Consider the following 144,179-nt stretch of genomic DNA (forward strand, 5'->3'; position numbering starts at 1 on the left):
CAACCGCAAAACTTTTGACCTACAATTTTTCTAGAGTACAAAATGCGCATGGGTTAAAAATAGAGCAGATGTTGAGGGAGGGGCCAACCACCAACTTGTCCAGATTGAGACCCATGCCATGAAATGGAGCCCATCCCTGACACTGTTAATTATATTTTTCTATACTTGTAGACAGGAGCCTAGCATAATTGAAGAGACCCACAGCCAAACATTAGTCAGAGCTTGGGGAAATCTATGGAAGACAGGGAAGAAAGATTGTCATAGCCAAATGTATCAAGGACATAAGACAACCTTCAGAATCAACTAACCTGGACTCACAGAGACTGAACTGCTAACCAAGGAGCATGCATGGGACTGAGCTAGCACCTCTGTACATATGTAACAGTTATGTAGCTTGGTCTTTATGTAGGACACCTAACAGCTGGAGCAGGGGCTGTTTCTGACTCTATTGCCTGTCTTTAGCATCCCCTGCTGGGATGCCTAGTCTAACGTCAAGAGAAAAGATGATACTTGTCTTACTGCAACTTGATATTCCAAAGCTGATTAATATCCATCGGAAGTCATCCCTTTTCTGAGTAGAGGAATTGTATGGGGTACAGGGGGGAACTGGGATGAAAGGAGGGAGGGGAAACTATAGTTGGGATATAAAGTAAATAAAGAAATATAAATACATAAATTTAAAAATAAAATTAAATTCAAAATGAGGAAAAGCCAAAGGCTGTCACCAAATTGATGAAAAGAACAAAACACACCTAACATGAATTATGAATTAACATGTTATAGAAAAGTTCTCTCTCTCTCTCTCTTCTCTCTCTCTCTCTCTCTCTCTCTCTCTCTGTGTGTGTGTGTGTGTGTGTGTGTGTGTGTGTCTAGATAGATATAGAAAGACAGACAGACAGACAGACAGACAGATAGATATGGTGTGTGTGTGTGTGACAAAAATGGCTATTGGCAAGCCTCAAATAAAGAAAAACAGTAAGTATGAATTACAAACTTTGTATATATATGAAAGAGTATCTGTAAAAAAAAAAAAGCAGCATACAAGGCTAGGGTAGAAACTGTCAGCATTGTTTAATTTAATTTAGTATTTATTTGTTTGATTTTTGGAGACAGAGTCTAACTGTATACTTTTTGCTGTTCTGGTATACTCATTACTTAGACCAGGCTGTCCCTGAACTCACACAGATTTCTGTGTTTCTACCTCCTGAGTGCTACCCATCTTCATTGTATGATTCCTTCATCATATGTGTACATTATATTGGTTTACTTCTTCAAAACTAGTTGATTTACACAAATATTTGTCATGTTAAATTTATATATATATATATCCTCTCATATGTATATATGTGTGCAACAGTATCTGCATTTCTAAGTGAATGCTTGCAAACACACATGTGTATGTATGTGTGTGCATGTCTGTGCTTCTGTATGTGCATATGTAAGTGCTTGCTTACATGTTTGCATATGTTTATGTAAATTTATATGCTACAAAAGCCAGATATCAACCAGAGGAGCTGTCTGACTTGTGTTTTTGTTATCATTATTTTATTTTAGAGACTTTCACTGAGAGCAGAGGGTCACTAATTATTCTAGGCTATCTAGGCAATGAGCCCTAGGAATTGGCCTGTATTTGCCTCTCCAGCACTGAGATCACTAGGAAACACACCCACACTTGGCTTTTCATGTGGGCATCAAATTTGGCCTCTGTGCTTTCATGACAAGCATTTTACAGACTAAGCTGTTTCCTCAGCACCAGCTGTCCCCTGTAACTTCATTGTCAGTTTTACTTACTTGTCTGATTGACTGGCAGAGGGACTATCTTCTCTTCGTATCTCACAGGGTGAGTCATGGACACAGCTAGGTCCCGGAGACCCAGGGACCTCACAGTTTTCAGAGAGATGTTGTAGATTTTAGTCACAGTCACCATGGCATTGGCGTTCTGAGCAAAGTACTCGTGTGGTGGGTGCTCTGTGACCTGTGAAGGGTAAATGGAGATCCTGGGAGCAGGCTTTCCCACAGGTGAACACTGGAGGTTATGAAGATCTTCAGAGCCAGGGGCAGACTGCAGTTCAGTTACTAGTTCAGATACAGCTGAGGCAAAGAGAAGGAAAGAAAATTACTACAAAAGCAAGTTGTCCCAAACCCTCTGCTGTGAGAGGATGCCATTTCCCCAATTTCTATATGACACACAAATGCTGAAAACATATCCCCATGTGATACCTCCTGACAGATGTCACAAAACTTCCAATACTCTTTTCCTCTGCCTAGTGACTGCTATTTTAACCTCCACACATCTATAAATTTTATTATGGACATCCTCAGCACTTCATAATTACAGAGGCATAATGAGGAACTCTAACGTTCCCACTAGTACTGTGACATGTTGCTTGTTTGAAGACTGGAGGACCCTAATTCCTTTAGCTTCTAAATTCATCTGTTCTTGGCTGCTGTCTTTCTTTTCTCATATCTTCATCTTAGCTTAGTAACAACACCCTGATACTCTCCCTGCTTTTCCCCCAATTTAATGGAAGCCAGTGCAGCATAATGGGATGTGAGGTGAGAGAAGAGGCTGCCTGAGCAGATCTTGTCCATTGGCCTCCAATATTTTTGTCCTGTCTAAGTTACTTGGACCCATCATCACCAGTATTTTATTATTTTCTTTCTCTGGACAATGGCCTTAAAAACTATAACTCTACAATGTCTACCCCTCCATTATGGGACCCTTGAGGAAGGGGTATATTCTTAAAATGTTAAGGCAGGTTTGTCCTCCATCTCCATGGCTGCCTTGTGGAAAAATATGAAATAGACTCTTGTAGCAGAATTCATCTTCAAATGTTACTCCTTAGATAGTCATGAAGAAGGTGCTGGGTTCCAGGATCTTGCACTGCTGCCTATTTACATAGTGGGAGAATCTTTTCTCCATATTTATGACTGTAAGTGCCAATATTTTGAGCAAAAGAGCCTTGTAATTTCTGCCAACATTTGCCAGACTTGTCCTCACCCCCCCTTTGAATTAATTATTTTCTTTATTACATTCCAAATGTTGTCCCCCAACTAAGACAGCCATTTCTTTTTTTCTCTTTTTTATTGGATATTTTATTTACATTTCAGATGCCATCCTCTTTCCCCATTTCCCCTCCCTAGAAAACCCTTATCCCATCCCCCTTTCTCCTTTTTGCTTTTATACTATTTTTTTAATGTTAATCAAAAGCTTTATAAATTTGGTAACGCTCAATAACAAGATGCCCATACAATCAGAAGTGTAACCCAATACCTAACCTAGATATACCAACTACCTTTGACTGGCGGAGACAGGAGATCATCTGCCTCCATGTCCCCCCCCCCCCCGCACCCCCTCTAGAACAGCCATTTCTTAAGTGTTATGATTTATCTTCTGTGAAGACTCTGAAAATAAGATCCATTGTTAAGAGACATATAAATATATAGTCACATACTTCTGTGGAATATTCTAATTGTTTCTCCTCTTACCATTTTAGTTGCTTCTTATGCTTAGTAAAAAAGCCAGATAACCCAATTAAAAATGGCATATAGAGCTAAACAGAGAATTTTCAATAGAGGAATCTCAAATGGTCAAAAAGCATAAAGAAATGTTCAACATCCTTAGTTATCAGGGAAATGCAAATCAAAATGACTCTGAGATTCCATCTTACATCGCTATCAGACTGGCAAAGAGCAAAACCTCAAGTGACAGCACATGCTGTCAAGGTTATGTAGCAAGGGCAACACTCCCCCATTGCTGATGGCTGTGCAAACTTGTATAGCCACTTTGGAAAACAATTCTGTGGTTTCTCAGAAAATTAGAAATAGTTCTACCTTATGACCCAGCTATACCACTCCTGCCACACCCAAAAGATGTCCTACCATACCACAAGGACACTTGCTCAACTGTGTTCACAGATGATTTATTTGATATAGCTAGAAATTTGACACCTAGAGATTTAATGAATTCCTCTAAAAATTTGATTAAATTGATCAATAAATTAAAAGAAGAAATTAATAGATCCCAAGTGGTCATCTATTTTTTAAGACAACTACAGAATAAATAAACCCATAGTATGGGGAGCTAAGATATAGAGGGTAACAGAGAAAAAGTCTGAATACTGCTGTGGAACACTATCCATATCTCCTAGTGTCTGCTTTATTTAAATACGTAGGTTAAAAACCCAACCGTGGGGCTGGAGAGATGGCTCAGAGGTTAAGAGCACCGACTGCTCTTCCAGAGGTCCTGAGTTCAATTCCCAGAAACCACATGGTGGCTTAAAACCATCTCTAATAGGATCTGATGCCCTCTTCTGGTGTGTCTGAAGAAAGCAACAGTGTACTCACATATATAAATAAATCTTAAAAAAAAAAATCCCTATATTTCTTGATCCATTTTAAGACATAAGGTTCTCCTCATTTCATCTTCACTATCAAATTACTAGCAACTTTGTCTCAAATACTTTAAAAAATAAATACAGTGAATCTAACCTGTACAAAAGTATCAGGAACCTCTCAAAGGCACGAGGCAAGTTTGTTGTTAGAGAAACTCTGTGTTCATCAGCCAGTTCTGTGCTCGTGATTTACCTGGGCTGATTTGTAAGACTGTGCTTTTCTGGCAATCTTTTCTTTTCCTGCACCTCACCATTTTCTATTCAAAAAATAAGTGTATCGGTACCTGCCTCACAGCCTTGAATAAAATGAGAACACTAGGTCATCGTGACAGTTATATGTTACCACAGACATTTTAGTTTTCACAAGTAGTTTGTTCCTTGCATTCAGGAAAGTATCGAACAATGCACATAAAAACAAACCTAGCAAAAAAAAAAGGTAGATAGATAGATAGATAGATAGATAGATAGATAGATAGCCAAGCTGTCCATCACTGATTATACAACATTTTCTGTACTGTTTAACCCCTAATCATCATTTGCCCCAGATTCTCTTTCTTTTTATAATATGAGCTATTTCATGACAGAAGTCTTCCTAAGCAAGCATTTTAATTACTAATTTATTATTTATTTGTGTCAGGACTTTACCCAGGCTAAGCATAAGCTTTGTCATGAAACCTCAACATCTCTTTTCAGTTTACCATAGTTTTTGTTTTCTCTCCTCAATTATTTTTTAAGATATGTATTCTAGAGTTTTAATTATGCCTGTGGTGGGGATCTGTGCCCTTGATTGAAGGTATCCACAAAGGATACAAGTGATCTTGGGACCCTTTCAGCTGAATTTAAGTAGCTTGTGAGCCTTTTGATGTAGGTGCTTGGGACGGAATGTGGGTCCTCATATAGAGTGCTATACGCTCTTAACTTTTATCTATTGAGCTACCTCTCAAAAACCCTCATATGAATTCTTCAAAACAACTAGTTATTGCCCTAACCTGAAGAAAGCTGATAGAATAAATGCTGTTATTTAAGTCAGTCAGAATAAGCAGAAAATACTATGACAATGTTTGTTGAATTCTTCCAATAATTCTTGTAATAATGGACAAATCCATAAAACAAATAATTTATAGACTTGCCCATATATTTTTTAAAAAGTCTAAAATAAATGTACAAGAAAAGGTCTTTCAACATTAAAATGTCTCCATACTTGACTGTGAAAACAGGGTATAATTCAAAGACAAAGGATGCTGTGAAAAGATCCTTCTCATTTACCTCATCTTTTACCTTTATCATAATATAAAGCATATAAAAAGGAAACTGTTTAGTATGAGTAAGTTTTGCACATCTCAGAAGCTGTACCTGCCTTTGTTCTCATCCTTTACCTATTCTCTATAATCATTGTTTCAATTATGCTCACATTACATGATTTGCTAGCTGTGTGATTATATAGGTGTATGGTTGACACACAGAATCTAGCATACATTCTTCTTTACCTACTGGTTTAAAAGTAAATGTCCTGTAACATAGCATTTATTAGCCACTCACTTCCAGATAAACATCCATAAAAGAAAATAGAGTTACCTGATTCTTGTGCACAGAGAGGAAGCAGTAAGAGATGGATGATGCAAAGGAGTGAAAATTCCATTGAATCTGTGGATGTAGTTTACTAGCTGAACTTTCAAATGAGACTGAAATTCATGCCCCATCCCAAAGCTTTTCATTGAAGGTTATTCATTAACAAGGATATTTACTTATTGTAATTGCTTTAGTGAACAAAGGAAGTGATCCCAGCCTATTGTGAGCTAGTCCTCCTCTATAAGAAAGCAGGAAAGCAAGCCATGTGAAACAAACCAGTCAGCAGAATCCCTTTGCATCAGCTTTTGCCTCCAGGTTTCTTCACTGTGTACCTTGCTGACCTCATTGCTTTTGATGATGAACTCTTACATGGAACTGTGAATAAAATAAACCATTTTCTCCACCAAGTTGCTCCTGCTCATGGTGTTTCATCCTAACAATAGTAACCCTAATTAAGATACCTCCTTTCTCATGTTTTAAAAATGCTTTTCTATCAAGGTATGGTGCTGTACATCTTTAACCTCAGCACCCAGGAGGCAAAAATAGTCAGATTTCCATGAGTTAGAATCCATCCTAGTAAGCACTATATAGTTTCAGATACACAGAATGACACAGTGGATTAGTTTAAGAGGAAAAGAGGAAGGTAGGAAAGAGGAAGAATTGGAATGTGAAACGGGAAAATAAAATTATGCAGATACAGTGTTCACTGTATGAAATTCTTAGAGAAAATTGTTCAAAAATTATTCTAAATTGCATTCCATTGAAACATTTTTCATTTTCCTGGCTATCCTATCTTCTAGTTTTTTCATAAACGTATGTTCCAGGGAAGACATTGGGGTTCTTCCATGATACAATTACTGGGTTCTTTGGATAGGTGACAGAAAACTTAACAAGACACTGTAAAGCAATAGGGAAAGTGTAAATTTATTAGCTGGACAATAGAGCAGACAGTATACCTACGGATGAGAAATGGGACAAGCTCACACGTGATCCAAGAACTATGAGTTCTTTCTTGGAGCTGTAATTATGAGTTTAAGTGGAGTGAGGAACTACCAAACATGTGAGCTATTAATTTAACTGCATGTAAGCTTCATCATAAGATGAGAGAGGTTAGATTACTGTAAACAGTTTAAGAGATTTAAGGAAAGATCTAAAACATCTACAGTCATAGAGAAGACAAATGTTTGTTTACTTGCCCTGGAAAAACATGATCCACAGTCTTAGGAGCATGTTGTCCCTGTTGAGGCAGAATCTAAGGAAGATCCCTTACCCACTCATTCCTATAACCCACTCTATTCTAAATATTACAGCTTCTCACATCTCTTCTCATTTAGGAAGTGTGTGTTCAGACATATCCTCATAGGAATGATATTTAAAAATTGGCCTTGTCAGCATGGTCTGTTAATTGCACTCTGGTTAAAAGTAACATGAAAGTCAAAATGTTCCATCACCATTTCAGACAGTTGGATGAACCAACAATGAATCTCTCAGTGTTCCATTCTCAGAGAAGCATAACCTGCACTAGCTGGTGTCAATGGAGGGAGAAGGGTTCTGTGAAGAATTCTTTTGGGTAGTTGAACAGGTTCAAAAATGGACAATGGCTGGGGAGCACTCAGGACTGAGAATGGATACAAAGCATCTCTTGTTAGTCCCTATCAACTGGGATTCTGCATTTTACATTTCATCCAGTTGGAAGTGTCATAGAAAGGAGAGGCATTCCTAATGTTTACAGGCCATGAGTGAGGACTTGAGATACTTAAAGGAGAAATACGTGATTTTCTTTTCTTTTAGAAGAGTATTCATGTCAATGTTTAATACATTGGGTTCCCAAGAGTAGTGTCACATTAATCAGGACACAAAGGATTCAGACTAACTGTGCACTTCTGCATACTTTATTGAATTTTCCAGCATCTTTTATAGGCAAGCAGAACAAAGATTTCTCACAGCTTCTAATTCTCAACAGCTTCTGTTTCTCAAGTAATAGTTTATCTGGGGTCAAGGTGACCCAAACCTCCTTGCAGACTGAGAAATCTGTCAGCAGTCCAACTCTTCCAATGTGTTGCTCAGTTTAATTAAAAACAAAGTTAGTTTCTCATTTAAAAATGATAATAAAGGCCACTCCTTGGGTGTCCAGCTAACTTGGCAGAACATCAGGATCCTTTGCTAAGAAAGTATGCTTTCTCAGTGTCCCAATGTGCTAAGATTCATAGACATCCTTAAGTCACCTCACACCTAGCAGGTTGGGAACAGTCATCTCATGCCATTTCTCTACATATTAGAAGGACATCAGAAGGGAAAAAAAAACTTCTCTTTGATCATCTTTGGATTTTACAGAAACACATAGAATTAGAGGCAGGCCAACTGTAACTAAACACAGGGAATAGAAAAAAAATGTTGAGAATTTAACTGCAACCCAAAGTGTCAAACTGAATAATGTATGTCTGGATCTTCTCAAAAGTGTGTTTCTGAGCACTTCTTGGGACCTCCCTGAAATCATCCTGATGATATCTTTAATCTGTACTATTGGAGGTAAGCTGAGACCCATCCCTCCTCAGTCTAGATACATCTTGTAAGTGCTATCATATAGAATTAAGGAAAGTAGCAGTAATAGAAAATTAGTATTTTGTGCATGAATTCACACATTTACTGTAATATTTTTAACTGAAGGAATCAATTCTGACCTTGGGAAGAGATGTGTCATATTAGTCATCAGTGTCTTCTCTGTCAGGTTAACATATTCACAGCATAATTACAAATAGGTCAGACTTAGCTCCAGAAGGACCTACAGAAGAAACTTGCTGTCAGTTTGCAAAGCCAGCAGTATACATTTATAGTTTTATCTCAAGGATCTATTAACTCTTCAGCCTTGTGTCATGACATAGCTAGAATGGCTGTGAATCCTATATCTCTTCCACAAAATGTCACATTGTTGCACTATATTGATGATATTATGATAATTGGTCCAAGTGATCAGGAGGTAAAAACCACCGTGAATTCACTGGTAATACTCATACACATAAAAGGATGGAAATAAATCTAACTAAAGTTCAAGGGTCTTTTATCCAAGTGAATTCTAAGGAGTCCAATGGTATGGGGCATGCAGACATATTCCTTCTAAAGTAACATATAAATTATTGTACCTGGCCTCTCCTATCTTCAAAAATTTAACAGGCATATTTGGATTCTGGAGATAGCACATTCCTCACTTGGGTGTGTTACTCGGGCTAATTTACCATGTGACTCAGAAAGATTCTAGCTTTGTATGTGTCTGAAACCGAATAAGGCTCTTCAACAGGTCCAGGCTATTTGCACTTGGATCATATGATCCAGCAGACCTGATGGAACTTGGGGTGTCAATGGCAGATAGGAAAGCTGTCTGGAGCCTTTAGAGGGCACCTATTTTTGAATCACAGACAGAACTTTAGGATTTTGGGAACAAGTGCCTACCATCATCTGCAGATATCTATTCTCCCTTGAAAAGATTGGTTTTAGCCTGTTATTTGGCCTTAGTGGAATCTGAGTGTTTGACAATGGGACACCAAATTGTCATGCAACATAATCTATTGACCCATCATGATTTGGGTGTTATGTAACCTATCAAGTCATAGAGAAAGACATGTACAGCAGCACTCTATTATGAAATAGACATGATATATGTGTGATCGGGCCTGAGCAGGTCCTGAAGGTAGAAGCAAGTTACATGAAGAACTTGAGGAATGACTATGGTTTCTATTCCCATTAAAAAACTGTCTGTGGCCAAGTATGTAGCCTCAGGGGATTTTCCTATAAAAGTTGACTAAGAAAGAGAAGACTAGGGCCTAGTTTACTGATGATTCTGTGCCTTATTAAGGCACCACCCAGAAGAGAACAAATCCTTTCTGGGAAGACCTTGAAAGACACTGGCCAAGGGAAATCTTCACAGTGCAGAACTTTGGGAAGTGCAGATACTCATACACTTTGTTTGGAAGAAAAAAAATGGTGAGATGTGTGATTATTGACTGATATATGGGCTGTGGCCAACGCATTGCTGAATGGTCAGAGATTGTGAAGAGAATGATTGAACAATTGGTAAGGAAGACTTCCTGGGAAAGTATGATGATATATCTTTGCAAATGAACAGAGATATAAAAGAATGTTCTTCAAGGGACATTGCTGTCTATTCTAAATTAATGATGCATTTGTAGTTGTACAAGGCACATTGATATCATGTTAGGGATAATTATGTCCTGGTTAAATATATAATGCATTTGGGGTTGTATGTGAGATAGTTATAACATGTTAAACATTATTATTGCTTTCATTTGGAAGTTAGTCACGATGTAAGGAGATATGTATATATGTCAAGTTGAGATGTTTTGAGTTGGACTTGAGATGGCTATTCTTGGTTGTCAACTTGAATACATCTGGAATTAACTAAAACCCAAAACTGGAGGAGGGTACATCTATGTAAATCTTTCTCATAAATCCTCTGTGTGTGTGTGTGTGTGTGTGTGTGTGTGTGTGTGTGTTAGAGAGAAAGAGAGAGAGAGAGAGACAGAGAGAGACAGAGAGAGAGAGAGAGAGAGAGAGAGAGAGAGAGAGAGAGAGAGAGATTCATTCTAGAGTTTTATTACTTTAGACAATCCTGACTAATACAGAAGGTAGCCTGCACTTGAAGGATGATTAAATTATGGGTTTCCCAAGTAGGTAGGAACCTAGCCACATGTAAGTTTGCTAGTGAGTTCATGGAACACTTTTGATTAAGTACTGTGTGGTTTGGATAAAGAATAATGGATAGTGATTATAGTAATTCAATCTCCACTGTGAGCATTAAATGATTACACAATTCCCATTGTCTATTGCTGTGGTTCCCAGGGTTTCTACATGTCCAAAATTACTTAATCAATTCAACTGCATAATAACTTACTCTCTTGGAAACTCCAATTTAAATTAGCTTCTAGATTATTGTATTTATAACTATTCAAATTTACCCCCTCAACTTTGGCATCAGAAACATCATTTTATAAAATGTATTATTAGGTATATTTTGGGGGTTGGTCTTGTGCTGCTATGTTTTCATATGCTAAATTCTGTGCCCTAAGATCTGGTTGTCCCAAAAGGAGTGAATTCCTATGTACACTAGCCTTTGTTATGTAAACTTTGATCCATTTCAAATTTAAAGTTAACTGGTTAATAAAAGGCTAGAGCCTGTGACTGGGCAGTAGAGAGAGAAGTGCCAGCCTTGAGAATGGAGTGAAGGGTGTCAGCAGAGACCAGAGGAAGGAGAAAGTATGGAGAGGAGGACAAGATTACCATGAAAGGAGATGGACCAAGAGCATGTAGCCAGGAGAAACAGCAAGTAATAAGGTATATACAACTGGGATGTAATTGGGATAGCTTAGAGCATGCCCAATCTAGGATTATAGCTTGTAAATGAAGTAACAGAACTTTGTGTCTTTAATATGGGCTAGCTACAATGTATAATTCATTTTACAGCTGCATTAGTCAGTATTCTGTAGAGTAACAGAACTTACAGATATAATCTTTCTACAAATACACACACATACACTCACATAGAAATATAAATGCATACATAAGTATATATATTATTGAAATATGTATATATTGGACTATATTATATATTGGAATGACTTACAAGCTGCAGTATATCTAATCTAACAATGGCTGGCTGTGAACAGAAGGTCCAAGAATCCAGTAGTTGTTCAGTACAAAGGCTGGATATCTCAGCTGATCTTTAGTGTATTTCAGTAAGTGCTGACATCTCATAGAAGTAGGCTGTAATGCCCATAAAGGACTGGATGTGCTAGCAAAGCAGGGGCAAGGAGGCAAGGAGCAAAACCTTTCTTCTTTTCTGTACTCTAAGGCTTCCAGCAGAAGGTATAGCCCAGATTACTGGTTTATCTTCCTGCTTCAAGGTCTGAATCAAAGGCATTTGTCTTCCTACCTCAAAAGTCTGAACTAGAAGTAGAGCCACCCAGTGAAAATGAAGCAAAAAATTCTTCATGCGTATGCCCTTTATTTTTGGGTTAGAGCTTCAGATGTAGTCAAGTTGACAACTAAGAATAGCCATCACACCTGAACAGGGAAGATATAGCCTCTAAATTCCTCCTTCACACAATCCACACTGTCTCAGATTCCCTTCTGCTTGATAGAATGTAGCAGCTCAAGTTGAAAGAAATGTTGCAAGTACATGCACACTCACAAAAAAGTATAAAATCCCTAAGGTCATATAATAAAAATTCTGTAATCCAAAAACTGTACATTAGAAGTTCTATAAGAACTATAAGAGATTGGCATAATAAAAAAAAATCAATATTGTTAGCAGGTAAAACACTAAATATACATTTTGAGAGGACTAGAAAATTTCTGGTATGCTAAACAAATATACAAGAAAAGCAATATTATAGACCAGAGTAAAATTGAAACTAAATTAAGAAAAGAACATTCAAGAAGAAAATTCTAAAACCTTAAAGAGAGGTACAAGTAGACATGTGTGCATGTGTGTGTGGATGTGTGTGTGTGTGTGTGTGTGTGTGTGTGTGTGTGTGTTATTTTATTTGAATGAGTTCTTTGGCTACATGTATATGTATAACATGTAAATTCTTAATGCATGTAGAGTCCAAAAGAAGGCATTAGATCTCCTGGGAGTTATACAGGGTTACTGAGCCTGCCTGTGGGTGCTGGGAATCAAATGTGAGTCTTCTAGAAAAATACAAAGTGATCTTAACTGATGGACCATCATTCCAGCATGAAAAAGAAATAATATTTTCAAACTATTGAAGTAATCTGAATTCAGTGTTATCTGAAAGTTTTCACTATTTTAAAGACTTTTTAAGTTAAAAGGGTCTTTTATAAGGTTTATAAATGACAAGTGCACAATTTGAATGATTGTAGAATAAAATATAAAATCAAAATCAAGATTATTTTCTCTGATTTTGTAATAATTTTCTCATATTTTTATTGTGTAAAAGCATTTTTTTTGTTTTTTTTTTTTTGAGACAGGATTTCTCTGTATAGCCCTGGCTGTCCTAGAACTCACTCTGTAGACCAGGCTGGCCTCAAACTCAGAAATCTGCCTGCCTCTGCCTCCCAAATGCTGGGATTAAATGCGTGCACAACCACTGTCCGGTAGCAAATTTTAAAAATACATTTTGATTCTATTCTTCTGCTCTCCCAAGTCCTTTCAAATTCTCCCCCTCCCCCTACCCAGCCAATTTTAAGTTCTTTTTCAAAAAACAAACAAAAAGCCAATGCAAAACAAAACCAAGAAAACAAAACAAAACAAAACAAATCAAAAATCCAACAAACTCTAACCCAACCAAATATACAGGAAAACCAACCAACCATTAAAACCAAATTAAACTTGGGAGTCCATTATTGTTTGGTCAGCTACTGCTGACCATGAGACCTGTAGAGAGTGGTGGATATGCCCAGTGTTGGGAAAAAAAAACACTTTTTCCCTTTCCCAGCAGGTATAAATGGTAGCTTAGCTGCTACCCTTTTCCCTAGTGGCTAGGTTTTCATTCATTCATTAATTCACCTTTTTTTCAAAATAAAATAAAACAAATACTAACACATCAAAGATGGACAAGACAAACTAACAGAAGAAAACGAGATCAAGATAAGGCACATGAATCATAAACCCATTTGATTGTACACTAAGGAATCCCATGGAAATACTAAACTGGAAACCATACTATGTCTGCAAAGGATCTGGGTCAGATATGTGCAGGCCCTCAGCATGCTGCTTCAGTCTCTGTGAATTCATTTGAGCTTTGCTCATGCTAATTCAGAAGGCCTTGGCAGGTGGTGGTGTCACACCCCTATCATCTCAGCATTCAAGAGGCAGAGACAGGCTTATTTCTGTGAGTTTGAGGCCAGCCTGATCTCCAAAGAGAGTTCCAGGATAGCTATGATTACTCAGAGAAACCCTGTATTAAAAATAATAAAGTCCTTGCTTTTGTTGTGTTCCTTGTCTGCTCTGCCTCTTACATCTTTCTGACTCCTCTTCTGCAACGTTTTCTGTGCCGTGAGGAAGGAATTTAATGGAGACATTGAACTCAGGACTGAGTGTTCCCAGGTCTGTGTAGTGTCTGTGAGTCTCTATATTTGTTCCCATCTTGCAGGAGGATGCTCTTCTGATGATGGCTGTACAACACACTGATCTATAAGGATAGAAAAATATCATTCAGAGTCATTTTACCACTACATCTCCTCCATTTTTAAGAGCTGAATTGTTTGGCTTTATCCTAGGTCCTTTGTCTATGTAGACACAGCTTGGTCACCCAACCAGTGTCCAGTATGGGCTTTATCTCATGTAGTAAGCCTTAAGTCAAATCAGTTATTGGCTGATTATTCAGACAAGCATTGTGCCACCATTGAGGTAGCATATCAAGGAAGCAATACGCTATTGTAAAAAGTTTGAGATTAATGTGGTATATACACTTATCTTTCAGTAGCATACTGAATACCTTACTACACCAAAGACTTTAGAACATAGGGGTGAAGACTATTCCCTTGAATTCATGGGCTTACGAAAAGACTTTCTGAACAGAACATCATAAACACAGGCAGTAAGATCAATAATTACTAAATGAGAAAATTTGAACCTTCTGCACTGTGAAGGATAATTTTATCTGAACAAAGTGGCAGCCTATAAAATGGGAAAAAAACTTTCTGACTATATATGAGACAGAGAACTAATATTCAAAATTTATAAGACTCTAGATATCTAAAAACAAATAACCCAATCAAAAGATTTTTCTATACAGAGAATTCTCAATGGAGAAAACTTAAATGGCGGAAAAACAAAGAAATGTTCAACATCCTGTCATCATGTAAATGCAAATAAAAACTGCTCTAAGATTACATCTTCCATCTGTAGAATGGTAAGATGAATAACACAGTTACAGCTCATGCTGATGAGGATGGAGACAAAGAAGAACACTCATCCATTGCAAGTGGGAGGGCAAACCCACACTGCCATTATGGAAACCAGTGTGGCCATAAAAGATAGGATTCATTTTATCCCCATATCCAGCTATCCCACTCTTCAACATATACCCCAAGGCTGTTTCATCTTACCACAGAGACACTTGCTCAAATATGATCATTACTATTTTATTCATAAAAGCCAAAAATTGGAAACAGTATAAATGTTCCTCAACAAAAGAATATAAAAAGAAAATGTGGTACATATAAGCAATGGAGTATTACTCAGCTATTTAAAAGAATGACATCATGAAATTTTCAGGTAATTGGATGGAATTAAAAAAAAATCACCATCAGTGTGGTAACCCAGACCCAGAAAGACAAATATGGCATATATTAACTTATAGGTGTAAATTAGCTGTTAAGATAATGTTAATCATGCTACAATCCATAGAACCAGAGAGGGTATAAATAGAGTAAGAGACTAGGCAGCAGATAGATTTTGTTAAACGGGGAGTAAAATAGAAAGCTTTGGATGGAATGGTAAAATAGGAGATTGGGAGGGGAGATAGGTTAATGGGATGGAATACATGGAGAGACAACTAAAATTAAGGGGCACTTGAGGGGTAGTATGAAATGTTAATACACTAGAAGCTTCCTAAGGCATATACACATATAAAGGTGATTTAAATGAAATCATTAAATAACAGAAGAGACAGAGCCCCAACTGCTCATCTCTTGTCACCAAGTCAAGCTTCCAGTACCAGGTTTGGATTATATCTCAATGAGTTGTTGGCCAAAGGGGTTCAGTGGAAATCCATAACAACCCCGGCTGGTGACAAGACTATAGGTGTTTCTCCATAATCTCGCATCAAGGTTTTTGAAAACAAAAGTCATTGAATATGGAGAATTTGAACTTGTGCCTGCATCCTTCACCTCACTGTAGGAGAGAAAACCTGCTATTGCATATACTCATAGCTTATTCATTCCCACTGCTGTTTGTGGGCCCCGAGCATAATAAAAGATAGGACTGCTTACTTATAGTTCTGATAGTGACATGTTATTATTGATTGATGCTTGATCTAATGGGTCAATTGATTGATACAGGATCTAATTCTGTAGACCAGGGTGGTCTGGGATGCACTATATAACCAGGCTTGACCTCAAGCCTGCTTCAATTAATTTTCCAGAGCCTACCAAGTACTGGGAATATAGACATGAGCTGCCATGCCTGGCTTGGAGGTTATTTTTTTATTGGTAGCACCAGTATTTTTTCTTATAAATGTTGTTTCATAAACACATGTTAATAAATGTGTGTGTGTGTATGTGTGTGTGTGTATGTGTGTGTGTGTAACCTATTCTATTCTGTTACCTTTGATTTTTGCCATAGAATCCATCGTCCTATCATTTTATGGTGTACTTTTTCCTCTGTATTTGTTATTCCATGGGCAATTAAATAATATTTTACTGGTCATTGTTTTTCTTCTCACCTACTAAAGTAATAGTTCTAGATTCAGGATCTAATGTATACAATAAGAGAGAAAGAAGAGGTATGAATGAGCATACAATCCCTAGAAAAAATTATTATATCATGACTAAGTGAAAACATTTTCTAATAAATAAAAAAGTGAGTCATAAATAGAGTATAAGACACTGAAAATGGTTAAGCAAGTGCCACATCAATTATTGTGTAAAAGCTGCCTCTAGAAAACATTAAATAATTCAGACAAACCTACATAGAAAGGAATGGATGGATATTAGAAAGTATGATTATGAGACTTAGAAAGAATTAGTCTAAGCTATATATTTGGAAACACTTTTAAAGTGGCATTAGGAAGGAGCCTATGTGGTGACTGGTACTTGGGTCCCCTACAACTGTGTTTGTAGCAGAAAGAGCCAAGACAACACTGTGACCTGGTCCCAACACGCAGGAAGTAAGTAAGTAAGTGGAGGAATGATGGGAGAGAAAGAAGCTATCAAGTAGATAGTAGAGAGATGGAAGACTAGAGAAGCCCAGTGGTTTGTGACCTATGAACTCAAGTGAAACTGGAGACACAAAGGCAATTGCTGTTCCTGTTCCTTGGGAAATGGCAAATTACACTGCCCATCAATAGAACTCGTAACAAATTCAAGTGTCCATGGGCCTATATATTCTTCCTTTGAGAAACTGACCACTATGTGAGTCACTGTGACTCCCAGAGCTTTCAAACTGGCATTAAAAATGAGTGTATGTGGTGGCCTGCAGACAGATACCCTCAAACCTCTCCAACTCATCTTCCCAGCCCAGGAAGAAGAGCAATTCCTGCAAAATGGAGGCCTACAGTGTACAGGAGATGTCCTGCTGTGTTTTCTTCTCCTGATTCTCCAATCTGCTAATCTCTCTAGTTGGATGTGGTGGCAGTTTAACCACTGAGTACAGATGACTTTATGTTGAATTACAGTTTTACTGTTCTGGTTTAACTTTGGCTAGAGTTATATTTTCGTTGGAATCATTAAGTTGGACAATTATTTGAAGATACCCAGAAGCCCTACGATGTTGCCCACCCACAATGGGAAGCACAATGATGAGCAAGTATGGGCTGAGTAATGGAATGGTTTGAGCACAATGAAGAGAGGCAGCTCTGAAGACTTGAGGATGGAGAGGAACACCTTGATGTAAGTAGCCTTCAATGCCACCTGAAGCTATAGTGAAGTCCCAGCCATACTGCCACTTACAGACATGTGTGATTTTATGGCCATGCAGCAGCAAGGGTCTTTGTTGATACTTGTCACTCATATTACCATCAAAGGCCATTGAACATTCCTGATGTGTGCTGTCACCTGGGACCATGTTATGTCCAAGGCTACTAAGGGTTCTCTTCACCCTTCACTAGCTGTAGCATTCAAAAGAGCTGGCTCTCCAACTTGCCTGTTGCAGCACCCAGGAAAACAGGCCCTGCACCTTGCTTTGGCAGCACAGTAGAGCTTGCTTTAATGGCAGAGATGCAGGTGAGTTAGCCCTAAGGGGGTGATTACAGGGCAGCTTAGCCAGCCCTCATCACCTTCCCCCAAATTGTGTCTAGTCACCTGTAGCAGGTGTGAGAGCTGGCCCAGGGTCATGAGACAGAGCTGTCTCTGCAACTCACTGAGTGTAATACTTGCAAGAGCAGGCCCAGCACCTTGCCTGGTCAGCACAGTAGAGCAGGCCCTGATAGTATAGGTACACCTGCCCTGAGGGTAGGAGAGTGGGAGAGTATACCCTGTCACTTGCCAGCTGCAGCATTGTATGAGCTAGCCACAGGAGTGCCATTGTTGCCCTGGTGGTAAGGGGTGGGAGGAATAGCTGATGTTCTAACCAATCTAGCTACCATGGAAACCCACATCCACAACTTTGAGCTGGCCGGCTGCAACATCTATCCATCTATGAACTGCTGGAGCTACAAAGAGACTGATTTTGCAGATCTAAAGCTTCAGGGTCTCCATGACCAAAGGCAACAACAGGATATTCAAGGCTAGTCCTGATAAGGATCCAATATTGACAGTGTAGCATAAGCCAGAGCCCTCAAAAGGGTATAGTGTGTGAAGGTACTATAAAGTGCTGAGAAGATGGGATATTCTTTTATTTTAGAGTAAAATGTTCTGTAGATATTTCTTAAATCCATTTGATTCATACCCTCTTTTAGTTTCACTGTGTCTGTTTAGTTTATGTTTTCATGATCTGTCCATTGCTGAGTGTGGGCTATTGAAATCTCCTACTATTATTGTGTGAGGTTCAATGTGTACTTTGAGCTTTGGTAACATTTTTTGTTTACAAAAATGGGTGCCTTTGCATTTGGAGTATAGATGTTCGGAATTGAGAGTTCATCTTGGTGGATTTTTCATTGATAAATATGTAGTGTCTTTCCCATATTTTTGTTAACTTTTGGTTGAAATTCTATTTTATTGGACTTAGAATGGCTACTCCAGCTTGTTTCTTGGGACCATTTGCTTGGAAAAAAAATTTCCAGCCTTTTACATTGAGATAGTGTCTGTCTTCATCACTGAGGTGGGTTTTCTGTATGCAGCAAAATGCTGGGTCCTGTTTACATATCCAATCTGTTATCCTATGACTTTTTATTGGTGAATTGAGTTTATTGATGCTGAGAGATATTAGGGACCAAGGATTGTTGCTTCCTGTTATTTTTGTTGTTAAAGGTGGAATTATGTTTGTGTGTTTTTCTTCTTTTGAACTTGTGAAAAGATTAATTTCTTGCTTTTTCCTGGTTGTAGTTTTCTTCCTTGTGTTGGACTTTTTTTTTCTATTATTGTGTGTAGGAATGGATTAGTGGAAAAATATTGGGTAAATTTGGTTATGTCTTGGAATACCTTCATTTCTCCATTTATGGTAATTGAAAATTTTGCTTCGTATAGTAGCCTGGGCTGGCATTTGTGTTCTCTTAGGGTATGTATAAAATTTGCCCAAGATCTTCTGGCTTTTAGAGTCTCTGTAGAGAAGTCCAGTGTAATTCTGATAGGTCTGCTTTTATAGGTTATTTGATCTTTTTCCCTTACAGCTTTCCATATGCTTTCTTTGTTCTGTGCATTTGGTGTTTTAATTATTATGTAACAAGGAGGAATTTCTCTTCTGGTCCTATCTGTTTGGTCTTCTATAGGCTTCTTGTATGTTTATGGGCAGCTCTTTCTTTAGATTAAGGAAGGTTTTATTCTATAATTTTGTTGAAGATGTTTTCTGCCCCTTTGTGTTGGGAATCTTCACTCTCTTCTATATCTATCATTCTTAGGTTCCATCTTTTCACTGAATCCTGTATTTCTTGAACATTTTGAGTGGGAGCTTTTTGTATGTTCCTTGACTGTTGTGTCAATGTCTTTTATGGTCTCTTCTATATCTGAGATTCTCTCTTCTTTTTTCTATTCTGTTGGTGATTCTTGCATCTGTGACTCCTGCTTTTTTTTTTTTTTTTTTTTTTTTTTTTTAGGTTTTCCATCTCCAGGGTTGTCTCCCTTTGTGTTTTCTTTAATGTTTCTATTTTTAGATCCTGGAGGTTTTGTTCAATTCCTTCACCTGTTTGACTGTGTTACACCAGGTATTTGGGCTAGGTTTTGGGTCTCATCTGTGTTCCTGGATGTGGGGATTGAGCTGTAACTGGGATGTAGGTTAAGTTGGTGGGGATCCAGAGCAGAGGCTTTGCTCCTGACACAGGTAAAAACCTGGAGGAGCAATTTCTTAAAATGTTATTTTTCCCAGCCATCAATCACCTTTCTGTGATAAAAAATTTAAAAATCAGAATAAGACACTTTTTATACATAATAATATCCTTAATAGCCAGCATTTATCAAATATTTTTAAATGAGAAATGAAAATTTTAAACTGACTTTCCCTGATATACTTTTAGTATAAAAGTGAGATATAAACTTGGAAAGGACATAAATATTTATCCAAGGTAGGGTTACTATTGCTGTGATCAAACATCATGACCAAAAATGCAAGTTAGAGACAGAAGAGTTTATTAGGTGTCCACTTCCACAACATGATTCATTACTGAAAAAAAGTCAAGGCAGGAGATAAAATAGGGCAGAAACTTGTGCAGAAGCCATGGAGGGGTGCTGCTTACTCGCTTGCTCCTCATTGCTTGCTCAGCCTGCTTCCTTATAGAATACTGCCCAGGATGGTCATAGCCACAATGGGCTACATCCTCCCACATCGGTAACTAATTTAGAAAATTTCCAACAGCTAGATTGTATGGAGGCATTTGCTCAATGTAGGTCCCCTCCTTTCACATGATTCTAGCTTTTTTCATGTTGAAATAAACTATCTTGGAAATTATTATATGTGAGAGATGACTATGTCCATAGAGAACTATCAGAATAAATTGCAAGACTTTGAATCTGTAGCATTTAGCAAGGATTCCAAACACAAATTAACTTATAATACAAAGAAATTATCTTAACCACTAACAGCCACCAAGATTTCACTTCATGATCGTGAACAAGCACAAAGAACCAAGACATTAAACCAGCAGAAAATACAAAAATTGTATACAGAAAAAAATGTGGGCTTTACTAAATAGGGACACTTGAATAAACATGTAACAAGATAAAGTGAGAGAAATTACACTGAAAGAGATAGCAACCTTCCCACAGTTCTCTACAGCTAAAAATCACAAATCAATAAAGTAAGCATTGAAGATGCACAAGCTGAAAAAATACCTTGTATCCATAAAATGAGAGAACTCAAATCATCAAAATAACTGTACTACTGAAAATGATGCAAAGAGTTGGTACAATTTCCATGACATTTTATGTAGAACTAGCAGAAGAACCCAAGATGTGTCTGGAACAGTGAAACCTCATTCCTTGTCAGAGGCACTGTACCTCTTGACTTCAAAATATACCATGAAGCAATAGTTCATTACAACAGCACAGCATTTACAAGACACAGCCTCACAGACGAGCAGAACAATAGAGATTGTGATAAACTCATACATCTACAGCGAACTGATTTTCAATAAAGGTGCTAAGGACACACTCAGAGATACACTCAGAATGGACAGTGTTTTTTTGGAAATATTGTCAGAGAAATAGGATAACCTACAAGAAAAACATGTATCAGTAATAACAAAGAGGCCATTTTCAGAAAAGAAGAAAATATTCAAAAATTCAATATCTGACAGTTTGATATTTGAAAAAATATAAGGAACTTAAGAACTCAGGAAAAATAAATTGTGTGATTTTATGGTAATAAACCTAAATAGACATCTATGAATGGAGGCATGCAAAGTGGCTAATATAAGGGAAAAAAAGCTTAACATCAGTAATCGCCAGGGAAATACAAGTAAAAGTTACCAGAAGATAGCAGCTTACCTCATAAGAATAGTCACTATCAAAGAAACCAAAGACAAGGGCTGTGTGTGTGTGAAGAAGGAAACCTTTGCATCTTGTAGGTGAAATGTAAATCAGTATGGTCATTATGGAAGACAGTAGGAAGGCTTCTATACAAGGAAAAAAGAGAAGTGCTATATAATCAAGCTATCCCATAAGTGTGTGTGTGTGTGTGTGTGTGTGTGTGTGTGTGTGTGTGAGTGATATGATATGATATGATATGATATACACACAAAAATAGGGAAAAGAAATCAACATATTGAATATGTTGAGGAGACATCTGGATTCCCATGTTCTCTGTGGCACTATTCACAACAGATGAGAAATGAAATAATGCCTATTTATAACTGATGAATAGATCAAGAAATTATAATGCACACACCCGTGTGAGTATTATTTAGCCATAAAAAGAAAATTCTGGCATTTTCAACCACATGGGTGGAACTAGGTACTCATCAATGTTAAGTAAAATAATCTACGAACATAAAGACACGTCCGATATAATTTTGTCTAGACAAAGAACCTAAAAAATCATGTTATAGTGTTGAGAGTAGAATGGTAGTTATTAGAGGCTGGGTTAGTAGAGGGTAGGAGGGATACATAGAGGTTTATCAACAAGACTAAGTTATAGATAGAGTGAGACTTGTGCTAAGGCACAGAAGGGAAATTATAAATAATCATAATGAGCTGCAGTTTTTAAAACCTAGAGGACAAGATTTCAAAATTTTAGACATAAAGAAATGATAAGTGTCTGAATAAACAGATATGTTTAACCTGTTATCAAAATACCTGGTGCTCCAGAAACATCTATAATTTTTATGTATTAGTTTAAATATTTCTAATTTTAATTTCACAACTTAAAGGCATTATTAATATTGATAAAACCTCACCTGAATTTACTGCTTCCTGGAATAAGATTATATATTAAAATAAATATTTGTCTCAGCTTATTTCTAAGATATTTGCTTCTAGCCAATGCATGATTTAATTTGAAATGATAAATCATAAAGACTATCCAGTGACATAAAAATATTACATACTTCCAATTATATTTGTCTGGTGGTGTTGTTTTATTAAGTTCTCAGTCTCAGTTGATGGTGGTGTGGGCGTCAGAGTTGATATCGTGTTAGACATCTGTGTCGATGATGCTTCAGGCAAATTCTCTGACCTAGAGATACCATGACAGTTACAGAAATAAAATGAATACTGACCAAACGCTTGTCATGGCAGCACATTGTAAAAGCAGGCTATCAAAGTTGAAGACATTCATTTTGAACACTTGACCAATGTATTAGAACTTGCTTAATGTTTTAATTTAACATGAGAGCAATAGTTTATGATGTATTTCCCTGGAGGCTGTATCTTCTATATCAAAATTTATCCTCTGCTCCACAAACCCTGGAAACATACATGTAGATATTGAATTAACATAGTCCCTAGGATATAAAATAGGCATTTAAAAATTACAATGTTCAAATGGAACTTTTAATCCTCTCTGCAAAGGTTGTTCTTCCTCTACTTTTCTGCATATTTGTACAAGATTTCTTTAATGCTAACACCCTTACCATTCACAAGATAAGTCTTTCCTCTCTCTCCACAGCTGTCACTCAGGAAATCTTCCTGTTCTAAACATAACCCTAATCCTGCTCTCTTCTCTTTTCTACTCCTCCTTATAGAAGGAATCATCTGTCATCCAGACTAGGGTAAAATTCTGTTCAAAATGCTTCTTCTTACTTTTCTTCTAAGGCATCTCTTCCTCATCTCAATGAGAGAGACTTCTGAATTATTTATACATGAGATTCTCACGCTTCTTTGACTCACACCCTTCCATGGCTTGACATGGTGCAGCACAAAAATTTCACAGTATCTTTTTAAATGTAAATATGCAGCAGAAGAACAAATCACATGCTAATGATTATGTCTATAGTTTCTGCTGTCACTGCCTAGTATTTTACTATTTATATTTCCCTCCTATTATATATTGTTGTCCACCAGGTGAGCTGGAAAATGGCTGAATATTTTATTCTATTAATTCTATAAAGTAAGCTTGCCATTTTACCTGAGACTTCTAATTTTAGCCCCTTTGTTTGTTTTGTGGTTTGGGCACTCAGGTACTCTTGCCACCCGTTGTCCTGACCCTATGCTATCTCCTGTGAAAAATCTATTCTCAATGATGTGTCTTAAACTTGAACTGAAGAAAAGTCTCAGCAGTTTATATTATTTGGTACTTGTTCAGAGGACCCAGGTTCAGTTTCTAGCACCAATATGGAGTTTTTATAACTTCCTGTAACTTGAGTTTTAACACCCTTTTCTGGTCTACACACACACACCAGACACACATGTAGTGTACATGCACACAGAGAGAGAGAGGGAGGGAAAGAGAGAGAGGCAAAACACAAAAACTTAAAATAAAAATAAACAAATATATTCTTTTAAAAAAATCTTACACTCAATTCACTATTTAAAAAATACCTTTCAACAATGTACTTTTATAACCATCTGATGTCAGAAAGTGTGCAGCACATGGAAAAGAGTTTTCCTTGAGTATTCTCTTCATCATGGATTTTTCCAGACCCCTTAGAATTAAAAAAAAATTCCCCAACTAGCCTTAATTAGATTTTGTACTTAAAGTCTGTCACATCCAGTTATCCTATATCTTACCTTTTCTTTTGGAAATAAATATAGACAATAGCACCGATGATGAATGAAACAAATAAAAGGATGAATGCAGTTGCAGTTATCGTCCAGCTTAAACAGGGACTCGTGGTACCTGAAAAACACACAAACCAGAACGCATCATTTCTCTGGTTACACTGCCGTACTATCTTGGGGCCTTAAATTTCTAAAGCTTTCTTGTCTTATTACAGCTTAATTAGCATTTGGATTTACTCTATAAGAAGCTTTGTCATTACCATGGAATGAAATATAAGATCCTAAATGGCAGTTGCTACTTCCCTTTATAATTAGGAATGTGCATGCTTTTCAGTGAGGCACTATGGCTTTACCTTTTACTGCACCAATGTGGTTTATCTAGTTTTTACTATTCATTTTCAATGAGATACTACAGAGCCATTTTAGATAGGTAGAGGGGATTGAATGTAAAGAATTTTACACAGAAATATGAACTCTTTTCTGAAGGTAATTCCAACAAAGAAGAAACTACATATGAGATTTCACCAGAATGAGAAATTCATATCCCTAATATTTAACATGAAAGTAAGCAAGGCATAATGTTTTTCTGAATTGATAAACTGCTTATTATTGATATTTGCATTTTAATAAATAATTAAAATCAACCATAATAAAATAGAGACTAGATTTATAGAAGATACTTAATTCATATAATCCAGTATTATGAGTTGGGAGAATTGGCCAGCAAAAGGATCTGGCCAATTTTAGTTTCGATAAACAAACATAATACAAATACCTATCTCTAATATTTCCTGAGAATCTTTAAAAGCAACATTAATATAAAATGGTTAAATGAAAAGCAGCAAAAATATTGACATGACCTTCAGTGTGAGGAAACAGACTTAGAAAACATATAACATAAACATAAGAATGGGCTGCTAGGGTGAAGGATGAAGACAATTAGTGAAGAAAATGATGGAAGACTTTCACACTATTAGTCCCAGATAAAACTGAAAAGAAAAAACTTCCATAAAATAGGCAATGAAGCAAGGCCTTTGAAAGGACAAGCAATTTTCGCCCAACAACCTCCATGCTTGGGTGAAACAGGGACTCAGAGCACCTCACCCCCTTCTGCTGAACGGTCATCCATGGAAAGTGGGAAACCTTGCCTGAAGTTGTGTATCTAATCCCCTGGTGACTCCTAGTCTCCAGTGAATATTGCCACTGATGGCTCTGGTTCAAATAAGTGGGTCACGAGACCAAAAGTCATGAACCTAGAAGAGTAAGCCATGGGAAGAAGAGGTGTGGGATGGAATGATGGGAGTGGGAGAGACATGAGAAAGGAGAGGAGAGGAATCAGAATTCATTGATATGTGTGTGAGATTTCGAAATATGTATCTTAACTAATAAAAATGAACAATTTCTAAAAACAAATTTTAAATTAAAAGTTGCTTTTCAAAAGAAGGGAAAGTACCATCAAAGAAGTTGAAGAAAATGTTTATACACTAACCCAAATAATATGAAGAAAAGAAAGAAAATCATGGATAGTAAGATGAAGTAAAAAAAAAAAAAAAAAAAAAAAAAACCTAACCTAGATGGTTTAATGTACTTTTAATGAGTTGCTTATAAAATGAAACCGTTGAAAGAACTGGAGGAAATTCTCCATGAAATGAGAGTACATTCAGAATTTACTGATGCTTAGTGATTCTCCTTGATTCCTGGGCTAATGTGACCAAATTAAGGGAAAGTTGCACATTTATCACTAGTTTATACAATCCAGCTGTCAGTAATCCTATCCTAATATTGGCATAGAGTAGAACAGGTCTCATTAACCAAATTTATATCATTGCAGTCTCTCACCACATTGTTGTTATAGTAATTTCATGAGAACTGTCAATATACAGGAGTAGGAACATGACTGATAGCCAGAGGTTTACTGCAGTCTGTGTCACCAAGTGGGGGCCTGGAAACTGTCAGCTTGTACTGCATAACTGGGAAGAGAAATGTGCAGAACTTTCTCATCCTTCTTTTGATTTTCAATAACCTGCTTGTCTTATCAATGTGTAGTTTGTAGAAAGAAACTCTTTTCCTTGATTTTATTATAGAATTCAGAAAGTACTGTTATATTTACCGCAAGCATAGTGCAATTGGTGTTAGTTTGTTGTCTATTTAACCATCTAAGCCTTATTCTGTCTTGGGGAATAATTTGGATCTCTTTATTGTAGATTCTGATAATGACACTGCTTATATGTCATATGTTCATACTGAAAACTGAGTTTGGTTCCGGTGGTATTCCCAGAGCTTGGCATCTGAAGTTCAGTAAACACGAAGAGCCCAGACTCTTCATACCTGTGTCTTTCAAATTCTACGATGTTTCCGAGGAAAGAGCAGAGGAGGTGAACCCATATAACACATTTCACCTACTGGCAATCTTTCCTTTGTAAAGGCTAAGGTCTTAAGAAGGGGAATATTTTACTGGAGTGGGTGCCTGTTTTCCTTTCTGAAACCTGAAATACATCCCCTAAATTGAAAAAGACCCAGAAATCAACATCAAGGTATACAAGGCTCCAAAGCTCAAAGGAAACGTTGGTGATCTGCAGACAGCACAGAGTTAATGAAGCCCTGCAGCTGAGTGCTTTGGTGGCCACTGGCAATCCAAGGATGCTTATTTCATACAGATATTTATACTTCCAAGTAATTTGTTCATGTATCAATGTAGTAAAGCACATGGGAAGATAGTTACCAGCTCTCTAGGCTACGCAATGGCATTTCTTCTTGATGATAGAGAATGGTGAATGCTCATTGTCTTACTCCAGAATTCCTTGGTACACGGGAGTGTATTTTGTTGTAAATCAAAATACATCTTGAAAGATAACTAGAAGGAAAGCGCAAATTCTCTTCCAGTTTAGAACGTGTAGAGTTGAGAATCTGAGAAAGGACTGCATTAATACTCTTGAGTGTTGAAAACTCAGAAAAACCCTTTAATTTGTAAAAGTTTCACCATTGGTGATTTTTTATTAGGATATTTCTGATATGTTCAAATGTTATTTTATTTTTATACTAGATTTAATATTAGTAGATTACCCACAATATAGGGTAGTAATTATTGATTATCACCAATATCATGATTCACTCAAGCCTGTTAACAGATATAGTCATCACCAAAGCTCCTAATGGGTGACTTCCATTGCTATTATCTCGATTAATCATGGAGACAATGCTCCCTATTGTGTTAGTAGTGTTAGTGAGTTTGAACAAGAAATAAACTGGCAGAACAAGACTTGAGAGGCTTGAAACACAGTAAAACTAGCTTGGCAACAATGGTAACATTGATAGAAACAAATTATCCTATTAACTATGAGTAAAAAGGGGTTAATATATAGACTATTAGGATAGAATGATGAGATGTTATGAGTCAGATATAAGAATGAGTAACTTACGATAACTGTACCTCTATATTGTGTTCATAAATTTACCCTAACATGAGGGATTATGAAAATAAAGCCAGATCTTAGACTACGAACAAAATTGCTAGTACTCTTTTGAAGGAAGTGATGTAAAACAATTAATAGAAACCCAGAATCTCCACCACTTGATCTAAGGGTCTGAGGATTGAAAATGATAGTCTTCAACTGCTGGAAATTGAGGTTCAAAGCTCATCAACTGATGAACAGAGTTAAAAAATCATGTAGACCAGAGACCATGGTAATAAAGTTGTAAAACAATAAAAAGGCTGGGATCAAACAAAAGTTGTAAAATAATCAAAGCGGTTGTTTTGCAAGTGAATAATAAGGAATGCCTTAAGTTCAAGAGTCACCTAGTTAGCTTGAATCTGAGCTTCCCTGTGTAAATATTAAAAAGATCTGAATAAATTACTTAAAAACTTTGAACATATCAAGATTCCATTGGCCAAAGATCATCCAAGCGTCAAGCCTGACACTTAGAGACACATTTCACCACAAAGGTACCAGATAAGAAGTTCAAAGTTAAAACTGAGCAGTTGAAAACCAAGCAGAAATACCAGCAGTCGCACTGAACAATAAAACCTGGAGGTAAATATTGTCCAGGCAAAGAGCCATGGTATCTACTTTAAGATTAAGTCTCTGTAGTTAACAATCCAGGAAACATGAATGAAATAAAAAGACCCCCTGCTTTTCAAGGACTTAAGCATATATTTCCTTTTATTATTTTCAGGACTAGAGAGCAAACCCAGAGCTCTCCCCATGGCAAACAAGCATTGTCTCGCTGGGCCATAGCTCCAGACCTTTCTGTTTTATTCTTAACAAGATTGAGAAAACTATATGCACCATAAACACTCAGACACAGCAAAAGTAAATGTCGTTTGGAGGATGATATTATAAAACCATTCACTATAAAAGTTTTATATACAATTTCACTCATATAAAATATATATCATATTAATATCATGTATATGAGTCACATTCTTATCATATGAAATATAAGTATGATATATGTATACATGTATGTATATGTCTATGTATATATGACATATATGTATATACATATATACACATGATATATACATTTATGTATGTATGTTTGTATGAGACAGTTTATTGGCTTTCTTAAAGTGGAACATGAGGATTTGATAGTTATCATTAAAACATATGGAGTATTACATAAAATACCCCTTCCTACTTATTATATGGCTATAATTGGTTTTGAACACAGAATAATAAATATTGGCAGTGCTGTAAACAAAACCCAAATAGACATACATGGCTGTTAAGAATTTAAAATAGTTTGACCTGTGGCAGCTGTTGAAAAAACTAGACATTTTATCTATTATATAACCCACAAATGCACTTCTGGGTTCATTATTATCAGGGAGCTGAAAAATATAAATATATGTTTATATAAAACTTTGTGCACAAATGCTCAAGAGGAATTTTTCACAGCAGTCAGAAATATAAATAAGTCAAACATTATTCAACTGATGAATTGGTAAATGAAAAGTAGTGCATCTATACTGGAGAATACTTTTGACTCATGGAAATTGAATTATTGATACATGGCACCACATGGCTAAACACTGAAAATCCAGTTTGTGAAAGCAAGCACTCCCAAATAGCCACATCCAGTAGTATTGTATTTAAGGGAAGTGACCACAGTCACTAAATCCATCAGCTCAGAAAATAAGTTAGTGACTGCCAGGCAGTGGAAAAGCCACTTGCTTCATTCATTGGGGATTTTTGCCACTGTAAAAGGTGTTTGGTTTCTTCAGGAAGTGGTGGATATGTTCTGTAATTAGATACCCAAGATTATTGCAAAGAAATTAGAAAACACCAACAACCTACAAAGTATATGCTTTAATATGCTGACTTCTATCTTGATAAAAACAAATTTCTAAGAGGGGAGGGAAGACCTAGGCACATTGAGATGTTCTATGATGTTTTTGCTAATGGCTGTGAACTTTGTAAATATGTTAAAAGTAATTGACTTCCATACTATCAATAAATTAATTGTACAGTGTGTAAGTTTCATGAAAACAAAGTTGTTAAAAACAAACAAACCTAAAAACCTCAATTATGCCTGCAATTTCATGGACATACAAAAAAAAAAAAAAACAGAATAAATCACGAAGTTAAAAGAATGAAAAACTACAAAGCCCCTTATTTGAAGATAATAGTCATTTCCTTCAAGAGTGAAAAAAATAGTAACCTGCAGATTGAAGACATTTAGAAAAGTTGAATTAGAAGTACCAGCCTGTCATTATAGCGAATGGGAAGGCTGAAGAAAGATTGAACATTGTAATCTACACCGGACTGTACAGTGAGCAGAGTAAGTTCAAGGCCAAACTCAGCAACCAAATGAGATTCTAAAATAAATGAGGGTTGGAGAAAAAGAAGGAAGAGGGGGAGGAAGGGAAGAAGGGAGAGAGAGAAGGAAATGAAGAAAACAAAGAAGAGAAAGGAGAGAAGGAAAAAAAAACCTCTGGAGATATGTCCAGTCCTGGTTTTGAGCACCTGTCTAGCAGGCTCAGTCCCAACCAGCCTCTCCTGAGAAAAAGATTTGGAAATCCCTAAAGCCCTAAATGGGATAAAAAAGACAACAGGGAACAGGGTAGCTAAAGAGGAAGACACAGTAGAACAAAGCATATTTACACACACACACACACACACACACACACACACACACACACACACGCACGCACGCACACGGAAATGCCATGGTGAAATCTAATAATCTATTTCTTTGTATGGTAACTTCACAAAGAGGAAAGATGAGGCAACAATATCAAAAGGTGCAACCTACAAGACATGCTTAGGTCATGGTGGCAGTCCCTTGTGAGTAGCTTAAGGTCATCATAACTGGGAGGAGTCATTGTGACAGCGTTGCTGGCACCGGGGATTTTCAGTGCCCTTCCATTCACATGGTGCATCCTACCATGCAAAGCCTTCCAATTACTGACCAGCTCTGTGCTACATGGAGGTCCCCAGCATTGGATTTCCTATCCTTGTATTAGAACATTAAGTCACCTCTTATAGTGTTTGTTATTTATAAATGAAAAAAAAAAAAAAAAAAAAAAAACATGAGAAGAAAAATCATGCAAGCCACCAGGGTGAAAAGTGTGTTCCTAAAAGCAGTACAAAAGCTAAGAGCTTGTTGTAGACGAGAACTTTCTGATCAGAACTCCAAAAACACACCAACTACCCTCAAGAACAGACAGACGGAACTGCATGAAATAGGTTATTTCACTGTAACAGAATCTATGAGGGCAAATGGCCCACAGCCACATTTCCTTTATGACATGAGCTAACACCCAGAATTTACAAAAGAACTGAAAAACAAACAAACAAACAAACAAACAAACAAACATCCAAGCTGCCAGTCAAAAAATGGGCTAACAAAAACGAAAAAACACCAATGGCCAATTGTGTGTGTGTGTGTGTGTGTGTGTGTGTGTGTGTGTGTACATGCATACACACACATATATACATACTTAGTATTCTTTGACATTTGATTTATGATCATTTCATATGAATGAGTGTTTTACGTGAACATTGTTTTGTAAACCTTTTGTGTGTGTGGTGCCAACAGAAGCTAAAAGATGATATCAGTTCTTCCGGAACTGGAATTACTGGGAATTCTTATCTGCCAAGTAGGTGTTCGAAATCTAGTCCCATCCTCTAGAAGAGCAGACAGTACTCTTAGTCACTGAACCATCTTTCAATCCCTCCAGTATTGTTTTAAAGTATTCAATGTCCTCAGTCTTCAGGGAAATGCAAATTAAAACTACTTAAAGACACACTTTGACCCAGACGACTATTAAGAAAAAAATCTGGCTTTATGTGGAGGTCCTTGATCCACTTGGACTTGAGCTTTGTGCAAGGGGATAGGTATGGATCAATTTGCATTCTTCTTCATGCAGACTGCCAGTTGAACCAGGGAAGGAAGATCAGGGGGCAGATGCTTCAGTCCTGCATTGAAGGGAGAACAGGACGATTGTGGGAGATGGAAGGAGAGAGAGACAAGGGAGGGAGAAAGGAGGAGGAGGAAATAAGGGTGGCAGTATCAGAATCTGGAGGAGAGGTGAAAGAGGTACAGAGGGTCAGGAAATTGAATAAAAATAAGTAGCAGGGGGATGAGGAACTGGGGATAGCCATTGAAGGGTCCCAGACACCAGAGAAAGGTGAGGCTCCCATGACCCAATGGGATTGATTTTAGCTGTAATGTGCAGGGAAGGGGGAGATAAAACCTGTGGAGACCACCTCTAGTAGATAAGCACAGCCCCTGGTCGAGGGATGGAGCCACTTACCCATCTCAAAGTTTTTTTTAACCCAGAAATGTTCCTGTCCAAAGAAAGATCAGGGACAAAATATGGAACAGAGACTGAAGGAAGGTTCAACCAGGGAACAGCCTCACCTGGGGATACATCATGTCTTCAGACACCAAACCCAACCCTGTGGCCATGGTCAAGAGGCACCTGCAGACAGAAACAAAGTGTGGCAGTTCCTGGAGAGGTCTGACCAGCAACTGACCAATGCTGAGGTGGATGCTTGAAGCCAACCATCAGGCCGAACTCAAGAAACCTGGTGGGAGAGCTGAAAGGAGGACTGGAGGAGCAGAGGGGGACTGCAAACCCATTGGAAGAACAACATAGGCTGGTCTGACCACCCAGTTCTCCCAGAGACTAGACCACCAACCAAGGAGTGTACCTAAAGGGGTCTTTGGCAACAAATACATATGTAGCAGAGGATGGCCTGCCCCAACAGCAACGAGAGGGCCTTTGGTCCCAGGGAAGTTTGATGCCCCAGAGTAGGGGGCAGTGGGGTGGGAGAGTGTGGATGGGTGGGAGAGCACTCTCAAACAGCAAAAGGGAGGGGGGAGGGCAGATGTGAGATGTGAAGTGGTGGAGGAATAACTAGGAAGTGAGATATCATTTGAGATGTAAACAAATGGAATGATTAATAATTTTTTTAAAAAAAGAAAAACTCTTACTAGCCAGGTATAATGGTGCATGCCTTTAATTCAAGCACTTCAGAGGCACAGGCAAGCAGATTTCTGTGAGTTCAAGGCCAGCTTGATATAAATAGGGATTTTTCAGGACAGTTAGAACTACATAGTGAGACCCAGTCTCAATAAACCCCACCCCCCAATGAAAATAAGGAATCTAACAATTAGTGTTCAAGAAGGTGTGGGGAAAATGCTTACTCACTGCTAGCGGAGCTACAAATACTTTGGAAATTGCTTTTGCGGCTCCACAAAAAAATTAAAAAGAGAATTACCAAATAATCCAGCTGTACACTCCAGTGTATCCCAAGGACTTCAGATTCTACCGTAGAGGCACTTGTATGTCCATGCTTATTGCTGCTTTATTCACAGCTAAGATGTCCATCAACAGATGAATGACTAACAATATATGTATATATACAATAACAATATATGTATATATACATAACGTGATATTATTCAGTTGTAAATAAAATATAAAATCATGAAATTTGTAGAATTTCATGAAAATGTAGATTGTTTATGAAAAGCATGAACATTAAGCAAAGTAAAAACAAACTCAGAATGACCAAACCCTTATGTTCTGCCTCAAATGTGGATTCTACACACTCTCTCTCTCTCTCTCTCTCTCTCTCTCTCTCTCTCTCTCTCTCTCTCTCTCTCTCTCTCTCTCTGTGCGTGCGTGCGTGCGTGCGTGTGTGTGTGTGTGTGTGTGTGTATCTCTCTCTCTGTGTGTGTGTGTGTGTGTGTGTATGTGTCTAATTGTGGTTAAAGTCTTTTTTAAAAAGTCTGGAAAAGAGAATGAGAGTAATCTTATTAGGTGATGAGCTGGGATCAGGGTGTGGGTACACAGACCTGTGAGTCCTAGAAGAGGAAATAAATCAAAAGCGAGGTGGCTCTAAGACAGGAGGCACCGGGTAGCAAAGGCATGGGAAAATGGGAGGAAAGAAAACCACAGGAATTCACTTTGTTTTAAAATGTCATAATACAATATACTGATTTAGACAAGAAAATTATTCCTTGTAGACCTCAGCCTAGTATAATCGTCATCAGAGATGTTTCATCCAGCAACTGATAGAAGCTGATGCAGAGACCCACAAGGAAACACTGGGCAAAACTCTGGGAATCTCTTGGAATAAAGAAGGGAGGCTGGTAGGAGCCAGAGGAGTCAAGAACAACAAAAGAACATGGCCCACAGAATCAACCACCCAGGGCTTATAGGAGCTCACAATCTGGGGGCCTGCATGAGTCTGTACTAGGTCCTCTGCATATATGTTATGGTTGTGTAGCTTAGGGTTCTTGTGGGACTCAGTGCTACCTTTGACTCTTTTGCCTGTTTTTGGAACCCTTTTCCTCCTACTGGGGTGATGTGAGCTGAGCCAGCCTTGATATGAGTGTATGTGCCTAGCCTTATTGTACTCTTGTATGCTATGTTTGGTTGATATCCCTGGGAAGCCTGCTCTTTTCTAAAAAGAAAAAAAAAAAAAAAAAAAAAAAAAAAAAAAAAAAAGGAGGAGTGGAATTGAAGGGGAGAGAATGGGAGGAAAGAAGGGAGGGGAAACTGTGGTTGAGATGTAATATATGAGAGACAAAATTAATTAATTAATTAATTAAAAATAAAATTTTAAAGTGAGGAAAAGCCAACGGCTGTCACCAAACTGATGAAAAGAACTAAACTACCTAAGATTAATTAAAATGTTATGAAAAAGTTTTTTTCTTAAAAAGTATGTGACAGAAAAAATACAAATGGCTATCATTGACTCAAATAAAGAAAAGCCAAAACAAAAACTATGAATAAAAAAAAAAAACAAAAAGCAAACAAACGAACAACAAACACAGTAAGGCAAAGAGTATGTTTAATGAATCTTGTTGCGACATGCAGGGTTAAGGTGGAGAGTGTCCACATTCTTTGATTTATTTATTTTTAATAGCATCTCTCTTTACAGCACTAGTTGTTTTGGTACTCACTATGTAGACCCACTGCCTCTGAGCCCATCCAAGTGCAGGGATTACAGTGTGTGCTGCAGTGCCTGTCTTCACTGATTCCTTAATAGTATGTGCACTTTATTCTGATTCACTTCTTCAAAAATAGCTGGCTTATATGAATACTTTTCATAATGGGCTTTTCTAAAGATAAATATTTCCTCTTTCTTTCATGTGTGTATATGTATGTATGGGTTTGCACATGTGTAAGTACGTGCTTGCTTGAGTATGGGTATGTGTGTGTATATGTATATACTATGGAAGCCAGAGAGAAACCAGAAAAGTTGTCCAATTTATGGTTTTGTCAACATTATTTTATTTATCTTAGAGAATTTAACTGAGAGCAGAGGGTTACTGATAATTTTAGGCTGTCTGGCCAGTGAGTCCCCAGGATTCACCTCTGCTTGCCTGCTCAGCATTGGAAATAAAGGAAAGACCCACAACTGGCTTTTTATGTGGACATCAAACTTGGTCTCTGTGTTTTCATGACAAGCATTTTACAGACTAAGCTGTTTCCCCAGCACCAGCTGTCCCCTTTACTTCACTGTCGCTTTTACTTACTTGTTTGATTGACTGGCAGAGGGACTATCTTCTCTTCATATCTCACAGGGTGAGTCATGGACACAACCAGGTCCCGGAGACCCAGGGACCTCACAGTTTTCAGAGAGATGTTGTAGATTTTAGTCACAGTCACCGTGGCATTGGCGTTCTGTGCAAAGTACTCCTGTGGTGGGTTCACTGTGACCTGTGAAGGGTAAATGGAGATCCTGGGAGCAGGCTTTCCCACAGCTGAACACTGGAGGTTATGAAGATCTTCAGAGCCAGGGGCAGACTGCAGTTCAGTTACTAGTTCAGATACAGCTGAGGCAAAGCGAGGGAAAGAAAATTACTACAAAAGCAAGTCGTCCCAAACCCTCTGCTGTGAGAGGATGCCGTTTCCTCTAATTTCTATATGACACACAAATGCTGAAAACATATCCCCATCTGATACCTCCTGACAGATGTCACAAAACTTCTAATATCTGTTCCTCTGCCCACTGACTGCTGTCTCAACTTCCAACCATCTATAAATTATATTATATACATCCTCAGCACTTTACATAATAGCCTAATATGGAACTCCTGTTCTTACTAGTACTGTGACTTTGCTTATTTGAAGACTGGGGAATAATAATTCCCTTAGCTTTCACCTTCCACTGTTCTTTTCTGGGTTCTTTATCTTTTCTCACATCTTCTTGTCCATTTAGTGACAACACTCTGATACCCTTCTGGGGTTTCTCCACTAAATGCAGTGCAGCATAGTTTACAGAAATGACATGAGGTGGGAGACGCTGTTGTCTGAGTACACAATTGGCCTCCATTATTTTTCTTTTGTCTAAATAAGATGTCTAAATCATCAGCTTTTCGCTATATAACTTTCTCTGGACAACATCCTTAAAAGCTATAGCTCCATGATATTTAATAATAGGCCCCTTGAGGAAGAGGTTATATACTTAAAATGGTAAGGCAGGTTTGTCCTCCATGGCTGCCTTGTGGAAAAATGTTAAACAGACACTTGTAACAGGCTTCATCTTCAAATGTCACTCCTTGGATAGTCATGAAGGAGGCGCTGGGTTCCAGGATCTTGCACTGCAGCCTGTTTACATATGGTGGTAGAATCTTTTCTCCGTATTTATGGCTGTAAGTGCCAATATTATGAGGCAAAGAGCCTTGGATTTTCTGCCAGGTAATTTGCAAAACATTTGCCAGACTTGTCAAGTTGCAGAAGAGGGTCACGTTTCTTCCCAGGATGGCTGTTTCATAATTCTTATGCTTTATTCTCTGCAAAGACTCTGAAAAATGAGGTTCAGCCTTAGGGAAATATAGATGCGTACTCCCCCAGAGGTCCTAACAGCACTTCTCTTTCCCCTTATGGTCACCATTTTATTTCCTCTTCTACACAATAGGAAATGACACACTCTAGGCTGACGATGTATGATTACAAGCAAGTTTGTGTCAAATAGTTTTCCAAACCTGCAGTGAATCTAAGCTGTACAAGATCACAAGGAGCCTCTTAAACACATGAGGCATGTTTGTTAGAGAAACCCTGTGTTCATCAGGATGTTCAGGGCTCTTGTTTTACATGGGCTGATCTGTAGAACTGAGGTCTTCTAGCAAGATTTTCCTTTCCTGGACCTCAGCATTTTAATCTCCATAACAGCCTTGACTAATGCAGTGTTGAATCAAATGAGAACACAAGGTCATCTGACAGGTAAGACCACTTCAAACATTTTAGTTTTCATAAGTAATTTGTTCCTTGCCTTCAGGGAAAGGTTAAATACACAAGTAAGCCCAAATTAGTGGGAAAAAAAGGAAAAGGAGGAGGAGGAGAATGAACAGGAGGAGGAGGAAGGAAGGAGAGAGAAAGAAAGAAAGAAAGAAAGAAAGAAAGGAAGAAAGAAAGAATCAATCTGTCCATCACTGATTCCATAACACTTTCTGCACAGCATAGCCCCTTATCAGCATTTGTTCCCAGGCTCCCTTTCTCTTTATAGTCGGAGCTATACAATGAGAGAGATCTTTCTCATTATGCATTTTATTTAGTAACTTATTCTTTACTGGTGCTAGGGGCTGAACCCAGGGCTGCCTTTGTGCTAATAAAAAGCTTTATCATTAAACCTAAGCCCCTCTTTTCTTTTCTTCTATTAAAATTGGTTATTTTATTTATTTACATTTCAAATGTTACCTCTCTTCTTGGTTTCCCCTCCACAAGCCCCCTTCCTCACTCCCCTCCTCCCTGCTTCCATGAGGGTGCTTCCCCACCCACTCCTGCCTCACATCCCTAGTATTCCCCTATGATGGGACATCGATCCTCTACAGGACCAAGGGCTTCCCACTGATGCCCGACAAGGCCATCCCCTGCTAGATACGCAGCTGGAGGCATGGGTCCCTCCATGTGTACTCTTTGGTTGGTAGTTTAGTCCCTGGGAGCTCTGGGAGTCTGGTTGGTTGATATTGTTGTTCTTCCTATGGGGTTGCAAATCCCTTCAGTATCTTCAATCTTTCCCCTAACTGCTCCATTAGGGTCCCCATGCTTGATCCAATAGTTGGCTGTGAGTATCTGCATCTATATTGGTCAGGCTCTAGCAGAGACTCTCAGGGGACAACTATACCAGACTCCTGTCAGCAAGAGCTTCTTGACATCAGCAATAGTATCTGTCAGCCCCTCTCTTGAGTTGACTATGTTTTTTTGCTTCCTCTCCTCAAATTTTTTTTTAGAGATTATAGTCTAGGTATTTAATTATGCTTGTAATGGGGATATGTGCCCTTGAGTATCAACAGAAGATAAGGGGGCTTTGGATCCCCTGGAGCTTGACTGGCAGGCACTTATGAGCCTAGTGATATGGGTGCTTCCAATAGAACTAGGGTCCTCCAAGAGAGTATTATTTGCTCTTCACTCTTAACCACTGGGCAACATCTGGAGACCACTAACCCCAATTCTTAAAGGTTTATCATAGATGTATATAATCACCTAAATATGAAGAAAACTGATAGTTTAAACGCTCTTTGTCTAGTCACTCAATGTGAACAGAAAATAATAGAATGATATTACATAAATTCTTAAATTAGGTCAGCTTGCAGAGATAGACAAATACATAAAGCAGATTATATAACAAAAACATCTTAATGAACATGAAGAATCTTGAGACAAGTCATTCTCAAATTTAAAACAGGTATGCTGCTCAACTGTGAACACAGCCGTAATTCCAAGAAACAGACAGATGTTGGAAAGAGATCCTTTGTGTCTAGCAGGTCTCCTACCTTAACAGTTACATAGAACAGACATATTTACAGAAAATTATCTAGTTTCAGCAAGGTGTGCACACCTCAGGAGCTATGTGCCCACTGTCATTCACATCCTTCCCCCACTTTCTACTGTCATTGTTTTAAATATGTTCACACTACACGAATTGCTAGCTGCGAGGTTATATACATGTATGGTTAGCACACAGAACCAAGCACACATCCCTCGTAACTACTTGTGAACTCGTAAATGGCCTGCAAGGTAGTATTTATTTCCCATTGATTTCCAGATAAATATCTGTAAAAGGAATTAGAATTACCTGATTCTTGTGCACAGAGAGGGAGCATTAAGAGATGGAGAATGCAGTGGAGGAAAAAGTCCATTGAATTTGTTGGTGGGAAGTCTTCACTAACAGTCACAATACCTTGTCTCCTAGATGAACTTCCAAGAAAGACTGTAAATTCCCTCTCTTTGGATCCCCGCCAAAGCAAGGTTATTCATTAACTCTCATTCATTCATTCCTAGGCACAGTACACACCTATTTTAGTTGTTCTTATTTTTATAAATATTTATTTATTCCTGGTTTACAGAATGAGTTCCAGGATAGCCAGGGCTACACAGAGAAACCCTGTCTCGAAAAACCAAAAAAAAAAAAAAAAAAAAAAAAGATTTATTTATTTATTTTATGTATGTGACCATACATAAAATGACACACCAGAGAATGGCATAGGATCCAATGACAATGAAGGTTGTGAGGCACCATGCAGTTGCTGGGAATTGAACGCATGACCTTTGGAAGAACAGCTAGTGCTCTTAACCACTGAGCCATCTCTCCAGCTTCTGCTTTTTAACTTTTATCCTTTTTTATTGGATATTTTATTTGCATTTCAGATGTGATCTCCTTTCCCCCACCTTACCAAAGAACCCCCTATTCCATCCCTCCTCCTATTGCTTCTATGAGGATATACCCCCACCCACCCACCCACTCCCACCTCTCACAAATTCCACCACACTGGGGCATTCAGCCTTCAGTGGACCAAGAACTTTCTGTTCCACCTATGCCGTACACTGTCATCCTCCCCTACATATACAGCTGAAGCCATGGGTCCCTCCCTATGTGCTCACAGGCTGGTGGTTTAGACCCTGGGAGCTGTGGTTGGTTGCTACTGTTGCTCGCCTCATGGGGCCACAAACCCTTTCAGATCCTTCAGTCTTCTCTCTCTCTCCTCCATTGGAAACCCCATGATCAGTTTAATAGTTAGCTGTGAGCATCTGCCTCTGTATTTGTCAGGCTCTGGCAGACCTCTAAGGAGGCAGCTCTATCAGGCTCCTGTCAGCATGCACTTCCTGACATCCACATCAGCATCTACCTTTGATGACTGCACATGGGATGGATACCCAGGTAAAACAGTCTTCAGACAACCCCTCCTTCAGATTCTGTCCCACGCTTTGTCTCCATGTTTGCTCCCATGAGAATTTCGTTACATATTCTAAAAAGGACCAAAGCACCCACACTTGGTCTTCCTTCTTCATGAGCTTCCTGTGGTCTGTGAGTTACATCTTGGGTATTTCAAACTTCTGGGCTAATATACAATTAGCAGTGAGTGAATACCATGTGTGTTCTTTTGTGATTGGGTTACCTCACTCAGGATGATACTTTCTAGTTGAATCTATTTGCCTGAGAATTTCTCAAATTCACTGTTTATAATAGCTGAATAATATTCCCTTGTGTAAATGTACCACATTTTCTATATCCGTTCCTCTGTTGAAGGGCATCTGGGTTCTTTCCAGATTCTGGCTATTATAAATAAGGCTGCTATGAACATAGTGGAGCATATGTCCTTGTTATATGTTGGAGCATCTTCTGGGTATATGCCCAGGAGAGGTATGGTTGGGTCCTATGTCCAATTTTCATAGGAACCACCAGATTGATTTCCAGAGTGGTTGCACCAGCTTGCAATCCCACCAACAATGGAGAAGTGTTCCTCTTTCTCCACATCCTCGCCAGCATCTGCTATCCCCTGAGATTTTGATCTTAGACACTCTGACTGGTGTGAGGTGAAATCTCGGGGTTGTTTTGATTTGCATTTCCCTGATCACTAAGGATGTTGAACATTTCTTTTGGTGTTTCTCGGCCATTTGAGTTTCCTCAGTTGAGAATTCTTTGTTTAGCTCTGTACCCCATTTTTAATAGGGTTATTTGGTTGTCTGGAGTATAATTTCTTGAGTTCTTTGTATATATTGGATATTAGCTCTCTATCAGATGTAGGATTGGTAAAGATCTTTTTCCAATCTGTTGGTTTCTGTTTTGACCTATTGACAGTGTTCTTTGCCATACAGAAGCTTTGAAAGTTTATGAGGTCTCATTTGCCAATTCTTTATCTTAGAGCATAAGCCATTAATGTTCTGTTCAGGAACTCCCCCCCCCCCCCCGTGCCTAGGTATTCCAGAGTCTTCCCCCACCTTCTCTTCTATTAGTTTCAGTGTATCTGGTTTTATGTGAAGGTCCTTTATCCACTTGGGCTTGAGCATTGTACAAGGAGATAAGAATGAATCAATTTGGATTCTTGTACATGCTGACCTCCAGTAAAGCCAGCACCATATTTTGAAAATGCTGTCCCTTTTCCATCGGACAGTTTTAGCTTCTTTGTCAAAGATCAAGTGACCATAGGTGTGTGGGTTCATTTCTGGGTCTTCAATTCTATTCCATTGATCTTCTTGATTGTCTCTGAACCAATACCATGCAGTTCTTATAACTACTGCTCTGTAGTACAGCTTGAGGTCAGGAATGGTGATTTCCCCAGAACTTCTTTTATTATTGAGAATAGTTCTCACTATCCTGGGTTTTTTGTTATTCCAAATGGATTTGCAAATTGCTCTTTTTATCTCTATGAAGAATTGATTTGGAATTTTGATGGAGATTGCATTGAATATGTAGGTTGCTTTTGGCAAGATGGCCATTTTTACTATATTAATCCTGCCAATCCATGAGCATGGGAGATCTTTTCATGTTCTGAGATCTTCGATTTCTTTCTTCAGAGACTTGAAGTTCTTGTCATACAGATCATTCGCTTGCTTGGTTAGATTCGCACCAAGGTATTGTATATTATTTGTGACTATTGTAAAGGGTGTCATTTCCCTAAATTCTTTCTCAGCCTGTTTATCCTTTGAGTAGAAGAAGGCTACTGGTTTCTGTTGATTTTATATTCCAGCTACTTTGCTGAAGTTGTTTATCAGGTTTAAGAGTTCTCCATTGGAAGTTTTGAGGTCATTTAAGTATACTATCATATCATCTGCAAATCATAAAATTTTGACTTCTTCCTTTCCTATTTGTATCCTTTTGACTTCCTTTTGTTGTGTAATTGCTCTGGCTAGGACTTCCAGTACTATATTGAATAGGTAAGGAGAGAGTGGGCAGCTTTGTCTAGTTCCTGATTTTAATGGGATTGCTTCAAGTTTCTCTCCATTTAGTTTGATGCTGGCTACTCGCTTGCTGTATATTGCTTTTACTATGTTTAGGTATGGGCCTTGAATTCCTGATCTTTCCAAGACTTTTACAATGAAGGATGTTGAATTTTGTCAAATGCTTTCTCAGCATCTAGTGAGATGATCATGTGGTTTTTTTTTTTTTCTTTGAGTTTGTTTATATAGTGGATTACATTGGTGGATTTCCTCATATTGAACCATCCATGTGTTCTTGGATTCGGTTTGCAAGAACTTTATTGAGTATTTTTGCATTGATATTCATAAGGGAGATTGATCTGAAGTTTTATTTCTTTGTTGTGTCTTTGTGTGGTTTATATATGAGTGTAATTGTGGCTTCATAGAACAAATTGGGTAGTGTTCCTTCTGTTTCTATTCTGTAGAATAGTTTGAATAGAATTGGTATTAGGTTTTTCTTTAAGGTCTGATAGAATTCTGCACTAAAACCATCTGGTCTTGGGCTTTTTTTTTGGTGGGGAGACTTTCAATCACTGCTGCTATTTTTTTTAGTTTTTTTTTTAAGGACTCTTTAGATGGTTTATCTGCTTCTGATTTAACTTTGGTACCTGGTATCTGTCTAGAAAATTGTCCATTTTATCCAGGTTTTCCAGTTTTGTTGAGTATAGGCTTTTGTAGTAGGATCTGATGATTTTTTTTTTAATTTCCTCAGTTTCTGTTGCTATGTCTCCCATTTCAGTTCTGATTTTATTAATTTGGATACTGCTCTGTGGCCCTCTGGTTAGTCTGGCTAAGGGTTTATCTATCTTGTTGATTTTCTCAAACAACCAGCTCCTGGTTTTGTTGATACTTTGTATAGTTCTTTTTGTTTCTACTTGGTTGATTTCAGCCCTGAGTTTGATTATTTCCCTGCTGTCTACTCCTCTTGGGTGCATTTGCTTCTTTTTGTTCTAGAGCTTTCAGGTATACTGTCAAGTTGTTAGTGTATGCTGTGTATGCTCTCTCCAGTTTCTTTTTGTAGGCACTTAAGAGTTATGAGTTTTCCTATTAGTACTGCTTTCATGGAGTTCCACAAGTTTTGCTATAATGTGTCCTCATTTTCCTTAAATCTAGAAAGTCTTTAATTTCTTTCTGTATTTCTTCCTTGACCAAGTCATCATTGAGTAGAGCCTAGTTCAGTTTCCACGTGTATGTGGGCTTTCCATTGTTTTTGTTATTATTGAAGACCAACCTTAGTCCCTGGTGATCAGATAGGATGCATGAGATTATTTCAATTTTCTTATATCTCTTGAGGCCTGTTTTGTGACCAATTATATGATCTATTTTGGAGAAGGTACCATGAGGTGCTGAGGAAAACATATATTCTTTTGTTTTAGGATGAAATGTTCTATAGATATCTGTTAAATCCGTTTGGTTCATAGCTTCTGTTAATTTCATTGTGTCTCTGTTAAGTTTCTGTTTCCATGATCTGTTCATTGCTGAGAGTGGGGTGTTGAAATTCCCCACTATTATTGTGTGAGGTGCAATGTGTGCTTTGAGATTTAGTAAAGTTTCTTTTATGTATGTGGATGCCCTTGCATTTGGAGCATAGATGTTCAGAATTAAGATTTTATCTTGGTAGATTTTTCCTTTGATGAGTGTGAAGTCATTTAGATAAGTCATTTACTTATCTAAATTACTATGCTACTGTAGCTGACCTGCCTTCTGTGATCCTTTAAGGCCAGAAACTGCGGTTTCTGGCACTTAGCACCTCATCCTAAAAACAGTAAAGGATTAAGTAAACAACCTTTGTACTATCTCAGCAGGAACTGCTGGGCTCTAACTTATGCCTGTTAGTATGAGGTTGCAGGAAGAAAAGACACTTAGAGAAGTTATTATAGAGTTTATTACTAAGTGTAAAAAGTTTCTTATGAAAGCTATCGAAGGGGAAAAGTGGAAAGGTCCTAAGTGGAGAAAAGGAAAAAAAATCTAATAAGGAAAAATTCTAAGGGAAAAAATTCTAGGCAGGGGAAAAGGAAAGGAAGGAAGGAACGACTCCTCTTTGTCTTCAGTACTCATACATCTTTCAGAATACATGATCACATGTTACAAAGTTCATCACAGTTCACACCAAAAATCACATCATAAATTGAAATAGAAGTTTACAACAGAGAATGTTTGCATGCATATCCATAAGGAGTAATTATCTGTCTAAACATCCATCACCTGTCTAGCTCCACAGGTTCACTGAAAGTTTAAAACTGTAACTAAGTTATTAGTGAAGTTTTGTATAGATAAACTCAGGCAATATTTTATCTTCTGTCCTAGCACCTATAATAAATCGTTAGTTCCCTTTTAATCACCTTTGGTTAATTGTGTTACAACTTCTTGGGATGTGCTCTGAGTAGGAGAAAGTCTGATTACTATCTAAGAGCAATTAACTGATGACACTTGGAAGACTGGCAGAGTTCTCATTGCAGTTTTGACTATCAGAAAAGGACCTAATAGCAGTCCCACTATAGAAGAGCTTAGTAATTTTGATATAATTTTAGGAATTCTTAAAAGATCGTCATTAAGACTTAAGAAGTCATCTATTTGTCTATATAGCATCACTACAAGACAGTACATCTTCATGGATCTGCAGAGATCTGCTCCAAAGGGGTGTGCTATTGCTTAGTGATTGTTACATATGTTTAATAATAATAGGAAAAGCATATTAATAGCAGGAATCTTTCCTAAAATAAGTCCCTTACAGCCTTGCTGCATAAGGGCTCACTTGTCTCAGATTATATAATAATCCAAGGCAAGCCATTTCAGGATGGTCACCTGATAGTTATTAGCTTGTCCCATTATGGCTCCTGACAACTTGGGGCACCCAGAAGTGCCATGCTGGGCCAACAAGTCACCTCATTTGTTCTTACAACACACACTTTCTTGGGGGCACACACCCTCGTGACTCTCATAGGCCTCCCCACTGAAGTCACAAACACAAAATTCACATTTGAGGTTGTCCTTAGGGCAGTCTTGCTGCAAGTACATGGGCAGGTCACACCAGCTCATCTAGCCAGGCAGCGATTTGGGCAGGCGACAATGTTGGAGCTGCAAGTGTTTAAGTGGCCCTGTAGATGACATTATGGTCCACTACAGCGGCAACCCTCCTCACTGTGGATGCAGCATATAGCCAAGCCTCCAGCTCCGGGTCTGGGTAGATCTTCGCATAGTCCACAGGAAGCTGTTCCTCAGGACATTTGAAGACTCATTCATTGAGGAACTCCTGCAGGCAGGTGTGGCAGAAGCGGTGGCCGCAAGTAGACACATGCTCAGGCTCGAGCGTGGGTTTCCCACACAGTGGAATAGCCACTGTGGCTTGGGCTTCTCCAGGAACTTGTAGTCTAAGCCAGGCATGGCAGGCTGGCAGTGGGCATGGGCAAGAGGGGCCAGGCATGCGGCGGTCCCACAGCCTGTCCCTTGCTCAGGCTGTGTTTTCCCTAATTCTATTTTTAATAGAAGAAAGGCATTCAATCCTTATAATTTACATGTAAATGCTTAGTTGAAATAATCTTAAACTTTTATTTCTTTAAAACTTTATAAGTAGTTTATCTGTTTTAAAATCCTTTCATGGTTTCTTTGACCAATTGCGAAAATGGATTTACACTGTTAACTTGTGGAGATAATTCCCTTCAATGACCCCTGTTGTTTCAAGCTGTCAGACTGTATAAGGCTAGGAATGCTTCTCACACATCCACAAGGACAATGTAAAGGGGCCTCATCTGCAGTTCTCAATCTCTCGTTTCTCTGTTCCTTCCTTCTCCTAGGCTCCCAAAAATATCGCTGTGTGAGTCAGAACATAGTGTTTTCCTACATGTCAAATGACCCAGAGTTTGAGAGCATTACAAAATTTCTCCCAAAATATTTTCATAGAATACTGTGATGAATGTTTTGAATCTCTACTAGCCTAAATTAGAATATACAGAATAGAATAGGTTCTGTTCCCCAAGAGAACATTGACAGATACAAGAAAGAATGTATAAATACTGTGTTTCTACTCGGATGGAAGGGTATCCTGGGATTCAGAAGCCTAAGAACCACATAGCTATGAGAGGAGAAGGTGTCCTGAGACACAGGGTCCCAGGAACCACTGGGCTCTGGGAGGAAGCCTCCTCCACAAAGGCATTGCAGCTGCCAGGGGAGCTGAAGAACCCAGAAGCCTCAAGCCCTGCCTCATTTTTTAGCTCCTTCCCTTCTTCTCTTCATTGCTTCTTGCTTCTTCTGATGAGAGAGTCATACCTAGCAGCAAATCTCATGGAAGAGATTTATTGGAAGGTCCAGTGTATTGAGAGATGAATCCAGGGATGGCTGCTCTCTGATCCCAGAAGCAGACACCAGGGAATTGCACAGGGGTTATATACGATTTGTTCAGGGGCCAAGCTTTTCAGGGTAGAGATGATCAGAATGAGAATTGGTGGCATTTTAAGTCCTGAGCTTGGGGAGCTCAGAGAGTGGTGGCTTTTTTTTTTTTTTCACCACCCCACCACCCCTTTCCCTGCATCAGGATTAAGGTGGGAAGTCTTTCTGGAAGTAGGAGGTTTTGGCAGCAGGAGGTTTGGGGCTGCTCAGGGAGGCTTGAAGGGAGGTGCTGCCACTTTCCAGCTGGAAAAGATAGCTCCTGCAGTGGTGTTTTACCAAGGCTGTAGGCTGAGACAGGAAAGGTGTTACCATTGTGGACAGACAGCTCTTGAGGGGCAGTTCCTGCTGAGGCAGGAAAGGTGTTGCCACTGTGGATAGTTCCTGTGACAACTGCAGAAGACTGAGGAGATGTGATACTGCTATTTTTGACAGCTTCTGCTGAGGCATCTTACTACCACTATAGGCTAGGGTGGAAAGAAGGGGCTGGCAGCTTCTTTGAGGGATTTTGCAACACACCACTTAGGGACTATTTGTCTTGATTGCATTCTTCTGTTCCCAGAACCAAAAGCTTCAAAAAATTTTGCATTCAAAATATCTATAACCTCATCCTATCCAGAATACTTTGTCTTACTTGAATTCAGAGAAAACACTATCCATGTGTTCATAGCCAGAAACCCACTATACCACAGCTTAAATGTACATAATACATTTACTGTATTTGCATTTAATGTAAATAATAATTTACTGGAAGATAACTTTTCTTGATCCCTCATTATTTTTCTAAATAAGAACAGCCTTAAAAATTTCAATGCCTTTAATACACAGAAAATGGATGCTGTTTCTACAATCCAATTAAGTCAGGAGTTATGAACCTCCAGCCAGTAGGCACATGGCAGGGGCGGGGCTTGGAACAAGTAACTGTCAGTGAGGTGGCAGTTGGTTTTGGACAGTTGTGGAGTGAGAGGAAGTTTCCTGGCCTCCACTTCTCATATGCTCCAGGACACTCCTGTGACCCGATGGTGAGCCCTCCTGTTGATTCTCTTTCTGGAAGTTGACCTTTCCAACTTGGTACTTGGTCTCTGAACCTCCTCTGCTGAGGGATTAAAGGAAACCACAGCAGTTAGCTTTAGAGTTGGCTCCTCCATCTAGGCTCTTGTGCCTTTCTCATTACAACCAAAGACTCTCCCTAAGATCAATTGCCTCAGGGTGAATTTCTGCCTCAACCCTCCACCATGAAACTTTTTATATCAGTTCCTGAGAAACTACTCACCGCCAAATGGATAATGACTTACCATTGGTGAGGTACCAAGTAGTCATGCCCTAAAAGAAAGTGGGGTGGAAGATTGTGAACCTGGGCTGTTCATTATGAGTTACCAGCATTACTGAGTAGAACTCCCTCCCTGTTCATGGTCAGTGAGTACAAAGGCCATGTAATGGCTCAGAGTTCACTAAGCAGACATTGGGACCCCAAGTTGTATCCAACCCCAATTGTGAGGCTTGCATTTCATAGCTCGGTCATATGAGTAGTGACCCCATCACACACTGTTTGAGATAGTCTCATCTCTGTTTTCCTACAAGATGGCAATGGCAAAAAAAAAAAAAAAAAGTTTTCAGGGACAAAGTGAATGAATGAAACTTCCATGCTACGAGAAACAGAATCTCTCTGAGCTTTGGTTGGCTGGCCGCTAAGGGTAATCAACATGCCATTTTTGATAGGGTAGACATTAATATCTCTACTCAAAAACAAAATCAAAACATTTCATTGGTGAAATAATGTCTGAAACTTTACAGGCAAATCATTATTTTTCTCAAAATGAGACTTGGACTCATAAATTTATTGAACATATAAACATATAAAGCTGATTTATTTTGAAGAAGTTTTGTTGGCATTTTAAATCCGGATGTTCTTCCTGTAGCTTTTGTACACATATCTTTAAAATATTAAAGAACAGCAATATTAGCATTTACAAGCCAATTTAAGATGAAACGTTTTATTGGGAAAGGCTATTTGGTATGCTTTAAGCCAAAGTTGCAAAGTTTGCAGCAGAAGTATTTACCACACCATAAACACATTAAAAAATTGTGTGGAACTTAATTTGGGATATCCTTAAATTTTAACAATAATCAAAACTTGAGATACTTATATAATTTTCTGGAACTGGTTTATTAGAATTAACTGTTTTAAAATGATTTGAGAAATGAGAAAAGTGCATATGGGACTATGTGTTCCCATCTGCAGTTCAGAACTAGAGACCCCTCTGATGTATTAAATTCTGAACGCAAGCAGGGAGGGTCAAAATGGAACTGGTATAGTTCCCAAGCCCCAGGTTGCACTCTAAACCAATTACATTCACCTCTAAGGGTAACCAGGCATCAGGGCTTTTCTTTCTTTTCAGCTTTCCAAGTGACTCATGCTGGTGCTGAGATGGAGAGTCTTGCTCAAGAGGCATAGCTCAGTGGGTTTGCTCTGTTTCCAGATCAGTATCAAGCTCTGTCTTGTTTTGTTTTGTCTTTTTTTTTTTTTTTTTTTTTATCTTTGAGATCGGCTCTGTCTTCAAATTTGCTATGTGGCTGGTGATGCTCTTGAACTTTTTATTTTTCTGCCTCCATCTCCTGAGTGCTGGGATTACAGGCTTGTGTCACCTTGGTTTGTTTAGGCTATGCTGAGGATTGAACTCAAGGCTTTGTGCATACGAAGCAAGACCTTGCAATTCTGTTCCAGAATACATTGAAAAATATACTCTTTGATGAACACATACACACACACACACACACACACACACAAACTCTAGAATCTGGCCTCATCCTTACACTTAGGGCTCAATGTTCTGGTAGCCAGACTGATGTGCTCTTAGCTAGGGCAAGTTGTTCTACTGGACACAAATAGTCCCACAGAGTGTCAAGTTTACACATGAAATGGCCAGGTGTGATGTCACATAACTTTCCTTCCAGATCCTGGGAGGCAGAGGCAGGCAGATATCTATGATTTTGAGACTAGCTAGATCTATATAGTGAGACCTTGTCTCAAAAATTACTTAGTTAATTAATAAAACAACTAATTGAGAGAGAAACAAGATACTTGTGTGAGTCCTGACTCCATACATCCCTACTTTCACTAACACCAAGCTCTTTGTAAATGACATCACAATGTAATTTACTCAGATTTGCTCTCACTATAGGTCAATTTTTTTAAGATACCAAACAACACTATTGTCCCTGATTCACCTGACTATTCATCCCATAGACCTCTTCCAAAATCTCTTAAATTGCAAATCTTATATGGAATTCCCTGTAACATTTTATCAAAGTACACTATGGTCCTACATGGTAAATCATTACCCTAACTGCTGCAAATATTAAACCTGCTAACTACACATGCATTTATGATTGTGAGCATCTTTGTCTCAAGCCGAATCAAAATCAGTGTTTAGCTTTAAGACTGAAACTGAGTAACAGTTTCCTTTGAACAGGTAGAGTTACAGTGATTGCTAAACAGCTACATATTAAAATCACCCAGGACACCTAGGTATCTCTAGGCATGCTGGTCAATATCAGTATAGCTCCACAGGGGATAATAAATTCAGAGAGCTGAGTGACATAGGCTAGGAACTTCAACACATTTGAAAACAAAAAAAAAATGGAGTTGGAGAAAACAGGCTTTCGAACTACAAAGAGAATCTGGACATATCTCTGTGTCCAGACAGCCTGAGCATGGAGTTTGTGCTCATGTGGTCCAGTCAGTAAAAATATTGTATACAAGTCTTATTGATGCTAATGATACAGTAACATGAAGAAAGCAGGATGCAGCATCCTTATAAGAGAGTGAACTCATCAGTTTAAAGAAAGCATAGAAAATCCCCTGGGTGAGACTCATGTGGGTGATTTTACTGTTCTGTTTACATATTTATTTCCAAGTTGAACATAAATATATGTATTTAATTTAGTTTTTCAAAACATTGTTTGTTGTAACCAGAAAAGTATATATACACATAAATACACACACATTTTATATATATATATATATATATATATATATATATATATATATATATATATATATATATATTTGAGGTCAACCTGAGCTTGAGTAGTTCTTGCCCTACCTCACAAGATAAGATTTCTTGAAGGCAATTGAAGACCTCTGATGTAAAACTGTCTTAACTTGGGAAGAGATAAGTTCTCTGGATATGGCTATTGTTCATTGTTTTAAACTCTTATCAGACTCATGGCCTAATGGTACTCCACATGGCATAAAAGAAAGCCCTGGCGGCTATTAGCATGATCTGTTAATTGTAGTCTGGTTAAAATTAACATGAAAGTCAAAAGGTTCTTTCACTTCCTTAAACAGTTGGATAACCTGTGGTAACTTGTGGTCTCAATGAAGGGAGAAGGGTTCTGTGAAGGATCCTTTAATAAGATAGTTAGTTGACAAGATTTAAAAGGAGCAATGGCTGGGGAGCACTCAGGACTGAGAATGGATACAGAGCATCTCTGGCTAGTCCCTATCACCTGGGATTCTGCATTTTACATTTCATTCCAGTTGGAAGTGTCACAGAAAAAAGAGACATTCCTAATGTTTACAGGCCATGAATGAGGACTTAAGATACTTAAGAAATATGTGATTTTTCTTCTCTTTTAGAAGAGCATTAGGAGGCACCAAGAAGAAAGGCCTATTCTCTTTGATTCCCTGTGAATTTTCAGAGACGCATAGAGCTTGAGGCAGACTGACTGTAATTAGACACAGGAATGGAAGACAATTTTGAGAATTTTACTGTGACCCACGATATCAAACTGAGTAATGCATGGCTGAAGCTTCTCAAAAGTGTGTTTCTGAGCACTCCCGACGACCTCCCTGAAATCATCCTGATACTATCTTTGATCTGTACGATTGGAGGTAAGTTAACACCCATCCCTCCTCTGTCTAGTCTATAAATACATCTTATAAGTAATATATAGAATTAAAGAAAGTAACAGTGGTAGAAAATTAGAATTTAATACCTAGTTTCATACATTTAATATAAATGAAAGAGTTAAACAGTACCTATCCCTGGGAAAAGATGTGTCATCACTGTCCTTCATCACTCTCAGGTTTAAAAACAGAGCACAATTACTACTAGGTCAGACTCAGCTTTCAGTAACTAGAGCAATTGAAGGAGGTAGAAGAATCATAGTTCTGAATAGCAACTTCCAGAAATACTACCTAAATGATGAACCTACACTTACTTTTTATAAATGGGGAAGGAGAAGGAGGAGGGGAGGGAGGGGAAGGGGAAAGGGAAGAAAGAGAAGGAGAAGGAGGAGAAGGAGAAGGAAGAAGGAAGGAGAAGAAGGAAGGAGAAGGAGAAAAATAAGAAGAAGGAGAAGGAGAAAGAAGAAGAAGAAGAAGAAGAAGAAGAAGAAGAAGAAGAAGAAGAAGAAGAAGAAGAAGAAGAAGACCTAAGAACCAATAGTTTCTAGCAATACTTAACTAAAGTCTCTAAAGAAATGCAATCCATTATAAAAAGTTATAAAGCAGGAATTTGATCAGCTAATGTTGACATTGGTTTTGTTTCTTTAAACATGAATGAAGGTCTTGACCACATGTAGACCATCATTAGTAGTAGATACTATTATACTTCTTTGATATTTAGAAATTGCAAAACATAATAGTAAAAGTCAGTAAATATGACATTACCTTGCCTATCTGTAATGAGTATAGATTTTACTTTGTCTATCAGTAACGAGTATACTTTTTGCAGCATTTTTGAACATGCATCTGAAAGATTTTCCAATTCCTCTTCCTGTGATACTATTTTTAATTGGATGCTGTTTTGAAATTCTGAGTTTTGCATCTACCCAGGTATGTATAATAAATGAATATCAACATTATATCTAAGACTTACATAAACACAAAGATGGCTAAAGAATTTTTGGAAAAAAAAAACCTGATCTCCTTCCACTCAAACAAGCAAAGAATGATAATAATAATAATAATAATAATAATAATAATAATAATAATAATAATAATAATAAATAACCATGCTGAAAAAACAGAGCCCACAGTCTGAAAGCACAAAGGTTGTTGGAAGTGAATATAGGTACAACTACTGAGGATAGATCAGAATTCAGAATCCTAAATGAGAACTTGGCCAGGAAGATAGCATGGAATTTCTATCATAGGAATCTGGCAGTAAGACAATTCTAATAATAAGATAAATCTTGTAGTGATCCAATACTATTGCCTCAGTTAGAAAGTGTTTTATACATTTTGTATAAGACATGCTTGTCCCTAAAAGGGGCATAGGATATGAGCCTATTCCATGAAAATGACATGGAAATGACAAATGAAATTTAGACAAGAAAGTGACATTAGGAAGAGTTGGGATCATGTAGACAGGGGAGAATACTTACTATAAGGAATGTAGACTGCATTCCTGATGCATTAAAACAGTACTTGCATCCAGAAATTTGGGGTAAAGCTTTCTTTGTAAGAGGACTCGGTGTGAATGGTTTACATTTTGCAGGCTCTGTGATCTCCGTTTCTGCTACTAAAGGCCTTCTCCATACAGTAATGAAAGGCACAGCCGTCTCACACTTTATATGTGAAATGAATAGCCAGTCAGGTTTAGCCCAAGGGTTGTATTTAGCCAATGACCACTTTAGGCAGTCAGTGAGAGCTGTTTTGAAAATGATGGACTTTTCAGATATAGAATGTTAAAAGAGTCTATCTATGCAAGGACAAAAACTGAACTGTTCACTTACCTAATCTCGAGTTTGAAATAAATGCAACTTTAAGTCCTTCCAAAATCTCCACCAAGGGAAGATATCTTGTATCAAGAACTGTGGCCTAACATAGCACTCTGCAAGCTAATAAGCCACCCTGCCACAGTTTCAGTTTCTGAGAAAGAGTACAGAACTGGGCCAGAGATAAAAGACTTTCAGAATAGCAATTATGGGAGTGTGAACTTTATCCTATACCTGTTCTCAAAACCCTGATAGCATAGGCTAAAAAGCCGTGGAGGCCAGCTGAAATATGCACCGTAGAAGCAAGATGAACCAGATGAATATTCCTAATAGAACCTCCTGATGTCTACTAATATCAGGAAAGATGCGCCCTCCCAGCTATTTCACTACTCACACGAACTTCTTTATCTCTGTTCCAACTAATCTTCTCATTTTTCACAGATATTGATTAAATATGGCTTTTTCATAGCTCCTTGGAATTCATAGGATCATTTATTCATTTGTAGATTCTTATGTGTAAGAACCCACTTACTTAAAATACTTTCTTTCTCTTTTGTTCCTGTAAAACCACTATATGGTCTTTAATACCTACATCAATGTGCTTCCTCCATCCTCTCTCTGAGAAGGGCTCAGGGATGTGTATCAACTTTTCTCTGTTATGTTTTTTCATCTGCCAATCAGATGGGAAGTTGTGTATAACCCAACAGCGTAAGTCTTCAACTCCATACTATGTTGTATCTTTCTGAAACTTACTTTCTCTGTTGCTAGAGAAGAGTCTCTGGCATGTGTTCTATGTTAACAAAGGGTGAATATGTATGAATAATCAATTTTATATTACTAGATCCAGATATATGCAGATGCCATACAATGGATGGATCCAGACATGTTTTTTGGCATATTTACACCAGTAATTATCTTTAATGTTGCATTTGACATGGATATATACATGCTTCAAAAGTTATTTTGGCAGGTAATAGTTCTAATTTCATATTACTCTCCATTCACTAACCATGTTAATTATTTTTGGTTTATCATTTTTTATCCCAAAATAGAAAATAAAGAGGATAGGAGAAGCATATCAGAGTGGTGAATCTAGAAAGAAAAAAAAAAAACAGATTGTCTTAGTTAGGGTTTTACTGCTGTGAACAGACACCATGACCAAGGCAACTCTTATAAGGACAACATTTAATTGGGGCTGGCTTATAGCTTCAGAGGTTCAGTACATTATTATCAAGGTGGGAGCATGGCAACAACCAGACAGGCATGGGGCAGTCAGAGCTGAGAGTTCTACATCTTCATCTGAAGGCTGCTAGCAGAATATTGACCTCCAGGCAGCTAGGATTAGGGTTTTATAGCCCACATCCACAGTGACACACCTACTCCAACAGGGCCACACCTTCTAATAGTGCTACTCCCTGGGCCAAACATATACAAACCATCACACATATATTGGTGGTGTTCTAGTGTATTGGAAGCTCAGGGAAAAGCTGGAGAAAAGAAATAATTCTGACTATTTTACTGGCAAAATTTGATACCAATTATCATTTTAGCTCTGGGAATCTGTAAGAATGTGACATGACGATGAAGTGTATTGACTCAAGGAAGAAGGAATTTGATGAACAATGTCCCATTTTAAACCTCTACTATCTAAAGCTACATCTGCTGGGAACAAAGAAAGCTTAGAAGGAAACTCACAGAAGCAAGCGTAACCCAAATCTGAGTACCAAGAGGCAAGGGATTAGTGAAAGCCATTGAGATAAAACTCACCTGGTCACAAGCTGTACATATACATCTTCCAAAGTTCTCAAAAGTAGCTCTGCAAATAGAAGGCTCTGGCCTAAACACCATCAGAAGCAATGCATTTTAATTTAAAACCAGGTACACTGAGGTCAGACAATTGACCAGATCGGGTAGCAGTAGCTGCAGAGAGCTATGGTATATGTTGGCCCAGAAGACCTATGCTCGGCCACTTACTGTATCTCTATTTAGGTGGCAAGTGGGGGGTGTTGCTCTAGCAAAGTGAGCTAACCAACTTGTAGCCAGCACTCTGGTCTTCTGCTTTTCAACACAGAATGCAAAAGAGATCTGATCTCTCTACCACCAAATATTTTTGCAGATACTACTAATTACAATTCCTGGATTTATGATTAATTACACCTTAATACTTTGGTATCTGCAATCTGTAAATAAACTATCTTTGAAGACCATCCCCTGGTTACTCTTTTCAGCTGTTCTTATAAGTTCAGATCCTATGCTTACTTCAGCCTCCATACGAGACCTTGGTAAGTACCTCCTTTCTCTTCTCATTTCCTCTTTTATAGTGAGAACATATTTTGTAGTTAAGTTATCTTCATATTAAGATCCTTTGTCAAAGATGGATTTCACCACATGCAGTAGTATGGGAAGGGGCTGGGAGATATCAAGGACTGGCACATGTTCTGCAAGTGATGCTTAGGAGAGAAGGAAAGACCAGTGAAGAGCTTATCTTGCATCTAAAAAGAGCAGTTTCCCATCATGGTCATACAAGTATCCCCCTCACACCAACAGAACAGTTTGGACCATCACATTATCATGTACACACTGTAATTCATTTTCTTTTGCTCAATATTTATTATCCTTTGAAAACAGTCAATAGGATAATGTCATTTAAAATTCCCTTTGTAGTCACTGTCAGCATCAATCAAAAGCCAGAAGAATAGCAAACAATAAAATCACACATCATAGAATTGTTGTGGTATATACTATTTAGAACAGACTACGCATTTATAACAAACTTGCAGCTTGGTCTTCATGTGAGACCCCTAACAAGTGGAGCAGGGGTCTTCTCAGACTCTGTTCCCTGCCATTCGACCCCCTTCCCCTGCTGGACTTCCTGGTAAGGCTTCAGTAGGAGAGGCTATATGTAGTCCTGCTGGGGCTAGATGTTCCAGGGTGGTGTGGTACCCAAAGGAGGGCCTTTGCCTTCACTGAGGAGGAGAGAGAGCAACGGGGGGAAGGATTTGTAAGGGTGGGGCTGCAAGGAGAGAAGAATGTGGGGCTGTGAAAGAGAAGTAGAGTGAATAAAAAAATTATTGGAGAAAAAAATTAAATAGACCATTAGAGAGAAAAGCAGTAAAATATTAAGTTAAATTATTCAAAAATGCAAAATAATACAGATTAAGATATCATAAATACTGGGCATCTTGCTGTTAGTTTTGGAATTTTGCTATTCTTCTAAAATTGAGTCTTTCAAAAATATTTGTAAAAGGTGTCTTTCTCTTAGCAGCATTTTGCTTGGTCTTGAAAAGCAAGATTTTGTGCTTGTGAGTACATGGGTATGTGCAGCTGAAGTACTAGTGGGCATGCACCTGTGAGGACTGAGAAGAACCCCAGAAATCCTCCTCCTGATTTTCTTTCACAGTGTTTGAGTCAGGATCTTTCACTATGGAAGCTCACAAGTTTAGCTTGGTTGGTCAGTCAGGGAGCCAGGCTGTCTCCCTCTACCTTCCTAGTGCTGCAGTTACAGGTGCAGACAGCCAGATTTTTCACATGGGTTCAGGAGATACAGCTCAGGACATCATGCTTGTATACAAGCAGTATACTAAGTGCACTATGTCTCTATCCTCTATGTATTTTAAACTCTGTAAACATGATTTTTTGTTTATGTACTTGTATAAGTCATACATAGTTGTTCATTATTCACAAGAACCCAATCTGCCTAGGGAGTTGAGTGCATGCCCATAGAGTACACACATTTACACTGTCTTCTTGAGGTTTGTTTTTGTTTTTTTTTTTTTTTTCCTTGACTTCAAATTTGTTATTCATTTTCAAAAAGTCATGCTTGCTTACCTAGTTGTATTTTATGAACTGGAGTAATTATACAATAGTAAGTTTTGCTGACGAATGAACACCCCAAATGTGGTGGCTTAAAGCAAAATCTGTTCATTACCTAACCTAATGGACTGTAGTTAATTTAGTATTTTATTATTATGGTAGAGTCTTAGAGTTGGTAAATAAATAAGTTTACTTGGTTTTTTTCCCACCATGACAATAGTTTAGGTGACACTGATCCACAGCTAAGAATAGGTCTAGAATTAGGTTTTCTGTGTCATCAAAATGTGTGTCTTTTGGGTAGAAGACTGTTAGATTGGAGAAATCCACAAAAGGTAGGGACCTGGAGGAAGAGTGTCAAGAAGATGAGACCCTATGGTTAACTCCTGCTAATATAATTCTATTCTTTAATATTAATACAGTTTTATCTTCTTTGATATGTGCAGGTCTTTCTAGAAGCCTCACAAATTTAATTAATGGAGAGAGTCTGCTGACCTCAGTGATATCCTTAGTTATATATAATGGTGTTGTGCAGATCAGCTTCCAGTCAAAGAATGTGAACAGTACCCTAGGTAAGGATATTTTTCTAACATCTTAAAAGGTGAATAGTTTCCTTAAAGTGCGAATGAATGTTGTACCTTATTATAAATTATGCGTATAGAAAGTAGCAAGTATTGGCAGGGTGACATGACCTGTATGTAGCATGCTTTCTCACTGTTGCTGTTATTCTGCAGATTGACTGAGCAGAGACTATGTTTTATTTACTTCTATATTCCTCTGCCAAATAATTCTATATTATGAACAATGCATGTGAGGAAATATTGCTTTTTAGCTTATGGTTGCAGAAGGTTGCAGACCATGATAAAGGGAAACACCATGAAAGGGCTGAAATGATATGCATCAGCCACAAATGTCATCAATTATTATGGAAATACAAACAAGGCATACAATAAGATACCACCTCTATTAAAACTTATTCAAATGACATACATAGTAACAAAGAAATACTCAATATGGGCTGTAGGAGTGGCTCCTTGGATAAGAACACTGCCAGTTCTTCCAGAGAATCTAGGTTTCTAGCACCAACATGTTGGCTCAAAACCATTTGTAACTCTAGTTCCAGGAGATACAACACTCTCTTCTGACAAACTCAGACACTGGGTACACACATGGTGCACAGACATATATGTAGGCAAAACATACTTCCACATAAAATAATAGAATCATATTTTAAAGCTCATTTCTTCTATCTTTATGATTATGATATAGTTACATCATTTCCTCCTTCACTATCCTCCCTACAAACCCTCTGTTCAAGAAACACTACACAGACTGAGTGGGTTATTTTTATGTACTTAGGAAAAATTAATTAAAAATAAAAAACTTAAAGAATGTCAGTGAGTATGTGAAGAATAGGCACTCCTATAGACCATTGGTATAAATTAATTCAGCTATAGAACCCGTAAGGAAGGGTCTTTAAGAGACTACAAACAGGACTAACATACAGTCCAGTAAACTCCATATCTTGAAGGGATACTTGTACTCTGATGTTCATTTTAACAGAGCTAATTTTAATCATGACAGAATGAAAAATTGACTAGAACATCATTTAACAGGAAGGCCAAGTGAGTTCTATGAACGGTTTTCATTTCTCTACTTTCTTGTAGTCCATAAGGTCATGTCTACAGCTTGTTCGTATTTTGTTGGAAGCTTCTTCACTGGAATCCTAATTACAAAAGTGATTCAGTTATGGATGGCTACCATCTTTGGTGATGACGTCAACCACATCACTTTCATCTTCTCAGTTCTATACCTCATCTTCTATGTTTGTAAGTAGGAGGTCTCATGCTTTACTTTAAACTACACAGAAGGGATAGATGTAAAAACACCCTCAAAGAATAGATAACTATGAAAAAGTTTGTGAATTTTTTTCAAGTAGAACATTTTTGTTCAAATGTCATATCAAAAATTTTGAAAATGTGAACACCTGTACACAGAGAACAATGTACCCAAGTATAGAAGGCCATTGCTATTATAAAACAAGGAGTGTGACAAAGCTGCAACTGTGATCATACTTTATTGGGTCATCTCTAAAGAGTTCCATAACCGGTTGTACAAAAGCTTTGAGTATAAAAATGAGTCACGTGCTTAGCTTACATGATATAGAAAGAAGCTTACTCACCAGAACAAACTGCATACCATTTGCCAAGACAGTGGTTCTCAGCCTTCCCAATGCTGCACCCCTCTAAGACAGTTTCCCATGCTGCAGTGACCCCCCAACCATAAAATTATTTTTCTTGGTACTTTATAGCTGTAACTTTGCTACTATTATAAATCGTGATGTAAATATCTGATATAAAAAGATATCTGATCTTTGAGCACTCCCCCAAAGAAGTTGTGACCCACAGGATGATAAACCCTGCTCTAAGCCCTCCATGTCTGATGGAAATTCTGATGTTTTGCATTGGCAAAATTTGATAAACTATTAAGGCATAAACTTAGGGAGCCTGGACGTACACAGAAAAATACGAAGGTTGCTGAGATCTATAGGATTTGAATCAATTACAATGGAGAAAGACTTCTATTTAGAAATTCCTGAAGAAGTAGGTACTTTATGGGGAGAACATACCCTATTAGACAAATCTTAAAGCATTTAGTAAGTCTATAGCAGTTAAAATGTAGTTCTTGAAACACAAAATTCCTAAGTAAATCAAATAGAGTGGTCCAGAACTGAGCCAAATATGTATTTATGAGGAACTTAAGTGAGAATGGTATATCCAGAATATTTCTTAACTTTAAGAACACATTTTAAGGTGTATTAATTAATTAGATCAAGAGGGATCTTGTACTGCTGTGCAATCCCATTTCAGAGTGACACATGTGTGACTGTGTGTATTGACAGATATGTGGGAGTTTGCTGAGCAAAGGATTACTCCTAAAAAGAATTCTGACTCAATTAGTTAAAATCCCCAAACTCTACAAAACTTCTTTGCAAACTCAAACACCCCAGGACTCACTGAAATGCCCAGCATTTCCTTCTTCATGACTTCCTTAGTGATTGCCTAAGTGCACAGTCACTTCTGGGAAACTCACAACAGAGTCATCCTGTATGGTTCACGATTCTGACAGATCCGATGGCTCCCCTGTTTCCTCGTGTCCTCATCTTTCCTGTCTCATTTCTGCTGTTTGTCTTCGATGTAAATATTTATTGAGCATGTGTATATGCTAGTGGCTGTTTCTTGGCTCTCATCTCGTAGTCCAAAGCTTACTAAATTATTTCTTTCCAGGCAAATTTAATGTTTCTCCTAAAGTAAATTCCAGTTTAAAAATAGTCTTTCATCCTTCATTTTAGTTTTACATTTAGTTTTACTTCTGATGCTTTGTTTTGGGTCTTGGTTTTGAGGCAGTGGCTCAATATGTAGACTAGCTGACCTGTAATATGCTGTACATGCCAGGCTGGCTTTGAACTCATGGAGCTCCTCTGCCTCTCTGCTTCTCTGCCTCTCTCTGCCTTTCTGCCTCTCTCTCTGCCTCTCTGCCTCTCTGCCTCTCTGCCTCTCTGCCTCTCTGCCTCTCTGCCTCTCTGCCTCTCTGCCTCTCTGCCTCTCTGCCTCTCTGCCTCTCTGCCTCTCTGCCTCTCTGCCTCTCTCTGCCTCTCTCTGCCTCTCTCTGCCTCTCTCTGCCTCTCTGCCTCTCTCTGCCTCTCTCTGCCTCTCTCTGCCTCTCTCTCTGCCTCTCCTCTGCCTCTCCTCTGCTTCTCCTCTGCCCCTTTGCCTCTCTGTCTCTGCCTCCCAGGGCTGGAATTGCATATTTGCACAATTACACCTAGTTCCCCTAAAAAATTCTTTATAGTTATATCTGCAGTCTTAGGAATGGGATTATGAATCTTCTCCTTGTGCTGTACCATACAGTTAAAGTTTTTACAGAAATATTACCTACTTCTTAAAAAAGAAAACACTGACAGTTTTCTAAACTGTTCAGTGCTTCTTTACTAAATGCATCAAAAAATAAAGTAGGAGGAGATCCATATGGGGGCTTTGTTGTCCCCAACTCTTAATTCTACCACAAAATATACCTCTTGTACTATCTTCCAAACAGAAGGTATATGAAGAGGGTTGGTCCTTACAGAATTCAACAGGTCACCCTTTTGACTTCTGATTCACTTATCCAGCGTTCCTGTGAAAGAGTAACTATGTCGAGGATTCTTAGCCTCACTGTGATAGATGAAGAGATTTTTTTTTAAATACTGATGGAATGAAGCCAAAGTAGTGTAAGGACATACATCACATATTTCACTATGCAATAGGGTGTGTATCTGAGGAGAAGAAACTACGAGCAGCAGTAATAACTTGTAATGTTTTCTAGATGAAACTAAGTTGGGTAACTTCTCTGTAAAGCCACAATATCTGATATTTTCACACCCAGTAGAGATCACGTTACCACTGAAATTGATCTTTTTGTTGTTGTTGTTCATTCTAAAATTAGGTGAACTAGTTGGAATGTCTGGAATATTTACTCTGGCCACCATAGGACTTTTTCTAAATTCTACAAGTTTCAAACCAGGAGTTGAAGCATTTCTCCTCGAGTGAGTGGCTCCCGTTTTGACTTTATTTTATACACTGAAAGCTATGAAATTACAACAGTAACTGTATTTGCATGGTATGAGTAAAACACTGGTATATAAAATATCGCACTAATTTTTCTGTAACATTCATTGATGCATAATTTTAGACAAAGCAGGTCACCAGATTTTGAGTTTACAGTGGGTTCATTTTTCCCCTAACTCATGTCCATTTTAGTGAAGATTTTGGTTGCTATATCTTTATGACTCCAGCCAAATTACCATTATTCCCAGTGCTGTTGATAAACATTAACTCCTCTGGCTTTTGTTTTCTAAACTTCTCCCCTCCTATGTACTGCCTACCATCTTACCTGAGCCACTTATTCCACAGACATATAAATAACTACTGTATAATCTCAATTCAAGGAATCTAATTAAAATATAACATTCATCATGCCCTGTTCTTAAAGGTAGCAGAAACCTAAGATGATAGTGGTAAGTCCTACTGCTTACTACAACAACCTAGAAAAGATTCACTCTACTGTTCTGACAGAGAAGGCATCTTTAGTTTCCATCTTTTTTCTTTTTTTTTTTTTTTCCTTTGTTTTGTTTTGGCTTTGGTTTTTTGAGACAAGGTTTCTCTGTGTAGCCCTGGCTGTCCTGGAACTCACTCTGTAGACCAGACTGGCCTCGAACTCAGAAATCTGCCTGCCTCTGCCTCCCACGTGCTGGGATTAAAGGTGAGTGCACCACTGCCCAGCTTCCATCTTTTTTTTTTTCTTATTCTTTCTGGTCCCCTATTTCTCACAACTCTGTAACTCCTCAGCCAAATCATTGATGCTGTCACCCGTAACTGTCACACTCATCTCGTTATAGACTGGATTCCTCCTTATCTAGGCCACTCTAACTAACTACTGTAAGGCTTTTTATCTCCTTTACCTAGGATCTTAGGTATTTTCATTGCAAACTTGTGATTTTTGTCCCCTGGCACTTCTGTACTAATTTCTACCATTAACCACCTTCTATCACCACCACATTCTATCAGTTAACATTTTATTATTAGTGATTGTAGGACTTTTATTAAATTTTTATTAATAAACTGTATAAAATTTATTAAATTGTATTAATAAATTATATAAAATTATTAAATTGTATTAATAAATTATATAACATTTATTAAATTTTATTAATAAATTATATATAAAATATATATATTAATGAATGATTCTTATTATCAGTGTTTTCAAGTTACATGAACCATGGTGTTTGGGTGTTCAATTACTCTGTTATGTCATATTATATATAACTGCAACCTAAATATTTCTTCCAGACTAAATGAAAAAAAGAAAGTTACTAATTTACACAAATTAATTTAAATTGCTTTTGAATTCCATGTTTACCTGCATTAGTGTTGTTTTCTTTACCTTTATTATATATTGAGTGTTGATATATTCCTCCTTTGCCTTTATTTCATTGATTACTACATAATGTTTCATGTAGGTAATACATAAATTTGTAAGTTAACTACAACTCTATTTTATTCTTCTCAAAAATGCAGATTCTGGAACTGCCTGTCCTTTATTGGTTTTCTTATGGTGTTCACTTTCACTGGACTTCTAATCCCTGCACACACATATTTATATATATCATTTTCTGATATATATTATTCTTTAAACATCTACTTCACACTCATTGTTTTAAGGTAAGAATGCCCTGTAAAATGTGTATATAGGAGATTTCCTGAAGAATATTTTATAAAATAAAGAAATGATTTTATACCTAATCTTGAACAGTTAGCTGACCTAAACTTCTCAAGTGGTCACTGGCAAAGTAATGCCCAGGAGTTGTATCAGACTTTAAATGAATTTGAGAAAATGTAAACAGTTTGTAAAATTTCTGAATATAAAATGTTCATAATCTACTAAGATTACTAAGAGGCAACTACTATTAATATTTGGCATATTTCACTCAGTAATTTCTATCTTTGTACAAGGGCAGAAACTTTACCTAAGAGGAGAAATTGTATCTTGCAATTTTTCTCAATATTATGTTATCATTTCTTTGAATTCAAAACTTGAAATGAAAACAGCTCTTTAAGAAATTAGAGTTAAACCCTCCTTGTAAATCTCCCCAACAATTTTTGCAGTCCGCTTATTCCAGGCTTAAAAGACAGACAAATCTGCATCAAAAGGAAATGTACACTAAGAAAGGAGGCCATAGGTGTAGCATCATCTGTCACTCAAATAGTTAAAATTATACTTCCATCTGGAGTAATCAGGTTGTTGATATCAACCAACTACTTGCAAATATTTATCCCAGATCATCATACAAAATTAGTGTAACAGGAATGACATGGGGCATGAAAGAGAACTGAACAATACAGACAAAATGAGCAAGATGAAAATCTGCAAAGCAAAAGAAAGGGAAGAAATCACCCCGATTTTCCACTTACCACTTCTTATTGTGGCCTTGAGCTTAACAATGGTCTAACTTTCATCTTTCACTTATAGAAGCATCATCTACAGATGATGTGAAATTACCTTAGCACTGAGCAGTGCAAAGACATAACAAGAGTCAATCATTCTTTCTGTGTGTGCCTCTAAGACCTATAGCTTTCTTTGGAGCCACAACAATAGTGTGGAAAAGATGGCTCACTGGGAATACAGTAGAATAAAACAGAAAGCTATGTCTAGAACAAAAATAACTTACAAACTTGTTTTGCTTTCCAGACTTTTGGTCTTTCTGCTAATGAGCCCCATTTTGTCTCGACTTGGTCATGGGTTCAGCTGGCGCTGGGCATTCATCATGGTCTGGAGTGAAATGAAAGGAACACCAAACATAAACATGGCCCTCCTGCTTGCGTACTCTGATGTTTCTCTTGGTTCCGAGAGGGAAAGATCTCAAGTAAGGAAAGCTATGTTTTCTTATTTGGGCATTTGATGGGAGTGCTGTTCAGCATTGATTTTGTAAAGCAAGCTCCCCCTTGTCTTGTTATGTCTTGTTAGTCAAGAGACAATGACTGGAGTCTGTGCGACTGGAGAGAAAAATCAAATAATTTTCATTCCCCTACCAGCTAGAGACACTCAGCCTCCTTCACAGGTCTAATGGATTTCAGATGATGATGAATTAAAAACAATAAGTCATTTTAAAAAGCAGCTGTTGCAAGACATACACTTGATTGTTTTTACTTATTTATTCTAGAATTCATTCATTCAAGGAGATAGTGAGATGATAATTGGCTCTCTTTCCTTGTATCGCTCCATATGCTTACCTTTAATAATTCTAGAAAGCAAAAACATTTGCCAGGTAAGGAGGTCTAAGTAGTGTCCTAACAAAATATGCTAGAATGTTTCTTCCTTTATTGCATGTTAAGGCAAGATTATTACAAAGGACTTTGCAGACCCCAAGAGGGAAGACACAGTCCTGAAACTGTTTATTTAAAAAAAACAAAAACAAAAAAAAAAAAAAACATGGCTGAAAATGCAGGTGTGCAAGAATATAGTGAGTCACCATACTGCTTCTTTCATGCTTGATACCCAATTTCCTTACTTGCTACAAACATTTGTTAGCATATAACAACCTAGTTCAATTTATACTACAGAATACCTTGTAATAAATTACCCTGAATACTTACTTAATATTTTTTTTAATTCTAGATATTATTTCATGGAGTGTCAGTATGTATAATTACCCTGATGGTCAATAGATTTATTTTGCCAATGGCAGTTACTAAATTAGGTAAGCCCTACTGTTTACTATGATGAGAGAAAAAGACGTATTCCAAATACTCCAAAAAGCACTGATAAGAAAATGTCTACCTCTTTGTCAGAGACATATGTGGAAGCTAGCTGTAGCTCCCTATGATGTTAGGATAGCAAGAGATAATGTTGGGACAGGATCTGGATTTCAAACAAGGGTTAGTGCATGTTTTAAGACTCTTTTAATTGTCAAGCTAAAATTGGTTTTGTCTCTCCTACAGCATTTATTGTAAGTTGCATTGACTGTATAATTTCTAATTATGTTAGTGTATTGAAACCTGGCATGTCTGTTACAGGAGTCTATTAACCAGCTTTTGTCTCACTGCCCTGAATATTAGAAAACCTTGGTTCTCTGAAAAAAAAAGCTTGAAAGTGCTGGAAGGAGTGAGTTAGGCTTTAAGCAGAAGCAAGAGGGCAGCAGGCTTGATTATTGCTGGTATAACAGCTTTAATTCCATTAATTGCTAGCACCACTGCTTCTGCAATAGCATTGACACAAGAAGTTAAGACAACTATTTTTGTTAACCATCTAGCAAAAAAAAATTGTTACTAATGTAATTAATACAAAAGGATTAATATAGGTATCTGGAACAATGAATGATGCTCTATAACCCATTCAAATTATCTGAAGGAGGTTCAGGGCTCAAGAGTTAGGAGCCATCCCAAGTGTCATAACAAATATCACTGGAGTAGTGTTACTTTTGAAATTCACAATGATTGTCATTATAGTTAGAAAAAAGTTTAAAGACACCTGTAGGATATTTGGCATAATCTTAACACCTCTCTGGGTCTGTTAACTTTGCATAGTGAGATTATGAATTTAAAGAATGCTGCTCTGTTGACCTTTGATGCTGCAGATAATGCTGATAAAATTATCTATGGCCTGAGCTCAGTATTTCCATTTTGGACAAACCTCAGGAATGGCATATATAACTCGATCAGGCATATATAAAAAGATATAACCCATTCTTGTCCTGGGAACTTTATTCCTGCCCATCATTTTAAAGCTTATCTGTAACAACATCAACATGTTGGCAGCCACAGTACATGGCTTAAACCTGAAAATGGACCCCCAGACAGAGTTATTAAATTAACAGCCTGGCAAGCCAAGGATGGTTAAGATCCTGCCCAGAGCCTTACCAACCTAAGACACAGGTGCATTGCCTTTGATAATGCATATTCCATTACAGATAAGCAAGGTATTCTTGTCAGAATAACCTAAGACAGGCTTAGCTTTGTTACTGAAATAAAAAAGAGGGAGAGGTAGAGAGCCTTTGGGACTGCTTGGCAAGAATCTGACATGGGCCAAGGACAAGGAAAGGGGCTGCTTGGCAGGAATATGACATTGGCCAAGGACAAAAAAGTAGGCTTCAAGTGGGAATCTGACATTAGACTAGAACAAAGAAGTAATTTCAGGTAGGCATCTAAATTGTAGGCTACAACAAAGAAGTACTCTCAGGCAGGAATCTAAATTTTAGGCTAGAACAAGGAAGTAGGGTTCAAACATAAAAATGACCTTGGGCTAGGATAGGGAAATAGGCTCAGATACTTTGGTCATCCCGATAAGCCTTTAGAAACAGTAATCACAAGAATGTTCACGTAACTAGGTTTAATGCCTTGCTTTTTCTTTGACTATTTGTGTTTATTGTATTGCTTGTTCCTCGACTATTTGCATCTATTGTATTGCCAGAACCTCAACCTAGAACTGACCTTAATACATGCATGTAATCAAAATGGTATAAAAACATAAAGGAAGAGGGGATGTAGGTAGGAGGTTCTAGGGAGGGGAAATGGAGAAAGGGTATGTATGGCATCTGTATTGGAAATAAATAAAATATCCAATAAAAAAAGAAAGAAAATGTCCACCTAAATACAAGTCGCCGTGTTTTCTAATTAAAGAGGAAATTGAATTGATATATAAAATGCATAAATTATTCAGGCTAATAGACTTATTTTAAAAGATTTTTGTTATCCTAGTATAGTTAAAGGGTAGTGTAAGTTCATCCAATTATTCAGAAAACTTTTTATTAAGAATGCTCTAAATAGTAGACACTATTGTAAGAAGTATTACATTTTGAAGATGGGTAAGATTTCTTAGCTGGCAGAGTTCATACTGGAGTAAAGAAAAACAAGCTGTGAATAAGTCAAATGAATTTGTGAGATTCACAGATACACTAAAATATGTAAGCTATGTGCAAAATAAAATAAAGACAATGACAGGTGCTGCTTTCCTGAGGAAACTAGAGACTGTGTGTTCAAGGACAGAAAACAGTAGAGGGATGTGACCCTCAGGAAATATGGCAGATAATTCATCTGACATGCTTATTTGCCCATACGATTATGGACATTGTGTTCCAAGAACTTCAGTGTAAATGTCTGAGAAATGAGAGAGCCAAGAGCATAAGTTCTAATAATATGAAGTGGTGCTCCCTTATGTGGAAGATGAAGCTTAAACATTTTGTAAGCTTAAGGTCACAGTAGCATAAGCCCAAAGAGGAAAAACAACAAGTCTCAAACAGTACTGTTTCCTCACCTAGAAAACTGGGAGAAAAGACTCACTCTGAAAATAAATAAATATAGATAAATAAATAAAATCGATGGATAGATAGACTAGTGAATACAAAATGCTGAGTCATCTTTCCCTAGCATGTAGTAAGCATTCCAAATATTCACTATTGCTCTTATGTTTGGATCTTAAAAGGAGTCTGCAAGTACAAAAGCCTTGAACTGCTAGCATTTTTGCCAGTAAAAAGTGTATGTAGAATTTTTAATGGTTAAACCTAAACATACTTAGTAAACATACTTAGGGCTGGGAGATGGATCAGTGTGGATGAAGTATGTGCTGTGTAAGCATAAAGGTGTGAATCTGGATAGCTAGAAGCCATGCCAAGAAAAAGAAAAGAAAAGAAAAAAAAAGAGCCAGATGTGGTAGCATGCACCTATATCCCCAGCACAGAGAGACACATACAAGCAGATTCCAGGATCCTGCTCGCTGATCAGCCACTGTAGCCGACAAAACCAGCTCCAGGTCTGGACATAGACCCTGCCTCAAAAACTCAGAAGAGAAAATGATTGACAAAGGCATATCAATGTCAACATGTGGTCTCCACATACAACCACACAAGAGAAGTGTACCTGCAGGCATGCACGCATGCGCACACGTACACGTGCACAAACCAAAACTGATTAGTGTTGGTAAATAAAGAACAAAAGGATATTTCATAACTCATATGAAAATGACGTCTTTCTGCTGTTTGTGCAATGTGTTCTTTGCCCCCAAGGTCTTCGTGATGTCACATCAACAAAATATAAATCGGTTTATTATACATTCCAACACTTTCAGGAGCTAACCAAATCGACAGCCATGGCACTCAAATTTGACAAAGATCTTGCTAATGCTGACTGGAACATGGTTGACAATGCAATTATACTTCAAAATCCATACGCAGTAAGCATATGATAGTTTTCTATTCCACTAGAGTAAATATGAATGCCATTCCGTGTAGATTAAATCATGTGTTAATTCAAATTGAAAACATTTATAATTTTTAGATCATAGAGAGATGTATTGGCAACTCCTTATTTTCTGTCATAATAATGAGAACATATTAATATTGTGGTTATTGCATGACAAAGTAGAAATCTCAACTGATCTGAATTCATAAGACATACATGTAAATTAAAAAGAGAGAGCAACATATTGGCATGGCCTTTTAACGATATTGTAAAAACAGAAGAGCGTGAGCTTCAGACCACATCCTCTGACACAAGATCAGGAGTGAGAATGGTCTTACAATCATTTATTTATTCACAATTTATTCAGGTTATTTGTGTGCTAAGCACTGGCTACAACCTAGCACATGGTTAGTTGCATTTTATATAAAATAGAGGCCCAGGTCAGCACCAAAACTTTATCTGTGTTTGAAATAGCACTTCTATCTCAGCAACACTTAAGAATCTTTCAGATCAGACTTAGCCATTTTAAAGCACTCAAGACATCAGCCTGGGCTACAAGAGAAGCAGACTCAAAAAAAAAAAAAAAATACAATAGTACTCACCACAGCACTGAGTCACAGCTGCCATAAGGGACAGAGTCAATTATCCCTGGGTCTTCCCAAGGCCATTCTTCTCTTCCCATGTCCTGTGATATGTAGCTTTCCATTGTTGTCTTTGTCTGGGTCACATGTAAAGGGCCTGTTTTGAGGAGTACAGAGATTTGCTCTCTAGGAAGTAAGATTCCAGGTTCATTTCATGTTCATTATCTGTGCTCAAAGATATAGCTGGGGACTCAGAACAGAGTCCTGTCCAGGAATCCAGCTATTATGTCTGCTTAGACAAATACTGAGTTCATTCCAAAGGTCTCTTCAGTTTTACTGCATCTCTGATGAGGGCATTTTGCTGACCTGTCTGCATCAGGATCAGGAATGTCTGGAACACCAGTGATTAAGCTCCCTGATCCCCCCACTCCTCCAGGGAGTCTGATGCCCATTGTGGCACCAGGTATTTTCACCCCACTCCCTGTCTGGTCATAAGGAAGTTCCCAGGCCACACTTGATTAGTTTCAGAAGCAAATGATCAAGTGTCAGCATTGTCCCCTTTGTGGTGAAGCCCTGCGTGATTACTGTGTTATAGATAAGACCCAGAGGCTTCACACTCAGAAGACCTAGCTTATATTCTAGCTGTTAACTAATCACATTTTTTAAAGCAGTGGACAGAAGTGGGAACCTTGCACTAAACATAGCTAAGTCATAGAAGGTGGCTGTAATCCCCCTGCCTCAGTCTCCCTTGTGAGTAGAATTATAGGTCTGTATCTGTATCCCTAGGTTGGCCTGTCATTGTGAGAAAATGATTTTCTTTAAGCTTCAGTTTTTCTCATTGGCAAATTTTCCACATTTGTGTCTCTTTAATACATGTTTACCTTTTTTTCTGCCTTTGAATGATTCATTTAAATGAGTAGTTATCAAACTCTAAGGGCAGCAGACACAGTGATTGCTACCCACCTCTCCCAGTTCTGACACAGTGCGTGATGCCAATGTGCACATTTCCAGCAAGTGATTCTGAGGCTGTTGGGGGACCACACAGAACCATTAGCTCAAAACGTGACTGTATATGTTTTAGCTTTTACAAGCATTCCATAATTCCATAGAGAGAGAAAGGAATAAATCTTTCCCCACCACATGTCAATCGTTTCATCTCCTGTAGAACTGAGTGAATAATAAGGACACTTGAGCAAATGAGGAGCAATTGAGTATCTTTATATATCTACGAGATTCTGTAATTTTTCCAAAATGAATTAATGTGACATAATAGGCTGTTTTGCTAAACAATATATTAATAATCATGTGTTACATTTTTGCTTCTTTCATTGGCTTTATTAGTTGAGCCAAGAAGAAATAACGGAGCATCAGAAGGTGAAATGTCCTGATTGCAACAAGGAAATAGATGAGACCCTCAACATCGAAGCCATGGAGCTGACCAACAGGCGTCTCCTGTCAGCACAGATAGTTAGTTCTCTGCTACACTCCTCTAAAAATGCTAAGGATCCAAAACTGTCCTGAACAGCTTTTCCCTTCCTTGATATATCTTGATTACCTCCACCTACACAACTCAACAGAGGCATGCTAGCACGAAGGCTAGTTTGGGGAGAATTCAGAAAGAGAGAGGTGGGGTGAAAGAGTCTAAAGGAGTAAGGAAATGAAAGAAAAAGGGAAAAAGGAAGAAAGGAGGAATGTAGGGAGGAAGGAAGGAAGGAAGGAAGGAAGGAGGAAGGGGAAGAGATGAAAGGAAATCTCAAAAGATATGTTATATATAAATATATATTATTTCCAATATTTTCTGTGTTATAGATAGATTATATATATGTGTTATATATAATAACTATATAATAATATGTTATATATAATAACATATATTATTATATATGTTATATATATAATATGTTATATATAATAATTATATATATGTGTTATATATAATAACTATATAATAATATATGTTATATATATATATTAATAATATATGTCATATAATAACATATATAACAACATATATGTTATATAATAACATATATAATAACATATATTATTATATATGTTATATATAATAACATATATTATTATATATGTTATATATAATATGTTATATATAATAATTATATATATATGTGTTATATATAATCTATCTATAACACAGAATATGTATATTCTGTGTTATATATAATCTATAACACAGAATATATAGAAAAGACTATATAATAATATATACTATATATACTATATGTTTTTATAAATACTATATATTTATATATGTACTATATATTATATATTACACACAATATACAATATACAGTACAAGATATATGATATAATCATATATATCATACATCATACATCTTATATCTTATATATTAATTGTATATATAAAGGTGTTTAGTTTGGAAATTTCACAGATGCATTTAGCAGCCTTGAGCTGTGTTTAAAACAGCTGGTTTCATAGTACTAGCATCTCCAATTCTAATCCAAGCATTTTCTATCAAATTCTCTAATAAATGCAGCTAGTGGCTATGGTGTTTTCATTCAAGTGTCAGTTAAGGATTAGAGATACAGAGCTTCTGTAGGGAAGCCATGAACAAGAGTCTAGGCAGTTGCTTTTAGCCTAGTTTCAGCTTCCTCTCCGGGTTAGGACGTTGAGCACATACTAGGACTCACACTTTCACAACATCCATGTTTATTCTCCTTCCATGCAGAACAACCCATGCTTTTCCATTGTTGCAGCCATTCAGCATTCTATCCCTTCTGCCTCCTCACCCTACTTGGGAAATGGGCAGTCTGTAAGCTCTGAGTTTCGCTCTTCTACAATAATCAAGGCAGACATGCAGACATGCAGACATGTTCTCTCGTAAGCCCCCACCTACTCCAACCTAAGCATGCGGAAGCATCATTGTCATGTCCATAGTGGATGAGTAACATGGCTGCCAGGTACTGAATCTCAACTGCAGACTGCACACTTGTCACACCAGATTAAGTGTTACCATCTGCAGGGCAAGACTGTTCTCTCTCACAGTTAGGTGAGCAGTGGGAAAATTTTTGCTATTGTTTTTGGTTGTGTTTTGTTGGTTTTTTTTTCAGCTCTTCTTTCATTAGCTCTCTGAAAGCTGATGCTCCAGAGAGCCGTGGTCCCTAAGGAAAATGTAGAAAAGACAGTCACCAGGGTTTTTTCCCTGAAACTCTCTATTAGCAGCTTCTAAAGCAAAAACAACAACAAAAACACCCCTTCTAAAATATATGCCAGCGGAAAAGAGGGCAAAAATGTGGGTCAGAAGGAAACTGGAATAGGAGAGGCAGCAAGCAGACCTGTTCCGAAGTAGAAGAGGATTTCGAAAGAAGGCAAATAGGGTTGGTTGTGGCCTCACCCTGGATAATCAGGCCAGCCCTGCTTGCCTTCTTTTAGCTGTGATGACTTACCGTTTCCTTTGATTAGGGAATCAGAAAGGAGAGCTTGAAATTAGTCTCTAACTCTGAAAAAAATGGGAACTGCATGCCACATATTGTGACAGGGCTCAGGAAATTAAAACTACTTTTCTAGTTTTTCTGTGAAACTCCCCAGATCAAAACATTCTAGTGTAATAGAAAAATCTTTAAGCTAGAGTTTGAAAGCCACACTGTGGACACATCAGCCACTTGTACAGCTGTCTAATCTAAATCGATCTGAATATACTAGGCACTCTCTTGCAATCGGGACAGCAGACTCTTCATATTGCTTTTCCAAATGCACGACTCAGCCTTGCCCATCCCCTGAAGCACAGCCATCCTCTCCCTCTTGAACAAGCAGCAGCCTCAGACATCTGTCTCCTGAGAGTCCACACCTCCACACTCCCCTCCTTTCTGCTGCGTGTCTCCTTGATGCACTTGCCCACTCAAAGTTGTTCACTCAACTTTGCCACATGTCTTGGCTCCTCCAAGTGTGCTTACCACACAATTTCTGTCATTGTTCTTCTGTCTAACAGGCACCTGCCATATCTTTTATACATTTTGTTATTAAATTTTACTTTAATTTTTTTTACTGAAGGTAGATTTTTTATGTAATATATTCTTATTATAATTTCCCCTCCCCTAACTCCCCACAGACCCTTCTTATCTTCTCACCCTCCCAAATCCATAGTTGTCCTTTCTATCTCTCATCAAAAAACAAGCAAATAATAATAATAATAATAATAATAATAATAATAATAATAATAAATCAGAATAGGGCAAAACAAACAGAATAAAAGAGACAAAGAAAAGGCCAAGAAATACATATAGAAGCAGAGGCACATTCACACACAAAGAAATTCCACAAAAACACAAAATTGGTAAACATAATATATAAATAAAAAACCTGTAAGGTAAAAAACAAACAAACAAACAAACAAACAAACAAACAAACAAAAAGCATATATAAAAAAGCATTATGATACAAAAATCCTCCCAAAATACCACTGAGTTTGTTTTGTTCTGGCCATCTAGTGCTGGGCGTGAGGCCTGCCCTTAAGTGTAGTTTGTATACCCAGTGAGGCTTTGCTAGAGAAAACTAATTTTCTCTTTTCAAGAGGTTATCAACTGGGAATAGTTTCTGGATTAGGGAGAGGAGCCCACGTCTACTTTCTGTCTCAGTGCTGAGACTTGATCTGGCTCAGACCTTCACAGGTCCCATGCATGCTGCCGCAGTCTCTGGGACTTCACACGTGCATCAGTCCTGCAGTATTTAGAAGGCTTCTTTTCCTTGGTGTGTCCCATACCTATTGGCTCTTACAATCTCTCCTTTTCCTCTACAGAGCTCCCTTGGCCCTGAGGGTAGAGATTTGATGGACACATGCTGTTTAGGACTGAGTGTTCCAAAATTTCTCACTTGTGAACATTATCCTGCTTTGGGTCTTGGCCTTTGTTTGCATCTACTTCAGGAGGAAGCTTTTCCGATGATGGCTGAAGTGAGACACTGATCTATGAGTACATCGGAATGACATCAGGAGTTACTTTGTGTGTAGTTTCCTTTAGCACAGTGCTTCTCGACCTGTGGGTCAAGACCCTTTGAGAATCAAATGACCCGTTCATAGGGATCACATATCAGATATTTACATTATGATTCATAACAGTAGCAAATTTACAGTTATGAAGCAGCAACAAAAATGATTTTGTAGTTGAGGGTCAGCACAACTCAAGGAACAATTTTAAAGGGTTGCAGCATTAGGAAGGTTGAGAACCACTGCTTTAGCAGAATAGTAGTGTTTGGTTTTCCGTTAGGTTAACGGCCTGTCTAGTCTCAGATTTTTGGTCAACCAAGCAGTGTCAAGGATGGGATCCACGGAATGGAGTGAGCCTTAAATCTAACAAGGTAGTGGCTGGTTACACCCACAAGCTTTGTGTCCTTATTTTATCAGCCTCTTTTGCGATCAGGTCACCATCGTAGATCACATGGTTTGCATCTGGGTTGGTGATTAGCTTTCTTCTCTCTAGTATGTGAAGTACCTTGTAAAACTGTGAACACTATTCCGTAGAGGTGACACCCTAGATAGGAATTCTCTCTACTTCCGTACTGTGTTCAAAGAGTTACGTAAATGTTGCCTTCAACTATAAGTGTCTGGAGAACAACCGATAGCATTGGCAATAGGGTGGGTTATTTGCAGACTTCTATGTTCCATTTGGCCAGCAATTCAACACATTCCACTCACTGGAGGTTTTCTTTGAAAGAAAAAGATTTCTAGTGGGTGCTTTCTCTCCGGTGTTTCTTGGTGATCTTGTTTAGATGCATTTATGTGTGTATATAACCTTCTACTATATTAGGTTTCTTGACAATCCCTCAAATGACCCTTAGTTTTAGCTCTCCATTCCTGTAGTACCTCCTTTTCCTGCATCACCCTCTATCTCCCCATTTGATCTTCCTGCTCATTCCTCCACCTCTCTCCCAACCTCATCCATCCGTAATTATCCAGGAAAGAGGGAAGGCTCTCCCTAGGAAGAAAAATAGAATACATTTTATTTTTAAATAAGAGTTCATTTTCCTTCCAAGGTAAATCTAGGAAAGTAGTCATATCAAAAGATTGTGATGTATCAATACATCTAATACTGTATGTCTAATACTGGATGGCATAACATGAGGTGGAGAGATGATACTCAATACTTGTTCACTTAAACCTATCCGAACAATGTCTATGTTTTATAAGAAAAAGCAGTCAGGCTATTTGAGCATCTTAACTCTGTTCTTAGCTCTTGCTGTTTCTGTTTTTAGTTCCCTGCATTCCCCTCCCTGATGTCTTTCCTTCTTTTGTACAGAAATACATAACTTCTTGGGGTTTTTTTTGTTGTTGTGGTTGCTGTTGTTGATTCTGCCAGTTAAGCTAACTTTAAACAGTATAATTATCTGGGCATGATAGCATATGCCTTTTGTCCAGCACTGTGGAGGCAGAAGCAACCTAATCTCCCTGGGTTTCAGGTCAGTATGCTTTACATAGTGAGACTCTGTCTCAAAACAAACAAAACCATATCTAACTTTATCATAAAAACTGTGAATATCAATAATTATTTAGCCACCTATTTCTAATTAAAAGCAGTTACCATAGATTAGTTCATATATATTTATATATTTTTTCCTCTGATTTCATTTTTAAAGAAGAAAACTAGTATATGAAGCCCTGTACAAAAGATGAGATCATGAAGATTAATTCGGCTCAGCAGTCCAAAAAAAATTTTTTTTGGTAATTTTCAATCTTTAATTTTATATTTTCCCTAAAATAATTGCAATAAAATAATTTTATTACAGAGCAAATAGTTGCTCTGTTAATAGCCAGCTTTTGATAAATATGCCTTCTTAAATACACATTCTTCAAAATGTTGATATTCTATATTAGCCACTGATACTTTCAAAATTTCCAACCAAAAATATCTTTACATTTTACTTCCCAATGATTTAGTAGTTATATGTGCCCAAACTTTTGACACTGCACAATGACACATCTACAGATTTCATACTTAAGTGCCATACAAATAAACAAACAGATCACACAAATCTCTCTCTCTCTCTCTCTCTCTCTCTCTCTCTCTCTCTCACTCACTCTTTCACACACTCTTAATGTTCTAAGTAAGTCTACTAGTTTGTGGTGGATCACATTCATAGATATGAAGAGGAGCACACAGCTCCATGCTACTATGAAGCAAGTCTGACGTGACCTGGTAGCTCATGTTTCCAATGTAAAAAAAATCATTTGATCATTTAATTTCTAAATATTTTCCAGACCTAAAGTATAAGAGATGCACCCAGTCAGTGACATGCTCATATGAAAACAGAGTAATTTATATTTTAATTGAAGTTTATAAAATTAATTATAACATCTTTTTCCACTCAGATGTTTGCAGACTTTTATTTTATTGGAGTTTAAAATGTTTTTGAAGCCATTACTTTAAGTCATTTACCATATTTTTTTTTTTTTTTTGATTTCAGGAAAACACAGCATTCCACAGCCACTAAAACAAATGCAGACAACTCTCCTAAGAGTTTTGCTTTTATCACTGCTGTGTGTAACTCAGAATTGTATCTGTTTACTCTTTCCTCTCCCTACGTGCAAAAGAAGAGACTCAAGATGACTGCATGACCTCTGCAGTTCTGTTTATCTGTCCCTGAATTATTTTTACAATCCACTGCCCCTGTATCTTCTTGGTTTCTGTCCTCAATTGTTTGATTACTGTTATTACGCCCCTAGTTTTTGATACTGTGCTTCTGTGCTGCGTTTTTGTTCAAAAAGAAATGTTTTGTTTTGTTTTTTGGTTTTTCAAGACAGGGTTTCTCTGAATAGCCTTGGCTGTCCTGGAACTCACTCGGTAGACCAGGCTGGCCTCGAACTCAGAAATCCGCCTGCCTCTGCCTCCCAAGTGCTGGGATTAAAGGCGTGTGCCACCACTGCCCGGCGTTTTGTTTTGTTTTGTTTTGTTTTTCTCAGCAGGTTGCTCGCTCTGCTCAGGTCACTCCACAAGCTTGGAGTCAATCTTTACCTTAGCTGTCTTCACCTGTTTCCTGTAACGTGGCCAATTTTCTTTCTGTGCTCTCTATTCTGACTCTGATGGTGGTAACTGGCCTCTTTCAATCTCCAAAACGTTGTCATTCAGATCTCAACTACTTCTGGTCAATTGAAAGGATATATCCTCTGCTGTTGTACATTAGAAAAGAAAGTATGGTGTAGCAAGAAAATCACACAGAATGGTGTTGTATTGTAATGTTGGTGAGAAGCAATGCTTCAAATTCAGAAAAGTCTGGGCTTCTAACTTTATCTTGAAAGTGCTGCCCTTTGCACCTGTCAAACATAGAGTGGACTAGATTCCTCATGAAGTACAACATGCGTAGACTAATTAAGTCATTAAGAGTTGCTTTGCTTTCCACAATCAACTGTTTTCATTTTTTCTGTTTGGTGAAGATAATCATTTAAAAATTTACATCTTTCTAGTCTTTAACCACTTTGCCATTAACATTTCTAAGATTTAATGGTATCCATATTATTTTTGACGTTCTCAGTTCTTTTTCCCCATAAATTACTATTTTAACTTTAAGGTTAATGAGAATATTATTTTAATTATATACTTTCCATGTACGTTAATGCTGTTTAAGGAAACGAGTGCTGCTCTATTGAATTCCTGTTGCTATAGAGACATATTCAATAGTTCTGAGGATTAAGCCAAGGCTCCTGGTATGCTAGGCAAGTCCTCAACCTTGAAACGCCATCCTCAGCCCCAAGAGTAGCTTTGTAATCCCTCATCCTTCCAGTTAGTAGATTTCTCTTTCTAGTATAGTACCCTCCAAGTATAAAATCACTGTGATGTTCATCGATAGTTGACGAAACACCTGCTACACATCCAGAAACCTTTCTTCCATTGCACTCCATATTCAAGTTTAGAAATTTGTCCTATCCAGTGATTCTTAGCTGTGAATGGGTCACTTTTATTAGATACAGCACCCAGTGGTAGTTCCCATAACCTCAAACATAGTCCCCAAAGCTCGGTAGATTGTCAATAAACAGCGAAAGGGTGGTTGTTTTGTCTAATAGACAGCAGAGTTGGACTGTGAAATATTTGGGAACATAGAATTAAGGTGGGTCAAGATTATTTTAATCCTTCAGATTTTTAAATACCCTGAATAAGTTTCACAGTTGGGCCATAGCTTGCAACAACCCCAAAGTTATTTTTCAAATAATTCTCATTCTTGGAAAGCTGGTAAAAGACTAGCAGTTCCAGAGTTTCCAATTGACTTATTCCACCCAAAGCCTGTATCTATGCTGTGGCAACACAGCAGCCAGAACGCTGTAGGAAGATTTTTTTTTCTGCAAGTATCCTAGATCATTTAGGGACTTTGCCTTCTTTTTCATGCATTTTTTTTCAGTGAAGGAGGTAATAAGTTGTCATTGTGTCCACTGCACATATTAACTTTAATCAACACTTCTTTTAGGCGAGCTACCAACGACAGTACAGGAATGAGATTCTGTCCCAGAGTGCAATGCAGGTGTTGGTAGGGGCAGCCGGAAGCTTTGGTGAGAAGAAAGGAGAGTAAGTATGTTGTCAGGAGAGGGCTTCTCCCCTAAGCCACATGGGAGTTTACATGCTTGTGTGTTGTAGTCCCCCCCCCCCCCCGGTTCACCTGGTATCATTTGCACAAACCAGCCCCTGCTCAACACACCACACTCAGTCTTCTTTCCATGTTCCAAACTCGAGTCTTTCCGGCTGGTGTACTTGGCAAGCATCTCCTGAAAGAAATAATCCTTTTCTCTCTTTTCTTTCCCATGTGCAGAGCTAAAAGGTAGCAAACTGTTTCTCCTTTTAGCCTCTCTGAACATTTGCATAGGAGCTAAGTGTCCCTTAGTCTCTGCAGATGCATCCTCCCAGAGCATAAATGTTAACGCCTGGCATAGTCTTTGTGAACTGGTACTGATTTCCTTAGATCCTTCATCTGAAGAAAGCTGCTGTGTTGGGAAGCACCCTTAGGTTACCCTTGGCAGGGAAATGTATTATCTAACTGAGAGTAGGGGAGCAGTTAAACTGCACTGCAGTTGACAGGGTGTCTATCCAAAGCCCAGACATGCCTCCCAAACCTATGTCTTCCCCTGAATGCTAAAGAAACTTAAATCCAGCTAAAATGATTCCAAGGCCATTTCCAGAGCCTGCTTTGACATAAATACTTGGCTCATCATCCCACAAAGAAGCCTGGGCTTTGGTGCCCATACATCCTAAATATGAGGTATCAACCTTGTGTCCACTCACATGTGGTAGCCCATACAATAAAGGAAACAGCTGTATATCAGAAGAGAATCATGGCTCATTCGTAGCATGAGAATGCACAACAGATTTAAATGCTCACTGTAGTCCAAGCACAGACTTCTCCCAAGAGCACAGGAGTTTTAATTTTGAGCCAATCATTACAACATTTTATGTATCAAGGTAGAAAGATAAAGCATGTGCTATTTAAAATCTGGGTTTCTGAACATATATTAAATACATCTGTGTATGACAGAAGAGTCTCCATTTGTTCTCTAAATCCATGCCTTTCAAAGGGATCGATGACCTCTGGAGAATTTAAGGAGCTGGGCAAATGTATCTTTTTGAAACAATACAATGCCAAAGCTATCGGTAGAGAAGACAGCACAAAGCACAGTGGAAGCCTTGAAATGACTGAATAAATGTCACCCTAAAAATCTTCATCATTACCTTGGACTGGGGAGAGGCAGAGTGAGAAAAATAAAGCATCAGAGAGAGGGTAGGAGAGAGCCTTGATTTTTACCTTTAAATCAATCAAGCAGTAAGGCAGAAGCACCAAGTGCCCAGAGGGCTGAGAAGGAATTGACACAAAGAGAGGGTAAAATAAATTCCTTATAAAATCAAGAATGCTGGCTAAGTAAGACCAAGTCACCATTTACAGATCAGAGCTACTCCAACACACACACACACACACACACACAAAAAAATCTATAAGCAGCTCAGGTAAGTGCTACCAAAATGCTTTGAAGGTCCTTGTGACATTGACCTCTCCAAGTTAACCTTCTTATAGTCACTTAAACCCAACCACTTGCCTGGAAGGGAAATGTGAGGTGGCCAAGATACTTCATGTACTCCTGATTTATCCCAGCCTGACACAGGTCTTTCACCCCTGTCAACAGGCGTGTTGCTGAGATAATTTCTTCATTGCTGAAACAGATTGCGGCATCTAAAATGAAAACCTAGATGTCAAATATTTGAAACATGGTTGACTGTTAAGATTTCTAGCACTTGTAATACTTAATAATCTGAACTCTCTTTAATAAGTTGGTCTCACAACCTGACTCCACAGATGTGTATCTACAATTCAAGACTTGGAGCCACGCTGAGATGTCCTGTTTCGTCATCATTACACAAAGTAGTCCTCCCGAGTTCTGATGGTACTGTGATGGACTTAACTCAAAATGTTTAAAATACATTTAATGATTCATTCTCTCTCTCTCTCTCTCTCTCTCTCTCTCTCTCTCTCTCTCTCTCTCTCTCTCTTTCTCTCTCTCCCTCCCTCCCTCCCCCTCTGTCCTTCAGACATATGACTCCTGAGAATATAAAAAATTATTCAGAAAGCAAGAAACTTCTCTCCTTTCTTAGAAAATTACTACTCAACTGGGTGTACAATACGAAAAAAGATAAAGGGGTCCCATCAAGGTGAGCAGTCCTGAAATCAGAAATGTGATGGTAACTTTTGAAAGTTTCTTTTTAAATTATAATCTAAATAACTTGATGTCCTTTATAATGTAATTCCTTACACACGTATGAAAAAAGCACTTAAGAGAAGGGGAAATGTTAAGAGTGACATATTTCTTGTATTGTGGAGGCTGGGGTGTTTTGTATTTTTAAGTTGCTGTGTATGCTAGGCAAACATTCTAGTACTGTGCTAAACGTTCTCTTTTCAATTAGCATGTTAATTATATGTAGTAATATATTTCATTATGACATTTTTATATATGAAAAATATTGCATATATGAAATATTGCATATATGAAATATTGCATATATGAAATATTGCAACTGCTGTTGCCCACTCTTGTCACCCTCCAACTCTTCTAAACTACTCTTCTATGTTCATTCTTTGTGTGTGTGTGTGTGTGTGTGTGTGTGCGTAAGTCCCAAAATCAGTTTCCTTTGGTTGTTGTCTTGGTATTTCTATTGCTTTAATGAAACTCCATAACCAAAAGCAACTTGAGGAAGAAAAGAATTCATTTCATCTAACAGTTTGTAGTACATCATCCAGGAAAATCAGGGCAGAGACTCAAGGTAGGAATGTGGAGGCAGAAATTGATTCTAAGGCCAAGGAAGAGTGCACCCTGCTCTGCCTGCTTTTTTTATACACCCCATGATCAACTACCTGCCCAGGAGTGGCACCACTCACAGTGAGCTGGGTCCTTCCACATCAATCAATTATTGATCATCAATCAAAAGAACACACCACAGAATTGTCCACAGGCCAATTCTGACGGGAGCATTTTCTCAATTAAGATTTCTTCTTCCTAAAGTACACACGTTTATGTCAAGTTGACAGAAAACTAGCCAGCACAGTTGTTTGCTAGAGCCAGAGTAGATATTTATTTGTAGGTACCTGGGTAGGAGTTTGTTTAGGGAACACTGGCACCTAACTTTTTTTTTTTTTTTTTTTTTTGGAACTGGATTTGGAAGAGGCAGAGATTTGTGGGTCTAGATACCAGGACAGAGAGTTATAATGGACCAAAGGCTTCAGCTCAATCAGAGGAAGAAAAGTTAATTTTTTCAGGCCCCTTGTGCAAAAGGAGAGAGAAAAAAAGTATTATGCCTCCAAAATGGTCCAACAATGAGCTAATCTCATCCAGTGAGGCTTACATTTATTTCGTTTTCTTCTATTTCTGGATGAAGTGCATATTTAAAATGATCCAAAGATATCGCTAGGAAAGGGGTATCTGAAGAAATAATGGGCCTCGTCAATACATTCTCAGGCAGTTCTGTTTGCAATCTTTCTACATTTTTTAAAATCTGTAAATGCCCAATCGAAGCATGAAGAAGGGGAGCCTGGCTCTTACAGGAGCTGTGAAAAGAGAATGATTACAGGAACAACTTGTGGCAGGAGTCTGTGCAGTAGCTAGAAAGTCTGTGCTCTACTACTTACAAGCAGCGACAAATCTGAAGAAATGTTTTTCTCATTCTCCCATCAACTCTTAGCTGTATATATATCCAGAGGAAAGAGGTGACCCTCTACTCCTGACATTACAACTTCTGCATGGCCTTAGTCATCTTAGTCGTCTGCAGACCTTGTGCATTGACCGCTGCTGTGAGTTCAAGAGTACAGCAGCTGTTAGACTGGAAGTCGGTTTTCTACACTCATTTCCCCACTGTCTCTGACCCTTCTCCCATGATGTCCTCTTAGCCTCACAAAGGGTGATATAGATGCTCCCTTAGGACTGGACATTTAGCAGTCATCAATTCTCTGTAAAATTGCAAAAGGGAGTTTCTCCTACCAAAGCTGACAGCAGCAGTAGTCTATGGACATAAACATGTCTCGTTAATAGGCTTGGGTGAGTACATAATGTCTACTTAGCACAATAATAGCAATAGTTTCCCCACTAGGACCTACTACCTCCCCATCCACAGGCTTTTTGACAAGATTGACAATTCTAGACATAAATTCCCTCATCAATCAGAAAGCAATTGATTGGTCCCCAAACAGCCTCACTATGGGTTCAAGGGTTGGTCCATCTTGTCTGGCCAGTCCAGGCAACATTGTTTTACACAGTTTTCACAGCCAAGCAAGACTGATCATGACATTTTTTTCCCCAGAAGCTTCATGCCACCTTCTGAAACTATGACAGCTAGCTAGCTAATAGAAAGGAAACTCTGTTCAGCTTGATTTCTCTATATCCTGTGAGCAAGGCATTCAAGACAAACAGTAGGGGCTTACCAACTAGTGTTGCTAGGCAACCAGGAGCAGTAGCAATTGTATGTATTTTTTTCCTGGGGTGGTGCTGAGGGGAGCCTCAGGGACATTCCTGAACAACAGTTCATAGGGAAGTATCCTGCCCTTGGCACAGGGATTTTCATTTAAAAACTTCTAGGAAAAGCTTTATCCTCCCACACAAGGTATTTCCAATGAAACCTTTAAAAAAATTAGCTTACCAATCATATTTGATCAAGGATGCAGACATCTAACTAGTGAGATTACAGCCTAGAATTCAGCAGAGTTCTCTGGCTCCAGTTAAGTATGGATAAAACTGACCAAATAATGAAAAACAATTTGTATAATTTTTGTAGATTAAAATTGTGTCTTCCCTTTTTTTATGTTTTCAGATACATGTTTCTTCATGCATGCCATAAAATCGTCTTCACAAATGAATTTGAGTATATTGGATACCTAGCGGTACTAATGAGCTCATATCCTATGATAATCTGCTGGATTACCCGCCTAAAAGACATCTATGAAAACGAGATAAAATGTGCTAACTACTATTTTCTTGCATTTTATGTTCTAGAGGTTCTACTTAAGGTAATCTAAAATTTGTGCATGTGAATGTGTCATGGGAGACAAGGAAATTCCCTGACCCCATTTCAACATGAGCTGGAGTTCTCTGAGGGAGTATTTTGAAATTCTTTCTCTCTTCAAAGCACACAAACTTAATTTTTTATTTATATAAGTATACTGTAGCTGCCTTCAGACACACCAGAAGAAGGCATCGGGTTCCATTATAGATGGTTGTGAGCCACCATGTGGATGCTGGGAATTGAATTCAGGACCTCTGGTAGTGCAGTCAGTGCCCTTAATCAAGAGCCATCTCTCCAGTCTACACAAACTTAATTTTTTAAAATGATATTGAGAGCGGCAGTAGAAAATATGGATGCTTTGGGCACTGACTCTGTATTTGCCAAAATAAAATTTTAAATTATATAGGTCAAAGAGATTCAGAGAGGGTTTAAACTTTATTGATTATGTTCTTTTACAATATATTCATACAATATTTATCTTATTCTTTACCCTCCCTGAACTTCTCCAAGATTCTAATCACCTCTTCTCTTTTTCTCTCTCTCCCTCTCTCTCTCTCTCTTTCTCTCTCTCACTGTGAAAATCAAACAAATAAAACTTAATAATACAAAAACAAGACAAAACAAAAAGCACACAGAGCCCACAGAGTCTGTTTTGTGTTCACCAGGTACTCTAAGACAGAAAACCATGGTTTGAAAACAATGACAAAAAGACTTTCAGAAATGGATGTATTTGAGCATGTACCACACATGATGCCTTCTGTTAGTTTTACAATGTACTGAAATAAGATATTGGTGCACTTGCCAAGGCAGTTTTGATAAGATATTAACTTTTACCTAAGTTTTCAAGATATTAAAAATGACTTATTTTACATCATCACAAAACAAAATCGAGAGAAAAAAAAGACATCCTTTCATCAACTTAATCTTGAAATTTTTAACCGAATTAATAAAATCTGGACTGGCTGAATTACAATTTATATGATTTCCTTACTACTTAGCATCACACATTTGATATAATTAATTAATATAAACAGAGACGCTTGGGATTCTTGTGGCATTTAGGGCTGTTTGAAAGGTAAGGAGCCTTGATACAAGATAATTTTATATGACTTTGTCTTGCCTTCCAACTGCTGACCATTGACAACTCCAGTGCCATCCAAGCTGTATCATTTAGCCTACATCAGTAGTCTTTTAACAGTTTTTCTTCACTAATGGGTGGCATTCTGAGCGCCCTCCACTCACTTGCCTGAGGGTGGTATCACTGGTGGTATTTCTGACATACAGCGTCCCAGGAAGATTAGGGAAACAAATAATTGGTAATGCTTGCATTCCCTTTCGGGAGATGAGCAATGATTCCTCAGCTGTATTTAAGGAGCAGGCCACTAAGAGTTTGAATACACCCAGTGATAACACAAATTGTTTGGTTCATGTTGATGTTGATGTTGTTGCTGCTGCTGTTGTTGTTAATTTGTCTGGGGGAAAGGTGTCAAGGACATCGTGGGTTGGGGTGGACAGACAAGGACTGAGAAGTGAATATGATAGAAGACTGTTCGCCAAAGAGTCAATCAAAATATTATGTTGGAGGGAAAAGAAAGTGGAAAACATGACAGTGTAATTTTTTTTGTATCAACAGGTAGCAGCAATGAGGAAGGAATTTTTTTCACACACCTGGCTCCTGTTTGAGTTAGGGATTACCTTAGTTGGCGTCCTAGATCTAATACTTATTGAAACAGACTCCATTAGTTACACTTTTGACTTATCTGAAATTGTGGTCTTCATGAACGTGGTTCGACTCCTTCGTATACTGCGCATCTTGAAGGTAAGGAGCAAAGGAAGGACACATGACTTCTCTGTCAGCTTGGGTCAGGGAGTGTCAGTTAAAAACCAGCTCAACAGGTTCAGGGAAAACGTTTTCTGGACTGCTGATGTTTAAGCCATTTAAGTACCTTTAACAAATCAACTCAGCTATTAAAAATAATGAATTTAAGAAATTCTTAGGTAAATGGATGGAACTAGAAAATATCATCCTGAGTGAGGTAACCCAATCACAAAAGAACACACATGGTATTTACTCACTGATAAGTGGATATTAGCCTAAAAGCTTGAAATAACCAAGATTCAACTCACAGACCACATGAAGCTCATGAAGAAGGAAGACCAAGTGTGGATGCCTCAGTCCTTCTTAGAAGGAGTAACAAAATACTCAAGGGAGAAAATATGAAGACAAAGTGTGGGACAGAAACTCAAGGAGGGGCGGTCTGGAGACCATTCCACCTCAGTATCCATCCCATGTGCAGTCACCAAAGGTAGATGCTGATGTGGATGTCAGGAAGTACATGCCGACAAGAGCCTGATAGAGCTGTCTTCTTAGAGGTCTGCCAGAGTCTGACATATTCAGAGGCAGATGCTCACAGCTAACCACTGATCTGATCAAGGTGTTCCCAAAGGAGAATTAGAGGACTGAAGGAGCTGAAAGGGTTTGTGGCCCCATGAGGAGTTCAACAATACCAACCAACCAGAGATCCCCAGGGTCTAAACCACCAGCCTCGGAGCACATAGGGAGAGACCCATGGCTCCATCTGTATATGTAGGGGAGGATGGCCTTGTTGGGCATACATAGGTGGGAGAGGAGATCCTTGGTTCCATGAAGGCTGAACACCGAGTGGGGTGGAATTCAAGGGGGGAGGTGGGAGGGGGTAGGTGGGGGCACATCCTCATAGAAGCAGTAGGAGAGGGGATGGGATAGGAGGTTCCTGGGTGGTGGTGGGAATGGGGTAAGGGGATAAAATCTGAAATGTAAATATAATATCTAATAAAAAAAACAAATCAAGTTTCAACATTTTATGTTATGAATACTCACATTATAAATCAGTTTAGCTCACAGAACTATAGGCACTCATGATGGCTTTTGCTTTTAATGCAGAGTGCTTGAAAATCCGCATTTTCATAGGTACAACTGCATTGTAAGTAATGCTTCTTTGTACAGTTTACCTGGGAGTTAAAAGATGAAAGCCATCAAAACAAATCACCACACAGAACATCCATATTGGCAAAGTCAAATTTATATATTTACACTGGTCAAAAGCTAAAATAAACACCTTTCATATTGTATAAATTCGGTGTCACATAAAATTAGTTGCCTAATCAATGTTGCTTCACCACATACGGTGGCAGTTACTTCTTATATGATTGCATAAGTGATTGGAAAGTTGTTCCATGCTACATTAAAAGAGGATGTTTGGGTACAGACAAAGTCATAGGCTTTTATGTCTTTCTTATACATTCTTAGAAATGCTTTGGAGACTAAGACATAAACTAACCAAGTCTAAGGTCAATCATCAGAATATACTTTTGCAGTATTCTGCAGGACAATAACACCAGTACACAATTTTATCTAAGGACACCAAGTCTACAGTATTCCAAAGTTTATAGTTCTTTCTTTCTAATACGGAGTATACAGAGTCTACTAAAGGGATAAGGAATTCGGGATCTGAGAAATCTTTGAAAATATATTCAGAGAACTCTGGATGTTTATGTCAAATGACAGACCTTGTGAGTGGGAAGAGAAGCCAGATGTAATCTTTATTCCTTTGAAGCATGCTTTTATAAGGGAAACAGCATAAGAGTCCATACATCTCATAAGAATATACACATGTCACGGAGCAGGATGGCTGCTAAATGATAACATGCTGCAAAATTATTTTTTTATAGCTTTGATAAAGAGCCATCTCCAAGATGGCTTAGAAAGAATGTATTTGGGTTTCACAGAGACAAGAGTCTGTCGTAGATGAGAGATGTGGCAGCTGGAGCAATCTTGCACTGCTGTCAAAAAGCAGAGAAAGCAAGAAGGCAAAGTAGGCTAAGTATAAACAAAAGTTATACAGGTCATTTTTAATAATGGTTCTTTTTTTGTTTTTTTAGCTCGTAACACCAAAATTGCTGCAAATAATAGACAAAAGGATGAGCCAGCAGATATCCTTTCGGTATGCTATACTGAAGGGCTATGTCCAAGGGGAAATGGATGTACTCAATATAATCGATCAGATTGCAAGTTCCAAACAGACTAAACAGGTGAGAGCAAACCCAGACATGAGGAGAAACCGCCACTCTTTTTACTACCCTATTGCTGACACACATCCTGTACTGAGTCCACATGTAGCTATAGTCTCTGACTCCTGGCTTGCTACATCACTTCTCTTATTTAACTAGAAAGTCTGTAAACACTAGTGCTATATTAGCATACTAGGAGCTTCTTGGAAGGTGCCTTTACATCCTTGCAAAGGGCTCCACCCTCTCTTAATGCATGCTCCTGGATCATTCAGGAACTACTCCAAAATGAGGAATGATGGCCACAGTGTTGAACAGTTTCCTCACCATGACCCGAAGTTCCTACCATTTCTTTCCATTTTTCTGGTTTTGACCTAAATAAAAACTAAAGAAAATAGAAGGCAGTGGTCTAACAAACAGACAGTATTTTTAAAAAACAACAGTTATCTACATGTGTCCAGTCATGTGTTCTCATTGTGTAGATGAGAAATGGGGTCAAGAGAGAGTCATTTGGTCGTGCCTACACTCACGTGGCTGGTAAGTGGCAAACACAGCTCTCGGCCCTAAATCCTAGAGTTTACTTTTTATTCTGTTTGAAGCAGATTGGTGTTTGTACTATCTAGGTAGTATGCAACTAGGTAGAATTCAAACTTGTCTTCATCGCAATTTGTAACGCTTGAATACCAAATTATATGTGCAAGAAGCCTAGTAAAAATATTGCACACCAAATTCATGGTAGAGCACAGAAACAGCATTTCTTTCTCTGCTACCTGCAAGTATAAGCCAATTTTCCTAAGTTTTCTTACAATACCTAGCAATAAGATTTGAGAGGGCAAAGGAGAAGACACAAAGGACTTGGGTCTCTAAAATATCAACAAATTATTGTTACAATTTCAATTCTCATACTTTGGTCAAATGTTCCATGTGTTTATGATCAAAAACCACCCTTGTGTCCCTAATTTGAAAGCTCACTGCCTAAATTCTATTCTGATCCTTAAATCATTCTCCATCCTGAATAAAACTACTTATTTTAATGTTATGTGCATAAGTGTTTTGCATGTATGTATAACTGTACAATGCAGATGCCTGTTACCCATTGAGGCCAGAAGAGGGCACCAGGTCTCCTGGAATCAGACTTAGGAACAGTTGAAGCTGCTTTGTGGGTTCTGAGAAATGAACCCAAGTCCTCTGAAAGAACAACAAGAGCTCTTAACTGCTGAGATATCTCTCCATGCCGTCCCTTATCCTCTGGAATAAAGTTATCAGATTAGTTTAAAAATCAGTTACGAATGCAAAACTCCTTGGTAATGGTTTATTTTACCAATGAAGATAATATCTTTTTGTTCTATAGATATTGTTAAAGCAGGTAATGAGGAATATGGAACACGCTATGAAAGAGCTAGGTAAGTACCTTCACTCTAAATATACAACTTAACCATCTCTTGTGGTTATGACAACCTCAGAAAAGCCAAAGCCAACGTACCATGTGTATCTAGTTTCGCAAGAGGCCAGAAGAAGTTTAGACTCCCTAGGAACTGGAGTCAGATAGTTGTGAGCCTCCATGTGGGTTCTGGAAGCTGAACCTCAGTATTCTGCAAGACCAGCAAGTGTCCTTAGTCACTGATCTATCTCTCCAACCCCCAAAACCTAATTCTTAATAGTAAAATGGTGAACTTAAACAACATGATTGTGTTTTCTATGGTATGTAATACTAGCGTAAAATTATATTAACATATAATAAATGTATTAGTATAGTATTACCTCACTACACGTGTTCTCTGGCTGGAACAATACAGGTTTTTAATGTGTATTCAAACAATCCACATTACCATACTAAGATTCTGTATATGATTTGTAGCCTGATTAATTTCCCTTTCTTCCAAACCAGATATAACTTGTGCCTTCATGAGTGACTCAAAGAATATTGCCACACTCATGACTTATGGGTTGGAATCAGAATAGAGCCTAAGGGTCTCTCTGAGGAGTGCAGAGGGCTCAATGCCCACCTGGCAAGAGTGTCACCTCTGAGTCATGCCAGGCTATACTTCTGGTATAGGGAAAATCCTGAATAGAACAAACACCCTGATAACATAGGGATCACATGTGAAAACAGGGCTTTGCAGGAAGTGGCTGGCAGCCAAAGAACCCAGAGAGCCCAGGTTTGGAGCTTGAGAGAACTGTGTGGCAAATAATCACAGGGCAAAGAAGCGATCATGACCAAGGGAAAGCCCAAATGTCCAATGTGAATGGAATGAGGTTTCAATGGGCATCTGGGAATCCAGAAAACATAAACAAAAAGACACATACAAATGTGTCTTTTAGATTCACCAAGAGCACATGAGGAAAATGACCCAGATAGAGCTAGCTATAGGACTTTATTGGAAACCATAGATGAACATGTAGTACATACTCAAAGATGCTGTTTTGAAGAAAACAAAAAAATGAATCATGAATACCAGACATGTGGCCCCAAGCATGCTTCCAGGGCCCAGCGATGGTGGACCAGTGCAACCATGAGTTTAGGGTAGGGCTCTCATCCCTTTTCCATAGGCTCAGCATAAGTGTGAGTGTCATCCAAGAAAAGGACAGTATCTCATCACTATTGGTGGGGGACTGATGACTGCAGGCCTACCAGTGGGATGCTTGCCCCGGGGTGAAAGTTGTACATTTTGGACTTAGAGGAGAATAGTTATCTTTGGGTCTTCTCTTAAGACAATCTTCTCATTTTACCTGAAAATATCACACTGTTCTTCAGGCTACTTAGAGTATGATCACCCAGAAATCGCTGTCACTATGAAAACCAAGGAGGAGATTAATGTCATGCTCAATATGGCCAGAGAAATTGTCAAGGCTTTCAGGTCCAAAGGAATTATACACAAGCTGGAAGGCAGTGAGATCAACAAGGTGAGACTGTGCATTCTCAGAGGAAGCATGTAGATTTGTGACGTAAGCCACTGAAAGGATGAGACTGGGATAGTAAAGGTTTCAGCTCCTCTGTGTTCTGTGAATGTGAAACTTGTACAAACTCACACTAGACTGTTGGAATTTCGTGATGTTCAACACGCTCCTCGAGATAGTCACAAAAACCTTCCAGAAAAGGTACACGAAAGAAAAAAAAACCCAAGTGCTTCACAAATAAAACTAGAGCAAAAACAGCATAATTATGTAGGACCAAAAGAATTATAAGTATTTTTAAAAAGACAAATAGAAAAAAATGTCAGAATGGCAGAAGCAAATCTTGGAGTTGGACGAAAGTGAAGAGTAGATATAAAATTTTAATGACAAATATTTACAGAAACTTACCTTAAGTTTATATTAAGCTGTTCAAATGAAAAGCAAAGATAAGCAGAAAGGTTAGAACTAACATGATCAAACCACAGGCTATTTTCAGAAAATAAGGAAGTTGGACCTTTATCTAAAACCATGTAGAAAAGAATAATTCAAAATGAATCCATAGCGTAAATATAAAATCTAAAACCATAGAATTAAAGAAGAAAACCTAGGGCTAAAAGTCCATCACCATCTAAGCTGATGTCTTAGAATTATTGCCTAAAGCACATACAGAAATAGAAAGAAGGAAAGACAGAAATAGCACTTTAAAATGTGCATTAAATTATCACATACTAAAATTCTGATCCACGGAGTGAGAGGCAACATTTTCAATCTATACATTTAAGATATTGATACATAAAAAAATTTCCTAAAACTAGTCAAACCTGATTTTTAAAATGAGAATGGATATGAAAAGATATTTTTCCCCCAAAAGACATCCAGATGGCCTGATAAACATGTAGAAATTTGCCTACTGTCATTAAAGCCCAGAGAAAGTGAAATCAAAACAAGTGAGACAACAAACAGAAATGAACAGAAATGACATCATGTTTCCCGGTCACACAGAATCAGGGAAACAGAAAATACATGTCAGTAAGCAAGCAGAGAAAATGGAATCCTTGTGCGCCATTGGCTGGAATGTAAACCTGTTCCGCCTCTGTGGGAAAGAATAGTGAAGCTCTCACAACCCATTTGCATGGCTATTTTGTCTAGCAGTTCTTTGATATACACTCAAAGGTAGGAAAAAGCCAAGTCTTTAAGAGATTTTTTACATCTGTATTCATAGAAACATTAATCATAGTATCTGCTGCATAGACAGATGAACGATGATACAATATGTACCAGAATTGAATATCCTCAGTCTTAATGAAGAAAAAAATGCTGGCCATGGGTGGATGAACATGTAAGATTTTATGCTGCAGGAAATAACCCAGTCACAAGCACTATGCAATTTCCATAGAACACTGCAAAATGAAGAGCTATGGTCCATGTTGAGGACTGCACAGTACAGATGTGTTTAGTTAATGCCACCGCAGCACAGTGTTCAAAAACAGCTAACACGGCAAACGTACACTGTGTAAACTTACACCTTAGCACAAGATGATTTTGGAAAATTTGAGGGGCTGTCTATTACTCTAGATGTTGAGACATACTACAATAATAAAATACTGCAAAATTACAGTAAAAACGGGAGAAATGAGCGGGTAGAACATATTTGAGTCCAGCAGTAGGCCTAAATATACACAGTATTCTAATGTCAAACTGATACTGAAAATTTGGAAGAAATGACCCATTATTCAAAAAATGATTCAAGACTTGCAAGAAAATAACTCTGAAGCTCTAAAATTACTGTAATGCTACTTATAGAAATTTTTTCTTCTTTATGAGGAGAAACCTTGCTAAACTACTCATTGCAAAGCCCACATTTTTAAGTTACATAGATCATATCGCATCAACCATAAAACATCACACATTAAAATGTATTACGAGTGAGCGATGTAGCAGACAGAGCACAAAGTGGAAGATAACATTTGTAACTGAGATTACCCACTAAATAATGACAGAAATAACTTCCGGAATGTGTCAGCTCTACCTCCAAAAAAAAAAAAAAAAAAGAGTCCCTTAGTGGCTTAAACCAGAAGGGAGCTGAAATTTGAATTCTCCACTTCTCTCCTTGTGTCTTCCATCTCTTCTGTGTTGTCTGTCCCTAGTAGAGCTTTTTTCTATATGTATGGATAGAACTGCACAAAACAAACAAACAAAAACCCAAAAACCCACAGCCTGGGAAAGGAATGACCTGGGAAAGGAATGAGACATCTCTTAAGCTTTTTTTTTTTTTTTTTTTTTTTTTTTTTTGTCAGAGTCTGTGAGGGAAAAATTGACCTTCTGAGTCTTCTTGACCAGAATACATCCAAAGCCACAAACAGCTGTTAACAAGCTACAGCCACAAGCTGCTTCCAATGTTTATGGTGGACACTTGTTTTCTTTAGGATTGCTTTCAACATATTGACTGCCTTCAGCAATTGCTATAAAGTACCTAAGTTATTTTATGTCAGGGGCATAGATGAGTATATAATTTCAGAGTGAAGCTTATGTTTAGCTTAGGTTGTAAAACTGATTCCATGGAAAATCCAAGTCATTTTTTTTCAATATTCATCTCACTTTTATATTAATAAGAAGCTCGTACCAATGAAAACCTTAAATTTGAAATCAAAGTAAATTTTGTACCATTTAAGAAATTATAACTTCATCTTGATAATAATTATACAGATTTCTATCAGTAGGCTATGGCTATGCAATAAGTCCTAGCTAATCCTCCCTATTCCAACAAAACCACTACTTTTCCCTAGAAAGACAGACCATTATTAACCACATTAGTCCCCAAGCCCAGGGAATAGGGGCGCTGACTCTTCTTTAACTTCTTCAAGCTGATTACCGGTGTTGAGATATTAGAAGAGGGGTGGGGGGAAGAGTAAGTTGATAAGCCTCTGACGCTGTGTCTTCACTGAATCCAGATGGAATTCCAGGACATTGGAGGTTTGGGCAGGTCTGCTCAGTATGCTTGATGAGTAGATACACCAAGGCTGTGTGTTCTGCAATATACAATTCTCAGAACAAGTTTTGGTATCTAGAAAAGAAATTTTTTCCCCTAGGGGGCAGACATTTTTTTTAAAGATGTTGGTTCTAACAACTTTTCTTCCCCCCCCCTTTTTTAAATTGGTTGTAATATTTACATTTCAGATTTTTATCCCCTTACCCTACTTCCTCCCACCACCCAGACACCTCCTATCCCATCCCCCTCCTCATGCTTCTATGAGGCAGTGACCCATACCTACATCCCGCACTATCCCCTCCCCACCCTCACATTCCCCCCCCCCACTCTGTGTTTATTTTTTATGGGACCAAGAAACTCCTCTCCCACCTATGCCCGACAAGGCCATCCTCCCCTACATATACCTCTGGAGTCTTTGGTCCCTCCCTATGTGTTCCCAGGCTGGTGGTTTAGACCCTGGGGGGCTCTGGTTGTTTGGTATTGTTGCTTTCCTCCTGGGGTCACAAACCCTTTCTGCTGCTTCAGTCCTCTCTCTAAGTTCTCCATTGGGAAACCCCTGATCATATCAGTGGTTAACTGTGAGCATCATCCTCTGAGTGTGTTAGTCTTTGGCAGACCTCTAAGGAGACAGCTATATCATGTTCCTGACAGCATGCACTTCCAGCCATCCACAACAGTGTTTAACTTAAGTGGCTGTACATGGGATGAATACCCAGGTGGAATGGTCTCCTGATGGCCCCTCCTTCAGTTTCTGTCCCATGTTTTGTTTCCATATTTGCTCCCTTGAGCATTTTTGTTACTCGTTCTAAGTAGAACTGAGGCATCCCCTATTGGTCTTTTTTCTTCATGAGCTTCATGTGGTCTGTGGGTTGAGTCTTCGCTAATCCAAGCTTTTGGGCTAACTCCGCTTAACAGTGAGTAAATACCCTGTGTGTTCTTTTGGGAATGGGTTAACTCACTCAAGATGATAATTTCTAGATCCGTCCATTTACCTAAAAATTTCTCGAATTCATTATTTTTAATAGCTGAGTAATACTCCATTGTGTAGATATACCACATTTTTTGTATCCATTCCTCTGTTGAGGGACATCTTGGTTCTTTCCAGCTTCTGGCTATTATAAATAAGGCAGCTATGAACATAGTGGAACATATGTCTTTATTATATGTTGAAGCATCTTCTGGGTATATGCCCAGGAGTGGTATAGCTGGATCCTCAGGTAATGCTATGTCCAGCTTTCTGAGGAACCGCCAGACTGATTTCCAGAGTGGTTGTACCAGCTTGCAATCCCACCAACGATGGAGGAGTGTTCCTCTTTCTCTGAATCCTCACCAGCATCTACTATCACCTGAGTTTTTGATCTTAACCATTCTGACTGGTGTGAGGTGGTATCTCGGGGTTGTTTTGATTTGCATTTCCCTGATGACTAAGGATGTGGAGCATTTCTTAAGGTGTTTTTCAGCCATTTGAGTTTTCTCTGTTGAGAATTCTTTGTTTAGCTCTGTACCCCATTTTTAATAGGGTTATATGGTTGTCTGGAGTATAATTTCTTGAGTTCTTTGTATATCTTGGATATTAGCCCTCTATTGGTTATAGGATTGGTTAGGATCTTTTCCCAATCTATTGGTTGCCGATTTGTCTTATTGACAATGTCCTTTGCCTTACAGAAGCTTTGCAATTTTATGAGGTCCCATTTGTCAATTCTTGATCTTAGAGCATAAGCCATTAGTGTTCTGTTCAGGAACTTTTCCCCTGTGCCTAGGTATTCGAGGGTCTTTTCCACCTTCTCTTCTATTACTTTCAGTGTATCTGGTTTTAAGTGAAGGTCTTTTATCCACTTGGATTTGAGCTTTGTACAAGGAGATATGAATGGATTGATTTGCATCCTTCTACATGTTGACCTCCAGTTGAACCAGCACCATTTGCTGAAAATGCTGTCCATTTTCCACTGGATGGTTTTAGCTCCTTTGTCAAAGATCAAGTGACCATAGGTGTGTGGGCTCATTTCTGGATCTTCAATTCTATTCCATTGATCTTCCTGCCTGTCTCTGTACCAATACCATGCAGTTTTTATTACTATTGCCCTGTAGTATAGGTTGAGGTCAGGGATGGTGATTCCCCCAGAAGTTCTTTTGTTGTTGAGAATAGTTCTCGCTATCCTGGGTTTTTTGTTGTTCCAAATAAATTTGCAAATTGCTCTTTCTATCTCTATGAAGAATTGATTTGGAATTGTGATGGGGATTGCATTGAATTTATAGATTGCTTTTGGCAAGATGGCCATTTTTACTACATTAATCCTGCCAATCCAGTAGCATGGGAGATCTTTCCATCTTCTGAGATCTTAAATTTCTTTCTTCAGAGACTTGAAGTTCTTGTCATACAGATCTTTCACTTGCTTTGTTAGATTCACTCCAAGATATTTTATATTATTTGTAACTATTGTGAAGGGTGTCATTTCCAGAATTTCTTTCTCAGCCTGTTTATCTTTTGAGGCTACTGATTTGTTTGAGTTGATTTTATATCCAGCCACTTTACTGAAGTTGTTTATCAGGTTTAGGAGTTCTCTGGTGGAAATTTTAGGGTCACTTAAGTATACTATCATATCATCTGCAAATAGTGAAATTTTGACTTCTTCCTTTCCTATTTGTATCCCTTTGACTTCCTTTTGTTGTCTAATCCCTCTAGCTAGGACTTCCAGTACTATATTGAATTGGTAGGGTGAGAGTGGGTGGCCTTGTCTAGTCCCTGATCTTAGTGGGATTGCTTCAAGTTTCTCTCCATTTAGTTTGATGTTGTCTACTGGCTTGCTGTATATTGCTTTTACTATGTTTAGGTATGGGCCTTGAATTTCTGATCTTTCCAAGACTTTTAACATGAAGGGATGTTGAATTTTGTCAAATGCTTTCTCAGCATCTAGTGAGATGATCATGTGGTGTTTTTTCTTTGAGTTTATTTATGTAGTGGATTACATTGATGGATTTCTGAATATTGAACCATCCCTGCATTCCTGGGATAAAGCCTACTTGATCATGATGGATGATTGCTTTGATGTGTTGTTGGATTCGGTTTGCGAGAATTTTATTGAGTATTTTTGCATTGATATTCATAATAGAGATTGGTCTGTAGTTTTCCTTCTTTGTTGGGTCTTTGTGAGGCTTAGGTCTAAGCATAATTTTAGCTTAATCCAAGTCATTTTAAGGTTGATGACATTTGTTTTCTGAAAGGCAGGTTAAATTTATGCAGGCTGACTACTCAGTCCATATTTGAGTACATGGTTTACACGGTCTCGAGCATATTTCGAACTTGGATGGAAGGTCCAGCAAAAGTTCAGTTTCTGGGTGTGAGAGGTGTTTTCAGAAAAAGCTATTCCCACACAAGGCATTCCCATATAGATTAGAAGGGCCAGAGACTCCTACAGAAAGCATGGAATGTAGATCTGAAACAGGTACCAATATAAAAAGGATATGGCTGTCTTAAAGAGATACTTAACGTCTCTACTAATCAAAGAATACATATTATCAGGCCTGCCAGGACTATATAGAGAAAATTTGACTACAAAAGGAGGAAGGGAAGGAAGAAGAAGAAAGGAAGGAAGGGAGGGAGGGAGGGAGGAAAGGAGGGAGAGAGAGAAAAATGGAGGAAAGAAAAAGGAAGGCAAAAGGGAAAAATGAAAAAATGAAATAGAACCTATGGTTTGGAGAAATAGCTCTCTCTCTCTCTCTCTCTCTCTCTCTCTCTCTCTCTCCCCTCTCCTCTCTCTTTTTCTCTCTTTCTCTGTTAATTCAAACTTATTTTTTCATGCCCTGGACATTTTTCCATTGATTAATTTAATTAATTTATTCATTTATTGACTTTACATCTCTTTTTTTTCTTTCAATTACTTGTTTTATTGACTTTCAGCCTTTCAATTCTATTTTTCTCTTTATTGGATATTTTCTTTATTTACACTTCAAATGTTATTCCCTCTCCAGGTCTCCCCTCCAGAAACCCCTTATCCCATTCCCCCCTGCCTCTATGAGGGTGATCCACCACTACCTACCCACTCCTGCCTTCTCAACCTGGCATTCTTCTACACTGGGGCATCAAACCCCCATAGGACCAAGAACTGCTCCTCCCACTGATGTCCAACAAGGCCATCCTCTGCCACAAATGCGGCCAGAGCCATGGGCCCCTCCATGTATACTCTTTGGTTGGTGGTCTTGTCCCCGAGACCTTCTGGGCAACCTGGCCAGTTGACAGTGTTGCTCCTGCCATGGGACTGCAAAAACCCTCTGATCCTTTAGTCCCTTCTCCAACTCCTCCATCGGGGACCCCAAGCTCAGTCCAATGGTTGGCTGCAAGCATTCACCTCAGTATTTATCAGGCTCTGGCAGAGCCTCTCAAGAGACAGTCAGATCAGGCTCCTGTCAGCAAGCACTTCCCGACATCCACAATAGGGTTTGGAGACTGTATATGGTTTGGCAGTCTCTGGATGGTCTTTTCTTCAGTCTCTACTCCACACTTTGTCTCCGTATTTTCTTCTGTATTTTGTTCCCCCTTTAAAGAATCTTGATCGCAACCTCCCCTCCTCCTGGTCTCCCCAATACCACATATACAGTCCCTCTCCCATCGCCCTCTTTCTTTCTCCTCTGAGAGGGTGGCACCCCACCCCTGCCAGGAGGATGGTTTGTCTTTTTAACAGAACATATTGCTCTTGTAGAGGACCCAATTTCAGTTCCCAGTACCTGTGCAACTCACTACACCTATAACTCCAGCTCCAGGAAGTCTCACATCCTCTTCTAGCCTCTGTGAGCATGCAGTAACTCAGTGTACATACACACACACACACACATACATGCACATCAATACACACACATACATACACCCACACACACATATAAACAAATACACAAACACATAATTAAAATTAATAATAAATCTTACAAAACTAGAACTTGAGAAGGCCACTGCTGAAGTTCAGTGATACAGTGCTTGCTTACCATAAACAAAACCCTGAATTCAATACTTGTATGATAAATATGTTAACTACACATATTAAAAGAAAAACAGCTGAATATGGTAGGGCATACCTATATGGAAGTTCTTTAGAAGCAGAGGCAGGAGGATCAGGGATTCAAGATATTCTTTAGGAACAAGTGGATTAGAGGTGAGGCCAGACTACTTGAGACCCTATCATAGAAGAAAAAAAAAAGAAAAACAGAACTAAGAAAAACAAAACCAGTAATGGTGTCTTTGCTTATCCGCTCATAAAATGCCAAGGAAACATCATTAGTGCTCTATCAAGTTATAATAAACTAAATTTAAATATTAGAGAGCTAATGCAAACCAGCTCAGCTAGCATAGATGGCCAATCAGAAACTCAGCTTGAAAAAAATCCATGCCTGAGAAAGTACCCTATGCCCAAATGGACTCAGCAGACCAGACAATAAAGGATATAAATGTGGATGTGTGTATGTATGTATGTATGTATGTATGTATGTATGTATGTATGTGATAGTAGTTAAAGAAGAAGTCATGAAGTTGAGATGGAGTGGGAGAAATTGATGCAGGGGGAGGAGGCAGGATTTAAATACAGTACTTGTATATAAATACTCACAAATGCATACATAGGAGTGTGTGTGAGTGCAGGCAGGCAGAGAGTATGGAGAGGATTGGACCCCCTGGAGCTGGAGTTACAGGCAGTAGATAGAAGAAGCAGAGGGATCACATCCTCAACCCCAAACATAAAGCCAAGAAAGCAAATTGATGTGGGATATGCTAGAAACTCTCTAATCCAACCCCAACCCCTAGTGACATTCTTCATCCAGCAGGGCCACACCTCTTAAATGATCCCCAAATAATGTCACCAACTGGGGATCAAGTCTTCAAACATGTGAGCCTACAGGGGACACTTCTCACTCAAAGCACCACAATCCAGAATGGGAAACTGTTACATGCTGTGGCTGGGGTCTGCAATGCCCTCTCCAGCAGTGGGCTAACTAAGGCAGTACAGTAAAAAGCACTGCTGCTGCTGCTGCTGCTGCTGCTGCTGCTGCTGCTGCTGCTGCTGCTGCTCTTCTTACTCTTCCTCCTCCTCTTACTCCTTCTCCTCCTCCTGCTTTTTCTTCTCTTCACTCTGTATACACAGTTTGGTTCACCTTCTTTCTTAAATATTGTGCTTCTAGTTAATCATGGCTAAAAAGATTGAGGTGCTTGATCTGCAGTCTGTTATCCAGCCATTTAATGTTGAAGAAGCACCATACTATATCCCATGGCTCGGTGATGATCCTGAAGTCATAAACTTTATTCAGGTAAAATTTTACGTCCTGATAATGCCTTTAATGCACTAGCAAATAATCATGAAAACAGTAAGGATTTGACTATGATACTCGCTAATTAAAACTCTGTAACTGTTCCTTGCTATCTATAGGCTATAATCAACATTTCTTTGAATACAACCCAAAGTCTGAGTACAAGCTGCCTCCTACCTGCCTCTCCACCTTTAGCTTCTGTTTCCCACATGCCAGATGCCCTTTATTTTGTCGTTCACACTAAATCCTCTTTCAATCCATTAATGTGTGGATTCTGTGCGATTTCTTGGAAATGTCCACTGGTCCTAGACCCTTTTCAATCTATCCGTACTTGTTGCACTTCAGCAAACTATCAGACATAGTCAGAGACGTAGGTCCTTGGGGTAATTTCTCACCAGAATACCATCGTGTTGTCTTTGGTTTGAAGTAAGAAATGTGGTACCATTGTTTCCAATATGCATGTATGCTGTACTAGTATGTATATTATATTGCAAGTAATTTTACATCTCTGTTCCCACTGTTTAGCTAATTCATCCTTCCTTTTACTTTCTTTCCCTTTTGTTTTTATTGTTATGGTTTGTGAGAAAAAAAACATTGCTATGTATTCCAAGCTGGCTCCCAAGTCTCACTTATCTTGCCTCTGCTTCCCAAATGTCAGATTACAAACATGAGCAACCAGACCTGGCTTCAATCATCTTTTGAATACCCACCTCATCATTCTCATAGATTGCTCTTGGAATAAATAAATCAGTAGGCCTAGCGTGTTTTAATGATATTCTTTTCAGTGCTTGTTCAGTACAAAGCTTAAACTTTCTCTTAATTATTCATAATGAGTTGTTACATACTTAGATTTTAGAGTGCCTGAGACACGGACACATCATTCACGCTGTCTACCTATAACTTTTCACCTAGATGAATCAGTTTTATTCTCCCACTCCATTCTTCTTTCTAGATTATTTGTCTTCATGCATGTATGGGATTTGGATACAAAATTCATATTTGTGGATCTCTAATGTCCCTGTGTTCATTTACAATCCTCTTTGCTACCACAAAATCGCAACCAACACAATCTCTTAGATCTTATTGAATATTTACTTTAAATGTATAAAAGTTCTGTTAAAGTATAGATCAACCACAAATTTATGTTTTTCTCTTTAGGAAAAAGCAAAAGTTGTAACATTTGACTGTGGAAATAACATATTCGAAGAAGGTGATGAGCCAGAAGGAATCTATGTAATAATTTCAGGCATGGTTAAGGTAAACCAGAGGGGCTTATGAATGTGATTTGTGAACATTCAAGTTGTTTATTTTTAAGAAAAAAAAAATAAGAAAAAAAAAAACTTTGCGAAATTAAGAATTAATGACTTTCCATGCTATAAAATGAAGAGATACTTTCTTTTTTATTTTATTTTTTATTAATCATTTTATTCATTTACATTTTAAATGATATCCTCCTTCCTAGTTACCCCTCCACAAATCACCCATCCCATCTGTTCTTTGGCCCTCCCCTTTGCTTCTGTGAGGGTGCTCCTCTACCCACTCAGCCACTCCTACCTCACCACTCTAGCATCCCCTTATACTGGGGCATCAAGCCTCCACAGAACCAAGGACCTCCCCTCCCATTGATGCCAGATAAGTTGACCCTCTTCTACAAATGTATCTGGAGCCATGGAGGCCTCCATGTATACCCTTTAGTTGGTGGTTTAGTCTCTGGAAGCTCAGGGTGTTCCTGTTGGTTAGTTGATATTGTTCTTCCTATGGGGTTGCAATCTTTTTCATCTCCTTCAGTTCTTTTCCTGGCTCTTCCAATGGGGTCTGCAGGCTCAGTCTGATGATTGGCTGTGAGTATCTGCATTTGTATTGGCCAGGTGCTGGTAAAACCTCTCAGGAAACATCCATACCAGGCTCCTGTCAGCAAGTACTTCTTGGCATCAGCAAATACTATTGGGTTTGGTGTCTGCAGATGGGCTAGACCCCTAGGTGGGATGGTCTCTGGATGGCCTTTCCTTCAGTCTCTATTCCATTTTTTGTCACTGACTTTCCTTTAGACAGGAGCATTTCTGGGTTAACAATTTTGAGATAAGTGGGTGGCCCCATCGCTCAACTGAAGTTTCTGCAGGTTCTATCCCGCTTTTGTTGTCTATTTTAGCTAAAGTCATACCCACTGAGTCATAGAGGACTAACATCCAAAATATACCAAAGAACTCAAGAAGTTAAACTCCAGAGAACCAAATAACCCTATTAAAAATGGGATACAAAGCTAAACAATTCTCAACTGAAAAATCTCAAATGGCTGAAAAGCACTTAAAGAAGTGCTTACAACATCCTTAGTCATCAGGGAAATGCAAATCAAAACAACCCTGAGATTCCACCTCACACCAGTCAGAATGGCTAAGATCAAAAACTGGGGTGACAGCGGATGCTGATGAGGATATAGAGAAAGAGGAACACTCCTCCATTGTTGGTAGGATTGAAAGCTGGTAAAAATCACTTTGGGAATCAACCTAGCAGTTCCTCAGAAAATTGAAAATAGTTCTACCTGAAGACTCAGCTATACCACTCCTGGGCCAACTGGGGATAGCCACTAGAAAGTCAGAGAAACCAGGGAAGAGAGAGGCTCCCAAGAGATCCTTTCTTAAGAGAGCAGTTAGCATGCAAATGATGATTTCCAAACTAGACACAATGGCCAACAACCTGCCACCTTCCAAGCTCTCTCTCTCTCTCTCTCTCTCTCTCTCTCTCTCTCTCTCTCTCTCTCCTCCCCGTCTTTCTATTTATTTATTTGTTTGTTTGTTTGTTTGTTTGTTTCATCAAACACTACCTCTTCCTGGTCCCCCCATCACTGAGACCCTGCCTTATCCCCATCTCACACCCCCCACCCCTTTCTTTTTCCATAGATAAGAGGAAAGAAACTACACAAAAGACCATCTCTGAAGATGTATAGTTAACAATTATGGCCCTTCTTGTGTTTATATAAATGGGAGAGTCAACCACTTAAAATGGGTACGGGTTGGCCTATAGAGAGAAGTCAGAAACAGCTACCTGTTTCAGAATATTCTGTGAAAATCACTGCTAATTTAATAACTTTACTTTAAGGGAAACTATTTACAGGATGATGCAAATACAGTTTAATTGTTAAACCTGCAGCAGGAATATGACAAACAGTTTGGGTGATGTAAATTAATCAGCATAGGTGTTTTCTCTCTCTCTCTCTCTCTCTCTCTCTCTCTCTCTCTCTCTCTCTCTCTCTCTCTCTCAACAGCTTAAAAGGTCCAAGGCACACCTGGAGATGGATAAAGTATCCTCAGAGTCAGAGATTAAAATTCATCCACTGCCTCACACAGAATACCTGCTCAGCGGGGAGATAATAGGGGAGTTAAACTGTTTGATTAACGAGCGAATGCAATATTCTGCCACCTGCAAAACTGTCGTGGAGGTGGGAACAGCTCCTCTGACTTGCTGCTGTACCTCATTCAATGTCTGGTATCAAAATCAGAATGTTTTTAATGCTTAGCATGTGTCTAGGGGCCAGTGGCAATGTGTGTTTTTAAATAGGAAAGGTAAAGAAACACTCATTATTTACTAATGGCTACATATTTTACATAATTGTTAGTTGAAAACGGTTTGTTCCTAGATAAATCATGCAGAATCAGCCCAGCTCCCATGAGAGAGGTCCTTTATTGAAGGGGGGGTGGGGAAGCGAGGAAGAGGAAAGAGCAAGATATAGGTTGGGAGTCTCTGTCTTTTATCCAGGCCTTGATGTAGATAACCTAGGTGATGAAGCACACAAGTGATTCGGGTGAGAGAGTGTGCAGTGGTTGCCATAGCAACATAGGCAGGAGGGCCCTGGTTGCCTAGGGATGGCGTCATCACTGGATTCAGAGGCTAGCTGTAAACAGCTTCTGATGCTAACAATAATGCCCTAGCAAAATAGCTTCAAAAGTGAGCCTACCACAATGAAAGAATTTAACCAGAAAGTCTGGGTTATATGTGCCATTTCACTAAGATGTACATAGAACTTAGGTCTAGGCAAATTCTTACTTAAATGAAGATTTTAATTTAGCTGTGTGATTTTTTTTATTTGTGAATTCATCAGAATAAATTTGTCTTTATTAAAAAACAAAAAGAATGTACTATAAATTGTAAGATAAGGAAATCGGGGAAGAGTCAGCACTGGAATGCACTGGTAGGAAAGCTGATCCTACCAGTACAGAGGGGATAAAAAGCCTCCCTCACCCTCACCCTCGAGATATAACTGAGGACAAAATCATCAGTGTACCAGGGGTTCCTACTGGTCCCCCAAAAGAATAATGTTCACCCATGAAAAAACAGGGAAGAAACAAAACCAGAGACTCTTTAAACCTGTAGGCAAAACCATTATCTGGAAATGGTTTTCCAGGAAACACAGGGAGACAAATAAGTCAGTGAAACCAAGAGGGAATTGTTTGCTTTATCTACAATGTGGGACATTCTGAAGGACAAATGACCTGACATTTTAGCAAGTCAGTGGCATTACGTAGGTGCAGAAAGAGGGAGAGAGAATGTTAATACAAATGGCCACAAGAGATGTAACACCCATGTGTTATTGCTCTACTTCAGATAAACCAAGTATAAAGAGATATATTGGAGACAATTTGGAAATTTTCGATATGAATAAAGCATATCATGCAGATCTTTTATAAGCAGATCTACATGAAGAGACAATTTTTTAAAGTGTGGCTCTAGGAGCCTTCAAATGTCATTCTAAGCATGAAGATTTTTAACTAATAGAAAAACCATTTGCCATATATTTTAGAGATAGAGTAGGTAAGACTGAGGAGGCTGTGGTAAAAGAAGAAATTGAATTTTAGCAGGGGCATGTGTTTCTTAAAGAAAAGATACTTTTATAAGTGGGAAAAGAGACTTGCAAGCCCAAGGGGTGTGGATGGGTAGAGTTGGTTATCTTATCTCTGGAGTGATGCTCAAGGGCCAGTATTTTTCTTTGTATTTTAGCTTAGGTAAGTTAGAGCAGAGAGAAAGAAGCATAGTGGTGGTGGAGTATTTCAGCTGAGTTTCACAAAGCTTGGCACTTGAATGAGTTACAGAATGTCTAGATATCAGTCACAGGTGATTTAAAGGTGATGGTTATGCATGTACGCATATAAGAACTCATATCTGTGTATGTACATGCACACAAAATCATCGTTATTATTTGGAGACTGGTAATTAGGGCATGGATTTTATACAGCTAGCTAGTCTCTCACTGAGCCTTTTAGATCTCTTTAGATGGATATTTTAAGCAAAATAATCACATTTATGACATTTTTAAAACATCTGTAAGTAGTGGCACAGAAAAAACACAGGCATGTAACATTCTGAATAACTGGGATTTGAATAAAAACACTAGCAAGCATTTATGAAGGCACTGTATATATAGCAAAACCACCACAACCAAGCACAAAACCTCACCAAATTCACAGGACACCATTTTCCATCATGATAAACAGGTATGTTCAAAATAAGTCTGAAAGCCTTCAGAAGAGAAATCAATAAGATTGGCCATGCACTAGTTATTTTGAACTGTCAATTTGACACAGTCTGGGAAGAAGAAGTCCTAATTATAAATGACCTGAATCAGGCTGGCATGATAGGCTGGCATGCAAGTGTGTCTCTAGGGGATTGTATTGATTTTCATCTGATGGAAGACAGAACCCATTGTTGGTGGCCCTGTTCCCTAGCCAAGTAGACTGTAAACAGTAAAAGAGAAAAAAGAGAGAGAGCTTAGCTAAGAGCAAGTAAGCAAAATGACCATGGATGGGATATGACCAGTTGCTTGGCCTCTGCATACTTTATCCAAAATGAAGGGCAGTTACTTAAAATGGGAAGCTAAAAACACCTCTTTGACCAAATAATTTTTTTGGTCAGAGTATTTTAATCACAATAACAGAAAAGAAAGTAGGACAGCCCTTAAATGCACCTTGAGTCCCTGCCTCCCACAATTCTCCAGTCACCATGCAACAAGTAAAGAGCCCTACAGAAGACAGTGAGTTTGATGAATTTTGAAACTGTATGCAATAAAGTGGCTGAAATCATAGGCCAGCTAAAGCTACAAAGCAAGACCAAGACCTTGTGTCAAAATAAATAAGCAAAAAAAAACAACAACAACAAATACTGCCAAAATTTAAGGACTTTAAGGTTTAGTTGTCGGAAAGGAGATACTTCAAACCACTAGTATCCAAGTGAAGGACCAGAAATAACAGACCATGAAAACAAAGACTGAACATAAAGTGGCCTTCTGTTGATTTGCCCCATCAATGCTGAGCATGCGCCCTGCCTTCTCTAGATCTACTGTGTTAGTGCTGAGAGGGAGCACTGCCTTCTCTAGATCTACTGTGTTAGTGCTGAGAGGGAGCACTGCCTTCTCTAGATCTATTGTGTCAGTGCTGAGAGGGAGCACTGCCTTCTCTAGATCTACTATGTCAGTGCTGAGAGGGAGCACTGTCTTCTCTAGATCTATTGTGTCAGTGCTGAGAGGGAGCACTGCCTTCTCTAGATCTATTGTGTCAGTGCTGAGAGGGAGCACTGCCTTCTCTAGATCTATTGTGTCAGTGCTGAGAGGGAGCACTGTCTTCTCTAGATCTACTGTGTCAGTGCTGAGAGGGAGCACTGTCTTCTCTAGATCTACTGTGTCAGTGCTGAGAGGGAGCACTGTCTTCTCTAGATCTACTGTGTCAGTGCTGAGAGGGAGCATCGATAGGATCCAGAGTGAAGGTAGTTTCAAAGTTAATTTACTTTCATGTTGCTCTGTTTTGGAACCCACCTAATGCCATCTATTAATTAACCCAAGCAAATTACAAATGCCAGCCTGCACTGAGCCTTGGTGATCAGATAACTAATAGCTCCCTGTTACAAACCTCGGCAATTCAGAGGAGTAGAGAGGAATCTGTAATCTCTATAGTGTGTCATCAGGGATCATGAAATTTTGAAAGCCTTTTCTTGATATTATAATTTTTACACATACAAAGAAACATTAAACAGTGATGGATGGCAGGGTGCAGTGAGGCAGTGTGTAAAAAATAATGTTAATATTGTCCAGAGGATGCACTGATCTAATAAGTCACTAAAGCAATGAGTTCAGAGAGAGCCAGCCAACAAACTCAAGGAAAACATACATTATTAAAGAGAAACTGCTCTTAAACATAGGAGAGATAAGAAATGTCAGCACAATATAAACATGAAATGAATGGTCGAATGGAAGGTTTAAGATTTGCTCTATGTTGATTGAGATGCCAGTTCTATTTTTAAAAAATGGGGAGGGGATGCTAGAAATGATGTAACTGGCAAGAAAGACAGTCGAAGGGAACCTAAGCCTTGAAAGTAAACAGAAAACTAAGTGTGGTGGCCAATAAATGGTGCCTTAGAAGCTGGCCTGGACTACATACAGAGACCCTGTGAAGAAAAGAGATGGGAGTGGTGGGTGAGGAAAGAGTTGACCGGAAGGAAAAAGAAAGGAAGGGGAAGAGAAACAAGCAAACAAGCAAGCTATGCAATGGCTTCTGGCAGCATGCTGACAAACCCTCCAGTGATTTTTTTCACAGCTATGTAAAAATCCATTTCATCACCTCCAGTGTGAACTTTCCAAGAACTGAGTAAGTCAAGTGAGGAAGCACAGCTTAACAATAAGATGCACCAAAGGAGGCAGGAAAGAAAAGCAAGAAGACAGATTTCTTCCAAACTTGCAAGGCCAGCATTCACCTGAACACTAAAACCTGAAGAATAGGACACGAAAATAGAAATGCCACAGAGCAGTACTTGTTACAAACACAGAAACAAAAATTCTCAAAATAAGGCTAGCAACCCAAACACAAAAGCACAGAAAAGAGGTTTTTCATCACAATCAAGTATGATGTACCTCAGGTATCCTCATATGACTGAAGATACACAAGTCAGTCAAGGTGATACGCTACCACATCAATAGCACAACAGCCGAAATCTCAAGCTCCATTGCAAACACTTCAAAAAATTCAGCCATAATTCATAAAATAAACAGTCTGAAAAGTTAAGGATAGAAGGGCAATAAGCAAACACAATGAAGGCAGATTGTGCACATATACATGTATACATACATATATACATACATGAATGCATACTAAGTATATGCATATATGCATGCATATACTTAGTGAAAAGCTAACATTATAATGAAAGGGAAAAGCTGAAGGCTCCCTTTCTCCTACCACATATTTTCATTATTTTCACTCAACAGAATACTGGAGTCTGAGCCATAAAAATCAAGAGGACAAAGTAAATACAGGGTATCCAGGTTGGAAAGGATGTGGTCAGTGACGGTGTAATGACCTCATGGAGAGAATATGCCCCAAGACCATCTGAAAAGTGGTAGAACTAGCAAACACACTCAACAAGATCATAAGATGTCACATAAAAAAATAAGTCATGTTACTATATGCTAATAGCAAACCACCTGAAATAGAAGTCAGAAGAACAATCTCGTCATAACTACTCAGGAATAAATTTACCCAGGAAAATGAAAGATCTTTACAATAAAATTATAATACTGATGAAAGGCATCAAGAAGGTCACCAAAAGATAGAAAGACAGTCTATGTGCCTGGAGTGGGAAAATCAATATACAAAATCTAAACAAAGAAGGAATCAGCAGGCTGTGGAGAGATATTTATCCATGTTTCTTGCAGTGTTATTCACAAGTCAAGAAATAAAAACAAATACAGTGTCCAGCAACTTATACTTGATATAGGAAAACATATATACTGTGGGATGCTATTCAGCTTCTGAAAAGAGTGATGGGCTAGAGATATGGCTGGCTCACTGGTACAGGCACTTGCTACCAAGGCTGATGACCTGAAACCCATCCTCGGAACCCACTTGGTGGAAGGAAAGAATCTACTGCAGGTGGCCCTCTGATTTCTGAAGGTATGCTATGACTTCTGTGTAAATTAATTAACTTATAGCATAAATGTCATTCACAAAAGTAATAAAACAGTTTTAATGAATGAGATTCTATTTTTGCAGCAGCTTGAATGATCTTGAAGAAAACTGTGCAAATATTAGAAAGCAGGAACAGAAAAAAATGCATTTTTTTTACCTCCACATGGAATGTAAAGCAAGCACCAAGAGGTGGTTACCAGAAGTGTATGGCAAGAGGAAAGGGAAGGTGTTGGTCAAGGGTACACTTTAGTTCACTGGAAGACTATATTTTAGTGTTCTACCATATTGTATAGTGAGCTCAGTGATAAAAATGTATGTCAAAACCATTAAAGGACGAAATTTGTAATGTCCTGGACACAAAACCTTGCAAGCTGGTAAGGTGTAGGGCAGGTTAAGTGGCTTGATTTGTGTTTCACTAGCATTCATCGCTATTATTTGCCAAAGAAAAGAATAAAGATAAGTATGTAAGATGGTGACTGGCATTTAGCTTGATATAATTCCAAGATGTGCAAACACCAGACTACAACCAGAAAAACATAATTTTAAAAAATAAAAAATAAAAGCTGAGAAGCCCTTGTTGAACCATGAATCTTTCTAGACATGTGTCTTTTCAAGATTACAAGTCCGAGCTAATAAATGCATTTTATGAGATTTCTGGGCTGCAACATGCATCTTAATTCTTAGCTTGAATGTCATTGTATGGAAATGACAGATATTTCTTCAGCCATGGATTACACAAATTGTTGAATTTCTATCTTCCCTTTTTCCAGACATATTTTATTCCCATTAACCACTTGTATGAAGGCTTTGAAAAAAGGTGTCCTAACATGAAATATAAAATGTGGCACAAAATTGGACTTGCCATTACTGCCCAAAAGATCCGAGAACATTTATCTTTTGAGGTAAGAGGGGTCCTTTTGAATTCTTCCTACCTACTCACATCCCCAAGCAAACCTGCACAGAGATAGGGGCAAAAACTAACTGTAAGCTAATGACGTGAGGCTGTGCTTCTCCCTTTAAGGACTGGAACTACAAGATGCAGCTGAAACTCTGCCATGCCTTCGTAAGAGACATACCCAAGTCCATGAAAACCGATATATATGATGAAACGGTAACCCATGTTATACTCATCCATGGGTCTGCAGAAGACTGTCAGTTTCGAAAAGTTTATAAGGCACCTTCCCTAATTCCTGTGACATGCCATCAGGTACAGAAATAGGCATCACACCAAAAATCCATTGGTATTAGAGAAACTGCCACTACAATCGGGCTTTCTGCCCTCCCCTCTCCTTCTTTCCATCCTCCAGCCCGCTATCCCATACTTACATCCCATACCTACAGCCATGTGCATTCACCTAGACAATGTTCATTGATTGCTTTCACACTCAGTGACCTAGACACAAGCAGTTTTTCATCCAATAACCAATGGCCAACAAAACTCACCAAGGAATAGAATTTTGGCCACAGTTACCTAAGAAAAAATAACCCATTAATTTCATTCATGCATTTCAGAAGGACTGAATCAACAGTACTCTAGAAGGTCCCAACAAACCCCTCTAAATAGAGTGGCAGCAATTTTATTCCAACTCAGAAGATAAATATAAAAATGAACAGTTTGCTATTTAAACTGTTAAGAGTTCAAAGGGACATTTTGCTCCATAATCCTTGGTTTCCTAGCAACCACAGCCTGCCCATTTCCATGGCTTCAGTTTCTGCCTTTGGCTCTCTGTTCTCAGCATTTTCAGTACAACAGCCACCCATCACTATCTTACCATCTTATGGTCTCTCTACAACCCTTCAGTGGCCTTTTTGCAGTGGCCACTACCAGTGCTACAACGAGAATGCCCAGGTTCCTGATTACTTTTTGCTCAGCTACCACTGTTGGTTGTATCTGAAATAAAACCATAAGTAGGAGAGAGATTTTAGACCTAACATTCCAGTGCTAAGGGAGAATATACAGAAAGAGGCTACCCAGGCTGACTTTAAGAAACCAAGAGATAGCTTGTTTACATAGAAAAGGGAATAGGGTACTCTTGTCGTATACTAATCACAGTCCTGTGTATGTGGCTTCCAGCTCTACCAATGGCAGTCCTTTGAATATGCACTGATCACATCTTTTTTATTACTAAACGCGAGCTTTGCCCAGAGTCACTGGGGAGAGTTCCCTCTCCTGCCTTCTGTAAGAAAAGCTAAAGGATGAACATGGTTACCCACCACAAGTCGACAGAGACTTGTTTTGCCTGGAGTGGGATCCTATAAAGACGCAAGTTGCTTGGAGAGGTGGTTGATTAGTGCCTCAGAGCAAGGTCTCCTAAAGCAGCTGGATCTGAAACTTGAACAGCAGCTGTGGCTGCAATGGTCCATGCAGTCAGAATGGAGTTTTCTCTGAGTGATCACAGGAGTTACTAGAGCAGAAGCTGTAGGTCTAGCAGTGCTGAACTCAAGACTACAAGACACAAGGTAGAGTCTGTCAGCTGTCAATTAAAATGTCGAGTGGCCCTACCAGCTACTAATAGCTCAAAAAAGAAAAGATAGTAAATGATGCTTACAATACATGCTATTGTGGAATGATCACCCTCAACAGTGTTCCCCAGGTTTAATCCATATCCAAACATCCTTAAGAATGACACAAGATGTCATCCTGAAGATGCATTATCAATAATACTCACTTATCACTAATCATATATTCATACAAAATCTGGCAATTTCTGATATCTAGCAAAGAAAAGATGTCTCAAATGCTCTGTTAGAATAAACAGCAGCATATTTACTTTGGCTTGGTCTTCAGTTGTTAAAAAGGAAAACAAACTGTATCAGTTAGGTTATCATAACATCTGTATGAAATAAGATGCCCAAATGCATGGAGGAAGAGTGTATGTGCAGAACAAGATGTAGCGACTGATGCTGGTCATCCCACTAGTCAGGAGGCTGAAGACCTAGAATACGAGCTTGCCAGAGCAACATGTAATTGTATAACAGGCATTGGGAAATTAATATGTATTCTGTTAACTTTCAGATACAAGGCATGGAAGACTTCACAAAAGTAATGATTATTCAAACTTCAGTTGCTGTAAGAAAATTCAGATGGAATGTAAAAAAGTACATCCCACCTCGTAGGATTTCTATGAAACCAGATTTTAAAAGTGAGTTAGCTGTATTGGGCATGATTATAAGGATTCGTGTTCCCTTCAGAAAATAGTGGTCTGCATTTGGGAATGCATTCTGCCTAGAGTATTGAGGACCTCCTCTAGCTGTTATATTTGACAAGTTAAACTTCCCATCACTATGACAAAAACATGAAATAAACAACTTACAGGAGAAGAACTTCATTTTGGTCCATGGTGTCAGAAATTTCAGTCTGTTCTTTACCTGTTCTGTTGCTGTAGGTTTGTAGGCAGATAGAAAGTAGAGTGGATATAACATCATGAAACTAGAAGCCTGAGGGGGTAGGACTTTTCTTTTTCTTCATAGTATCTAGGAGGCAAAGAGAGACCAAAAGAAGTCAGGACAATATATTCCACACACCAAGACCTATGATGGTACCCCATAGCCCCAGGCAAGGGAAAGAAACAGGAAACAGACACTAGCATTCAAGCACTCTTAGGTACCTGCAACTTTACATCTCTCTTGCATTCCCCTTTCCCTGCTCCCTCCACAACCCAACTTCTTTTATTCTCATTGCCCAGTAGTTTAAAGCATCCAATCAAGATGTAAGTCACCATATGTATAGGACAGAGAAGCGAAAATTGTATAGAAAGCTCTGCTTCATTATATTCTGGGCTTGGATTCTTAGACAACATCTGGAGAAGCCTATAGCTGGTACAATTGATTATTCCTGGTAAAATAAATCATGAGATCTAGTTTCTTGGACTTGAATGACTACAGACACAGTCATCTCTATTCTCTGTAAATGTCTTCACAGACACACCGGAAGTGTACTTGATTAACCTCCCTTTCAGGTGTCCTCTATCTAATCAATTTACCCTTTGGTGAAGGCCAAAATCAATTATCCCAATATACAATATCAGAGTTACACTTAGAAATATTTATATTTCATCTATAAGCCTGAATAATTATCGAAATAATATAAAAAATAATTGATAGAATTGTCAGCTCTTCCTTTAAAAGAAAATGTCAGGTATATCAATAGCAAGATAAAAATATGGTTTACATTCTGAATGGCAGACATATGAACCACTGGATAGTGTTGGCAGAAAGTCTACTCTTTAAACAAATTTCATATGATAAAAACTATACTACAGCAAACAGGATTATTTAGCAACTACAATTCCTCATCAATTGAATGACCTAAAAGATTTACAAGTTTATCACCTTCATGAGTGATTGTTTTCATTATTTTCCTCATTTCTGTGACCAAATACTTAACAAGAAGTAACTCACAGGAACAAGGGCCTATTTTGGCTCCCAGTTGGATATAATTCATCCTGGTAGGGAGGCCATGGCAATGGAAGTGAGGCGCTCTGATCACTGTGCACTCATAAGTAGGGAAGCAGAGTGGTGAATGAGGTGCTCAGCTTGATATCTTCTTTTTTCTCTTTTTACTCAGCCCAGGAGCCCAGCCCAGGAGATGATGCTATCATGCTCAAGGTGGTTCCTCCTCAGTCAAACCTTTGAAAAAATTTCCTTAATAACACACTCAGAAATGTCCCTTAGGTGATTTTAAACCCAAGTTCACAAAGACTACCCATCATAGTGAGATTTAAATATATATTTAAATATATATTTAATATTTAATAGAATATATAGAATATTCTATATTTCTATTTAAATATATAATTTAAACGTACAAATATATTTAAATCATTTATATATAAAATATATATTTAAATGATATATATGTATATATCATTTATGAAAAAGGAATAGTAAATCTGATATATTTTTTACATTATTGGTACTAGTATAAATTAATGAAATTATAGAGATTTTAAAAATGATAAGCTTTATAACCTTTTCTAGACATTTATTACAAAGATACAAAAAGTGTAAAAAGATAATTGGACATCACTATAAATATAGAACATTAGAGTCATTGAAACTATAATAAATTACTATCTAATTAACAATTTAATCAAGAAGATTATTACATAATCACTAAAATAATAACTTTTTATATTACAATGTGAAAAGACCTGTGTTATGTGTCAAGTACAACTACCAATGCTATGCTGTTAATTCTAAGTGAATTTTATCTTTATTACATTCTATTGGTGTATACTTAAAACTTTTGAATATATTTTAATTAAGTGTAGGTGTGTGTGTGTGTGTGTGTATGTGTGTGTGTGTGTGTATGTGTGTGTGTGCGCGCGCGCGTGCGCGCACGCTCCCAAAGTTAGCCGGGAATAAGAACTCACTGGAGCTGGAGTGGTAGGCCATTGTGAACTGGACAGCATGCGTGCTGGGGACCAAACTCCAGAAGAACAGTATATGCTCTTAAGTTCTGAGACATTTCTCCAGCTCCCAGATATTTGCATCTTTGTGGACATAAAATCCTGTCATCACACAGGTTCCTACTGACCATAAGATCCAGTGCCTGTAGATTATGGTCCTGGAACTGATACTGTCTTCTTCAGCTGTCACCTCTTCTCCTCAGTCTCAAAGACCTAGACATGCCAAATGACCAATGCTTCCTCCAAAACAAAGACCTAGTGGTCTCTAATTCTTGGGCATTTTTATGTATTGTTTCTATTACCTCTGACCTTCAAACCTACCCCATATCTCTCCATTCAGGGACATACTGTACCTTGCTTTCAATGTCTTACTCCTCTTTCTCTGTCTCCATTCCTCTGTCTCTCCACCTCTCTCTCTCTCTCTCTCTCTCTCTCTGTGTGTGTGTGTGTGTGTGTGTGTGTCTCTGTGTGTCTCTCTCTCCCCCTTGTCTCTCCCCCACCCATGTGTCATAAGTGGTCATCTCACCACTAACCTTATTTCATGTTTGTTCACCTGTACTTTCTGCCCACTAAAACCTCCAAGAAAGCATGGCTTTCACATGTGTGTGTCCTCATTGCTAACATAGACATTCGCAATACATATTAACATAGTCATGTTAAAGGACATTAAAATTATAAATGCTATTTTTCCCAGCTTTTCACTTCTCTTGAGCACTTGTTACATATCTTTACAATTAAAGCCTACTAGACACACTTTGAGAGGTGACCTTTCATCCCACTGGTGTGAGATCACAGATCCCTTGTGTCTGCAATCGAAAGGGGATCATAGATGACCTACTTAAAAGTGGGACTGACTACCACCAGGGATGAAGTAACTCTCTTTTCCTTTGCAGGAGAATCACTTGAAACATTGGATGAAAGCTCTGAAGATGACGATGCTACAAAAGAGGTGAGAGCCGCTTTTAGTTTTCAAGTTTTATTAATTTAAAAGAAAGTCTTCAATTTATGGAAACTACCAATACATTTCTCTTACCCCGAAGGACTTTACCTACTAATCATTTTATGGATTTGGATACGAAAAAATTTCTCTTAGTCCAGTGTATAATAGGCATTGTTAATATACCTTTGTGTAAATATTATACAGATGACTAATAAATTCAAGAGATGGAAAGATATTTGCCTTGAATCGTATTAGCACACTAGCATCAGCAAGGATGATGTTGGCTGGAATCTGAGTCCCTTTAACTGTATCGTGTGCTGAATTTAGGCAGATTTAAAGGCTGCTACAACTTCTACAACTACCTCTGCAAAGCATCTAGGATTTTCCAGTCTCAAAGCAGCCAGCTCCTAGAATCACAGTCCTTGATGAACGCAGTGCACAGTATTCTAATCTCTTCTGTCCTGGACTAAACTGAATTTCTCAGAAAGCCCCATACTAATCTTCTAGGCCTAGAATAACTAAAAAAAAAAAAAACCCTTCAATTAAAAATCATGTAAGGAAGACAATTAAGTTTAAAATACAAGGTAAATTCTAGAGCATAGAGGTTAGTTACTTGGCAAGCTAACCACATTTATAGGACTCAGCCTTCTGGCATATTTTGGAGATGGAAAAGAGCCAGGGACACTAGTGCTGTTGTGCCTGTTTAAAAGAATGATGCTTGTCCATCAATTTTTTTTTAAAAAATGGCGCACACGTTGCAGTTCTAGTACTTGCGAATTCTAGTACTTGGGAAGTTGAGGCAGAGAGATAATGATTGCATGATATTCTTTCTTTGGAGGAGAACGGAATTTATTTCAGCTTATGATTTTACATCATATTCCAGCTTTGACGGGAAGCAAAGGCTAGAACTTCCCATCATTCCCACACTTAAGAGCAGGAAGAAATAAGCACACATGCACTCACTGTCTTACTTGCTTGCCTGTGCTCAGCTTGGTTTCTCTACTCCTCAATAGTTCATGACCCCCTGCAGAAGGAATGAAACCGCTCACATCAGACTGACTCTTCAACAAGTAACTTAACTGAAGCAGGGGCATGTAGACATGCCCAGAAGCCACTGCAGTGTACACAATGCCTCTTGAAACTGTCTTCTCAGATGATTTCAGAATGCATCAAATTGACAAAGCATAGCCATTATACTTTCTTAGAAGACTTGAAATTTGATGTCTGTTTTCATATCCATTTTTTTAGAATCAAGAAAATGAGGAATCGTTAGAAGACAATGATATTCACATCTAAAGAGTCTCCTAGAAACAGTCTGGAAAGAAAGTTCAGTCTGCTGCCCAAGCTTCTCAACATGACCGTGAAAACATTTATTTTTGGAGATAGAGACGAGCCAAAGTTTATGTGTATTTTATGTGATAATGTGAATTAAAGCACCTCGCACTAGCCAACCAACTCTCCAAATGATGGTATTTCTGTATTTAAACTGGGGGAAAGATAACTTTAAAATAAGACTCTAAGACTTTCTTGTAGGCTTAAAATTTCTTTAAACCTACTTTTAATAAGGATTCTCAAACTCTTCAACACTTACTGTTCTAGCCCATCATCCAAAGGTAAGAGTGAATAGATAGATGGTAAATAGAACAAGAAGATGTGGACCTGTTTAGAAAGTAGTATTTTAGGGTGATTCCAATCAGTTTGTCAGGATACCAGCAGTGCAATTCAGTAGGGTCTTAGTTAGGATTTCACTGCTGTTGAGCAGAGACCATGACCAAGGCAACTTTTATATAGACAACATCTAACTGGGGCTGGGTCACAGGTTCAGAGATTAAGTCCATTATTATTAAGGTGGAAGCACTGCAGAATACAGACAGGTATGGTACAGGCAGAGCTGAGAGTTCTACATCTTCATCTGAAGGCTGCTAGAAGACTAACTTCCAGGCAGCCAGAATGAAGGTCTTAAAGCCCACACCCACAGTGACATACCTACTCCAACAAGGCCACACCTCCAAATAGTGACACTCCTTGGGCCAAGCATATACAAACCATCATAAGTAGTGTCAGGATACCAAACAGAAATCAGCAGCAGTGGCACTATCTAGCAGAAACCTCCAGTCCTCTGCCAAATCTGCATGTGTCATCGGGAACAACCAGGACTAACGGAGCCACCAGCAGTTCTCAGTGGCACCTCTCTCAACAAAGCAAAGATCAGCAAACATGCCATTACTGTCATTATACTCTCTTCAACATCATGTGTCCATCCATGAGCCTTGCCTCAGCAAAACACCATGTGAGTCTGCACCACATAACACTACCAGAAACTTTCACTTCACTTTATAGACCTCTGGTTTTCTCTCTCTAGTTGACCACTTATTATCAAAACACCATTTAAATGGCTCCCAGTACATCACAGTACTTCTCAGGCAGGTGGTTTCATGGCATTGTCAGCAAAGAGCAGAGAGAGAGAATGCACTCATTCTTGCTTGCTGCCTTCTGCTCAGCCAGGTTTCTTCACTGTTAATTCAGGCCCCAGCCCATGAGATGGTGCCATACACATTCAGTCCAGACATTTGCGTCTCAGTTAACAAGACAGTGGTTCCACAGATGTGCTCACTACTCAGGTTGATTTAAGGAACCTCTCAATAAAGAGCCCTTTCTTCCTTGATTCTAGGCTTTGTCATAGGGGCATGTAAAACTAACCAGCATTGGAGGTATGATATGTTTCACTCTATCAGGTCAGGAACTTGATCGCTATAGTAACCATTTAAGGTAGGTATATTTATTTGCCATTTATGAGGGACTAAAGCTAAAGAGCAATTTTAAGTAATTTGCAGAATATATCACAGCTTCTAGGATATGGACTGTAGACTTGAAAATAAGCTGTTAAGCTATACATTTAGCCAACATGGAACACCCTGAATAGACATTGAAAAATAATAAGGTATTTAAATGCCCATCTTCAGAATCAAAATTTGGGAATTCTGAATGCTATGCCAACAACTCATGATGGGGACATAGGACCCAAGTGTAGAAACTCCTGTCGCCGAAGGAGTTTTGAGCACAAGACAATGAGGTCCGACCCTTTGGGGAACCTCAACCCATTTTTTTCTCAGTGTTAAGGGCTAAGTAGCTATTGCAGTATTGTTTTCGAGACCCATTAGAGACCCTGCCTCTGAGTTCTTAGCTGAGAAACAAAAGAAAGAAGATAGAGTAAAGCACACACCTGCATGCATACACATGAAGACACAGACACAGGCACACGTGCATCTACAAACACACATGGGCATACACACCATTATTGCTGATGGAGCTGCCAAGACAATGTGGTTGCCGCCTTTTTGATAGCATTGGAAACGTACATTGTTGCAGGCATATAGCATTAAGCTTGATGCACAGCTAGGAACAGAGGAATAGGGTTAATCCATTCCCAGAATGTATCAGGAAGGAGAACTATGCAAAGACTACCCAGGTTGTGCAGTAGAACGAATGGGGGTAGGGAGGAGATTGAAGAATGCGAAGACAAAGAATAGAGAGTTCCCCCTCTGAGACAAGCACCAAGAGAGGGGGGAAATGTTCTGTACCAACAGCACATTCGGATATCACTGTATTTATGGAGGTGGGCTAGCCTCATTTTGAAAAGGTAGCAATCGAACTTACAGAATTCAGATAAATTACTTGATATCTTCCCTATGCAATGGATTCACTATATAGTTGTGAGCTGGTTTAATCATGTGTCATTTGCTAGGCTGCTGAAGTTGTCCTGGTCTTATTTTGGAAATCTAGGCTACTAAAGAGAAGTTTACAGCCACAGTTTCAATGACTGTTAGTGCCTGGCTTGAAGCATGGTCCGGATTGTAAAGATCTCCCTGCATAAGACTCCAGCGTAGGAACTGATCCTGTCACAGAGGTCTAGATCTCTGCCACAGCCCAAGCTCAACAACAACCTGAAAAGAATTGTGTGGAGCTCTTTTATTCCTGCGTGCCTACAAGACGCAGGAAACGGTAGCAAGATAATCACAAAATTCACACATGAAAAAGCGCTAGAGTTTGTGACTGTCAGAAAGACAGTAAACTCCGGTTATTCAGATCTTGTTATCTTTTTTTTTTTTTTATAAAAGTATAGTGGGGTTGTTATTACACAGGTGGTTAACTCCCCACACAACAGCAAACAAGAAGTAGTTAGGGGCCAAGATCTCAGCTCTTAAATCTTCTAATTTCACTCTCATTTCCTGTATAAATATTCAGGTTTTTGTTCTTAGTTCAGTAAGTGCAATGTCTCACAGATCTAAAGTACCGGAGCAAACGCTGGCTGACGGGGATAAAGAGAGAATGGCCCAGGGATTTCTGTTTTGGACGTGTAACACTTGCATCTGCGCAGTGGAAGCCGTTTATCTAGCCCCAAGGCTGGACCACACTAACAAGTGTATGTTCTAAATGCCCAGCTCCGCCTCTTTCAAAATCAACACATTTTCTTTCCTGGTATCTGAGACTTCCACAGCTCAATGTCTTCATCTAGTGGTCAGAAGTAAAACTGAAACTTGAAAACTGAGACTCTATAAAGCAATATGACAAGGCAGACTGATGTGCAATCCCCGCCCCTAGTGCCTTGACTCTGGTTGTAAACAGCCAATGTAAACATTTGGGGAGGATTAGGAGGTGTGGCCTTGTTAAAGTGGGTGTGGCCTTGTTTTAGAAGGTGTGTAACTGAAGGGTGGGTTTTAGGCTTTCAAAATCTCGAACAAGGTAAAGTCCTTGTTCCCTCTGCCGCCTGAAGATCAGGATGTGAAGTTCTCAGCGCCATCATGATCCTCTGAAAGTGTAAGCGAGCCCAAACTTAAATGCTTTCTTCTATACACGCTGCTTTGTTCGTATTGTCTTTCACAGCAACAGAACAATAACTAAGACAGTCCCCATCCTGCTGATTGCCTTAGCTAGGACTTCTGTATTACTAAAAGTCAAATAAAGAAATACATTCCCTCCTTTTTCGCTCTTGAGCCCAAGATGCTCATCACACAGTAGGTTCTCAACATTTGCTTGTTGACAGGATGAGCAAACCAAACAAGAAACAGCAACCATCATACACAAAATTAATGTAAAACAAAACAAACCAGAATTAAAAAAAAAAAAAAGATTGCAGTCTCGGGATTCATTTAAGCTTTTTCGGTATTGCAATATAATTTCTATACAGTTAATCCACCCTCAGTACCATTCTGTAAATAGTGAAGCAGGCACAGACACACAACCACTACAGTCCAGGGAAAGAACAAAATCCTCTCCTAATATCATTGTGCCACCTATATGTGCATGGGAGTGGGGTCCTTCTGGCAAGCACTCCAGGAGTCTTTCAGGTTAGTTCTAGGTCCTGGGAGTCTGGGCCCTCTGAAGCGCAAGGTGTCTGCACCAATACTGACATATCTTCTGCCTTTAGAGGGCAGCCAAGAGCAATCACAATGAGGCTCTGGGTTTGGAGAGTCCTTTGATAGCCCTGACCCACAACTCAAAAGAGGTTTATAACGTGTGGTGCTGCCATTTGGGTTAGATGAACTTTGATTCACAGAGGGAGCATTATCAGACCAGAGGGGAAATTTTTATTTAAACCAATGTATGTATATTTATACACAGACTTCCATAGTTATTCCTTATGACGTATTCAGCCATCCTTACTGTTATTTTACCCTCCTTCTGGATTTATCACTCTACACACACAGTAATTAGAGTGCTTCCATTTTCCCATTTCCCACATCAAATCATTTACGATTCCCCTCCCTTTGGCTCCATGGCCCCTTCACTCAGCAATGGTCTCTTTCAACTTTCCTTGTTTTTACAGTTACTCCAGTATATGTGCGTGTGAGTAAATTTTGAAAGACTAGATATGTCCAGTTAGACTGTGGCTTGATTCTGTTTTCTCTTTTGAAGTTTTTTTTTTTTTTTTTTGGTGGGGGAGGGGCGGTATTTGTTGTTTCCAGCTATTTTGTTTTGTTTGTTTGTTTATTTATTTTTTGGCTTCTAAACAATGATCATCTCACTTTTGACCTTCTTACTAAACATAGATGTCAGCCATGGAAAATCTCCCATGCTTCCTTCTTTAGCACAAGCCCGGGGTTTTCTAGTGGCTAACACTCTCCCTAACCAGCCGTTTCTGGTTTAGTTAATAGCCTGGTACATCAAGGCCCTGACCTTTCAGGACACACAAATGTGCCTCTCATCTTCCCCTCAGCCCTCTTCCTCCTCTGGCAGGCACCTCCTCTTTCTGGTTCTCTACACGGGTGGGTGGCCGGAGCTGCTCGGTCCCTGCTGTCAGTTGGAAACTGCCAGTTACAGAGCACAGTGCAAGACCAAGGTACAAGCCGGGTGAGAAGGAAGTGGAGACTACCACCGGGAAGGTGCTGAGAGGCCTGATGGGGAACTGTCTGCAGAGGACAACCAGGTGAGCTCACTCCCTCCCGAGAGCAGAGACCTAAGCCAGAGGTGAAAGAGAAAAAAAAGAACTGTTCTTGGGGTGAATAGACTAGGAACGGGGTGTGACAAGAATTCAGTCCCTCCTGAGCCATACACCATGTGACATCCTTACAGGTTTTCACGAATACAGACAATCCAAACATAAGAATAGGTGAAATGAAAGAAAGACCTCATTAAAGGAGGACACCAGTCCAACTAAGAAATGAAACAACCCTCCTGAGACTTGGGGAAGGCATGCATTCTTGGGCACTGGATGCTCCTGAATAAGTTATAAGCACCCATCCTTTCGGGGAGTCTCTATAAATTTAAAATAAACAGCACGTTTCCTGCCACGATGAGGCTGCAGTTAGTGTTCTTATAAGTGGGTTAAGGAAAAAGTCATGTCACTAGGGAGAAGACGTGCCTTCATGCTCCTGGACTTTGGTCTCCTCATTTTAAATGGAAATAAAAGTATAATCCTACCCAGAGATTCCAAGTGTAGACGATGGTACCATAGTCCCTGGCAGAGGAGGTTTCCGTGATCGGGGACTATTCTCAATTTTCAGAGCAATGTATTCATTTGATTAAAGAAAACACATGTAAAAGAAAATATGATCACTAGCCGGGCAGTGGTGGCGCACACCTTTAATCCCAGCACTTGGGAGGCATAGGCAGGCGGATTTCTGAGTTCGAGGCCAGCCTGGTCTACAGAGTGAGTTCCGGGACAGCCAGAGCTATACAGAGAAACCCTGTCTCGAAAAACAAACAAACAAACAGAAAATATGATCACTCAAAATAAGGGAATTTCTATGGTATAAAGTCAGGTGATCTATAGAGAGTAAGCTGGCAGGGGGTCTTCCTTGCTGCCTTGGTCTTAGATAGCATATAAAGGGGCACATAGAAAAATGAGGTCTTGCAAAAATGCCACTTTCCCAAAGGAGGCTTGGGAGTATTCCTGTCCTTTCCTGAGAGCCAGTATTTGCTCTGGACTCTCCCACCCACCCCACCTTCTAGTAGCCTTAGTAAGATTATGAATGGCTGGCTGCCCTTATATCTGTGAAATCCTCTAAAGCACAATTGCTTCTTATTTTCTGCTCATTGCCTTGTGAACTCCTAGTTCCTGCCTTTGTTTCTGACACACAGCAGGTACTCAGTGCTAGACGGATGACTGGAAGCATTCCTGAGGAGAAAGAAAGCCAAAACAAAGATATGATATAGATAAGGAAACACAGTGATAGATGGCTCACATGCACTTCCATGTCTTTCATGTCTCAGAACTTTGCTGTGGGGTTAAGTGTTGTAACACCGATGTGTATTTACTACGAGAAGGTGAAAAGTATAAAAATTCAGGCAGAAGATGAGATGAGCTGGTAACCGCACTTACAGTTACAGCATCATACCCACAGCCTCTATTTTAGTTTCTATATCCAACAGTCACTTGTATTTCTTTATTTAAAGAGTCAGTATGCCTTCAATTAATTTTTGTTTGAGGTTTAGTGTATTTTGTTTCTGAAGTAGAAGGCTATTTGTATTCTTAATGGGTTTTTCTCATAAATATTGCAAAAAATAATATTTTTTCTAGTCTGTGGTTAGATTTTTATTATTCTGTGTTCATCCCACTTTAAAGATGATCCAATTCATTGTGGTGGAAATTTCTTAGGTTTTTTTTCCCAGTGCTCACTCCTAGTCGTCTTTTCTTACTTGTTTTTTGTGTGGTTTATTAGTTTGCATTTATTCTTAGTTATCATTTACTCTTATACATCAATGCATGGCTCAGATGATATTGTATGCCTAAAGAATTGCCCAAATATCCCATCATCCCTCTTCCTGTGCTGGCATTTACAGTTCATCTTTCTTCTGTTATCCCTGTGGGCACACTTCTTTCTATGTCTCTGCAGATCAGAGGATAGAAAATATCTCTTCCTCACAGGAAGAGCCCATGATCTTAGAGAAAAGCATTTTCCCAAAGGAAACCTAAACTTTCCCCCTTCTTGGTTGTAGATCCTCAAACCAGATTCCTTGTTAATTAAAAAAAAAAAAAAAAAAAACAGGACAATAGTATTAACCGACGGACTTGTTCTGAAACCGAATGAAACACCACACATAAAAAGACTGGTGCATACTAAGAAGTACTCACCATTTTTATTCTTCATATTCTCAATTTCCAGCAAATGGGAAAAAAAGTTTAAACAGAAATGCAATCCAAACAGTGGATGACTTTATTGTCTCTATTTTATTCTTTCCTTCCCTTTCTATCTATCCCTTGTTCTCTGGATTTCTGTGAAAGGTGCTAACTCACTGAACCCCATTGCCTGGGTGCAGGCCCTGAAACCTCAGTGAATAAGAGAAGGAGCAGAGAAGCCCAGGCCTCTCCCAGTGAGGTGGTATGTTCAGGCTGATGAGGATTCTCAGAAATGTTTTTAGCATCGTAGGTGGGCTGGTTTTTGTAGTGATAGAGATGTTGCATGTGAAACAAGCAGTGTCCCATGCTTCAGAAAGGAACATTCATAGACAGTAAGGCAGTGAAGGAAATGCTAAGGTGATTCAAGATTGCACATAAACAAAAGAAACAAAAAAAAATGGAAGAAACATAAAACAACATTGGGGATTATAGAAAGGAACATTTGGCCCATTACTGATATTTAAATCTTAGGTGGCAGCTGGACATGCAGGAAACACCTTGGAATCTGAGACTTCAAAATTCCAAAGAGAGAACATGCAGGTGAGAATATATGCTACCCAACTCCCCAGGAAGAAAGAGTTAGCAGGGCTGAGGCTACACATTCCCACAGCTGAGGCCCAGTGCCAGCCATCATGGTGATGAGCATGTGAAGAATACATAGACAACAAGACTTCCTTACACTGAACAGGAGACATACTGCTATTCTAAGAGCCTCGTGTATCCTTGGCAACAGGAAATCAGACGCATGAGTCCCTAGTACAACTTGAAATAAAGATCTGAAATCCTGTTGCTTCTTTGTTTGTGGAATAATGTACCTTTGTGCTCAAGTCTCTACCTTAGCTTTGTCATATTAAGCCTTGAGTTTCTATTTCTGGGCTAAATGCATGCTCCCATGTCATGAGGTTGAAAGGCTTGTGGAGAGCTGTTTGTATGCAGGCCAGTGCTGCGAATTTACTGCAGCTTCATGCATCCTTCCTGGGTAGCCTTTTGAGTAGCCAGTCTTAGGGAACAATGAAGGAAGGAATCTGGCAACGCATTAGTACCTGAGATTTAAGAATTTCAAATTATGGCAAAGCCTGTTCTGTGACTTACAGAAGTTGGCAGTAATTTTCACAGTGTTCCTGGAGGTACATTTGAGAGAGGACCTAAAAACAAACCAAAAATCCAAGACTATCTTAGAGGCACGGACCCAAAGGTCCTTCCCCGTCTAAGGCTGCATTTGCTCAATGCAAGCTGGGAATTAACATATTTTGAGAGGTGTCGTTGGCCATCTATTTAAAAATGTATATCACATGATGGAAACAAAAGAAAAAATGGGGGAATAATGATGAGAGAGAAAGAGAGAGAGGTGCAGAGAAACAGAGACAAACAGAGGCAGACAGAGAGACAGACAGACAGAGAGACAGAAAGACAAAGAGATCATAGATGTAAAGACAGTAGTAAGCCTTATGAGAAGACCTTTGGCATCCATATGATGTCACAGGGGTTTGTCTCTGCAATCCACAGTCACAATTCAGCTTTTCCTGTGCTACCCTTTCTGGGGAAACTCCAGGGCTCGCTCACTGGCAGGCACATCTTTTTTTTTATTAGATATTTTATTTACACTTCAGATGCCACCCCCTTTCCCCATTCCCCCCCTTAGAAGACCCCTATCCCATGCCCCCTTTTCCTTTTTGCATTTATACATTTTTTAAAAAATGTTAATCATAGGCTTTATAAGTTTGGAATTGTTCAATCAGAGGTGTAACCCACTGACCAACCTAGATATAACAACTATCTTTGACTGGTGGAGATACTTGAACCTCTGCCTCCCTGTCTCCCCCCTCTTTCTCTCTTTCATCACCTGGCTCCTACTCTCCTTCTTCTCCTCCTCTTCTTACTCCATCTCTTCCTCTCAGTACTCCTCCCACCTTAGCTCCTCCTACATATCACCCTTCCTGTTAAAATGAAACTTTTCTCTCAAAATACAATTAAAGCATAATTATGCCAATTTGTACCAGTGAGGTACAAGATAGTCCTAATACCCAGTCCATCCTTTTGTTGACTAACCAGCTCCTCTGTCGTCTATCCTGACTGAAACATTTAGTTCTGAACCTGGCTTTAGAATGAATGTCAGCTGACGACCATCCACTCAAATCTTTTCTCTCAAAGTAAATAGTCAGGATTGGCTATGAGGCTATAAGTTTTCAGCCCCGTCAGAAATCCAGAATGACTGAGTTAACTATAATTGTGGGAAGCATAAAGCACAGCTTCTAAAACTGAGCCAATTTATAGAGACCTCTGAACACCTGGACACTCGTTCTACTTCAAAACGTTGGAGCATCTGTTCTTCCACCTTCTGGCCCAGGATCATCTGACAGACCTTAGTGATGCAGAATTATTAAGGGCTGATTACTCTGTCTAGGCAGATATAATCAGTCGACTATTCTGCGAGTGTGTCCTTTTCTGGACAGTAATTTGTCTGTAGAAGGAAAGAGGCAATTCTTGCCTAGTGGCTGTCTCACCACAACTGGAGTAACTCCAAGGATGCTCAATTTCTTCTTAGAATCCAAGACATGAAGCTGTCAGGAGCAGACAGGTCTCTAATAAAAATAAATATTAATACAGAAATGTTTGTCATGTCAATTCTATGGATTTCTAGTGTTTTGAAAACCAACTATCCATGTAAGGTAATCTGGACTGTTGTGTGTTCACTCCACTCAGCTATTTCTAAATAAAACATAGAAAACACCCTTATAATAAACTCCAACCCATGAATTTGCTATAGTCCCTTAACTCACAGGCTGACCATCTCAAATCAGTTTAAAAAGTTAAAGAAGGACTGGGTCTAAGCCTTGTATTCCTAAATGTGTTATACTGGTACAATGCCTATGAGAGTAACAATATTCATCTCACTCTTATATCAATAAGAAGCTCATTGGCAGGCACATCTTTAGATGTCTCTTTCCAGCTCTCTTGACTATGTTGTAGTCAACTTACCCAATCTCACCCCAAACCAAGCACACATATTAAAATACAAGACTGCATTGCAAGGGACTGCATGAAAGGACAGCTCACAAGCCCCGTTTACCCATCTTCACCTTTGTATACTCCTTACAGCTTCATGAAGTAAGTAGAATATATACCCGCATTTTACAAATTAAGAAACTGTGATCAAAGTGTTTAGAAATATGGATCCAGTAACTCAGAACTCAACAGTTCCCTTCCCTTTCGCTTCTTCATTCCCTTAACGAACCTGCTTTCTACACACCGGTCAGACTCAGAAGTTTCCTTATGATGCTTTTTAACAACAGAAGAGGAAGATGAAAGCAAGTTGTTTACAGGGCACAAAGTACACTAAGGGTGTCCTAAAGAAGAAAGAGCTATGGCCATGTTCCACAGCTGCAAAGTCTCTGATATCACATAAAACCTAGAAGCCATCGAAACGTTCAACCAAAGTGGTAGTCCCTCCCATGGCCACAGGTTGCAGCCAGCCTTTCCTGGGCTGCCTGCCCCTTAGGGGAAGTTCACTGGGGGCACATTTTTGAATGGTATTTTCCAAATGTCTTTATAGAACACGACTGGCCCATATAGTTCATTAAAGGAGGATTTTATGCTAAACTGTATGGTTGTTATCTATACCACCAGTTTGGATAGAATTATAGAAAGCGAGGAATCATCCTAGATGTCTGATTTCAGAGTCAGCCTTCCACTTTCTACCATAAAAAGCACAAGGCTTCTGATGTAGCTGTACCATCGGAGTATGGGTGGTAGATCTGATGGCTTTCCATTTTGGTGGCTGTGCCCACAGCTACTCATTATAACTTCATCAGATATTTATGTATATGAGAGAGGTTAGCATACACTGATGAGATAAACCATGAAAAAGTGGATGAAGATAGTTCCCAACTTTGTGAGGTTCACATGCTAGTGTAGGAAGGAGATAAATGGATTAATGTATAATTTGTTAATTATGGTGGAAAGATGAGAGAGTGATATATAAAAATGTGCCTGTCAGTGAGATATCCCTGGAGTTCCCTCAGAAGGGGTAGCACAGGAAAAGCTGTATCATGATTACATGACCATTAATTAGAAAGATAAATGTCTGTGACATCATATAGATGACAGCAATGCCAGGTGCCTGTCTTTTCATAAAGCCTACTATTCTCAAATCTATGATTTCTCTCTTTCTTATCCCCACATCCTTTTATTTCCATTGTATGATATACAGGCTTTAATACCTGTCCCAAGCAAAATGGTTTCTCAAATTTATCTACAGGCTTGTACCTTGGTTTTCTGGAAATAACTCCATTGCAGATAGTCAAGTAAATCACTAGAATTGTGGGTTTCAAAACATTTTGTTTCCCTTACTAAGAATAATATTGAAAGGATTTATTCCTGGTTAGAAATTGACAGTGCCATAGCCTTGAGTCCAATTTATCTAAGAAATAAGGACAGCAACAAGGGGATAGAAGTCACCTTCAATAAAGCTTGAGAAACCTGTTTCACTGACTTCTGGTCATCTCCCTCAGATATTTCAGGGGCTGGAGTTGTTGTCACATTGTTGAAGGATGCTCCTGCCTTCCTTGGTAAGTGAAGTATTGCTCCAAAAAGTTAATTCCCTACCTGTGTATTCAATGTGGGACTTGGACTTGTGAACGCCTTCCTCTTTGTGGCTACACCCAAGCCTGGTACCAAGCTGAGATACTATCACCGAGAATCAGTCAAAGAAACAGCCCCTGGTGTGTGGTGAGAATCAAGAATAATTGCTTCATAGGTGGTGGCTTCTTCTCATAAGTGAGAACCTCGGATGCAAGAATGAAACTACCCACTAATAATGAGAGTATTCACATTGCAAGTCCCTTGTATAGAAGTGCACATTTCTGCCCTTTGCATGGAGAATATATACTCCAGATAATAATTTATTGCCCAACCTGAGGTACTCTGGGAGAGTAAAAGAATTGCTAAAACTAGCTAAGTGATTGATAATAACATTAAGCAGTCTCTGCATATCAGACCTGTGACCATTCTTATAGCAACTGTGTCTTTGTCCACCAGATGACAATGGGCTTCCAACATATTTCTAGGGGACCTTCTATGCAGTGTACTCTAATGGGAAGTGTTTGGTTTTCTGCTTGTGTGATCACAGGTTAGGCTTGGGACTAAAAAAATGCCTGCTCCTTCATTTGCATGGTAAAAACAAAATGGAAGGTTTTGTCAGAAATATCCCCCAAAACTGTGGCCTCTTGACACCACGTATGCACAGATCACGTTTCAAAACAGAGGCAAGTGAAGGAGGGAGACAGGAATATATTTCTGCTTAACATCTTCTTGTATTTCCCCTCTTCCTCTTTCATTCCTATGTGTTGAAAGAAGTATTATAAAAGCATAATATCTACCAAAGATTGAAATTGAGGTTTCATAGTCGAATGTTTTAAGAGCTTCCGAATAATGAGCTGACCCATCTACATTCCTTGCTTACAGGAAAAACATAAGGACATTTAAAGCCGGACAAGAGTCTCCAAAGCAAAGTAAGTCATCATTTCCCCATTCATTTTACTTCTGACGCAGATACATTTCTAAAATGACCTTCCTCTATGTTCCCCAAAGCCCAGTGAGAATATCCCTACTATAAACCAACACCTGGTGCTGCGACTCATCCAGTTTATTTGCTGTTGTTGATTGTTTGTTTCTATTAGACTGTGGTCTTATTGAAGCAAGGAATTGTTTATCAACCTCCATATTCCTCAATCAATGCCCAATGAATGAAGGAACTAACTGGCAACAAGTGTTCGAGCCAGAGCAAAAAGAGGCAGCTCAATGTTTTGGTCCCCTCGTTAAGAGCAACAGGGAAGAATGGAGAAGTTTTCCAAAAGATGAGAGATAATCAGATTTGCATTAAAGGGGTCATCCAGCCCAGTGGCATGTGCAGAAAAGAAACAGCATGAACCCTTGGCAGGAAGCCATGCCAGCAGACTTCTTACCACCAGGCTGTGGGGATAGATCAGTGCTGAAGTTAAAGTCTCATGACTTGATGAGTGGTTGGAGAGTGACCGCGAATACAAGAGAGAGAATAAGGAGGTGTGAGGATGGGGCCTTAGCATTTCCAAAGAAAATTTTGTCTTTCCCTCGCTGGGTTTAAAGTGGAAAGTATAGCCCACCCATGCACTAAGTCTCAGGAAGGAGCTCTGTGGGTATTTAGTGCAGCCCCTAGTGCTCCCAGCCTGAGGTCTTTCACCCCAGGGTCCCAAAAAACCCTAATTTCAGTCAGAAGAAAATACAACAGAAATAAGGACACTGATGCCAAAATTCAGAGCCCTTTCTTCTAGTGACAATCAGTGAAGTCACACATGGCCATTAAAGTTTGTAGTGATGTGAATATTAGGAAACTTATAAACCCATGAACCTCATGGTGCTGCTAGCTGCAAACAGCCTCCCTTCTTTCTGCCTATTCTGCTTGGATGCCAAGCATGGGAAGTGTGCCTCTGCTCTGTGGCTGAAGCCAGTCTGTTTGGAGTAAATGATTTTTTAAAATTGCCTTGCTTCCATATAAATGTTAAGCATCCAAGCTCCCTGTTCTGAAAACTTTCCTCAAGTACCAGTCCCTAGGCTACCACCATCCTATATTACCTGTTAGAAAGAATATTCTGTCTGCTGTGTGGGAGTCTTATGCTGTCTTGTATGTTGTCTGCCTAGCTTTGAGAGGACATGCTTCTGGTGTGACTGCCTCCCTAGTGCATTTTACCAAGTAGGCACATAATGGGCATTACATAAGGAAAGACAAGAAAAGGGGTGTGATTTGCTCCCTAAAGATACACCAAAAGTACCTTTCTCCATTGGCCCTAGCAGCCCGAGCAAGCTCTGCTGTGGCTTGTTCTTAGGGATTGACTATAGACTTCTGTAGACTACTCCAGCTTTCCCTTGGTTGTCTGGGTGCATCCAAGCCCCAACCCATAGAGCCTCTTCTTAACCTGTAATTCATTTAATGTATTTTCTCTCTGCAGGTGAAGGAATGTCTTCAGCTCCCATTCAGGTAATAAGATCCCTTCTGATCCCAACCTGGAAGAAACACTGTAAATGCCAGGGCTCGAACCCAATGCCATTTGCAGCGCCTAGTGGCAGAAATATCAGCTTTCCTGTTGCATAACTTGTTGAAGGGTGCTAACATTTGCTGTGCACTTTGTTGATGGCAGGCCATGTGCTGAGCTTTTGACAGGCATCTCATGTAACTGTCACAACAACCCATATTATTGCATCATGGTAGGACTATGTCCTCTGACTTCACAGAAGCAAACCATGAAAGATTAACTTATCATCCAAAGCCACGCAGCTGAAAGATGCCAGAGCCAACATTCAGCACCCAGGCTCACTCTAACATTCCACTGAAGGTTACTACCTCTGATTTTTCATTCCTGAGATTTCACCATTAATGAAACCTTCTCTCAAATTAATATGATAATCTTCTATGAGGAGCCTGTGGACATAGTACAGCTTGTAGACAATGCTTTTCTAGCATGCAGGAAGCCCTAGGTTTGATCATCAGAACAGCATAAACTAGGTGTGGTGATACACATACTTCCATGGCTCTTAAAAGTAAGAGGAACAGAAGGTCAAAATTCTTCTCTGCTACATTTTAAATGGGATACAAGGGACTATGTCTCAAATAATAACAATTTCTTGGTAAGTATTTAAATGATATCCAAGCACATCTAATGTTCTAAGATCATGGGAAGTATACAAGGTGGTCAGGGGCCACTCCGGAACACATGTAAAGGGAACACACTAAGCCAGCTATATGCGTTGGGTGACATGAACTCTCCATTGTCTAGCCTAGTGTTTGGAATGCCCCTGCAGCCATTTAGGAAAGATGACCAAGGAATGGAGAAGGTAGAGGTGGTGCAAGTCAGAACTGCCCCCCCCCATCAGGTCTGTGCTGTTACTGAAGTATAAATAGAATGGAAAGAGGCCAGATCTTTATAGTGTCTTTCCTTTGACCTGCAGGACAATGCTAATGAGATCTACACAGAAGAGTTATGCTACGTCCTTGTGGATCACACAGCCCTCAGGGGAAGGCCATCAGTATCAGTGAACCATTCTGAGGGGTTCTATGAGAACATCTCTAACAAGGCTGGGAGACAAAAAGAGTCTTCAAGAGGAACAGAGACTGAGTATTCAGTTCTCCGTTTTCCTTCTACCCCTCAGCCCCTACCATCTTCTGCAGAAGATGAATATGAACTTCTGGTGCCTAGCAGATTCTCCTCACATGGTGTTCAGCATCCACGGCCACTTACAGCCCCCTATGAGACCCACTTTTCTCATCTACAATGAAGTGACTAGGTTAGAGTTTATTTAGCACTGACAGATAAAAGTAGGAGTTTGGGACTCTAGGTGAAGCAGTCATGGATCACGGAGATCCTTAGTTATTTCTTCTGGAGGACCTTGGCAGGGCAGACTCTGCAAACCACAATGCCTCTCAGAGTCTGACAATAGCCATTCAAAAATCAACTGTCTTGAACATCGCATTGAAAGGAGTGACCACCTTTGTTCCTAAGTGGTGTTAAAAAATAATCTGTTATGGGAAGGGATCCTGGTATCGACACTGGGGTGTACCACAAAAGACTCTGCTCTTCTCACTAAGCCCTTATGAATGACCCCCACAGCTGTACTCTGCAGTCAGGGGAAGCTTACTCATTGTGTTCCATAACTCCAGAGAGAATTCCCTCATCACTGTTAAGTTCTAGCTCAGAGCCACTTGCTGTGGAAAACAGCAATATTCCTTTTATTCCATGGGTCTAAAGCGTGTCCTTCACAGTGTCCTTGGCCACACCTTCCCCATGGCTGGGAATTTCCTGTACCATCATTAATATAATTTTAAACTGTATTTTTAAAATTTGAGTTTCTCATCAGAAATGTCTTTCTCCTGTGGTGCAGAAAAAACATTCTTAGAACCTTCTCATGCTAAGCAAGTGATTGGCCATGAAGAGACAACCCAAATGCCGCCACACAAATCTCAGTAGAACCACCATGGTGTCAGGAACTGACAAAGAGAAAAGTTTCTGGAGAGACTTTAACCCCACTATCTTCTTTTTTACTGAGAGAAAATTGTTTGCCCCGTGGTACATTCTTGGCATTAGTGGAAGAGCTTTATTTTGGCTTCCTAGTCAGTGTTGCTATGGGAACTATATATGGTACAGTAAATTTCTCCATAAATGTTCACATGGGGAAAGTAACACATGCCTCTTCTCTGTGAGCACCCCTCTGTGGCTTGAGTCTTTATTTTCCATCATTGTTTTGCTAGAATGTCTGGGATCATGTCTATGCTAAGTTAGCCAACTATACACAACCTACTGACTGACCCAATCAAGCCCACCACCTGTTTTGTTGTAGACAAACGTTTGTTGAAACACAGCTGCACTGATTTGTCTACATACTATCTGTGGTTGCTGAACCATGGTAAAAATTGATTTGGGACACAGACCAGAGGCTTTACAAAGCTAAAAATATCTGTAATTTAACCTGTTCTCGATAATCATTTTGCAGACCTCTGCCTTAAACAGTCACAGTTTGAGATGAACTGGAGAGGATTGCATTTGGTTATTGACACCCTCATTAGGAGCAGATACCAATGAACTGGCAGGAGAATATTAAGCCACAAAGGAGATGAGCAAGACCAAAAACAATCACTAACAAATGAGACTATTTGTACGTTCACACCTGCATCCGCCAAGGGGGTTGTTTAATTTACCTCATGGCCACTGTCCTAATTTTAGGGATGCTAAAATATCAAGATGTTTGTTGAGATGAGCTTGGGAGGTACTATGTATTTAATTACTATTTTATTATCAAAGCTGAATAACTTTTTACTTTAAATGCCCCAAGGCATTAGGGAGGTAGCTCAGTAGTAGGGTCCTTGCCTAACATGTACAAGGCATACAAAGAGAGGGGGAAGAAGTTGGGGGAGGAGGAGAGGGAAGGAGGAAGAGAAGGTGGAGGGAAAGGGAGAAGGAGAGAGAGAGAGAGAGAGAGAGAGAGAGAGAGAGAGAGAGAGAGGCACATAACAGGCCAAGTGCCCATTGAGAATAAATGAAGTGACTTAAGTTGGGAGTTGGGTGACTTTGCTGAGACATAAACCAGTTGATCACCTTCAGCTAAAGAGCTAGCAAGATCTCAGTACCTTGGTCTCTTTTAACTTCCTTTCTTTACAGATATTTTTCATCCAGAAGCCTAAGTGTAGTGTCTGGCCAGAAGTCACTTGGGTTCAAAGTGTGTTCTCATGGAGATAAGAAATGCTGTACAAGATGTAACTAACACATGGCTTGTGGGGGGGAAAGTGTGAGCCACAGACTGATTCAAATCTTAGTTTCCTTTCCTCCTCCTTTCAACCCAACCCACATACTTATAGGCTCAATCTACTGCACACATACATTGGAGAGCTGCATCTAAAATATGGTCACCCATTCTACTTTGCTTTTGGCTACTGGGATAAAACCCTGACCAAAAGCTAATTGGAGAAGAAAGGGTTTATTTGGTTTACATGTCACAGCCATAGTCCATCATGGCAGAAGCTTGAGGTAGGAACTGAAGTGGAGGTCGTGGAGAAATACTGCTTACTTTCCATGGCTCTCTTGGTTTTCTTTCTTATACAACCCAGGGCCATCTGATCAAGGGGGTGCCTCTGCAATTGTCTGGACCCTCCCATATCAACCATCAACCAAGACTGCCCCATAGAAACACCCACAGGTCAATCCAAAGGACTTAATTGCTAAAGTGACGTTCCTTCTTCCCAGGTAACTCAATTTTGTGTCAAGTTGATAAAATAAAACAAGCCTTCCCATTATATCATCTATCAGAGACCCTGAAGATAAATGATAGCAAAGAATAGAGAGAAAGAGAAGTCTTTTAAAGCATATGGAGAAAGGCATGCTGCTGCAACAAGTGGTTAGAGCCCCCAAGTGCCCTCAAGCAAGACAGGCATGAAACAGACGGCTCTATGCTAGAACTCTAGGCTAAGCCTTTGTGGAAGATAGGCAATGGAAAATTCCCAGTAGGACACAATAAGCTGTATTTGCTTGCACCTCATTCTGTAAAGTATTACCTGATCCCCAAAGTAATTGCTTTAAACAAACAAACAAAAAAAAAAAAAAAAAAAAAAAAAAACAAAAAGAAAACAAAAAGAAAAAACAACCCAGGGCTTCATTAAGTCTAAATGCTTACTTAGACCAAGAAGCATGTTCACATGGTAAAAATTAGATGGTTATACAACAGCCATGTTTCTAAATTAAAGAGCCATTGGGGGTATCTCAAAGCATCTGCTATGAGTGCAAATGAGATGCCTTAGTGAGTAAAGTGTTTACTGAGCAAACTTGACAGCCGAGATTTGATCCCAGGACCCCACAGTGAAGGAGAGAACTGATTTCTGAAAGTTGTCCTCTGTCCTCCACACTCACACATAAATATCATACACAAACAGCCCCGCAAATAATAAATGAAGTTCAAAATTTAAATCTACCATGTTGTGTACATTATTGTGTCAATAAAAAACATATAACAATAAATTTTAAAAATCTGAAGAAAAAAGTCCTACTTTATTGATGTAGCTTGAATGTGAAGTGTCCAATAGTTTGTGTGCACTTGGTCTCCTGCTGGTGACGGTTTAAAGAGATCATAGAGCCTTTGGGAATATGGCCTAGTTATCAGAAGTGAGTGTCTGAGTGGAGAGATAGGTTGGTGCTATCTGCTCTAGTTCTGGCTGGAACCACCTGTTTTCCTAATCTGCCAGGGTGTGAATGTCCTTGTCACAAGCTCCCACCACCACAGACTGAGTTGCTCCCCGTTACCAAGTTGCTCTGTCATAATGGACCCTCTGCTCCCTTGGAAATCTGGGTCAAAATAAGCCTTGTCCCACTTGTTGCTTCTGTCAGATACTGTTGATGAGAAAATATAGCTAATGTATTTGCATGATATATAAAGTATTTCCAATTTCATAGCAGGTTCTGTATCCAAACATTGCCACAGTGTGCAGACTTTGTCCTCTGGTGTAGATGGGATGATGACACTCAGCACCATACTTACCGAGGAGCTATTGGTAGTAGATAGTTGCAGGATGGGGTCAGGGGTCATTGTTTTTAGAAGATGTGGTGTCTGGTAGGTTCCCCATGCTTCAGTGGATACCCAACACACATACATATGAAAACAGCTCTAACTGGACTTCATGGGTTATCAAAAAAAAAAAAAAAAAAAGAAAAACCTATGAGGTTGGAATGGGAAGGAAAAAATGGAAGATGGAATTTCATTTTATATATTTTAAATTATCAAAAAAAAAAAAAAAACACATACTCACTCATGGCAACCCACGGACTGATGCTCATCCCCTTCTCCACACATTTCAAGGTTTTTCATGAAACTCTGCAGTCTTGCAGAACATATTCATCAATGCAGGGGTGTGTGTGTGTGTGTGTGTGTGTCTACTGGAGGTTAGTAATGCAACCCCTCACTTAAAGAATCCTGGTTTTTCACCAACCAAAGAATACATATAGACTGGACCTAGTACTCCCCGCACATATGTAGCAGACATGTAGCTTGGTCTTCATGTGGGTCTAGAACAACTGGAGTGGGGGTTATCTCAAAAGGTGTTGCCTGCATGTGAGATTTGTTCTTCTAGCTAGACTTCCTCGTCTGGCCTCAGTGGGAAAAGAATCCCCTAGCCTCACAGATACTTGATATACCAGGGTGGAGAGATACCCAATCTCCCCACTCAGAGGAGAAGGGAAGGGGCAATGGAGGAAGGATTGTAGGTGGGGGTGACCAGGAGCTGGGTAGTGATCTGAATGTTAAGTGAATAAAAAAAGAAAGAAAAGAAGAAAGAAAGAAAGAGAAAAAGAAAGAGAAAGATTGAAAAAAAAAGAATCCTAGTTCTTGAGAAATAAACTGAGACTGAGTTTCTAATTTACTCTTTCAAGTTACAAATATAAAAAGAAGCACCCCTCCCCCTATAGGGCTTCAAACAGTACACAGATAAAATGAGAGATCCACAGTGCAAGCCACAGCAGCCTTTGTGGCTTCCGGTCACATTCGTATTAGCACCTATAAATAAACTACCATTCTTTTAATAAATTCTCATTTAAAACAGAAAAGAGAAATAGGAAAGGGGCAAAAACAAGGCAGGAAAATGTACCACTGACAAGTTCAAATTCTTCCATGATTAGCACAGCCTGAGAGTGCAGGCTCTTAAGTATCTTGGAATGGAAGGCATGGGGAGGGGCAGTCTGGAAGGCTTAAGGGAACAGGGTAAAGGGCATGGGGTGGGGGAAAGGATAAAAGGCGTGGGAGGATCAGTATGAAAGGCATGGGGTGGGGTGGGGGGGAAACAGTTGCATTTCCAGGTCACCAGAGGAGCCTACAGGGGAAGAGAGGCTCTCTCTTGTTGCATGTGGCTGGCTTTTTTCCAAACCTAGCCTCTGAAGTTCACAAATGTGACATTTTGTCTCTATTGTTTGCAGTTAAACTTGGATTTTTTTTTTCTCTGCTGCTTCCTGTTCCATACAGGAAGGTCCTGTTTCTCTAATAACATTAGCAACAACTTTTACTGTCTTCTTCACTGGTATTATCTATGCATGCAAAAAAAAAAAAAAAAAAAAAAAAAAACCCACATGATTCAAAAAAGATCTACAGGTGGCTAGAGAGATAGCTACGTGACTAAAAGCACTCGCTGCTCTTGAAGATGACCTGGGGTCAGTGTCAGCATCACCCACAATTGCCTATAATTCCAGGTCCTGGAGATCTGATGCCCTCATCTGATCTCCTCGGACTACTGAACAGATGTGGTACATACACATATACTCAAGCACAGATAAGTAAATAAAATTTAATAAATAAAAATTTTAAGGTTAAAAATATATAGAAGAAATTAAATTGCAAAGTAAAAGGAGTTGGACACATGGCTAGAAATTTTGTTGAAAACAGGACAATTGTTCTTTCTATCCATAGCTGAATGACTTCTGAAAGTAATAAGGCTTCATCCTAAACCCTTCAATTAAGTTCACAGATACTTGTTGAAGTCTTATGATGAACCAGACATTATTCCTGTCATTAGGATCTGTGGTGACCACAAAACTTGTCTTCTAGAACAAAATAGTGTATATGTGCATAAAATTGTTTTTCTCAAACATCTAGGTATGTTCTAAGTTACCCATAACATGTTGAACCCAAAATTCAAACCTTGGAAAATCTTCTCTATGACTGAGTGGTCAAAATCAAAACTAAGGTACTTACATGTTAGTGTTTCCCTAAAGAGAAGGGAACAAAACCAAGCCTGTCCCCAGGCACGAACAGACTCATCCTTCCAGCCCCACCCAAGGGCAATTTCAAGAAAGGTTTACTTTGACTCATGGTTTCATTCCATCATGAAATGGAAGGCATGGTGGACTTACAGCAGAGATCACGTGGCAGAAAAGTCCGCATTATGGTAGACTGGGAAGCAGAGAATAAAGCAACCTGACTGGGCTATAACCTTTAATTGATTTCCTCTGGCAATCTCCTTATGCCAGTGACCCCCACCTCCTAAAGGTTATACAGCCTCTCCAGACAGTATCACTAACTGTGAAACAAATGTTTATTTAACACATAAGCCTGTGGGAGACATTGCAGATTGAGAGTGTAACACTCTGCCTAAAAAGCACTGCAGAGAAAGAGGTTAGGGAAAAGATAGGAGGGCATAGTCAACCCCAGCCTAACCTGGTCTAACCTGGCTTCATCTTCCTCACACATGCTCACAGTCACTTCTACCTTCAACTAACACATGGTCTTAATGAGGTAAGACCCGAGAGGCAGACGAGAAAACAGCACAGTTGCAAAAATAATTTATTGTAAATGTTTTTAGATCACTATATATTAAAATTCCTTGTTACTTTATAAAGATAAAGGCACGCAAAAGTTCACAGTTTACATGTAAAAAAAATAATAAAATAAAAGGGGAAGAAGAAAAATCCACCTGTTTCAGGAGTTTAAGGAACTAGCCTGAAAGTGAAACCATAAGTTACAATGTAGCAATTATCATTATACTATATTACTATAGTATATAGTAGTTAAATAAGAAAGCAAGTTCACATTGTTCAGAACACTACAATTGACACATATTCATACACAGCTGCCTGCCATAGTGACCTGTATCCATGGTTAATCTATCTGAGGTATCAGACTGGGGAATTTCTCATTATACAACAATGAAACTAACTCTCCCAGAAAATTTCCAGGAAGGCAACTTCCCCAACAAAACAAATATTCTGTTCTCTTACGACAGGCAATGTACATTCATAGGTGACTGATACAGTCACTAGGTTCCTTCTGGCCCTCCAAGGGACTTGCATACCATTTTGGACCGTTTCAAAAGGACAGAAATTCTCTGCATAGTAATCATCTGCAGGAAAACACACAAACATCTCAAGAAATTGAGTCCTATCAGGCAACACAAAGCCAGTGTGTGGTATCAATAGCAGAAATTTAAGCGGTCTTAATGATCCTTTGATGACTTTGGTAATAATAATAATAATAATAATAATAATAATAATAATAATAATAACCCACATGGGTGGCAATCTTAAAAGATGGCACCCTGCCCAAAACTCAGGGGCATATATTTTCAAACAAAAAAAAAAAAAGAAAAGAAGAAGAAAGAAAGAAAGATACAGAGTCATCTCAGGAACAATGCAGAGATGAGGAACAATTAAGACACATCAATCATCTTTCCGTATGTAATATTCAACTGTATGCCTAACTGAGCTCAGCTATCAGGTATAAGTGGTGGGGGAAGATGAAGAGCTACACTCCTTAGGTCTTGGAGTTCCTTTTTCTCTTGCCCTGGCTCAGGGGTCCATCAGAGATAATTGTGAGTGGAGAGAAGGCTTCAGTGAACAGCTGGTTGGTTCCCCCTCCTTCCCCTGGATACCCTGATGCAGCTTTGACTCACCCCATCAGCTGGAGTTAACAGAAACCACCTAAAACAAAGCCAGATAACTTATCTTTGCAACACAGAAAAAGCATTCATGTGCTAGTAGGAGCAGCCAATGCTTCAAAGGCAGTGGGAATCTCGTGTTGTGGAATCATAGATTCGCCCCTGACTTCTAGCTCCTGAACCCAGAAGCGACAGCTCTCATGAACTGCAATTCTGAGATGGACCCAGACTTCACATCTGTGTAGAATCAGTGGGAGGACTGTCTTCTTTCTGGTCACTTCTAGACACACTTTTGAATTGTCTTCAGTCTGAGACTCAACAGAGCACTGCTTTCTGACACAGCCCAACCCCTATCACTTCATTCTAGAAGAAAAAAAAAAAAAAGGCAAACCAAAGTCACTGTGTGCTTAGTTTTGATCCAAACTAGAGTTGCCTGGGCAAAGAATCTCAATGATGAACTACCTAGGTCAGATTGGCCTGTGGATATGACAGTGGGGGACTGTGTTGATTGCCTTAGCTGACATGAGAAGACTCAGTCTGAAAGTGGGCAGGAACATTTCCCAGCCTGGAGCCCTGGATTGTGTAAGAGTAGAGAAAATGGCTGAGCACAAAGCCCAGATGCATTCCTTTTCCTTTGGCTCTTGACTGTGGTTATGAAGTGACTAGAAACTTCAAGTTCCTGCATTCCTGAGTTCCCTGCAGTAACAAAATGGAACCTGAAATTGTGTTTTATCACAGCAAAAGAAGTGAAACTAGGCTGGCCACTAATTTTCAAAAGCCAAAATTACCTGGGACATTTGTACTTACAAATGTTGTCATAGAGTCTGAGTATATAATCTTAGGTCAAATTGGAATCACCGGCCAGGCAGTGGTGGCGCACGCCTTTAATCCCAGCACTTGGGAGGCAGAGGCAGGCGGATTTCTGAGTTTGAGGCCAGCCTGGTCTACAGAGTGAGTTCCAGGATAGCCAGGACTACACAGAGAAACCCTGTCTCAAAAAACCAAAAACAACAACAACAAAAAAATTGGAATCGCCATCAATTCTGAATAGAAAGTTTTCACTCTCCGTATACATGCACAAATATGTACATGCATATATATAGATATGCATGCATGCTGAATATCCCTTAAAAGGCAAATAATGTTTATTGGATGCTCACTTATTTTGGTATGATTCATGATAAACATGATGATGATGATGATGATGATGATGGCATTTATTGTGACAATAACTGTAAAGTGTTAGCACCTCAAACCACCATCAGTGTGCCAGGGGAAACTGATGAGGGACATGGTGGAAGGCGGCTGGCTTGGGTGGAGATTCTCATATACATCCTGGCAGACACCTCTGTTCTGCAGTGAGGTTCTTTGGGACAACGATCTTTTTTATTTCTCCCTCACGGTATTTTCTCACTACTCTGTCTGCATACAGAATGTGAACCCCGGAGCAAGATATCAGTTTGTGGATGAGTGAATAGTTACTTAATTTGACCCAGTACAAGGCACCACCAATGCCAAACCAAGTTGTGCATCACTTCAGGCCCTACCTCTTTGCTGTCCCTACTTACCATAGAGAAAGAGAGATTTGGGGTCAAGCCCAAGACTCTCACAAGTAGATACGTTTTTATCGTGGAAACTCTGTCGCATGATGCCGAGCACCAACTCTTCGCTCATCATGTACTTCATAAAGCCATCGTCTTCAGATGGAACTCCAAACTGCAAGTGATAGGTTACCGTGGCATTTTCAACACTGAAAGCCAAACCATTAAAACATACAGACAGATATTATGATGAATAAACAGAATCATATCAAGACCCAGACACCAATCTTAGCATTATTTCTTTGGCTCTATATCTTCCTGTACTAACCAGGGAGAACGCAATGCCCTAGAGCCCTCCCCCTGCCACCACCATACAACACGACCAACTGCTCACACCTTAGGGAACCACTGAGAGTGGCTTTGGAAGGGATGGGCACAACCCGGCTATTATAAAGAAAGATGGAGCACTGGCATAGCACCCATCTGATATTAGCCTTCCTGCTGTGTGGTGAGCCCAGAAGCTCCTCCTCCCTTCCTGTCTTCATGTTCTCAATTCTGCCACCACATGTAAACATCAGAACTAATTAATTTAATAATTTCTTTTAAAATGTTTGTTTATGTATTAGTTCATAGGTTTTCATGCACACACACACCATACACTCACTGCACACATACTTTGATCCTACCTTCCCCCAAGTTTAACCAGTTAACCTATAAAAATGATTATGGTCTATCCCAAGGTTTCTTACCCTGAGCCAACTCCCTACCTCTTGATCTCCCAGAAAATGACATGTGCACTGCAATAAATCATACCTCCCGTGTTTGGGGAGGGGGTGGGCAGGGGGTGAGGGGATACTCCTTCATGTACACTTCCAAAGCCCGTTAAGGCATGATGACCATTTTTTAAAATCTCTTAGTAATGAGACCTAAGGAATTTTCATCCCTGAGGAGGCTCTAATTCTTTCATCTTTCAGTATATATTTTTCTAATATCTTTACAATGAGAATAATTATAGGTCTGCCCTAAATTAGTAGCTTAAGTGGCTTCTCCTTGACACTTAATTTTTCACAGGTAACATTTAATTTTTCTTTTGCTTTGGTCAAGATGGCCCAGATTAGCCTCAGCAATAATAAAAAAACAAATTAACAGGAGGTCACATCAGAGAGATTCTTCTAGGGAATGATTTATAGCTGCTTCAGTCTCTCCAAAGTTAAGCAGGCCATTTCGATGCCATGGATAGGCAAAGAGCTCCCTCTGGAGGCCAGATGTCACATAGGGTGTACATTTTATAATAACAGGTTTGTAAACTCTCCCATATAGCAAAGAACTGTGCCAAGCCCTATGAACCAAGTAAATTACAGAGTCTGACAAGACCCAGTTACCACGATGCCACTAAAGGCAGTGTTAAAAGCTCATTTTCAAACCTCAATCCAGCTAGCCTAGTTAGCATGTGTCATTAATTATCCCTTAGCAGAGTAATCTATCACTGAGGAGGACAGACAGGCAGGCAGCAATCCTGCATGCTCACTGCTACGGATCTGGGCTAACTGATGAAACAGGCCTGGGATGTGTGTTCTGAAGATCAAGCTGAAAGCTAAGAGAGAATATCGAGGTGCCTGACCCAGTCTAAGTGCACCATCCCTGTCGCTCTTGCCTCCACTACCCCGTCTCCCCCGGGAGACTTATTAAAGGCTGACATCTGAAGGAGCTATTTTTCTGTGGAGTTTCCCACAGCAGCTCACCCCTGGAGTAGATATAGCAACTGACACAGCAAAAGGTACTTTCAGGTACTATTGGGCCCATTCTGGACCAGAGTCAGGACCTCTCTGTAGACACAATGCATGTGATAAGCATAGGAACATCTTTTCACGTATGCAAGGACATCATTTTAGATGTGATGGTTTTGAATATTCTAAATAAATGTTAAAAAAAAAAACATGGGGGCTGGGGACTGGAGGCTGGGGTGTGGCATGGTTGGTGGACTGTTTGCCTAGAATGCTTGAAACCTTGGATTCAAACCCCAGCATACAGAAAACCTTAAACAAGGGCACAAGCCTGTAAGCCCAGCATGTATAGGCAGGAGGATCAGAACTCAAGGTGAACATTGGTTACATGACTTTCAGCTATATGAGTCTCTCTCTCTCTCTCTCTCTCTCTCTCTCTCTCTCTCTCTCTCTCACACACACACACACACACACACACACACACACAATGGCAATTCTTTATCTAAAGTACTAAAGTCCTTGGATTTTTTTGTTTAGAAAATATATTTGATCATTCTGATAAGCCCTTAGAAACAGTGATCACGGGAGAGTTCATGGAACTTTTTTTATGGCCTTGCTTGCTCTTTGACTATTTGTGTGCATTGTCTTGCTTGTTCCTTTACTATTTGCATCTATTGTATTGCTAGTTCCTCAACCTAGAACTGACCTTAATACTTGCATACAATTATAATGATATAAAAGCAAAAAAGAGGAAGGGGATAGGATATGGTGTTTATAGGGAGGGGAAATGGAATTACACCCAAAATGTAAATATATAAAATATCCAATAAAAATACCATAAAATTATATATATATATATATATATATATATATATATATATATATATATATTCTATGTGTGTGTGTGTGTGTGTGTGTGTGTGTGTGTGTGTGTGAGAGAGAGAGAGAGAGAGAGAGAGAGAATGTGTTTGTAGGGTTGTTAGATCCCTTGGACTGGAGTCAAATAAGGGTTTGTGAGTTG

At 38.9% G+C, this 144,179-nt stretch overlaps 4 protein-coding genes across 6 annotated transcripts in view; 2 read left to right on the forward strand and 2 right to left on the reverse strand.

The window, feature by feature from the left end:
• Window positions 1-1,957: 1,957 nt before the first annotated feature.
• LOC117717602 (nectin-1-like) lies at window positions 1,958-39,058 on the reverse strand. Of its 2 annotated transcripts, XR_013113594.1 has the most exons (8): window positions 38,945-39,058; window positions 36,335-36,673; window positions 35,403-35,702; window positions 24,414-24,522; window positions 22,793-22,920; window positions 13,956-14,128; window positions 8,645-8,745; window positions 1,958-2,091 (listed from the first exon to the last, which is right to left on the reverse strand). XR_013113594.1 is itself a non-coding variant. In XM_076942996.1 (6 exons), the coding sequence occupies exons 1-6, from the start codon at window positions 39,006-39,008 to the stop codon at window positions 14,067-14,069; spliced, it is 1,002 nt and encodes a 333-aa protein (XP_076799111.1). In that variant the 5' UTR covers window positions 39,009-39,058; the 3' UTR covers window positions 8,754-14,066. The 2 variants fall into 2 exon arrangements, 1 of the variants encoding a protein (XP_076799111.1); XM_076942996.1 differs by lacking the exons at window positions 1,958-2,091; window positions 8,645-8,745 and having other exon boundaries at window positions 8,754-14,128.
• An 8,317-nt stretch (window positions 39,059-47,375) lies between these two features.
• Slc9c1 (solute carrier family 9 member C1) lies at window positions 47,376-116,806 on the forward strand. Its single transcript, XM_076911185.1, has 28 exons — window positions 47,376-47,471; window positions 51,092-51,346; window positions 52,191-52,291; window positions 54,017-54,145; window positions 55,292-55,457; window positions 57,432-57,557; window positions 58,653-58,814; window positions 61,471-61,570; window positions 63,105-63,248; window positions 64,276-64,450; window positions 65,203-65,284; window positions 68,585-68,751; window positions 70,682-70,807; window positions 78,768-78,865; window positions 80,873-80,992; window positions 83,639-83,834; window positions 85,464-85,649; window positions 87,752-87,901; window positions 89,229-89,280; window positions 90,633-90,781; window positions 99,924-100,049; window positions 101,208-101,306; window positions 103,312-103,485; window positions 109,765-109,896; window positions 110,016-110,201; window positions 112,011-112,137; window positions 115,299-115,354; window positions 116,594-116,806. Exons 2-28 carry the CDS (start codon window positions 51,199-51,201, stop codon window positions 116,639-116,641), a joined length of 3,525 nt encoding a protein of 1,174 aa, XP_076767300.1. The 5' UTR covers window positions 47,376-47,471; window positions 51,092-51,198; the 3' UTR covers window positions 116,642-116,806.
• A 4,797-nt stretch (window positions 116,807-121,603) lies between these two features.
• On the forward strand, window positions 121,604-135,485 carry Gcsam (germinal center associated signaling and motility). Of its 2 annotated transcripts, XM_034515769.2 has the most exons (6): window positions 121,604-121,772; window positions 124,437-124,505; window positions 128,477-128,533; window positions 129,429-129,475; window positions 130,949-130,977; window positions 131,946-135,485. In XM_034515769.2, exons 1-6 carry the CDS (start codon window positions 121,744-121,746, stop codon window positions 132,270-132,272), a joined length of 558 nt encoding a protein of 185 aa, XP_034371660.1. In that variant the 5' UTR covers window positions 121,604-121,743; the 3' UTR covers window positions 132,273-135,485. The 2 variants fall into 2 exon arrangements, with proteins under 2 accessions (XP_034371660.1, XP_034371661.1); XM_034515770.2 differs by lacking the exon at window positions 124,437-124,505.
• Window positions 135,486-138,787: 3,302 nt separating this feature from the next.
• The window catches only part of C12H3orf52 (chromosome 12 C3orf52 homolog), a 25,589-nt gene continuing 20,197 nt past the window's right edge, over window positions 138,788-144,179 (reverse strand). The window contains exons 5-6 of the mRNA XM_034515607.2: window positions 141,462-141,643; window positions 138,788-140,256 (exon numbers count right to left, since the gene is read on the reverse strand). Of these exons, the coding sequence (XP_034371498.1) occupies window positions 140,252-140,256; window positions 141,462-141,643 (187 nt within the window). The 3' untranslated portion in view covers window positions 138,788-140,251. The remainder of the gene's footprint in view (window positions 140,257-141,461; window positions 141,644-144,179) is intronic.

The sequence above is a fragment of the Arvicanthis niloticus genome, chromosome 12 (genome assembly GCF_011762505.2).
Source record: "Arvicanthis niloticus isolate mArvNil1 chromosome 12, mArvNil1.pat.X, whole genome shotgun sequence".
Classification (NCBI taxonomy): Eukaryota; Metazoa; Chordata; class Mammalia; order Rodentia; family Muridae; genus Arvicanthis; species Arvicanthis niloticus.

What these genes read in the sequence shown, in the direction of transcription:
- Slc9c1 (XM_076911185.1), top strand. Translation starts at nt 51,199, where the DNA reads ATGGAAGACAATTTTGAGAATTTTACTGTGACCCACGATATCAAACTG. An exon ending in GAATGTGAACAGTACCCTAG is followed by an intron (nt 57,558 to 58,652) that starts GTAAGGATATTT and finishes ACTTTCTTGTAG; the next exon opens with TCCATAAGGTCATGTCTACA. An exon ending in CCTGCAAAACTGTCGTGGAG is followed by an intron (nt 103,486 to 109,764) that starts GTGGGAACAGCT and finishes CCCTTTTTCCAG; the next exon opens with ACATATTTTATTCCCATTAA.
- LOC117717602 (XM_076942996.1), bottom strand. Translation starts at nt 39,008, where the DNA reads ATGGACTTTTTCCTCCACTGCATTCTCCATCTCTTAATGCTCCCTCTC. An exon ending in AACCTGCCTTACCATTTTAA is followed by an intron (nt 35,703 to 36,334) that starts GTATATAACCTC and finishes GCTTTGCCTCAG; the next exon opens with CTGTATCTGAACTAGTAACT. An exon ending in TCTGCCAGTCAATCAAACAA is followed by an intron (nt 24,523 to 35,402) that starts GTAAGTAAAAGC and finishes TGTGTTTTTCAG; the next exon opens with GTACCACGAGTCCCTGTTTA.
- Gcsam (XM_034515769.2), top strand. Translation starts at nt 121,744, where the DNA reads ATGGGGAACTGTCTGCAGAGGACAACCAG. An exon ending in GGATGCTCCTGCCTTCCTTG is followed by an intron (nt 128,534 to 129,428) that starts GTAAGTGAAGTA and finishes CCTTGCTTACAG; the next exon opens with GAAAAACATAAGGACATTTA. An exon ending in TGTCTTCAGCTCCCATTCAG is followed by an intron (nt 130,978 to 131,945) that starts GTAATAAGATCC and finishes TTTGACCTGCAG; the next exon opens with GACAATGCTAATGAGATCTA.